General features: G+C 53.3%; 7 protein-coding genes and 1 long non-coding RNA gene across 14 annotated transcripts; 3 read left to right on the forward strand and 5 right to left on the reverse strand.

The window, feature by feature from the left end:
* The first annotated feature begins 4,057 nt into the window (after nt 1-4,057).
* FAM219B (family with sequence similarity 219 member B) lies at nt 4,058-8,966 on the forward strand. 4 transcript variants are annotated; one of them, XR_008705218.1, is made up of 6 exons: nt 4,058-4,296; nt 4,502-4,589; nt 5,266-5,343; nt 5,454-5,663; nt 5,780-5,828; nt 7,649-7,737. XR_008705218.1 is itself a non-coding variant. In XM_055555564.1 (5 exons), exons 1-5 carry the CDS (start codon nt 4,101-4,103, stop codon nt 7,808-7,810), a joined length of 576 nt encoding a protein of 191 aa, XP_055411539.1. In that variant the 5' UTR covers nt 4,059-4,100; the 3' UTR covers nt 7,811-8,966. The 4 variants fall into 4 exon arrangements, 2 of the variants coding, with proteins under 2 accessions (XP_055411539.1, XP_055411540.1); XR_008705217.1 differs by having other exon boundaries at nt 7,646-7,733; XM_055555564.1 differs by lacking the exon at nt 5,454-5,663 and having other exon boundaries at nt 4,059-4,296; nt 7,646-8,966.
* A 2,783-nt stretch (nt 8,967-11,749) lies between these two features.
* On the reverse strand, nt 11,750-19,071 carry MPI (mannose phosphate isomerase). Of its 2 annotated transcripts, XM_055555562.1 has the most exons (8): nt 18,997-19,071; nt 18,375-18,502; nt 16,821-17,021; nt 15,941-16,082; nt 15,129-15,311; nt 13,623-13,796; nt 12,725-12,933; nt 11,750-12,425 (listed from the first exon to the last, which is right to left on the reverse strand). In XM_055555562.1, exons 1-8 carry the CDS (start codon nt 19,010-19,012, stop codon nt 12,207-12,209), a joined length of 1,272 nt encoding a protein of 423 aa, XP_055411537.1. In that variant the 5' UTR covers nt 19,013-19,071; the 3' UTR covers nt 11,750-12,206. The 2 variants fall into 2 exon arrangements, with proteins under 2 accessions (XP_055411537.1, XP_055411538.1); XM_055555563.1 differs by lacking the exon at nt 12,725-12,933 and having other exon boundaries at nt 12,261-12,425.
* A 6,014-nt stretch (nt 19,072-25,085) lies between these two features.
* Nucleotides 25,086-28,073, reverse strand: LOC129633611 (uncharacterized). Its single transcript, XR_008705101.1, has 3 exons — nt 27,924-28,073; nt 26,698-26,795; nt 25,086-26,157 (listed from the first exon to the last, which is right to left on the reverse strand). It is a non-coding gene; the product is annotated as an uncharacterized LOC129633611 (long non-coding RNA).
* Nucleotides 28,074-28,225: 152 nt separating this feature from the next.
* Nucleotides 28,226-53,724, forward strand: SCAMP2 (secretory carrier membrane protein 2). Of its 2 annotated transcripts, XM_055555413.1 has the most exons (10): nt 28,226-28,418; nt 41,335-41,403; nt 41,834-41,932; nt 42,466-42,594; nt 44,022-44,139; nt 44,654-44,782; nt 45,430-45,589; nt 46,738-46,839; nt 51,817-51,934; nt 52,197-53,724. In XM_055555413.1, exons 1-10 carry the CDS (start codon nt 28,362-28,364, stop codon nt 52,329-52,331), a joined length of 1,116 nt encoding a protein of 371 aa, XP_055411388.1. In that variant the 5' UTR covers nt 28,226-28,361; the 3' UTR covers nt 52,332-53,724. The 2 variants fall into 2 exon arrangements, with proteins under 2 accessions (XP_055411388.1, XP_055411389.1); XM_055555414.1 differs by lacking the exon at nt 42,466-42,594.
* A 132-nt stretch (nt 53,725-53,856) lies between these two features.
* ULK3 (unc-51 like kinase 3) lies at nt 53,857-61,378 on the forward strand. 2 transcript variants are annotated; one of them, XM_055555411.1, is made up of 16 exons: nt 53,857-54,499; nt 55,150-55,290; nt 55,374-55,494; nt 56,184-56,288; nt 56,955-57,098; nt 57,294-57,376; nt 57,990-58,145; nt 58,321-58,426; nt 58,631-58,671; nt 58,901-59,006; nt 59,144-59,208; nt 59,294-59,372; nt 59,448-59,488; nt 59,869-59,916; nt 60,067-60,133; nt 60,253-61,378. In XM_055555411.1, exons 1-16 carry the CDS (start codon nt 54,398-54,400, stop codon nt 60,267-60,269), a joined length of 1,422 nt encoding a protein of 473 aa, XP_055411386.1. In that variant the 5' UTR covers nt 53,857-54,397; the 3' UTR covers nt 60,270-61,378. The 2 variants fall into 2 exon arrangements, with proteins under 2 accessions (XP_055411386.1, XP_055411387.1); XM_055555412.1 differs by having other exon boundaries at nt 58,904-59,006.
* A 4,891-nt stretch (nt 61,379-66,269) lies between these two features.
* Nucleotides 66,270-69,873, reverse strand: CPLX3 (complexin 3). The gene is made up of 3 exons (XM_055556039.1): nt 69,710-69,873; nt 68,484-68,571; nt 66,270-66,792 (listed from the first exon to the last, which is right to left on the reverse strand). The coding sequence occupies exons 1-3, from the start codon at nt 69,871-69,873 to the stop codon at nt 66,568-66,570; spliced, it is 477 nt and encodes a 158-aa protein (XP_055412014.1). The 3' UTR covers nt 66,270-66,567.
* A 236-nt stretch (nt 69,874-70,109) lies between these two features.
* Nucleotides 70,110-82,588, reverse strand: LMAN1L (lectin, mannose binding 1 like). The gene is made up of 15 exons (XM_055555885.1): nt 82,411-82,588; nt 79,708-79,862; nt 79,487-79,594; nt 79,336-79,394; nt 77,792-77,891; nt 77,303-77,423; nt 76,459-76,514; nt 75,702-75,834; nt 75,281-75,432; nt 73,939-74,006; nt 72,952-73,075; nt 72,164-72,295; nt 70,954-71,075; nt 70,334-70,379; nt 70,110-70,160 (listed from the first exon to the last, which is right to left on the reverse strand). The coding sequence occupies exons 1-15, from the start codon at nt 82,586-82,588 to the stop codon at nt 70,110-70,112; spliced, it is 1,605 nt and encodes a 534-aa protein (XP_055411860.1).
* A 4,861-nt stretch (nt 82,589-87,449) lies between these two features.
* Nucleotides 87,450-106,035, reverse strand: CSK (C-terminal Src kinase). The gene is made up of 13 exons (XM_055556015.1): nt 105,866-106,035; nt 92,259-92,338; nt 91,827-91,940; nt 91,610-91,722; nt 91,075-91,294; nt 90,225-90,318; nt 89,949-90,014; nt 89,768-89,867; nt 89,584-89,674; nt 89,055-89,128; nt 88,771-88,966; nt 88,578-88,664; nt 87,450-88,327 (listed from the first exon to the last, which is right to left on the reverse strand). The coding sequence occupies exons 2-13, from the start codon at nt 92,271-92,273 to the stop codon at nt 88,145-88,147; spliced, it is 1,353 nt and encodes a 450-aa protein (XP_055411990.1). The 5' UTR covers nt 92,274-92,338; nt 105,866-106,035; the 3' UTR covers nt 87,450-88,144.
* Between the last annotated feature and the right edge of the window lie 18,830 nt (nt 106,036-124,865).

Below are 124,865 nucleotides of genomic sequence, written 5' to 3' on the forward strand. Positions count from 1 at the left end.
AGAGAAGGGGACGACAGAGGATGAGATGGCTGGATGGCATCACTGACTCTATGGATGTGAGTCTGAGAGAACTCCGGGAGTTGGTGATGGACAGGGAGGCCTGGCGTGCTGCGATTCATGGGGTGGAAAAGAGTCAGACACGACTGAGTGACTGAACTGAACTGAACTGAAGATGCTAAAATAATAGACCTTAGAAGTCTTAATCATAAGAAAAAAGAGACAAAATATAGCTAGACTAATTGTGGTTATCACAATGTATACAATGTATACACAATGTATACAATGTATACACATTGTATACATTCACAATATGTACAGATTCAGATCAGCTCAGTCACTCAATCGGTCGGACTCTTTTCGACCCCATGAATCACAGCAGGCCAGGCCTCCCTGTCCATCACCAACTCCAGGAGTTCACTCAGACTCACATCCATCGAGTCAGTGATGCCATCCAGCCATCTCATCCTCTGTCATCCCCTTCTCCTCTTGTCCCCAATCCCTCCCAGCATCAGAGTCTTTTCCAATGAGTCAACTCTTCGCATGAGGTGGCCAAAGTACTGGAGTTTCAGCTTCAGCATCATTCCCTCCAAAGAAATCCCAGGGCTGATCTCCTTCAGAATGGACTGATTGGATCTCCTTGCAGTCCAAGGGACTCTCACGAGTCTTCTCCAACACCACAGTTCAAAAGCATCAATTCTTCGGCGCTCAGCCTTCTTCACAGTCCAACTCTGACATCCATACATGACCACTGGAAAAACCATAGCCTTGACTAGACGAACCTTTGTTGGCAAAGTAATATCTCTGCTTTTCAATATGCTATCTAGGTTGGTCATAACTTTCCTTCCAAGGAGTAAGCATCTTTTAATTTCATGACTGCAATCACCATCTGCAGTGATTTTGGAGCCCAGAAAAATAAAGTCTGACACTGTTTCCACTGTTTCCCCATCTATTTCCCATGAAGTGATGGGACCAGATGCCATGATCTTCGTTTTCTGAATGTTGAGCTTTAAGCCAACTTTCACTCTCCACTTTCACTTTCATCAAGAGGCTTTTGAGTTCCTCTTCACTTTCTGCCATAAGGGTGGTGTCATCTGCATATCTGAGGTTATTGATATTTCTCCCGGCAATCTTGATTCCAGCTTGTGTTCCTTCCAGTCCAGCGTTTCTCATGATGTATTCTACATATAAGTTAAATAAACAGGGTGACAATATACAGCCTTGACGAACTCCTTTTCCTATTTGGAACCAGTCTGTTGTTCCATGTCCAGTTCTAACTGTTGCTTCTTGACCTGCATACAAATTTCTCAAGAGGCAGATCAGGTGGTCTGGTATTCCCATCTCTTGAAGAATTTTCCACAGTTTATTGTGATGCACACAGTCAAAGGCTTTGGCATAGTCAATAAAGCAGAAATAGATGCTTTTATGGAACTGTCTTGCTTTTTCGATGATCCAGCGGATACTGGCAATTTAAAAGTCATTATTTTGTACACCTGAAATCAACACAGTGTTAGAGGTCAATTATACCTCAATAAAAAATAAATTCACCACTGTCTCCCATTCTTTTCTATACCTAATCCCAGATTCTTGTCTAGATGAGGGAATTAAATTTTACTGGACAGCAGAACTAGTATTCTCAACTGATCATAAAGATTCATCTGTCCCAGGACCAGAAAACTTGGGGGATGGGTAGGATTCCCATGATTTGGAGTCAAAAATAAAGAATGTGTCTTGGGCTTAACTCAGTGGTACTGTTCATACTCCAGAGCCCCCTGTGGACTCCATCTAAGACCACCTCTTTGCTTTACAATTAAAACTTCTATAAATATTAAAAAAAAAAAAACATAAATGTGACTGCTCCACGGGGGCATGGATGAGAGTAGGAGTCTTAAGTCTGAATAGCCAAGAATCTCCCCCAACCCACAACAAAGAATAAAAGAAAGAAGACTGAGAATCAGAGACTAAGAGGTACCTTTTTTGTCCTGTTCATCATTAGATCTTCATAGCACCTGACATATAGATGAAAAAAGCTTTGCTGACGGAAGAATTACAGATCTCCAGTCCTGCAGGGAAGCCAGCATAGACGTTCTGGGTTAGAGTCTGAGCAGCTGGGGTGAGGAAGACAGGCTTCGTGCCCTGTGTGCTGCAGCCATTCTTGCCCTGGAGACTTACCCCCTTACAACCTAGGTTTTAATCTTTGCTATTCGCTTTGGGCAATGGGAAGTTATTCATTTTTCTTAGGTTCCTAGTGAATACAATATCTTAAGCAGAAAAAGTGAACTGCCACACCCAGATCAAGGCAGTTGGGTAATCACAATTTCTTCATAATAAAATGAATTTAGACTATATAATCTCCAAGATTCCTGCCAGCCCGAAAGTTCTATGATTAAATTGACTAAAAGTTAAGAAGGGAAATAGGACATTCATTCAACAAATATGTAGTACTATGACTTTGTGCTGAAAACAAGGGATAAAAATATCATTAAGGTGGTCTGTCCTGGAAGCATGTAAAGCCAACTGAGAAAATAAACCCTAAATCCTTAAAACACTGTGTAAGCTTCATGAGGTAACATTTCTTGAGCACTTACTATATGCTAATACCGTCCCAAGCACTTTACAATTTAACCTCATAATTCTATTAGATAGGTACTATTATTATCCCATTCCTGTTAAAAAAACTGAGACGTAAAGAGTTAACTAACTTACCAGTAAATGGCAGAGCAAGTTATCTGTATTCAGGGTCCATATTCAACCACATGGCAATTAGCTGGATTGCCAGGATAGGAGACCCAGGAGTGTCATGGATGAGGGCACTCAGACTCTTTCCCTACAAGTTCCTAGAGATTTTGTGACATCAAGAAGGTTTTGATCACATTTTCTTTGGCCCCTTGGTAGGTCTCCATCAACTTAACAGAAAACTATGAGAAAAACCATCTCTTCAGAGTCCACAGAGAGCTGGGTTCAAATTCTAGGTTTACCGCTTTACTGGTGAACTTGACCAAATCTAATTCTCATTTGCTTAATGGGAGTAAGAGTGCTTCACTGGGAGGTCAGGAGGATTAAATATTAAATCAAACCATATGAAATGATTGTTTCTGGACGTTAAAAACAGCGGTGGAATCTACCAAAAGAGTTAGCTTTCCTTTGTGCTTCTCCTAGTCCATCTAGGGCACTCTCCGGCTCCACTCTTTGGGTGGCCCTGGGGACTCGTAAGTTGCACACTGTTGACTTACCCTGTGAAAGCTAGTAAATTAGCCTTGGGACAGCCTCATGAGATTTGGCAATTACTACAAGGATCTAGAGCTACTTTCCAGCCAGCCAAAAGCCCTTGGGGACCAGAGACGTCAAGAGCCATGACAGTCCTGTGCCCCGACACAAACTCAGCGCACTTTCGGTTTTCTTCCCAAGTCCTATTTTGTCCTTGTTTATCGCTATAAGACAGGTACTGATGTTGGTTGCATTTTGAAACGTGGAAACTGAGGCTTAGAGAGGGTCAGGCCTCATCCAAGGTCCCGGGCATTGCGCAGTGCTGGCAATAACGAGGGTTTGGTGTTATATCTATCAGCCAAGGAACTGCCTCTAGTTGTGTGACCTCCACAAGGTCCTTGAACCTTTCCGACCTGTTTCATCTTCTGGAGAAGGGCGTTATTAACTCCCTTTCTCCTACCGCTCGCTTTCCGATTCAATCCAGCCTCTCTCCGGCCCGCCTTGGGGTGCTCCGGCTGTGGCGAGAGGACCAGTGCGGAGACACTGCGGTGAGAGCGCAGGCATCAGGGCTTTGAGTGTGCGGGCGCACACCTGCAGCTCCCCGGAAATACTTGTATTTACTTTCGACCAGAGACAGAACTTGGCTTGACATCACCAGTTTCAGGCCGACTGCGAGAGGGGAGCTAGTGCCAGAACGGAGGAACTGAAAAAACCCAACCCCCGGAAAGGCGGAACAGTTGAGCCAATCCCACAGCAGGAGGGGCCAGAAAGCTCGGGCGGGCACGGCCCACGCCTGCGCGCCGCCATCTTGCTCCAGGAGGGACCGCCTCCCTCCCGTCTGGCGGCTGGTTAGCCAGAAGGCGGGGCTTCGCGACTCGGCGGGGCGTGGCCAGGCGATGGCGACCGCGGATCCCGACGGGCAGGCTGCGCCCTCTATCCCGGGACCCCGGCCCAGCGGGACGGGAGCTGCGGGGCTGCCCTCCGGGCGAAGCGGCATTGGAGCCCCCCGGTTGGGAGAGCGGATCCCGGCGGCTGTGGAGAAGCGGGGCCCGTACATGGTGGCGCGTGCGCCTTCCATTCAGGCCAAGCTGAGTGAGTGCGGCCCGATGAGGGGGTCTCTGCTTGGGCGGGCTGTCGCGTTCCCGGGCTGGCTCCGGAGCGCCGCTGGGGCGACCCCGGAGGGGCAACTGCAGCCCGCTCCCGCACCCAAAAATCTGTTCGAAGAGCGGGCTCCTGGCGTTTGGGAGACACGGCGGAGTAGGGATGAGCCCGCTGATCTGGGCCCTTTGACTTCCAGAGAAACACCGGGACCTGGCCAAGGCGGTTCTGCGGAGAAAAGGCATGCTGGGGGCCGCGCCGAACCGCCCCGACTCTTCAGGGAAAAGGTCTCAGCAGGCGCCACCTCCTCTGTGCAAGCGTTTTCACAGTAGGCCCTAGTGCTCAGGCTGGGAGACCGAGTACCCACGTTTAAAGCCGAGCCAGTCATTCCCGACGCCGGCCTGTCGGGTTCACTGTTTAAAAATGGAAAGAGGAACGACCTTTTCTTTGCTTTCCAGGATGTGATGGTGTCGAGGAAGGAGCTTTGCTATGAGTTTTATCAGTTCGTAGGGTCAATCACTGTCTAAATTAGGGAGGAGCGTAGTGGCTGGGGTCCCCAGGAGTGAGGATGGAGAGCAGTGTGGGAACAGCTAGGACTGTGATTTTTCCTTAACAGAACGGTAAGCACTGAGGGCTGGATCGAACCTTCGCCAGGGCTTGAGCTAAAGCAGGTGAAGGAATTTGCCTAAGGACTTTGATTTTTCTGTCCTCAGGTTAAAAAGGTGGGGAGATGGGGCTTTTCCTGATTCTTAGAAGAGGAGGTGTGCTTATCCTCAGAAGCAGCAGGGGGAGCGGTGTGGGGAAGTGCACGGATACATGGCAGGCAGTGGTGGCTGGCCAGGTGGAAGATAGTCAGGAGTAGTGCAGTCAGTTTTTTTGTTTTCCCCATAAGGGCGAGGACACTGGCTTTCCCTGTGAAATGCTGGCATTGCATCTATGCTTGGTCTCTCCATCTCCCCTCAGGTCAGTGAAGTTTAACAAGGGCTACACCGCTCTTAGTCAGAGTCCAGATGAAAACCTGGTGTCCCTCGACTCTGACAGGTAAGTGCTGTCCTTGGAAATACCCCTTGGGGAGTGCCTTGGATAAAAATTGCAGACAACTTGCTTTGCTTTTTCCCTGTCTCTTCCAAGACCTTTTGTGCATGTTCCAGGGCTGCTGCTTCAGAGCACTGTCTCTTCCGGGATGGCTTGCTTAGAGGACTCATAGGTGACCTTGCTGCTCTTGGATGTGAAGCACCAACCTTGTCTGGGGGAGTCATCCTGCCCTATTATGTCTGCATTATTAGTGACAGTGACTCTCCCTGCTGGAGCCAAGAAGGAGCCATTGATACTCATGGCAGATTATGGGTTTGAGTTCTGTGGTGTGTGGTCTTTGCTTCACAAGTCCTCCAGACCCCCTTACATGTTGTGCACCTTGCCGCTTGCAGCTGTGCTCCGCAGGCATCTCCCTGAACTGACTGTCTTCCTCTTGTCCTAGTGATGGAGAGCTGGAATCCAGATACTCCTCCGGGTATTCCTCTGCAGAGGCAAGTCCAGAGCACCTTTCTGTGGCGGGGCCAGGCTGCAGGCAGAGTCATAGCCACTGCGAAACACTTGTCTGGTTCCTGCTATATGCATGGCACTGTACCAGACTTCCCATGTGTTCTCCAGTCTTCTACTCTACCCTGTTCCTCTAGCAGAAGTTTAGGTATCTGAAGAGGACTGTTGAAAGTCCAGGAGACTATGTGTGTGCTGCACGCTAAGTCTCTTTGTGTCTGACTCTTTGCGACCCTATGGATTATAGCCCACCGGGCTCGTCTGTCCATGGGATTCTCCAGGCAAGAATACTGCAGTGGGTTGCCATGCCCTCCTCCAGGGGATCTTCCCGACCCAGGGATTGAACCAGAGTCTCTTATGTCTCCTGCATTGGCAGGCAGGTTCTTTACCACTAGTGTCACCAAGGAAGCCCCCAGGAGACTACAGACCTTTTTTTTTTGGCATATAGGATTTTCATTCCCCAACCAGGGATCAAACTCACACCCCCTGCATTGGAAGTGTAGAGTCTTAACCATTGGACTGACCACCAGGGAAATCCCCAGAGACTCTTAGGGCTGGAAATGACCTCACAAGTCTAATCCAGGCCACCACTTAGAAAAGGAATCCTCTTGATAAATCCCAGCTAAATGCTTATTTGAATGCTTCTTGTAATTGGGTACTACCTCCAAGAAACCTTGCTGCCTGTCTTCCCCTGCAACACACACAGTTCAGGTAGCTCATAGAGACGTCTTCCTTGTTAATTGGAAAAGTCTCCTGCAGCTTGGACTTAGTGGTCTTAGTCCTGTCTCCAGTGACAGAATAATTTTACTCTGCCTTCTTTTGATCATCTTTTACCTGAGATCAGCATTCCTGTCCCTCCCCTTTCCATCCTCAAGCTTGCTTACTTCCAGGCCAGACAAATTCTGTTCCTCCTTTGTTCCATCTGTGGGAACTGTGACTGAGATAGATATTCCTGGGCTGGCCTTTTGGACAAGTGACTGTCCCAGACTAAAACAGGGACCGAAGGTTCTGGCATCTGTGGCTTACTGCTTTTGACAGAGGTGAAGTGCTGGGGACCTGACTATATACCACTGGTATTTCTTCCTCATGCTCCTGGAAACCCTTGGCCACCCCGAGTTTCTGCCAGAGAATATAGTTTGCAAATTGTATCCTCCTTGAATATCTAGGTGCCTAAGATTGTTAGAACAAAGGAAAGAAAAATAAGCCAAGAGCCAGAGAAGTCCTACACTCCCCAGTCTCATTTGCCTTCTGCTCAGTGGAACTGGTGAAGGCAGGCTGACAGGTTCTACTTTGCAAGGAATGAGCTCTGTTGGCATCAAAGAGAAACACTGGCAGTGCAGAAGCAGCTGTTCCCCACCCTATTCTGCTCTAACCCATTTTCCTCCACCCGTTTACCCCATTGTGCTGGTACCAATTGTTCCATACTCTTCACCTTCATAGGAACCAATCTGGGTTCACAGTGGTAATGGTCAGGGCTTGACTTTCAGACATAATCTCGAATCTCATATCACCTGCCTTGGGATTCTTGAGTGAGGGCAGCTTCCTTGGGGGCACGTGACAGTGCAGCCTGGACAGTCCTGGCTCAGGTCCCTGGATGTCCCCCAGCCCCTGCTGGGTGAGACACAGGTAGGAAAAGGTTAGCACTTCTTCCTGTAGTCCAGGGATGTGCAGGCCTGGCCTGAGGGTGGAGCACGGTCAGGAGGAAACGGACAGTAAGCTCCAGTGAGGAGATGTGGGTCTGCTTTGGGGGCAGCAGTTATTTCTGCCTTGTGGCCTGGCCTATAGTTCTCTCTTCCCCTGTTCTTAGCAGGTGAACCAGGATGTGAGCCGGCAGCTGCTCCAGGACGGGTATCACTTGGATGAGATTCCAGATGATGAGGACTTGGACCTAATTCCCCCCAAGCCTATGACCTCAACATGCTCCTGCTGCTGGTGCTGTCTTGGGGCCTCTTCGTCCTGTACCCTCCAGTAGACATAACCCTCTAGGACAGGTCCTGCTCACCATGCCTGCAGAGTCCTATTGACCCTGCGTTGGTCACAGAGTGCAGTGGGAACCCACTGCTGTCAACCCCAGGATCACTGGAGACACTGACCCTCTGGGAAAGGCAGTGACTGCAGTTACCCCAAACCTGGTGCTTCTCAGGCCAGAGGCCCCCATCTGGGTCATAGGGTGACAGGTGGAATTCTGCAGTTCTCTGCTGTTGGAGTAGCATTTGGAGAAACTGCTTTAATAAGGGCAGGAACACAGGAATTCTGTTTCTTATGCTGAGGGACAAAATTGGTGAAGAGAAACTTGCAGACTTCTTGATTGGTATTTGTCATGATGCCCTGTGGAGGGAAAAATGGAGCTTTTGTGCCCAGGCTGTGCTGGCTGGTGTTGCATGGAGGCAAAAAATAGCACTTTATGGCTTGCAGCTGGGAGTCTGTGGAAAAAGAATTTATTTGGGGCCAGTTCAGTTCAGGAAATTCCATATTCTCTTCTCTTCCAAGCTCCAAGATGGGTTACATGTTTGCCGGTTGTTCCTGTATGACTGTGGCAGAGAGTACAACAAGTTGCTTGATGGCACAGCCTGATCAAGACTTCCAGAATCCTTGGAAGCTGAGCATTCCCAACTGGTCCATGTGTCTGTGTGAGCTTAGTAACTTGTTTAGTCCAACCCTAGTTAGAGAAAACTAACTCTACTCCACCAGGTAGACAAAATTTCTTTCCTTGGTTGCCATTCTTCACCTTGGTCTTAGCTAATATCTTCACCAGTCTTTGATCTAAGGTGGAATGAAGGTTCTAGAGTTGGCCACAGAAGCCTGCAGTTTTGGGTTACCAGCAGAGGGAGCTGCAGGAGCAGTTAGGTGCCTTCCCGTTTGGATTTTTTGTTGTTGTTTTGTGAGATCTTGGAGAAGGCAATGGCACCCCACTCCAGTACTCTTGCCTGGAAAATCCCATGGACAGAGGAGCCTGGTAGGCTGCAGACCATGGGGTCGCGAAGAGTCGGACACGACTGAGCGACTTCACTTTCACTTTTCCCTTTCATGCATTGGAGAAGGAAATGGCAACCCACTCCAGTGTTCTTGCCTGGAGAATCCCAGGGACGGGGTAGCCTGGTGGGCTGCTGTCTATGGGTTCGCACAGAGTTGGACACGACTGAAGCGACTTAGCAGCAGCAGCAGCAGTGCCCCAACCAGGGAGGGGTGGAACTCAGGCCCCTGAAGTGGAAGTTCAGAATCCTAACCACTGGACTACCAGGGAATTCCCTCATTTGTTTAACATTTTACACTTGAGAAGCAGCAATGGTGAGATGTATACTGCACAGCTGTGTGGGCCCTGACAGGCTGAGGAGGAGGGACCTGTGGAAGCTCCCCAGCTATCCCTCCCACCCCAACCTAAGGAGATAATCTTGCCATTGCAGAGGGCCTCCCTCCACCCTAGTGAGAGCCATTCTGTTCATCCAGATTCCTCTGACCACAGTGGATACTCAAGATTGGGCTTTACAATCAGCCCCCAGTTTGAACATAGCAAGGACAGGCATAATCTCCCATGACCCCTACTAGATTGCATCTCTTGCTGTACCAGGCCTCTGTGAAATTTTTCAGTGGTTCCTTTTTTTTTTTTTTTTTGCCTTACCTAGAACCAGATGGAGCTGAATGGGAGTGGACAGGGGTAGGGTAGTGAGGATTGAGGTGTGGTCCTGACTTGGGAACTTGCCCAGCCTCTTGCTTCATTTCATTGGAACAGAGTATTTGACAGCTGCTGGGGGTGAGGATGGCAGTGGTCCCCCAATACCAAGACCCTCCAGTGGCTGTTGTTATAAAGCCACACTGGTGTATTTGGCTACACCTCTCCCTGGAATGTTTCAGGGCTGGTTGACCCTGAGGGGGAGGCATTACCTTTGTAGAAAAAGTTGCAGGAACGTCATAGAGCAAGGCAGGGTAGAAATGGTCAATTGCTTGGGGCTAAGAAGCTATGGGCTAGAAAGTCACCAATAAAAGCACCAAGGTGTCTAGAACCAAACTGCCTTAATAATAAAAGTGCTGGGGTGTTGTGCAGGTGATGGCACTCTGGGGAGACGGCTTACCTCATGGATAGGAGTGGTACTGTATGGCGTTTACAGAACTCTTGGCTTAGGCTTCTACAGCTTTGTAAGTTTGTAGAAATAAATACAGTCATTCTGTTGAGCTGTCTCTGTGTTGCAACAGGATTTTTAAGAAAAGCCTAGACCATGGCCGTTGCCCCTTCTGAATTCTGAAATGAAGAAGTAGCCTAACAGTTCTAACTGTGAGCATTCTGCCAAGGGCCACCCCTCCTTTCTTCTGTTCCCAGGGGGTGCCATTTTCAGTCCTCATTGGAGACCATGGATGGAATCGTTTAGTCATTAAGTCATGTCTGTTTTGTGACCCCATGGACTGTAGCCCACCAGGCTGCTCTGTCCATGGAATTTCCCAGGCAAGAACACTGGAGTGATTTGCCATTTCCTTCTCCAGTGGATCTTCCCAACCCAGGGATCGAACCCATGTCTCCTGCAGTGGCAGGTGCATTCTTTATCACTGAGCTACCTTATCACTTCTCTTTATGAGTTCCCTTTGGCAGACCCTTCTCAGGTTTTTTTGTTTTCGGTTTATGGGAGGTATTGTTTGCTTGATTTTTTTCAGCTGAAGAAAATTTATTGGAGGCAAAAAACCCCCAAAACAGATTGGCTAAAATTTTTTGTAGGTAGTTTCCTGGAATTCCATTGTACAGGTCTAATGTGGGCAATGGCCCAGAAAGATCCTTTTGTGTGAGACTAATCCCTTACCAACAGGAAGGAGCCACTAGCCTGGGTGTCTGCTTAGTCTGGGATGACAGGAGCTAAGACTGCCAGTCAGAAACCACAGTGGCAAAACACAGAGCTATACAACCCCCTGCAGAGGGTGTCCCACCTCTAGAGGGTAAGCACGGGGAGAGTAGATGCCCGTGTAGGTTCTTCCTGCCATCGTAGGAAAAAAGGAACTAGGTTTCTCTTCACAACACAAGTTGGATTGTCCTGTCCTTCAGTCCCCACTTCTACAGTGACTGACTGTGCTCTAAAGAAGTGGTTGACAACCTTTCTCTGTGAAGGACCAGTGAGTACTTTTGGCTTTGCAGGCCATACAGTCTGGTGAAAGCAGCTGAATGGAATGCAAAGAGAGGGCGTGGCCAGATCCAGCCTGCTGATCTTAGTGGATGATCCCCGCTCTATGCTATGCTTAGTCACTCACTCATGTCTGACTTTGCGACCCCATGGACTGCAGCCAGATTCCTCTATCCATGGGGATTCTCCAGGCAATACTGGAGTGGGTTGTCATGCCCTCCTCCAAGAGATATTCCCAACCCAGGGATTGAACATTGCAGGCGGAGTCTTTACTGTCTGAGCCACCAGGGAAGCCCAAGAATACTGGAGTGGGTAGCCTATCCCTTCTTCAGGGGATCTTCCCAATCCAGGAATCGAACTGGGGTCCCCTGCATTATAGGTAGATTCTTTACCAGCTGAGCTACCAGGGAAGCCCAGCCCCTGCCCTCAGTTCAGTTCAGTCGCTCAGTCGTGTCTGACTCTGCGACCCCATGGACTGCAGCACACCAGGGTTCCCTGTCCATCACCAACTCCCAGAGCCTGATCCCCATCCTAAAGCCAACTAAAACATTGGAGAGAAGAATCCTGCACTGACAGTTCCTTTCTTTAGACACACCTTCCACTGTCTGCAGGGCTCGAGGGCCTGAGGCCTGCCTGCAAGCTCTGCCGCTGAGGCTACAGCGGGCTGCCTGTCCCATAGACGCCTCTGCCTACCTCAGGAAGCTGAAACTGGAATACAGCAAAAACTGGACAACATCCAGGGAGGGCTCCTTCAGCCCACTTCAGGGACTAGAATGGCAAAGGCTGAGTGCTCTTTAGCCCACAGACCTCAAACAAGTGATCTTTAATTGCTTTAACAGAGCGGCATCAGGCCACAGGGGCTACACTTTTCCCTCTGCACTGTGGAACCCTATGTTCTTACAGATTAATTACCTATCTTGCTGTGACTGCTGCTGAGCTAATCCTAGATCTCACCAGTCTGCCTAATGCCATAGGCTGGGACAGGGCTGCTGCTCTCCTTGAGCTCTGAGGAGAGCCTGGCTCCAGTGTGGTGAGATCCAAGGGGAGTATCAGCTCTCAGTCCTCACATGGGCCCCTCCTACCAGGAAGAAGACGGTTCAGCCTCGGCCTGCTCGGGAGTCACCACCTTCAAGCTCTTCTCCCCCAGTCTTTCAGGGTGTACCCAAAGAGCCCAGAGCAGGGAAGGGATCTGGGCTGGGTCTGCAGTGGTGAGGCTGGCCAGGATGTAGGATGACTAGCAGAGGAGAGCCAGGAAGGCTGTGGCCTCTACAGCAGGCAGCAGGCACGGAACATCAGCAGGTCCTTAGGCACAGTGAGCTTCAGTGAGACACTCTCGTTGGCCCCAATGAAGAGCACCCCGCCACGTTTCAGGGGGATTGCTGCCTGGGCTGTGGGGCTGCTAGCTGTCACTGTCCCCTGCACCACCAGGAGGATGCTGGCAGAGTCCAGGGCCAAGACCTTGTATTCAGTGACAGAGCCAGGTACCTGGGCAGGAAGAAATGACACGACGGAGCAGGGTCTGAGCTGCTGTGAGCTCCCAGGGCTCCCAGGACCACCCCAAGGGTAGTGAAAGGGAGAGCTCTGCCGCCTCCTGCCCCGCTGCTCAGGCTTTCACCAGCACGAAGGCCAGTCTGGTCCCTGTACAGAGAGGCACAGGCAGGCCCTGCGGCAGTTGCCCACCACCTGAGCTTGGCAGAAAGGAAGCCCAGCCCCAGGTATACCCCACACGGTGGCCTTGCCAGGGTTCTACATGCCACACAAGAAACACCACAGCCCTCACTCACCTCCACCTTCATAACGGTGAAGTCTGGCACAGGGGGATCATAGATAGAGAGGTAGGGGTCTTCCGGGCTCCGTGCTGGAGGGAAGAGCCTGTCCTGGCTAGGGCTGGGGGTGTAGCTGAGCATTTCACACAGAGTTGGCACATCGATGAACTTGGGTGTCAGGCCAGCACGCACTGTGTTGTCTGAACATGCCATGCACTCCACGCAGTCTGGGGACAGACAGTGGGCATGTGCTAAGGGTGCCTTGGAGTTTGGCTCTCCAGAGCTGGGCTTTCTAACCTGAGTGCCATGAGCTCCCAGCAGCATTAGATGAAACTGTATGAACAGCATCTTCTGTGAGAATGGGCTAAGATAACAGATACCCAAAACAGGTGATGTCACCCACCACTCTCAAGGGGAGTCATGTTAACCCCTGGGGGAGCTCCAACCCTCTGGAGACATTGTATTCTCCCCTTTTACTAAAGAACCCTGTCTACAAGTGGATAAGCAGCCAACCATCAAAGTGTGACACCCCTCTGCGGCAATGTGTTTTTTAACAAAATCTCTGCATAGATGTAATAGACGTGTGAAGGCACTAAGATGCAGGGGAGAGAACAATGGCCTTGATCCAATATAGGCTTGGATTCAAATTGCAGTTGGCACACATATTGACAGGGCTTAACATGAGGGTGTCCTGAGCTCACAGGGGTGGTATGAGGATCCAACCAGTGTCCAGCACCGAGCTGGCATTCATCATCCTGACCGGTCACTTCCCTGCTGATCCCAGGAGCCCTGGGAGCTCAGAGCTGGATGGGACTTTAAAGGCAGTCTCCTCAACTACCACCTCCTGTTCTGTCCAGACGGAGAAACAAGGCCTGAGGGGGTGGGCCGTGGGGCTCACTGCTGAAATGCGGCTCACCTCCTTTCAGGTAGGCATGGGGCACATTGGCCTCCAGAAACATGGCCTCCCCCGGCTTCAGGGTAAGCAGATTCAGGAAGTAGATGGCAAAGCATCCGATATCACCCGGGTACTGCTGGTGCAGCTGCAGCAGGAGCTCCCCACAGATGTCCTCCATGTTGTTTCCAGCAGCCACTGAGGGGCACAGAGCACCCCAAGGCTACTCAGCAACTCTTGAGGGTATTCATGGCTCCCCACCCCACCCCCCCAAGAGAGAGTCCTAGAGAAGACCCTGGTCCAGGAATCCAGGAACGGGTGGGCATGTTCTAGTCACATCCCCCACCCTGTGGGGGCCAGCCTTCCTTGCTATTCCAGCCTACACAGATGCCATTTTCCCCATTTTGACTATTGATATGCCCACCACTCTACCGGGCACTAAAAGGGCTAGAGTGTAGTCCTTTTAGACAGCGCTTCTCAGCCTCAGCATTACTGACATTTGAGGCCAGGTAACTGTTGTGGGGGCTGTCCTATGTACTATAGGATGTCTAGTAGCATCCCTGGCCCCCACCTACAAAACACCACTAGCACCCCAAACCCGGGTTTGACAACCAAAGATACCTCCACCCTTCCAGTGTCCCCTGGTTGAGACGACTGCTCTAGGAGCTTAAAATCTAGTTAGGAGAGAACCCAAGGGTTCCCCGTGGGGTGACTAACTGTCCCACTTAGCCCAGGCCTTTCCGTTTAACACTACAATCTCTCAGTCCCAGGCAAAGAGTGATGGTTGAACACCCCAGAGAGCATGAGGCAGGATGCAAGGGTCGAAATGTGTCCCAGGCTGACCAGGGGAGAAGGAGCTCAGCCTGGGCTAGAGTGGTGAGGGAATGCTTGGGAACTGCGGGGAGGAGGGGAGGGCGGTGAGCTGGGTTTCCATAACTGTGTGTGTGGTGGGGGTGTCTCTAAAAGCAGAGTGGAGAAGGAGCTGGAGCTCATCATGTGTGCCATATAAGCTCCTAGCAGAGTCTTCTGCCTTGCTCTTTACTGCTTGTATTAACTCTCAAACCCAAAGTTGACACAACCACACCCATCAAAGTCATTTCCTGAACTCTCCTTATTAGCACAAGGTTGGGCCCAGAGCAGGTATTTAAGAAAAGATCTACTGATTGAGAGCTCAGGAATTCAGGTTTTTGGATCCTTTTATCTCCTTCCTGTTCTCCAGCTCCAAAGTATAAAACCCTTTGGACAGCAGCTCTAGGGCTGAGAAATCTCAGAATGCCCAGGTGAGAGACAGCCTAGTACTTTTCCAGGCCAGCCTGTCTCCACTCATCTAAAGGAGATAACCAGGTAGGAAGCAGCAGGACCCTGTTCCATAAAGACTGGGAAAGAAATGCTAAGTTGCTAACAGGCCATCTAAGTCAGACCGTTTTGGTGTTCTACTTGAGCAAAGGGATTGAGAACCCTATTCCTACAGCCTAGTAACTGTGCCAGGGGCCCAGGAAGGGGCACTGCGTTCAGGCCTAAGATACCCACCTTGCTGCGAGATCCGCTTCACCAACAGGTTCAGCTGCTCCACCACCACCTTCTTCTCGCTCTTCATCAGGTGGGAGAAACAGCTCCGCAGAGCAGAAGTCACAGCCTCGGAGTCCTGGCTCAGGCTCTGCTTCAGCTGCGCTGCTGCGTTGTCTCCAATTAGAAACTGGAATTCCGGCACCTCTGCAGGAAGGTCAGGCCAGGACCCGCATCAGGAATGGTTAAGATGGAACCCGCAAACAGTGGAAAGCTGGAGGAGGCCTCCCCGTCTCATTCCTAACCAAGGAGCCAGGCAAAGCTATGTAAGTTTCGCAGTGAAAATTTACTGCTTATGACCAGCCTTCAGCAACCACACCTGAGCCTGGTCTCATGAGCCTCCCCCAGGAACATCAAGAATTCATGAGGCCATGGGACTTCCCTGGTGGTCCAGTGGTTAAGAATCTGCCTTGCAATGCAGGGGATGCAGGTTCAATACCTGGTTGGGGAACCAAGATCCCACATACGGCAGAGCAACTAAGCCTGAGCACTGCAACTACTGAGCCTGAGCACCCTGGAGCCTGTATGCCACAAACTAGAGCATCCGTGCAACATAATGAAAGGTTCGGCTTGATGTAGTGACAATCCCGCCTGCCACAATAAAGACCTGATGTAACCAAATACATATATAAATCATTTTTTAAAAATTCATGAGGCCAACCAGCCCTTCAGCTCCTGGGACACTCAGCCTCTGTTCTCAGCCTCCAGCTCTGCCCTGGGTTGCCCTTGCATCCTAGGTCCAGTATGCAGGCTCTTAGCATTTTGCCCAACCTTACTTGTTAGAAAGGTCACAATTTCCTCAATTGGCCGGAAGCCACATAAGCCCTGGAAGGGGGTGAGGGCAATTGCCATCTCTGGCTTATGGTTGGCATCGGGGTAGTGCTGTGGAGCCTGGAGGTGCAGCTTCTCTGCCAGCTCCTGTGGGATGGGCAAGGGAGAGGAGGATGTTTAGGTGCAGCCATCACCCAGCAAGATACCAGTTCCTACCAGCCCTTGTTCTTGACCCTCCCCAGTCAGCTTCCTGCCTCTGGCACTGAGCCCAGTCAAGGCATAATTCAGAAACTCAGGGTTCAGCCAACCCAAGGCAGGCAATGGATCAACTCTGGGGTAGAGCTGGGGCAAACTTTAAGAGGACTATGAACCAGAAGACCCAAATACCAAGCCAAGCTTTGACACTAAACAAGCTGTGTAACTTTGGGTAAGTCTCTCTCTTCTCTAGGTCTTCTTTGCTCATGACGTTTGGACAAATGCTTAAGCTATGACTCACACACAGGCTTGTGTAGAAAGACCACAGGGATGGAATTAAGGTCATGACTAGGGTAACTGCTGTGCCTTGGAAGGTGAACTCTGAGACAGTCAGGTGGAAATAGGGCAGATATGAATTGGCTGGGTTGGGGTTTGCTGAGGGGAGCCAGGAACAAGCTTGGAGAAGCTGCCGTGGCACAGGCTGGTCAGCTGTCCGCTTAGAACTTTGTTGCCACATGTGTCATTGGCAATAGGCCTTGCAGAGCTAAACTGGGAGTTGTCAGGCTCGGATTTAATTCTGGGCTGGAGCCTGGCATGGGCAGGGTAAAAGCAGAAGTAAAAGTTGTACAGGAGTCTGGACTCTTAAGCTCTTCTCTAACCTGACCTCCGTGCCCTACTCTGATGCTATACCTTGTTCGGGTGTGCCTGGATGGACAGGGCCGTTTCAACTGAAAGCACTTTGAAGAGGAAGGGCAGTTTGCCGTTAAAGGTGTCCTTGACCTTCGAACCCAAGCTGTCCTGATTATCAGCAATCCACTGGCCTAGGGTCTTCTGCGAGATGCGGTTGTCAAGGATCTTGGCATCTCCCCGGGGGTGGGTCCCCATCCACAGCTGTAAAAACAGGAAACTTAGGAGGGACAAAGGCAGAACCTGGCACCACCCATTGGCCTGCCCTGCTCTGTTACCCTGTGCTCCCCATAAGGCAGCCAAGTCCTGAGACAGGCCTCTTGGGACTGGGTATAAATGTTCATACCATCACAGACATACCCGGCGCAGCAGACCACAGAATACCAGGAGTCAGGAAACTCAAGCTCTAGTTGAGGCTCTGCCTCCAACCAGCTGCAGAAGCTTGGGCTAGTTTCAATTTCTTGTCTCTGGGTCTCAGTTTTCTCATCTGTCCAGTGAGGAGAACGAAACCTACACTGTCAAGGTCACTGAAAAGCTCTAACTCTCAAATGGCTCTGTGAGGGGTTAACATTCATTTATTCCAATCTCAGAAGTAGAAGCTAATGCTTTCCTGTGTTTTGGCTTTTCCTTTACTAAATGGGCAGGATAACTATGTATTTTAGGTTATTAAAAAAGTCAGTTAGTCAAAGTAAAAATTATAATTGTCAAGGAGGGCTGAATTAAAATTCAGTAAGTGCTAAAAATAGAAAATAAAATAAGAAGCAGCAAGGTCATACTGTATAGCACATGTGTGTGTGCTAAACCGCTTCAGTCCTGTCAGACTCTTTGTGACCCTATGGACTATAGCCCACCAGGCTCCTCTGTCCATGTGATTCTCCAGGCAAGAACACTGGAGTGGGTTGCCATGACCTCCTCCAGGAGATCTTACCAACCCAGGGATTGAACCCACATCTCTTATGTCTCCTGTAGTGGCAGGAAGGCTGTTTACCACTGGCACCATCTGGGAAGCCCCTCTGTATAGCACAGGAAACTATATTTAATGTTCTGTGACAAATCATAATGGAAAAGAATATGGGTCAGGAAGATCCCCTAGAGGAGGAAATGGCAATCCACTCCAGTATTCTTGCCTGGAGAATCCCACAGACAGAGGAGCCTAGCAGGCTACAGTTCATAGGGTTGCAGAGTCAGACACGACTGAAGTGACTTAACACACACACATATTCACACACAACTGAGTCACTCTGTAGTACAGAAGAAATTAACACAACATTGTAAATCAACTATACTTCAATAAAATAAAATTCAGTAAGTGCTGAAAGTTCCTTGGGGAAGGAAGGAGGGTACTGGAAATTCCTATTATGACAAAACCTCACTTCTTTTTGTGCTGCCATCTGGGTTCATCAACCTGCACAGATCTGAAGCCCTAAGAAGGCCTCCTCTCCCATTGCTGTCTCCCCTTCCCCTCAGATTCACAAGACTTGCCTCAGCCCCTTTGATAGAGGAGTCCCTTCCTCCCACCTGCTGGTCGAGTAGGCTGAAATACAGCCGAGGTCTCACCTCTGCATATGGTCTGTCCTCTGAGATCTGGGCCAGTGGGTCACTGCTGGCCAGCAGCCGGGCCACTTCACTGTTGGAACCCATCTTTCCCCAGGCATATTGCTGCACCACACAGGAAAGTGGGAATACTGGGGGGTACAGACAGAGCGTTAGTTTCCACTCCACTCCTGAGGCCTGACCCTCCTGTCCCGGGGGAACCAGACCTGAGCTGAGGGTTTTATCTGAGGGATAGAGTCAAATAAGAGGTTTGTATGTTGTGAGTTGAGACCCTTCTCTTCTGCATGCCTCGATGTTCCCGTCTGTAAGACGGGTAGTAAGGATCTCCTGCTGACCTGAGGCAGATAAGTGCGTTACGGTGACGCGGAGGTCGTGGGAGGAACCTATTCCATTGCACCCAGTCTAGAAGTAACCCACGCGCAACCGTCTCCCCTCAAAACCCCCTTTCGAGGGCTGGATTAAGGGCTCGATCCCCATCGCGGGTGCCCCCTCCTCTTTCCAGCGCCCATGCATCTTTCCGCAGAGCCCCAAGGGGCTGGGGCGGAGTTCGACCTGCCGTATTAGGTCAGGAAGGGTCGGGCGCAATCCATCCCCACTCTCGCTGGCACCCCAGTCAACAGCCCACCTCGCTGAGCGGCCATCCTTGAGGCCTCCGACCGGTCTTCTCGCACGTATATCTTTACCGGCAGCACCCTCGGCCTCCCTGAGCCCAGAGCTTCATGGGAAATGTAGTTCTTCCCTCGCCTTCTCGGACGTCTGAATGCCAGGTGTGGCCACTGCTGGCAGGCTGAATCCCTCTCCCACACTCCCGCTCTCGGAAGGAACCCCCTACCAGTACAGAGCCTTCCAGCCGGCAATCTGAGGTCTCAGCATTTTCGTTGCCCGTTCCTTCACCGGACACATATTTATTGTTGTTCTTTTTCAGTCGCTTACGTTCTATAGACTCTTTGCGACCGCGTGAACTGCAGGACTCCAGGCCTCCTTGTTCATCACCAACTCCCGGAGCGTACTCAAACTCATGTCCATTGAGTCAGTGATGCCATCCAACCATCTCATCTTCTGTCGCCCTCCTCTTCTGCCCTCAATCTTTCCCAGCATCACGGTCTTTCAATTGAGTCAGCTCTTGGCATCAGGTGGCCAAAGTATTGGAATTTCACCTTCAGCATCAGTCCTTTCAATGAATATTCGGGGTTGATTTCCTTTAGGATTAACTGATTTGATCTCCTTGCTGTCCCACGGACTCTCAAGAGTTTTCCCCAAAACCAGAGTTCAAAAGCATCAATTCTTCAGTGCTCAGCCTTCTTTATGGTCCAACTCTCACATGTTATACATGACTACCAGAAAAAGCATAGCTTTGACCATAGGGACCTTTGTCAGCAAAGTGATGCTCTGCTTTTTAAAATGCTGTCTAGGTTTGTCATTGCTTTTCTTCCAAGGAGCAACTGTCTTTTAACTTCATGGCTGCAGTCACCATCTGCAGTGATTTTGGAGCCCAAGAAAATAAAATCTGCCACTGTTTCCATTTTTTCCCCCATCAATTTGCCATGAAGTGATGGACACTTCGGAGAAGACAATGGCACCCCACTCCAGTACTCTTGCCTGGAAAATCCCATGGATGGAGGAGCCTGGTGGGCTGCAGTCCATGGGGTAGCGAAGAGTCAGACTCGACTGAGCGACTTCACCTTCACTTTTCACTTTCATGCATTGGAGAAGGAAATGCAACCCACTCCAGTGTTCTTGCCTGGAGTATCCCAGGGAAGGGGGAGCCTGGTGGGCTGCCGTCTATGGGGTCGCACAGAGTCGGACATGACTGAAGCGACTTAGCAGCAGCAGCTGATGGACACTTGGAACGGCTTCGCAGAAATCATGGTGGAGACAAAGGCAGGAACAAAGTAGTGACCAGCACCCTAGGTTCCTAGCCTGGGGGGCAGGAGGCTGTGAAGTACTGGGTGCCCCGCTCGGGGCTGTTGGGCTTGCCAGGCCTGGACAATAGCATATTTATTGAGAACCTGATAAATGCCACAGACTGTTCTGAGGGCTAGAGACACATGGAAGAGCAAGATAAGAACTATTTTGTCTTTGTAGAGCTTACATTATGGTGAAGGGAAGACAGCAAACAAGTATGATAAACAAGTAAATCACATAGCAAGTTGAAAAGTCAGTGCTACGAAAAGTAAGGGGTGTGGGTGGAGGCGGAAGGCAGCCAGTAGAATTTAAAAGGTTGCCTAGATAAGCCTCACTGAGGTGAGAATTGACTGTGGACTTGGAAGTGAGGAGGAGAGAATGCTCTGAGCAGAAGATACAGCTATAGCAAAGGCCCTAAGGTGGGAACGTGGAAATGTGCCTGCCATTTTCAGAGTAAATAGCAAAGAGGCCAGACTGGCTGGAGCAGAGTGAGCAGGAAAGGTGGAAGTGTGGTGGTGAGAGAGGAAAGACAGTGGGCAGTTCTTTGTAGACTATTATGAGGATGTCAGGTTTTCATTAGCAGATTTGAGCAAAGCATTGCTATGATCTAAGCAGGAACTCACTGATGCTTGGTGATGATGGTAAATGTCACACGCAAGGCCCTTAATCTGTCTGAGCTTCAGTTTCTTCGTGTGTAAAGTGGGAATAATAATGCTGGACTGAAAGCCTTGTTGGAGGGTTGGATGGGATGATGTGATTCCAGAAGGCAGTCAGTGCTTAGTGCTGTTCTGATTCTCTCCACCCTAAGGACTCCACTGCAGGACTCAGAACCCTAGCTCCTCCTCCAGGCTGAGTTGCTCACAAGCCACATACACAGAAGTCAAGGGAAGTCACCAGGAGCCCTACATGGCAAAGGCTGGGCTGGACCTTGGCTGTGGAATAATCTTGCTGTATCCTGTAGACAAAGGCTCTAACATGCAGGCCTCCTCAGTCAACAGCCCAGGAAGAGGGCATCCCAGGAACATAGCAGCTAAAGCACCAGGGGACCTGGAGTGAGGGCCTGTAATCCTGACTCTGCCTTCTCTTCCCCCTGCCACCCAACCCGACTGATTCCCATGGCCTCTACCATACATGTCCAGGGGAGAGAGAGGCCACTGTTTTCTCTGCAATGTTCTGCCTAGCTATTGATAACGACCTCCCTAAGAGTCCCCTTGGAGAAGGCAATGGCACCCCACTCCAGTACTCTTGCCTGGAAAATCCCATGGACAGAGGAGCCTGGTAAGCTGCGGTCCATGGGGTTGCTAAGGGTCGGACACGACTGAGCGACTTCACTTTCACGCATTGGAGAAAGAAATGGCAACCCACTCCAGTGTTCTTGCCTGGAGAATCCCAGGGATGGGGGAGCCTGGTGGGCTGCCGTCTATGGGGTCGCACAGAGTTTGACACGACTGAAGTGACTTAGCAGCAGCAGCAGCAAGAGTCCCCTGGCTCAGATAAATCTGCCTGCATTTCAAAGAAAGCTTCACCACACACTAAGGAATAATAAAACGAACTATACAAGCAGCACATCTCACCTACCTCCTGACTTTGAATACCTCTCTTCCTCTCATCCCCACTCGCCCAGCCAAATGGACCTTCTCGGGGAAGAATGAGGGATTAGTCTGGGCACAGGGGCTTCTTGGGGCACCTCCTACCACCACCACCACTGAAGTAACATTAGAGTTCTTTCCTCACAGTATTTTTCACAGGAAAGAGAGAACTTAGATTGTTGGGACAGAGCACCCACCTCACCCCACCCTCCCCACATACAGAAAAATATATCTAGAAGGGAAACTAGGGTGTCTGGAGAAAATAGAACCTTTCACCCTTAACTCTTGCTTGTCTAGATCTAATAGAACTGATCACATATTATTATCTAGTGATAATCTGCTTTCTTCTAGACTATATGTCTAATTCAGCTTCACATTTCTGCCAGTGCTCAGCTGACATTCAAGCAGTAATAGCAGATAACATTTGTTTGTTATATACTAAATACAAAGGGCTTCCCGGGTGGTGCTACTGGTAAAGAACCTGCCTGCCAATGCAGGAGATGTAAGAGATGTGGGTTGAGACGATCCCTGGGTTAAGATCCCCTGGAGGAGGGCATGACAACCCACTCCAGTATTCTTGCCTGGAAAATCCCATGGACAGAGGAGCCTGGCAGGTTACAGCCTGTAGGGTCACAAAGAGTCAGACACAACTGAAGCAACTTAGCACACATGGACAAATACTAAAGCTAACCCTTTGCAAGAATTCTCAAGATAACCCTATGAGATAGTGAAAGTCGCTCAGTCGTGTCTGACTCTTTGTGACCCCATGGACTATACAGTCTTTGGAATTCTCCTGGCCAGAATACTGAAGTGGGTAGCCTTTCCCTTCTCCAGGGGATCTTCCCAACCCAGGGATCGAACCCAGGTCTCCCACATTGCAGGCAGATTCTTCACCAGCTGAGCCACAAGGGAAGCAACACTATGAGATAGGTACTGTCATTAGCCCCATATTTTTGAAATAAGAAGAATGGATGTCCAAAAGGTAACAGGTTCAAGAGCACAGAGTTCCAATCTGCTATACCTCCTCCCTTTTCGAATAAGTTAACGGGAGTTGATGTCTCTTCCACAGGGAAGCATACAGAACCCAGCGGTCTTCAGAGATAAATGGGTGGACAAGGTTCACATTGGGGATACATTGAATAGAATTCCATTCGTTCTTCCTGGTCCAGCAATGTCCTAGGCTGGGCAGACAAGGTGGTGGCAGGACAGCCCCGTGTTTTGTGGACTGCTCTCCTCTCGGGCTGCAGACGGCAAAGATCTCTCTGCATGCTGCCTGTCACACTGTCATAGAATCATTGCCTCCTGGCCAGAGCTCCTAAAATCTTGTAATATCCTAAGCAGTGAGACTACTCAGAACATCTTTTGTTCTAATATTTGGTCTTTCACCCTGGTTCCTGACACAGAACCCCTAAATCCCTTGGAATTTCCTGGGTGATGGGAGCATCTTTTGTCCTAATGAGGCAACTGTTGGGGGGCTTCTGGATAGCATTGAGATGGGAGCTGGTCACCAGAAAGATGAAGCCACAATTAGAAGCTTTGAATCTTCAGCCACATCTCCTATCTTATAGTGAGAGGAGAGATTGAATTAAGGGTTGATCATGCCTGCATGATGACTCCTCCCTGAACTGAAAGTCCCTGAATTGAACTTCCCTAGTGATCCAGGGTGAAGAATCTGCCTGCCACTGTAGGGGACAAGGGTTCGATCCCTCACCCGGAAGGATTCCATATGCTGCGGCACAGCTAAGCCCATGCTCTGCAACAAGAGAAGCCAGAGAAGCCTGCGCACCACAAAGAGGAGTAGTCCCCACTTGCCACTAGAGAAAGCCTGACTGCAGCAACAAAGAATCAGTGCGGCCAAAATAAATAAATAAAAATTTTAAGTCATATTATTTAAAAAAATAATCCTGAACTGCTGGTTTAGAGAGCTTCAGTATTGGTGAATACATCGCCTTATCAGAAGGGTGACAAACCCCAGCTTTACAAGAACAGAAGCTCCTGCACTCAGAACCCAGACCTTGTCTTATGTATCTCTTCAACTAGGCATTCATCTGTATCCTGTATCACCTTCTTTACTATATATTAGGCTATTGCAAATATAATTTGTTTCAGATTGTGAACTTTAAGTCACATTGTTGTTCAGTCACTAAGTCATGTCTGACTCTTTGCCATCCCATGGACTGCAGCATGCCAGACTTCCCTGTCCATCACCAACTCCCAGAGTTTGCTCAAACTCATGTCCATTAAGTCGGTGATGGCATCCAACCATCTCATCCTCTGTTGTCCCCTTCTCCTCCTGCCTTCAATCTTTCCCAGAATCAGCGTCTCTGCCAATGAGTCAGTTCTTCACATCAGGTGGCCAAAGTATTAGAGTTTCAGCTTCAGCATCAGTCCTTCTAATGAATATTCAGGATTGATTTCCTTTAGGATGGACTGGTTGGATCTCCTTGTAGTCCAAGGGACTCTCAAGAGTCTTCTCCAACACCACAGTTCAAAAGCATCAATTCTTTGGTGCTCAGCTTTCTCTATAGTTCAACTCTCACATCCATACATGACTACTGGAAAAACCATAGCTTTGTCTAGACGGACCTTTGTCAGCAAAGTAATGTCTCTGCTTTTTAATATGCTGTCTAGGTTGGCAATAGCTTTCTTCCAAGGAGCAAGTGTCTTAATTTCATGGCTGCAGTCATCATCTGCAGTGACTTTGGAGCCCAAGAAAATAAAGTCTGTTACTGTTTTCATTGTTTCTCCATCTATTTGCCATGGGGTGATGGGACTGGATGCCATGATCTTCATTTTTTGAATGTTGAGTTTTAAGCCAGCTTTTTCACTCTCCTCTTTCATTTTCAGCAAGAGGCTCTTTAGTTCCTCTTCACTTTCTGCCATAAGGGTGGTGTCATCTGCATATCTGAGATTATTGATATTTCTCTCAGTAATATTGATTCCAGCTTGTGCTTCATCCAGCCTGGCATTTTGCATGATGTACTCTGCATGTAAGTTAAATAAACAGGGTGACAATATACAGCCTTGACGTACTCCTTTCCCAATTTGGAGCCAGTTTACTGCAGGGTAAAAATCCATGCCTGGGATTTGACGAACTCTTGGAAAGCATTTTCTGCCTCCTGCTGTTTGTGGAAGCATTTTCCCCTGCAAAAAGTTGTCGAGATGCTTGAAGTGGTAGTCAGTTGGCAAGAGGTCAGGTGAATATGCCAGATGAGGCAAAACTTCTAGCCCAATATGTTCAACTTTTGAAGCATTAGTTGTGGGACATACAGTTGAGTGTTGTCCTGTATAAGAATTGGCCCTTTTCTGTTGACCAATGCCAGCTGCAGGTATTGCAGCTTTTGGTGCATCTCATTGATTTGCTGAGCATGCTTCTCGGATGTAACGTTTTTACCAGGATTCAGAAAGTTGTAGTGGATCAGATTGGCAGCAGACCACTAATCAGTGACCATAACCTGTTTTTGGTGCAAATTTGGCTTTGGGAAATGCTTTGGAGCTTCTCGGCCCAACCACTGAGTTGGTCGTTGTCAATTGTTCTATAAAATCCACTTTTCGTCATGTCAGAATACAGTCGAGAAATGGTTTGCTGTTGTTGAATAAGAGAAGACAGCACTTCAAAATGATGATTTTTTTTATTTGTGTCAGCTCACGAGGCACCCAGTTATTGAGCTTTTTCACCATTCCAATTTGCTTCAAATGCCAAATGACTGGAGAATGGTCAACACTGAGTTCTTTAGCAGCTTCTCATGTAGTTGGATGAGCTTTGATAATTGCTTTCTATTGGTTGTTGTCAACTTCCAATGGCCTCCCACTATTTTCCTCATCTTCAAGGCTCTTGTCTCCTATGCAAGACTTCTTGAAACACCACTGCACTGTACATTCTTTAGCAGTTTCTGGGCCAGATGCATGGTTGATGTTGCGAATTTTAACTGCTACTTTACAACCCATTTTGAACTCAAGTCAGAAAATCACTTAAATTTGCTTTTCCTCTAACAGCATTTCCCTAGTCTAAAATAATAATACATAGCAAGTAATGCGGAGAAGGCAATGGCACCCTACTCCAGTACTCTTGCCTGGAGACTCCCATGGACAGAGGAGCCTGGTAGGCTGCAGTCCATGGGGTCGCTGAGTTGGACACGACTGAGCGAGTTCACTTTCACTTTTCACTTTCATGCATTGGCGAAGGAAATGGCAACCCACTCCAGCGTTCTTGCCTGGAGAATCCTAGGGACGGGGGAGCCTGGTGGGCTGCCGTCTATGGGGTCGCACAGAGTCGGACACGACTGAAGCGACTTAGCAGCAGCAGCAGCAGCAAGTAATGTCATTAGCAAAAAAAAAAAAAAAACAAACCAACACACACACAAAAAAACATTAAACAAGAAAAGCACATTAAAATGATGTAACATAAGCACATTTATTTAAGAATGTATTCCAATATCAAACGGCAAAGTTCAACAATGCAAAACGGCAATTACTTTTTGCACCAACCTAATGATAAGCCAGTAAATGTGTTTCTCTGAGTTCTAGAAGCCATTCTAGCAAATTATTAAAACTAAGGAGGGGGGTGATGGGGACCTTGATTTACAGAAGTACAAGTGATGACACCCTGGGATTTGCAATTGGTCTCTGGAGTGGGGGCAGTCTTGTGGGACTGAGTGCTTACTTAAGCTGTGGGATCTGATGCTAAATCCAGGTAAATAGTGTCAGAACTGAATTGAATGACATCCAACTGGTGTCAGAAAATTGATTAGTGTGGGGAAAAAAAACCCCTGTATGTCTGATCACAGAACTGTTTTGTGTCACTAGTAAAGATGAAACACAAGTGTGCTTACACTGTGATTGGAGAGGTAGCCATGGGGGGTTAGGGGTAAGAAGTTTCTAAGGGCAAACAAACATAAATCCCTCCTGTTCTTCCACTTGAGGATGTTTCCTGGAAAAACAAAAAAAAGTTGAGCTGGACCCTCAGAAAAGTGGATGAGGTAAATAGTAAATATTTCATAATTATGAAATATCTGCTTGGTATCTGCTTGGTACTATGTTAGTGCCAGAAATACAACAGTGAGCAAAACAGATGCTATTCCTGCCCTTGTGGAGATTACAGTCTAGTGGGAGAAACAGACATAAATAACCATCTTTACACATATGTAATTACAATTTGCAATAGGTATTATGAAGGAAAGGCACAAGGTTTATGTTGTGGGGGAGGGGCTGATATAATCTATACTGAAGAGTGGCTACTCCTGAGGAAGAGATCCATAAACCTGGATTTGAAGAAGTAGGAGTTAACTAGGGGATGATGAGGGCATGGGCTACGAGCATACCAAGAAGAGGGAGAGTCCAGTGCAAAGGTCCTGAGGCAGGCAAAGGAACAAATAATTTTGAGGACCTGAAAAGCCACTAGGAGGGCTGGGATGCTCAGGGGTGGGGTGTAGTGGAGGGGAAGGCACAAGAAGGAATGGGAAGGATAGATAGGTAAAGGGCAGATATTACAAGTCTTAGAGGTCAAACTAAGATTATGGACCTTTATGGAAAATAACCGAAAGATTTTAAACAAAGTTCTGTAGTGATTTTGCCCCATTCGAATGGATCTTGCTTACAATATGAACAACAAAAGACCAATTAGCAGCCCTGTACTCGTCCAGGGGAAGGTATGGAGGAGTGGCTGGACACAGTTACAGCAGAAATGTACAAAGACATGAATAAATAACTTGAGTTTGTGGGGAATGAGTCAGCATCTCCCATATACTGATGGCTCTATTGCTGGACTGCCTCATTCATTTAATAAATGCTGGATGCCCAGGTTAATCCCAGCTCAGGCCCTAAGCCTGTCTGAGCTCAGGGATCCTCAAGCCTAAAACGATAAAACTTGACATCGGGGGTCAAGGCCTAAGAGAGGCAGAGCTCAGCTAGTATGGGGGACAGCTGCACAGTCCATTCTTCCGAAAAGATCCTCTCTGCTCGGCCCCTACCAACAGAACCCTTTCCTAGCTTGGTGAAGTCCTCTGAGTCGGGAATTCCACTCCCCACTGCCCCCGTTGGTGGAACTCCTGTCCCCTACCTGAACCAGAGCGTATTTCCCAAACTTGCCCTCCAAGAAAGCTGAAGGGGTTAAGTTTCCATCCCCACTTTTGGGAGTTTACTTTGAGGAGTTTCTAACACAATGTTGTAACCTATCTGAACAAGAGGCAGCTGGGAACGGCTCCAGCCCCTCCTCCGTCTCCCAAGTTCCTCGGTGACTCGCCGACCACTGGAGCACAGACACACGTAATAAGCGGACAGAAGGGAATGCCCACCAGGCTTCACAGTGGGTTGGGCAGGAGGGCGGGGCGGACTTCTGTGATGTCACACGACCACGCCCCTCTGGGAGGACGTTGCGCCTGCGCCAGAACGGCTGCCTCGCTCCCGGAAGTGGAGGGCCTGAACGGAGAGCGCCGCTGGGTCTGGGTGCCCGGAGGCAGAAGCGCTCTCGGAGCTCGCTCGTCGGCCCCCGACCGTCATGTCGTCCTTCGACACCAACCCCTTCGCGGACCCAGTGGACGTAAACCCCTTCCAGGTAGAGCCCTCATCTTACAGCTCTGTCCAGTGCCCAAAGGCCGCCGCCCGGGCCTCTTTCGCCAGAGCCGGGAGACGTGGCGTAGGAGGGACGGGCTGTCTGCCCAATGGGAGAGCGGGCTTCGAGGGGTGTCCTATCGTAGCGCCTGGGGGGCGGGACTAGCAGCAGGTGGAACAGCGGAGGGGGCGGGGCGCTGTACTCTGGGAAAAGGGTGGGACTGTTTCCTCCCAGGAATGTAGCCCTTCTAACTGGATACCGCTGGGGAAGGGGACTGGCGCAGACAGGATCAGGGAAGCCCCCAGCTTCAGGGAGATAAGCGACTTCACCTGAGGGGAAAGTGTGACTACCACATCCCGCAGTCTTGAGGAGACGCTAGCCTTGAGTCACTTTAGGAGAGAGGGTGACAGCAACGTAATGAGGTGGAAGCCTCTAGAGGGATGGAGAAATGTCAGAAAATCCCAAGACCATCCCCCGCAACACAACACAGCCAACTAGTCTATAAGATATAGGAGAGCCCCTGAGATTTGTCAGAAAGGGAAGGCTGGTAACCCAAGTTGAATTATGGTCTTGATAACAGTTTCACACCTTGGCCATGGATCTAGTTTGGACTGGGCTCTGGCTAGATGAGAGAGCCCAGGGTAGAGAGGGGGGAGAAATGAGGAGCCTCTGAGGGGCTTGAAGTGCAAGGAATGTTGGTCTGATGGACCTGTGTGTGGTGACAGGATAGATGAGATGCACTGATCTATGAGCTGGCCTGACCTTTTAACAATTGCCCAAGGAAAAAGAGACTTCCTTTTAAAAGCCGAAACCTTCCCGCCTTTGAGCAAAGAGCATAGGGGTATTCTTTTCCATGATGGAGGGTTGGGACTCCTTTAACTCCAAAGCTCCGGTGCCTCTTGTTTTGTGTATGCTCAAAACCAGTTCTAGGGAAGCTTGCTTGTGCTGACTAGTGATTTATGAGCCTCGAGCTTTCTGCTTTGTCAGGATGTCACCAGGCATGTGAACTCTTACTGCTTGTTCTTTATTTTGGTCATTGGCAACTTTAAAGTTTCCTGCAGGTGTAGGGGAAGTCCTTGGAGGGGGTCCTTCATGCAAGACACAGCATGAGCTTTTCCACCTTGAATCCTTTCTTTCAAGGGTCAGAATAAACACAAAGGAGACTAGAATGAATGTCGGTTTACATCTCTTTCTTGGTTTTAAGGTGACTTAGCCAGTGGGAGCCCTTGAGGCAAATTTTGATAGCTTGGTAACATCAGGGAATTCCTAACATTCCTCTAGTAGCTTCATGCTTCTTGACAGAACTGTTTGGAGGACCTTATCTTTTATGTAAGGCAGTAATCTCTATTTGAGTAAAGAAAGAACATTTGCATTTTTTTTTTCCTTTGCCATTGTCTTCAGATAACTGTTTTGCTTTAGTTATAAAACTGCTGCATGATACTGGAGTTCGGGTGGCTCAGACGGTAAAGCGTCTGCCTACAATGTGGGAGACCTGGGTTCAATCCCTGGGTCAGGAAGATCTCCTGGAGAAGGAAATGGTAACCCACTCCAGTATTCTTGCATGGAAAATCCCATGGACGGAGAAGCCTGGTAGGCTACAGTCCGTGGGGTCGCAAAGAGTCAAGGACACGACTGAGCAACTTCACTTTCAGAAGCCTTTTGGTATGTGTGCTGTGTAATCATGTGCCTTTTTCTTTCTTTTTTTTTTGTACTGTCAGAATCAGAAATCAAATGTCTGCTGCTATCTGAAAGAGGCAGTCAGATATCCAGAGATGCAGAGAGCTTGTCCTCAGTGCTAGCAGTGGGCTAGATAATTGGCCTAAATTTTGCCCTATATTAATAGCAGCTTGAAAGTCTTAAACCACATCTCCAACCCCAGAAATGATTGTGCAAACTGTGGAAGAAGTAACTTCTACATTGAAGCAAGACAGTCTGTACATCAGGCAGCCCCAGGATATGGCAGGACAGGAAGCAGCTGTGGTCCTGTAAAGAGTAACATCTGGTGGGGAAGCCTGTGGGGGAAGGCGAGAGACGGTTGGCTGCGATTCTGCTCCTCTTGACTCTGGGCTGGGTTTTTCCTCTTGGTGCACAGCTGTGGAGGGAGAAGGAGCTTTGGGTGTGAGGCCCCCAAACTTCTTTTCCTGGAGAGCTGCCCTCCCTCTCCTTGTGATGGTGGTTTCTGCTTTTCTGACTGCCAGGGCTGGGACACTGGGAAGGCACAGCCCTTGGGGGGCTGGGTGTGAGCCCAGCTTCATTTACTTAGGGTGTTGGCACAGAGCTCAGAAGAGAGAAGGTGGAGAGGCTATAGACTCAGAAACTGTCACACCTAACTGGCCTTCAGAAGTCTTTTTTTTCCCCCTTCTCTCCATGGTGGTTTATGAAAATATACTTAGTGTTCGGAGTTCCATGGTGGATTTTTAGAGCTAGGAACATCCTCAGAAATCTCTTCTAACCCTTTAGGTTTAGAGATGAGAATGCAGTGAGGATGGGACATGCCAGAGTCACTAGCTAATTGAAGCAGGAAGGGACTCAGATCTGGGCCTTCTTCTCTGGATAGTGCTGTTCTTAAAATTTTAAACTGCCTTGGCAGTTACTTAGGCCAGCTAAGGAAAGAATGTAACATCATCACCACTGTTACCATTCTTAAAATGAGAGTACTGGTAAGGTGAAAGTAACAAATTAGGTGAGCTTTTTTGTTGTTTTTCAGTGTGTGGGGGTGGAATAATATGGATTGTATTGTGCTTTTTTTTTTGTTAAGATTTATTTTTGGTTGCTCTGGTCTTTATTGCTGTGTGTTGGCTACTCTTTGTGGCGGTGCTTGGGCTTTTCATTGTGGTGGCTTCTCTTGTTGAGGAGCATGGATTCTAGAGCGCAGACTCAATAGTTGCTTGACACGTGGGCCTGGTTGCCTCGTGGCATGTGGTATCTTCCAGATCCAGGGATTGAATCCTTGTCCTCTGCACGGGCAGGTGGGCTCTTCCCCACTGAGCCACCAGGAAATCTCCTGTATTGTGTTAGATGATATTTTAACATAGCATGTTTTCTGAGTAATGCCAGTCCTGAAAGGTGCTCAGGGTTCTGTGGTCAAATAAAGTCAGGAATCATTTTCCTGAAGGTTGACCAGGCTTGTTCATTTGTTAAAGGCTCCGAGAAATCCTGCAGTAAAGATATTTACTCCACTTTGTTTGATCCAGCCTTTCTCAGAGTTTTGCAACCATGGAATCCTTCTTCTAACTCTTGCAATATCCCCTGAAGCTCCTGGTGTGCTTTTAGGTTGACTTCCTTAATACATATTTTTTATCTGCACTCTGTTCCATCCCCACCTGAACTGTGGCTGTGGGCTTTTATGACTTCCTCCTTGTGTACAGTTATAGTGGGATTATTAGAAAACTTCCTGCAGAGTCGGACTGTAAGTGGAAAGTTGTCACAAGAGTGCAGCAGAGGTTTTTTACCAAACTCCTAGGAGGAAGCAGGAAAGTGCAAGCCGAGAGTGGCTGGTTTCCCAACCTCCCCTGGCACTCCCTAATCCCTCTGTGCATTATGGTGCATCTGCTGTGTACCATCTGGGTATTCTGCTTTCTACTGATTCCAGCATGTCTGTTCCCAAAAGTTTCTCAGAAAGTCTTGTTGGGTGATGAAGAAGTTGAGGGCTCCAGATGGGTGTTGTCCTCCCCATTTTCTCTTTCAGCAGTCCACTGAAAAACAGCGGACCCCAGCAAGTGCCTGGACTGCTTTGCCGCTTGGTGTTTCTGTTAGGTTACCCCAGGCAGTCGACTGATCTGGGAGTGGACTAGCTGGTGGTTCCAAACAGAGAAAACCTTTCAGCATTCGTGAGTCGCCAAATCACACCATATCACTTTCACACGTTGTCTCCTTGCACTTAAAAGATAATCTTGGTGGTATGGCTGCTTCCCAAGGATTTAAGACATTTCTCTCCTGTGGGAGGAGAAAGTGGTGGCAGAAATGTGATTTGGGCATGAACAGTCACATGAAGTTTCCTGCAGAGACACTGAGGGCTGTGTCACTTCCCCGAGAGGGTGGACTTCAGTTTGACTGCAGCTTTGGGAATTCTTAGAACCCCCAGTTGGACCTGGTAGAACTTTCCTGGGGAACAGGAGCATTGTCTCAAGAAACTTGAAAATGGCAAGGTTCATACAGTTTAACTGACTCCAAGCAGCTGCCCAGGTTGGGGTGGGGAGGGATTTTTGCCTTAATGGTTGGCACCTGGAGGTAGTCTGGGTGTTAGAAAGCCCTTGGCCAGTGATACAGCTGAACTTTGACCCTACATGTCTATTAAGTTTTCTTTGGAGCCACTTGGAGTAGGACAATCCTGGGTTCAGAGAAACGGTAATATTTAACCAGGACAAACAAGGGGTGCTTGCTCCTGGTCCAGAGAAGAGTGCCGTGCACATTAATTCGCAAGGTGTGACCCGTCCAGCAGTGCTCTCATGAGATGCTGACACGTTCATGCACATCACCGAGCCACTGCTGCTCTGAGGGCCTGTGCAGGAGACCAGGATAAATGGGCGCATGGCCTGCTAGAGCTTCTGATCTGACAGGAGAGCTAAGAAACGCTCACTGATCATGACAGCGTGCCCTGGCGTGATAAGGGCAGTCAAAATTTGCCAGAAGGACCTGTGAGGGATCTGAGGGAGAACAGGGCAGAGTCCTATGGTAGGAGGTCCTGGGAGCAGAAAGCCTATGGCACGAGAAGGTATTCCAGGTGAAGGAACACCAACTTAAGTCACTTCCGCACACTCTCAGCTCCACGCCCCCAGGCGCCACCTCACTCTGTGGACTCTCTGGGATCTGTGGGTCTGCTGCTTGTGGTGCACCAGCTTGTCTGACCAGTCTCCTGGAAGTTCTCTCTGTCCTTGGCCTCTTTATACTAATAACTCTCACCTCCTCCTGCCTGTTTTCTCTTCTTGTCTCCTGCATTTCAGGGTGTCCTAGAGTTCTGTCCTTGGCTTTGTTCTCAGTGTGTACCTCTCCAAGTAAGTCCTCCCACTTCCGTGGCCTCAGAGTAGCATCCACATTCCAGTGGGCTCAGATCCAGAGCTCTAGCCCTCATCTTCTGAGCTCCAAACCAGTATTTCCAGCTCTTACCTGGACATTTCCACCCATTCCACCCAGATGCATTTTATCAATTTCTCTGATGCGAATCAATACCTTCCCAGATCCTCTCCCTGCTCCCACACCCCCGCTCCTGAAAATCCTGTTTCTCTTCTCCCATGACCGCCTGTCTTGCTCAGTGGTGGCACTGTTTGCTGGTCCCCCGAGCTGGCAGCCTCAGTCACTCCACCCCTTCCCTTCCCTTCCCCTCCCCTGTGTCCTCGTCTTGCAGTAACTCTATACCCCAACCAGCCTGTGGAGTGGTCAAGCCTGTAGCGTCTACCTGAGGAGGGTCTCCGGAGCCCGTTCCCTCTTCTCCATCCTCTGTGTCATCCCTTAGCTCAAGCCCCACTATCACCCATGTGGACTCTATGTCCCAGGCAGTCTTCCTGCCATCCTCCTTCCATGAGCACTGCGGTCTCCTCACTGCTGGCAGAGATGATCACTGCTCACAATCTCTGAGGGCTTCCCAGGTGGCATGGTGGTAAAAATCCACCTGCCTGTTTAGGAAATGCAAGAGATACAGGTTCAATCCCAGGGTCAGGTAGATCCCCCGGAGAAGGAAATAGTAACCCACAGGGACAGAGAAGCCTGGTGGGCTACAGTCCACAGGGTCACAAAGAGTTGGATATGACTAAGCGCACAGGCTTTGCACAATCTCTTGTTGCCCCCATTGCCACAGCCTGCAGTCCGGCCCAGCCATCTTCAGGCTGGGTCCTTGGTGCTCCTCTCTTTGTATATAACACTTTGCTCTGTAGTCTCCTGATCCTTCTCACTGAATGTATGCAAGGTCTTTTTAAAGATCCCATGTCTTTGCAAATGCTCTTCTCCTCTCCCTCTTGAGTACTTGCTTAATTTCTTTCCTCTCTCGAGATCCAGCTCAGATGCCACCTCAGAGAAGCCTTCCCTGAGTCTCCAACAGCCTCTTCGCTCCCTCCTCTGCGAGCCCTTTGCCCGTGCCCTTGTTCAGCACTGGTCACATGCTGTCACTTCTTGCCCTGGCTTCTGTTGTGTTCTCTGTGCTATTTGCTTCTTGAGGGCAGGAACCAAGGCCTTTTCTTGGTGCCCTCACCCTGCGCTGGTTGGAATGGTTTGTGTAGGGAGTAGACAGACCGCGGTGGAAGGAGAGGGCAGAGGGCTCCATGTGATGGGGAACAGGCTGCACCTGGAGGAAAGCTGGTGCCAGGCCGTGGAGCGCCTCAACGCCAGGCCAGGGACTTGGCCTCTCTTTCCTGGGAGCCTCTGTACATCACTGCTGTGGCAGGGAGGAAGGCCCCAGGGTGCACCTTGCTCATTTGATGGCTTGTCAGGCTCTCTTCTTAAAAAAGAAGTGTGTATGTATTTGTTTAACATCAGATCAGATCAAATCAGTCGCTCAGTCGTGTCTGACTCTTTGCGACCCCATGAATCGCAGCACGCCAGGCCTCCCTGTCCATCACCAACTCCCAGAGTTCTCTCAGACTCACGTCCATCGAGTCAGTGATGCCATCCAGCCATCTCATCCTCTGTCGTCCCCTTCTCCTCCTGCCCCCAATCCCTCCCAGCATCAGAGTCTTTTCCAGTGAGTCAGCTCTTCGCATGAGGTGGCCAAAGTACTGGAGTTTCAGCTTTAGCATCAATCCTTCCAAAGAAATCCCAGGGCTGATCTCCTTCAGAATGGACTGGTTGGATCTCCTTGCAGTCCAAGGGACTCTCAAGAGTCTTCTCCAACACGACAGCTCAAGAGCATCAATTCTTTGGCACTCAGCCTTCTTCACAGTCCAACTCTCACATCCATACATGACCACAGGAAAAACCATAGCCTTGAGTAGACGAACCTTTGTTGGCAAAGTAATGTCTCTGCTTTTGAATATGCTATCTAGGTTGGTCATAACTTTCCTTCCAAGGAGTAAGCGTCTTTTAATTTCATGGCTGCAGTCCCCATCTGTAGTGATTTTGGAGCCCAGAAAAATAAAGTCTGACACTGTTTCCACTGTTTCCCCATCTATTTCCCATGAAGTGATGGGACCGGATGCCATGATCTTTGTTTTCTGAATGTTGAGCTTTAAGCCAACTTTTTCACTCTCCACTTTCACTTTCATCAAGAGGCTTTTGAGTTCCTCTTCACTTTCTGCCCTATACAGTGGAAGTGAGAAATAGATTTAAGGGCCTAGATCTGATAGATAGAGTGCCTGATGAACTATGGAATGAGGTTCGTGACATTGTTTAATATAAACATAACATAATCACATTATAGAAAATTTGAAAGACAAAATAAACCATCCCTGTTTCTACTAGTGTTTTGCAGCCATTGTTTTGATGTGTGTTCTGTTATGAGTACTTCTGACAGAATCGTCATTTGATACTCGTATAACCGAGCTGTTTCCGTATTGCTGCCGTGTGTTCATAACTGTGATTTTTAGTGACTGTTTAGGCCATTGAGGGGATGTGCACCAAAATGCACTGGAGCTCACTGTCCCTGGGTATTTAAGTTGTCCCCTGCTTTTTTCCCCCCTGTTGTAAATACCAGCACAGTGAATACTTTTGCAGATGCAGATTTTCACATGTTTTTGTCATGTTTCCTTTGGATGGCTTCTCAGGCTGTAGCTCAGAGAAACCAAGGTTAACCGTGGCGCCTCGTTCGCCTGGGACCGAGCCGGCCAACGTGGGGGTGACCGCTCCTTCTTGTGCTGACACGCAGCCTTGTCACTAAAGCAAACAGGACTTCACAGACGATCCAAAGTAGTGGCGGCTCTTGGTCTCTCAGAGGGAGTGGCCAAGTTTTGTTTTTGTTTTTTAGTCTATGAGGTATTTATGTAATGTGTTTGTTTGAAGCCTGAAATAAACCTCACATTGAGAGCCTGGGTGGAGTGGAGGGTGGGAAAGCAAGGAAAAGTCACAGCCGAGACCTGGGAGATGCATGGAGAGGGGTTGCCAAACCAGTGAAAACAAGTATGTTTTTCAAGGCCCTCCCCCCGCCGCAGCAGAACTCCAGCCCAGCTGTACCGCCTCGTTTTCTCAGCCCCTCACAGCCCAGCTCCACCCAGTGCCCCCTTTCCCGGAGCTGTATGGCCTGAGCTCGCCCTCCTCCGAGCCCGCCCAGCCTCCTCTCCCCTCCCATGGTCACTCGTGCTGTGTGCTTGTCTCAGCTCCCATGTGGCCTCCTGAAGGGTAGGAGCTGCACCCTGTTCCTCTTGGTGTGTCCCTCGCCCTGTGTGTGGCTGCTCACTGCATGAAAGGAACTGAGACCAGGCGCGTTCTCCTTGTTACAATTCAGGCAAGGGCATGAGCCGGTTGAGTCCTTTGGGCGCTGAGGGGGTGTCAGCTTACTTCTTGGTAGGTGAGACTTCGCTCTCACCGTGCTTTTAAATGCTTGACCCACTTACGAGCTGGCTGAGGCTTGGTGAGTGGGAAGGAAGATTGCTGCTGTTGGCTTATTTGTGACTCGAGGGGAAAGCTGAGGGTCCTCATTCAGACCAGTCAGTGTGGTCCTTACTCACAAGATTCTCTGCCAGTGTCCTCCCAAGGGTGTTCACCCCGAAGGACTGCTTTGAAGTTCAGGAACAAATAGCTGAGCAGACCCAGTCGTCCTGGTTGACCCCTCAACCCCGTGTTGACCGAGCATCTTCCGTTGGTCAGCCCCTGAGCCAGGCTTTGGGGAGACTCTGCCCACGCAGGTTTACCACTTGTGTTTTGGGAGAAAGACAGACTTGGATTCAAAATTGGGCTCAACCACTACAGTCCCTGAGGTCTTGGAGGAATTACTTCCTCTCTCTGAGCTGGGCCTTTCTTCATCCTCATACTCCTCCTTCACGGGATGGTTGTAAGGTTGAATGAGGAGGTGGGCTGTAGCTTTTCTCAGCCAGGGCCCCTCAGCTGAGCCTCAGAACACAGAAGCTGATTGGAACTACTGTTTTCTCCATTTTCCCAAGGATGGAACATCACCAGGACTGTTCTGATACACAGGACAGAAGGCAGGTCGTTGCAGACAGTGGATGGCCTGGGGCAGTGGGGCTTGACTCTCTCGAGGAACCAGGTTGAGAAAGGCTGGTGGAGCCTTCTTTTCTGGTGGTGTGACACAGTGGCCGGTTCTGGGATGACTAGCAGCAGTATCATTGCGTGATGAACCTGTGCGTGGTAGACACTCTGCGTGTCGGCTCCCGTGTCCATCCCTCCTCCTCCCTTGCTCTTTCACTGGGCCTCAGCTTCTCTTGAAACCTCACACATCTGTCAGAAAGTGCCTAGTCTCCTCAGATGGAAAGCACCCATGTCTCCCAGTGTTGCAGGCTCCTTTCCCCAAGCAGAGTCCTTCTAGGTCCTGGGGCTGCCGCTCTGATGCAGGTGGCCCTCCCCTTCTCTGTGCCTTGGCACTTGGGCAGCACCTCGTAGAAAAAGCAGAGAAGGGCCGTCAGCCTGCAGTCCTTATTCCAGACATTACCTGAGCTTCTGCTTGCATCAGGCCCTCCACCAAGCACTAGGAGCCAGAAGTATGAACTAGATACAGAGGCACCTGACTGCAGTTTACAGCCTGCTGGAGGAGACAGGATTTGTTTGTGGTGAGCCTGATTAGGGGCCCAGGGCCAAGTCCTTAAGATTGTTGAGAAAAGAAGAGGGGTCAGTTTGGACAGGGTGATCAGTCCCCCCACCCTCCAGAACCCTCTTCTGGCTAACCTTGGTAAGAAAATGACATCTCTTCACAGGTATGGAGGCTGCCTATTTAAGGCGTACACCTCAGCCAAGCGGGTATGCTGGCTCCTGACACTGCTACCACGGCCGCCCCTCTGCCCTTGTCCTGTAGTGACAGACTCGAGTAACTCATCCCTTGGACGGTGGATCTGATTTCAGTGACTTCAGCTCACTTACTGGGCTGTGACTTGATGTCTGCGGAGTCTGAAAGGGGAACAGATACTGAGCCCTAGATCTTTCTTGCAGGAAGCCAGCCCAGTAATTCTGGGAGAAATCTGCTAGTCGTTCAGCCAACAAAAAACCTCAAGGCCAGTTCCTCCAACTGGGCTCTCAAGCCTCACCTTGTCACTTTGTCCAAATTGCAGGAGCCACCTGGCAAGGATGGTGTCCAGCAGAAAGGACGCGGGGCAGACAGGAAGTGGGTTGAGGCTGTGTGTCCAGCTCTGGGCCAGGCCCTGGGGCCCTGCAGACACAGGCTTGCCCTCTAGGGCCTGATGGCCTCAGTGCGAAGATGGCAGAATGTGTGAAAGAGGCACGTTCAGGGACTCCCCAGGTGGTCCAGTGGCTGAGACTGAACTCCCAGTGCAGAGAGCCTGGATTCCATCCCTGGTCAGGGAACTAGATCCCACATGCCACACCAAAGATCCTGTGTGCCACAACTGAGATCTGGCACAGCCAAATAAATAAACAAATATTAAAAAAAGAGAGAGAGAGAAAGAGGCATGTTTAACGCTGACCCTTGGCTGTATAAATGTTCAGATAAGGGAGCCAGACCTGCAGGGTGGCGAATATCCATTTCTACGTCTGAAAATTGAGGGCTGGCTCTCTGAGAGTCTGTCTACCGTGAATATGTGTTTAAGAATCCAATCTGTGGAGGCTTGCTGCTGGAAGGGAAGCTGGGCAAGAAGGCCAGGAGCATCTGGATGAGCCGTGAGGGACTACGGGTGAGGTGTGCCGACAGGGGAGCCTCACTGAGGCCTTGTAACGGGGCCTTGGCAGAGTCTGGGGGCAGCTGTTTCTCCCAGAGGCATCGCTGTTGGGCTGGACCTGAGCCCCATACCTGTTCTTTGTGGGGAAGGGAAGGGAGTGCGAGTGTGCAGGAGCTACGTTAGGTGCCCAGCCTGGCCCCAGGCCAGCACCGGCAGAGAGGATGGCGGGGAGCCCTGTGTGAGGCCCTCAGCCTGAAGGGTTGGCCTCTAGGAAAGGGAAGGATGAAAACTTGGGGAAAGGCTGTGTTCTGAGGACATTTTTGGATTTTTTGAAAAGAATGGGGGGAAAAAAATCCCAAAACATCATTTTCTTGGCGTTTCAGCTGAGTCCTTCATATCTGTATTCCTCGCAAGTGTGCATGATTTAATAAAATCAGCACTGGCAGCCAGCAGCATGTTTTTGTTCCAGAACCTTAAATTGTCCTTTAGAAAATGAGAGGAATAAATGCTTTCTGTAAAATAATAAAAATAACTAAACAGTATAGAAAGGTTATAAAGTGAAAAGTATCCATTCATACCACCTTATTTACCCATCCTTCCCCACCCACTTCCCCCACCAAAAAAACAAACCCTCCCTGAAGGTAAATACTTTAAACCAGTTTATTTTACTTTATTTTTTAAAAACATTTTTAACTTTGTTTCAAAGTTAAATTCAAGACACATTGACTTCAAAGGAAATCAGCTGAGAAATGTTTTTCTAGGCTGAATACCTGTTTCCCCTTAGTCTTCCCTAACAGAGCATGTACACGTTAATTACTGTCATTTTATAATCATGCTGGTCCACCCCACGTAAACTGTGTGTGCGGTATTCTGAATGTTCTTAGTTACACCCTCAATTTCACTAACTGCACAAGATTTTCTGGGGTAACCTGTCACTTGAATTCTTTAGCTACTTTTGAGGGTGAAGTCCAAAGAACTCTTAAGTGAGTCTCCTCTAGGAGGTGGGGGTTATTTTATAAGTGTTAGCAACTGGTACCTGGGCTGTGCAGATCCCATCTGGCATCTCTGGAAGACCACCTGTAAAACCATAGTATCATTTGATTCATCAGTCAACCAAGTGACTCAAAACTGAAAATTAAATTTAAAGAAAAATAATTTAGAGGAAAAAAGACAATCAAGGCAATCCTAGAGGAACTCATTCTAAGCAGTCAGTCAGTGTGTGTGTGTGTGTATGTATGTCCAAAGCACACCAGATTCATTCAGTGCAGGCTGGTGGGTCCCAGATGACTCCCCTTTCCAGAAAACAGTGATCTGAGGGAGCCGAATCTGGCAAGTGGCCAGTACCAGTAAAGAGCAGCCATAAAGTGGTGGGGACATTTATATTCAACCCCCCTCTGGAGTCAAACCTACATGTGCCAGAATTCCCTGAGGGTTCAGTAGTTAGGACTCAGTGCTCGCACTGCCAAGGGGCCAGAGTTCAATCCCTGGTCAAGGATCTAAGATTCTACATGCTGTGTGGGTACAGTTGTTTTTTTTGTTTGTTTTATGTGGTTTTTTTTTTTTTTTTTTTTTCAAAAAAACTAAAAAGACCCTGCTGGCTCCCTTGGGTCCCGCAGAGCAGTCAGGTCCATTCAGAAGCGGACTGTAAACTAGTAGACTTCCCCACCTGCTAACACATCCTTTCACTTTGCTTTACTTCAGCATGAATACTGCTTGGACTAGTTTTCAGGCTAAACCATCTTAAATCTCCTTTCTTTTTTTTGGGGGGGGGGCCACACTGCATGGCTTAGGGAATCTTAGTTCCTCAACCAGGGATTGAACATAGCCCCAGCAATGAAAGTGCCAAGTCCCAGCCATTGGCCCACCAGGGAATTCCCTAAACATTTTGAATTTCTCAGGGGCTCCAAAGGGAACACCTGTGTTGTCTTTTCCTGGGCCTCAGAATGTAAACCTTGCTCTGGGTCTCTTCTGGCAAGTCATCTGGGCTGCAGCCCTCCTTTTCCAGCAAGGGAGAAATGACTGCCGTTGTGGTATGGCAGGGGCTGGGTACAGGAGCCTTCAGGAGAGGCTCTCCAGGACTCTAGGAAGGGCCATCAACAGCCTTACTTCAGCCAGGTAGCCCTGGGAGGGGCCTAGAGACAGTGGTCTCCCTCCCCATCACCAAGACTCTCCTTTTTCCCCAGTATCTGATGACTCTTTTTTCACCTTCTCAGGATCCCTCTGTGACCCAGCTGACCAATGCCCCACAGGGAGGCCTGGCTGAATTCAACCCTTTCTCAGAGGTTGGTGTGCATGCCCTCTTTTTGAATCTCTGGGTTCTCTGGGTGGTGCTGGCATCTCTGGGTAAGGTGACTTGGCAGAGACAGAGAAGTTCTGTTCCTCAAAGAGACAGTCCTAATGTGAACTCAGGGGGTGGGGTACGGAAGAGGAACCCATCCATTGTTCCCTGAGGATCCATGAGCTGGGGCGCTCCCCGAAGAGGGGGGCCGGGCAGTGTTGGGAAGGTCTGGATCCAGGGTCCTGGGTTAGGCCTCACATTGCCCAGAACCTGAGGCTTGTTGGCCACGAAGCTACAAAGGCAGGCTCAGGGCAGGCCCAGAGGGAGCGCCCCTCACAGGCAAGGGCACATCACTCTCCCGGCTGTGAGTCTGTCCCCACGTGGCCGACTGGGGGAGGCCCACTTACCTCCTTCCTCCACTCTGCCCCACGCAGACAAATGCAGCGACGACGGTTCCTGTCTCACAGATGCCCGGGCCCTCGCAGCCTGCAGTTCTCCAACCCTCAGTGGAGCCCACCCAGCCAACCCCCCAGGTACCGTTGACAAGATCCCTTTGGCCTCTCCTTTCCAGAAAGGGACACACCCAGACTGGTGGCTGAGCCCCGAGATTGAGGAGGGGCAGAGGGCTTTCATCCCGGGCTCCCCTTCCAGGGCCCTCTGGGTCATCTCCTGGGAGCTGGTCACTTGCAGGTGGAGGGTCTGCTCTACCAACCTGTATCCTCTCCCCCAACCCCGTGACCACCACCCAAAATAAGCTCTACTCACCAGGCCAGGCTCCTTGGTGGCAGGAAGAGCATTTACCCCTATTGTGTCCTTCCAGATCCTCCTCCGGCCTTTGGTTCGTTCTCTCTTCCCCAGGGCCCAGAATCTCTCTTCCCCTCGCTCTCCCTTTTTTTTTTTAAACCTCGTTTATTCCCGCCCGCTTCCCTGCGCTCCTCTGTCCCTCCACCAGTACTCTGAGCCTGTGTGTTCTGTGCCCGACACTCCCCTCCGTGCCTCCCAGCCCCACCGCACGCTCCTTGTGGCCCCTGGTGAGCGTGGCCCACAGTGGAGCTGTGTGTTGCAGCTCCTGCTTAGACAGGCCAGCAGGTTCCTGCCCACCAGATTCCTGGCAGTGAGCGAGCTCTCAGAGAGGCAGATGCTGCTAGGAGGAGATAGTATTCTCAGAGACAGCTACCTGCGAAACCTGCCAAAGGTAGGCGAAGAGTAGATGAGCACGAGGGAGGGCAAGGTGCCCGGAGCCCAGCCAGGCTGGGCTGTGGGCACCAGTGGGCCCCAGGCTGCTCCTGTCGTCTGACTGGACTTCTCTGAACGTGCGGTCCCTGCCCGGGCCCCTGGGCCCCACCCCTGGCCCTAGAGCCCTGTGGAGGTGAGGCGAGACTCAGAGGCAAGCGTGACTTCTGTCCAGCTGGGTGGTGGGCTGTAGGGACCTGGGCCTACTCAGCTGAAGTTGCAGACTTGGGGAGAGGAGGCTGAGACCCCAGTGTGGTCTAGTGTGGCCACTTCTGGTCCTGCTTCTGCCCCCACTGCCTGAAATTTACCTCCTGGGACTTGCCTGGGGAGGTCCAGTGGTTAAGACTCCACACTTCCACTGTAGGAGGCATGGGTTCAGTCCCTGGCCAGGGAACCAAGACTCCCCCCGCACCGCCCCCCGCCCCCCCACCGCCAAAAAAAAAAAAAAAATTTTACCTCTTGAAGGCAGCCATGGCCCTTTGGAGAACTCCTTTTAGAGAGGGAGAGGTGTGTGTGTGTGTGTTGCATGTGCTCACACATGCATGCACAGGAATGCCTGCCTTGTTATTCCATGAGATGACCAGTTTGATACCTGTTCCCTAAGGAGGACTGTAGACTTCAGGAGGAACCAGGTCCCAACAAGGGGAGCAGGGCCCTAGGCTGGAACACCGTGCCCAAGCCCAGCTCTGTTCAGCCTTATGTGTAGTCTCCTAGCGCCTTCCCTGCTCTGCCTGGAGAGGGATAAAGCTTGAACTCTGCACATCATGAAAGCAAGGCCAAGCACAGCCAAGCCTAAAGGGCTGTTGGGTTGTACTGGGTAACACAGTTCAGTTGTGCCTCTGGGCAGCTCCTGGGTGGGAGGACAGTGCTTAAATATAGATCCTGAGGCTCTGGGCGCACAAGGCTGCCCTCAAGTATCTCCCTTCCTCTCTCACTGCTGGCGGGTCTGCACTGTTTCCCCTTCACACACACAGACACACACACCTATGCACGCACACTCCATGTTCTTCAAATGAGGCTTGAGTCTCTGGCTTTCCAGCTATAGGTTGGTCTCTTCTGAAGTCTTTTTCGCTTTGCTGTTACCTCAAAAGTCACTTTGAACTTTGCCTGACTCCAATATGGGGATGGTTCCCATCTCTTTCAAGCTGAGGGATACAAGGGAGAGGAGAGCCCTGGTGATGGCTAAGGGGCCAGAGGTGGTGTGGAGGTGGTGGGGGGCAGGTCACCTCGGCCTCTCCATGGTTGTCTTGGATACCCATGACACCTGGGCCTGGGACTGCCCCTGAGCCCTCCCTGCGTGGGGCACGGCCTCTCTGGCTTCAGCTCAGACCGACACTGTCTCACTGTCTTCTGTGTCTGGCTGCCCTCCACCTCCTCTGCACCCTCCAGGCTGTGGCCTCTGCAGCCCAGGCAAGCCTGCTCCGGCAGCAGGAAGAACTGGACAGGAAAGCGGCCGAGCTGGAACGGAAGGAGCGGGAGCTTCAGAACACGGTGGCCAACTTACATGGTAGGGGAGGCCGTGCTGCCTGGCTTAGGACTTCCCTGAGCCCGCTTGTTCCAGGGCAGCCTCAGAGCTTTGCTGAGCTCTGTCACAGCATTGTCCTGGGGAACGCCAAGTAAGGTGAAGGTCAGGAGACTTGCCATTTGGTCCTAATGGATGTAGATTATTTCTTCACTCCTTCCCCACTCTGGAATTTACTTAGAGTGGGAGCCTTGGTCCCAGGATTCCTTACCCATGATGATGCCCCCTTGTGCTTATGGTCGGGTGGTTAATAAAAGTAATCACTTAGGCCGTCGAGCTCTGTGTTTCCCAGTGCATTTGGGGTCCATTGTATTGGAGTGAGCTCAGGGGTATTTGTGTCCCGTCGTCTTTCCCCATCCCACTCCGTATCCATACACCCTGAGCCCCGTCTGCTGGCACCCCCCGGGAGCCCTGCTTTGGCCCAGGGACTGGGCCCGCATGTGCACCCCGCCACGCTGCTGCTAAAGCCGGGCTCACCTCCTCACCTCTTCCCACGCAGTGAGAGAGAACAACTGGCCGCCCCTGCCCGTGTGGTGCCCTGTCAAGCCCTGCTTCTATCAGGACTTCTCCACAGAGATCCCTGCTGACTACCAGCGGATATGCAAGATGCTCTACTATCTCTGGATGTGTGAGTCTTGCTCTTGCCCCTTCAAGCTCAGGGTGAAGTGGGCTGTGACTCGAGCGTGCTGGCTGTGCTCTGGTTGCTCCTCTTGGCAGGCTGCAGCCTCTCTCTGGGCTGGGCTGAGGGGTGCCTCTGCCCATATAACTGGCTCCCCACAGTCTGCTCCCTATCCTGCGAACCTCCCCACAAGGGCCAGTCCAGACCCCATATCAGGTAGGGTGGGACTAGCCGGAGGCTTCAGAGTTCCTACAGAGCTCCCTGCACTGAACAGCCCTCCTTAGGGGAAGGCCTCTCCTCCCTATGGTCCCCTCGGCTCCTAGGAATGAGGAGCGAGGAGAGAAGACTTCTTGTAGCTCCACTGGGGGCTGTCCACAACCAAGGGAAGGCCTGCTGAAAGACTTCATTCCCCAAAGTTCAGCCCTGTATCTGTATCCGCCCCTCCACTGCCACTCCTCAGATACCTGAGTTTTAAGATTCCCTGGTTTTAAGGTCTCAGAACACCCTGCCTGTGTACACACCAAGGTCCTCTAGTATTTCTGCAGTTGCTCTCACAGCGTGGACCTCATTTCCTCTTCAGGGGATGGTTTGCCTCAGTGGGGAGGCCTTCGGTCCCCTTGGCACAAGCCTCTCTCTCCCCACCTCTCCTTCCCCAGTGCATTCAGTGACTCTGTTTCTGAACCTGCTTGCCTGCCTGGCCTGGTTCTTAGTCGACACCTCCAGGGGAGTAGACTTCGGCCTCTCCATCTTGTGGTTTGTGATCTTCACCCCCTGTGCCTTCCTTTGTTGGTATCGACCCATCTATAAGGCTTTCAGGTGAGTGGGGCTGGGCAGGGGTGAGTAGTATATGGCTGGCATCAGGTAGCAGGCCAAAGCCCATCAGCCCTGGAGCCCCCTCCCAGTCTTAGAGCAGAATGGAATGGTGGGGAAATTCACTTTCCGATCCCCACCCTTAGTGAGAACAGGCAGGGATCAGCAGCTGTTTTCTCCTCTGTTGTACCAGAGGTCTGCTCTGGGCCCTGTCCTTGGACCAGGCTCGGGAGACCCAGAGAGGCAATCAAGAGCCTTCCTTGCCTTCCCCCTGCTCCCAGTCTGTCTGGTTCATTGGGATTTTAGTTCCGGGGAGAGGCTGTGTGTCTGTGATAGCCAGACAGAGTCTGATAAGGGTGAGATAAGCTCTCAGTAGCTTTATCCCTCCATGCTCATGTCTGCCCCTCCCCCCACCTCCCCAGTAACCCTTGAGCCTCGATGAGTGCCAGTATTTGACTGGTGGCCCTAGAGTCAGTACTGTGGACATGAATGAATCCACCTCACAGACCCCTAGGACTTTTGGAATTGAGACTAGGAGTTGATGCTCAACTCCTAGTTGAGCCCAGCAGGGAGTGAAGAGAGAAGGGAGGAGAGACAGGGAGCCCAGCAGGTCCTGGGATAGAGGGGGAGAGCAGTGGCCAAACCCTCCCATGTACTCAGCAGGCAAATCCTGTACCCTCACTGTATTCTAGCCCTCCAGGGCGTGATGGAAGTTCTCAAACACCAGTTTTATCTGGTGTCCCCTACTCCCTAGGTGTCTTTTCTTCCGCTCAGGCCTACAGATTGATTCTTAAAGTTTTATTATCTTTATAACAGGCTTAGATTTTCTTACCTGTTATGAAATGGAGATAACTTCAGGAAATGGACTGTTAGGTTTGTTACATTGTCCTTGGGGTGAGCAAGTTTATTTACACGCTCTTTGAGCACTCAAGCATCGACCCCTTAAACTGGAAGGCAGCGGAGGGCAAGTCTTTCTTGATTACGGGGCCTGTGTGCTCCTGTCCTCATGGACAGTGTGGCTGACTCCTGGAGCTCTGTCTGCTCTGGCACCCTCCCTCCTGTCTCCTAGCGAGGAAGGTGTCCTGGCAAGTGAGAAGGCTGAGGTCTGAGCCCGAAGCCCTTGTGTGACTTCTCATTTCCCACTCTCTCCACAGGTCTGACAACTCTTTCAGCTTCTTCGTGTTCTTCTTTGTATTTTTCTGTCAAATAGGGATCTACATCATCCAGTTGATCGGCATCCCTAGCCTTGGGGACAGGTGAGACGTGGTGCAGCACAGAGGGGATTAGGCCCTGTTCCCCTACTCCCAGAAAGGCCCCACCGATGACCCGTCTTCCACCATGGCTGGGAGAGGGGTGATGGGTCAGCGGGGGTCTGCCTTCTTCCGCTTCTTCCCCGGTAGCCACTCACTGTTTCGCCTTGCTCACCCCTTTCCGGAGTGCCATGGGTGGAGTTGGCCTGAATCCTTAGGCTCTCAGGGCTGTGTCCTGCACTCCAGGGCCCCCTTGTCCTTTTCTCCTGCCGTGCCCTCCTAGAGCCTGCGGCTGCTCCCACAAGCCCCGGACAAGCCCCGAGGCTTGGGCGGCTGCCAATGGATGTCCTGGCCTTTACAAACTGTGAGCTGTGACTTTTTCTGGAGGCCCTGTAACCTCAGGAGTTGGAGCCCTCACCCCTGGAGGATCTGCTCCTTCAAGCTGCTCTCCTTGAGCATCCAGCTGGCTTGAGAGTCCTGGCTGCTGCAATTCTCAGCTCAGAATTAGTCTCAAAGAGAAAAGCTGATGGCTGATGTTTTCCTTTCTGCTCCAGTGCACAGGGAACATTACAGAAAGGTCAGGCTGGCACTTGGCTGAAAGCCTGAGCCTGGAAGGGCTGCACTATTTTGGTCCCCGCCCTCCAGTGGAGCTGGCAAGTCCAGAGTGGCAGGGAGGGGTGACTCACCTCACACTCAGTGCATGCTGCCTTCCTCCTCCCCTCTGCCTTCTTGCCTTGCTATTTCTAACCTGGCCCCTTTTCTGTTTGACTGGTGACCCAGTTTCATTACTCATTACCCTCAGTGAGATCCTGGTAGAAGACTGTGATTAACAATTGCTGTTTACACCCTGGACTGGGAGCCAGAAGGCTTGAGTTCTGGTCCTGCTCCGCCCCTCACTGCCCTGCCTGGGTCTGCCTGGTTGAGCTCCAAGGCCTCCAGCCTCCCGGTGTCTTTCTCATCTCACCTCAGAACACCCACGATTGGGTGGAAGTCCTCCCGCCTCCCTTTTTTTTTACTGATTATAAAATACACATAACATAAAATCTGCCATTTTGTTTACCACTTAAACCACTTTGTATAATTGAGTGGCATTTAGTTCATTCACAGTGTCTTGCAGACATTAGCACTGTCTAATTCTGTATCACACTGTGACATTTGTATCACATTGTAAGGAAACTCCATGCCCATTAAGCAGTCACTCTTCATTCCCTCATTTACTGAGCCCGTAGCAACCATTAAACTGTTTATGCCTCTCTGGATTTGCCTATTCTGGACATTTCATTTTAATGAAATCATACGTGGCTTTAAACAAAAAAATGTATTTATTTATTTGACTGTGCTGGGTCTTCATTGCTGCATGGGCTTTTCTCTAGTTGCAGCATGTATGGGCTTCTCGTTGCAGTGGCTTCTCTTGTTGCAGAGCATGGGCTAGGACGCACAGGCTTCAGTAGATGTGGCACCTGGACTCTAGAACACAGGCTCAGTAGTTGTGGCGAACACGGGCTTAGTTGCCCCTTAGCATGTGGAATCTTCTTGGACCAGGGATTGAACCTGCGTCCCCTGCATTGGAAGGCAGATTCTTTACCACTGAGCCTAACATTTGGCTTTTGGTGCCTGGCTTCTTTCAGATCAGATCAGTTGCTCAGTCCAACTCTTTGCAACCCCATGAATCACAGCACGCCAGGCCTCCCTGTCCATCACCAACTCCCGGAGTTCACTCAGACTCACGTCCATAGAGTCAGCGATGCCATCCAGCCATCTCATCCTCTGTCGTCCCCTTCTCCTTCTGCCCCCAATCCCTCCCAGCGTCAGAGTCTTTTCCAGTGAGTCAACTCTTCGCATGAGGTGGCCAAAGTACTGGAGTTTCAGCTTTAGCATCAGTCCTTCCAAAGAAATCCCAGGGCTGATCTCCTTCAGAATGGACTGGTTGGATCTCCTTGCAGTCCAAGGGACTCTCAAGAGTCTTCTCCAACACCACAGTTCAAAAGCATCAATTCTTTGGCACTCAGCCTTCTTCACAGTCCAACTCTCACATCCATACATGACTACAGGAAAAACCATAGCCTTGAGTAGACGAACCTTTGTTGGCAAAGTAATGTCTCTGCTTTTGAATATGCTATCTAGGTTGGTCATAACTTTGCTTCCAAGGAGTAAGCGTCTTTTAATTTCATGGCTGCAGTCCCCATCTGTAGTGATTTTGGAGCCCAGAAAAATAAAGTCTGACACTGTTTCCACTGTTTCCCCATCTATTTCCCATGAAGTGGTGGGACTGGATGCCATGATCTTCCTTTTCTGAATGTTGAGCTTTTTCACTCTCCACTTTCACTTTTATCAAGAGGCTTTTGAGTTCCTCTTCACTTTCTGCCATAAGGGTGGTGTCATCTGCATATCTGAGGTTATTGATATTTCTCCCGGCAATCTTGATTCCAGCTTGTGTTTCTTCCAGTCCAGCGTTTCTCATGATGTACTCTGCATAGAAGTTAAATAAGCAAAAAAAAAAAAAAAAAAAGAAGTTAAATAAGCAGGGTGACAATATACAGCCTTGACGAACTCCTTTTCCTATTTGGAACCAGTCTGTTGTTCCATGTCCAGTTCTAACTGTTGCTTCCTGACCTGCATACAGATTTCTCAAGAGGCAGATCAGGTGGTCTGGTATTCCCATCTCTTTCAGAATTTTCCACGGTTTATTGTGATGCACACAGTCAAAGGCTTTGGCATAGTCAATAAAGCAGAAATATATGTTTTTCTGGAACTCTCTTGCTTTTTCTATGATCCAGCGGATGTTGGCAATTTGATCTCTGGTTCCTCTGCCTTTTCTAAAACCAGCTTGAACATCAGGAAGTTCATGGTTCACATATTGCTGAAGCCTGGCTTAGAGAATTTTGAGCATTACTTTACTAGCGTGTGAGATGAGTGCAATTGTGCAGTAGTTTGAGCATTCTTTGGAATTGCATTTCTTTGGGATTGGAATGAAAACTGACCTTTTCCAGTCCTGTGACCACTGCTGAGTTTTCCAAATTTGCTGGCATATTGAGTGCAGCACTTTCCCAGCATCATCTTTCAGGATTTGAAATAGCTCAACTGGAATTCCATCACCTCCACTAGCTTTGTTCGTAGTGATGCTTTCTAAGGCCCACTTGACTTCACATTCTTTCACATAGCATCATATTTTCAAGGTTCATGTTAGTACTTCATTACATTTTATGTCTAAATAATATTCCATAGTTCTTAGAGATACTGCATGTTGTTTATCCACTCATCAGCTGATAAACATTTGGGTTTCCACCTTTTTGCTGTTGTGAATAGTGCTGCTGTGAACATTTGTGTATAGGTTTTTGAGTACCTGCTTTCAGTTCTTTAGGGTATGTATCCGAGGGTGGAATTGCTGGGTCGTATGGTAATTCTATGTATAATTTATTTAGGAACTGCCACACTGTCCCACAGTGGCTGAACCATTTTATTTATTTGTTTTTGGCTGTGCTGGGTCTTTGTTGCTGTGGGCATTCTCTAGTTGGGCCAGTTGGGGCTGCTCTCTAGTTGCGGAGTGTGGACTTCTCGTTGTAGTGGCTGTTTGTTGTGGAGCCTGGGCTCTAGGGCGCTCGGGCTTCAGTAGTTGTGGCGCATAGGCTTCGTTACCCCACAGCATGTGAAATCTTCCTGGACCAGGGATTGAACCTGTGTCCTCTGGTTTGGTAGGTGGATTCTTAACCACTGGACCACCAGGGAAGTGCAGGCCAAACTATTTTACATTCTCAATAGCAGTGTATGAGGATTCCAGTTCCTCCACATCCTCCCTAACACTTACTATTTTCCTTTCTTGTTTTTTTCCTTTTTTCTTTTATAGCCAATCTAGAAGTGTGGTAACTCATGATTTTGATTGCTCTTTCCTGAATAATTGTGATGTTGGCCATCTTTTATGTGCTTGCATATTTTCTTTGGAGAAATGTCTATTCAAATTGTTTTCTAATTTAGTATTTGGATTGTCTGTTGAATTCTTCATATATTCAGGATGCTGCATAGCTACTTGTCAGGTATATAATTTATAAAGTTTCTCCTTTCTGTGTGTTGTTTCTCACTCCTGATAATATCATTTGATGAACAAAGGTTCTTAATTGTAATGAGATCTAATAGTTTTCGTTCTTATTGTTAGGTTTGAGTTAGCTTTTCTATATGGTGGAAGTAGGGTGCACCTTCATTGTGTTTTTTTTTCTTTTAATTTTTTTAATGTATTTTTAATTGGATGATAATTGCTTTACACTATTGTGTTGGTCACCTTCATTATTTTGTATGTGGATATCTAGCCGTCCTGCACCATTTGTTGAAGAGGCCATTCTTCAACATTCAGTGGTTTTGGCATACTTGTCTAAAATCAGTTGATGATAAATATATAGATTTGTTTCTGGACTCTCAATTCTATTCCATTGATCTATAATATATGTCTATCCTGATGCCAGTACCATACTGTTTCGATAGCTATAGCTTTGTATTAAGTTTTAAAATCAAAATGTGAGGCTGTCCCCTTGGTAGATGTGAACACTGGTTCAGGAAGGAGATGTGACTGGCTGGAGGCAGTGGGGCTGTTCCTGGGCTGCAGGGTGGGGAGCTGAGGTGAGAGGATGAATGAAGTGGGTTGGCTAGTGATCCTCCTTCCCAGAGGGAGGGCCCTCCGCAGTGAGCAGCCCTAGGCTTTCCATGTCTCCTAAAGGGGTCTACCCACCGTCACTCTTAACAGTGAAAGCAGCAGCCACATCCTCCCTTCCAGGCCTCACATGGCCCATAGATTCCCTATGGGCATTATGGGGCCTGGTGGCCTTTACAGAGGCCTGGCCTCACAGGCCAGGCTTTTGGCCCACAGGGCTCTGTGCTGTCCAGAGATGCCTGGGTGGTGTTCAGCACGCAGTGGCCACTTGGAGAAGAGCCCCTCACAGGGAGCTCTGGGGCCCAATCCCACTGTGCTCTCCCCGGCCTCCTCCCCCTTTGCAGTGGTTGGATTGCAGCCCTGTCTACGATGAAGCACAACTTGGCTGTGTCGGCCATCATGATGGTGGTGGCTGGCTTCTTCACCCTCTGTGCCGTGCTCTCACTCTTCCTCCTGAAGCGGGTGAGTGAGTGGTGGGTGCTGGGCCAACTGCAAACCCAAGGAAGCCCCAGCCCCTGGGGTAGGCACCTCTCTCCTGCTTTTTCCATGGGGGATGTTCATCACTACAGCAGTTGCGTCTCCTGGGTCCTCAGAGCTCCAGCAGCTTCCTCCAAGGCTCTGGGTGGGAGGTCAGACAGGCTGGGGTCCATGGTGGCTGCCTTGGGCCCATGAGCTGGTGGCCCCCAAGTGGGTGGACTTTTCTCACCACAGCCTCTTTCTGCAGGTGCACTCCCTATACCGCAGGACAGGGGCCAGCTTCCAGCAGGCCCAGGAGGAGTTTTCCCAGGGCATCTTCAGCAGCAGGACCTTCCGCAGTGCCGCCTCATCTGCTGCCCAGGGAGCGTTCCAGGGGAATTAGTCCTCCTGACTCCTCCCTCTGCCCTGGCCTTCTCTCTCACCTGCCTTCTGAGCTGCACTTTCCATGGGTGCCTTAAGCATTGGGTATGCCCAGCACAGACCTGGGGAGGGTCTTGCCCGTGGCTCTTCTTCCTCCCTCAGCAACCATCTCTCCCTTCCACCTGAGGAAAGGGGAGGGAGGGACAGGGACTTTTTTCTACACAAGAGAAAAAAAAAAAAAAAAGCTGTCTTTTCTTCTCTGGTGGTGGTTTGATAGGATTTTTTCTCTCTTTGGAAGCAGTGGGACTGAAGTTCTCTTCTTCACAGATACACACATGTACTCACACACATACAAACACAAACACAACACACTTGGGATCACTGGCTGTCCTGGGCCCAACCACCTGGAGTCCTGAGATTCCACTCCTCCCAGCAGGCCTGACCGGAATCTGGCTTCATGGACCCAGCCTGTGACTTCCACAGTCCTGCCCTTCCCTCCTGCTCAGACTCTGGGAGCCTCCTAAGGGCTCCCCTTTAGATGAACTGCAGTCTGGGCTCTTCCTCAGATCATTCTAGGGTGAACTCTGGGCTTCCAGCCTCTGTCCTGCCTCATGTTTCTAACAAACAGTTTCCTAGCCCTTTAGGGCCCCTGCATCCTCCCGATGTGGGCAGTACGTGGTGCCCTCTGGGACCCTTCTTAAGCCCTTCCCTCTTTAGACTTATTGAATGTGCAATGGGGTTGGTTAGGATTTGGGGATGGAGAGGGATAGAGGACACTGACCTGAAGTTGTCTTGCCCAGCTTTTGGCAGTCTTGTATTAGGGTGGGTCTGATTGTCCAGGTGTGGTTTGGCCCTATTCGTTTTGATTTCCTCTTTCTGAGGGACAACTGCCCTTTAGCTTGGCCTCATATTCTTGCCTATCCCTGCCCCCCACCATCAGTAGTATCTAGCTTGTATGACTCTTAGGGAGGGCAAGGGGAATGAATTCAGAACTTCATTCTTCAGGCCACCTTTTTAAGGGTTCCAGACTAATCCCCCAGGGTTCTCCCGTACTCCCCAAGTAGAGTTTAGATCACCTTCCACTAGTCCTGGGGATTCCCCAGGAGTTGTGTTACTCTAATGGGTGCTTAGGAGTTCAAGGTTAAAACCTGTATCCTGTCCTCCAGAGATGATGGTAGGAGTGGGTGGGTAGACTGAGGGGACTAATCAAAAAGCTGTCCAGCCCAGGGCATCTGGGGCCTAACCAGAGGCAGCCCTGAAGCTGCCAGCTGACATAGCCCCAGAGCCACTGAATGATGATGGCAGTGACCAAGATTTTGTAAACTCCTTACTGGTATTTTTTTTCTCCGTGTACAAATGTATATGTTACATCTCAATTTTGTCCTTAAATAAAAACAAAAGACATTTTCAGACAATACTGGTCCTGATGTCTGCTCTATTTGGAAAGTTGGGAGTGCCCCATAGGGTAGGGACTGAGGCAGGCCAGCCATAGGTGAGAAGAGACAGTGAAGATGCTGTGTCTGGTCACTCTACTCCCTGGCCAGTCTGGGCAGGCTCAGTCCCTCACCCCTTACTGATACTGCTTGTCCTCTTCCATGGTACTTTCTTGTTCCGGTACTTCCACATTCACAGTTGCTGGTCTTGGAGGAGAGGGGCCTCTTTGAACACACCCTATCCACGTCTTAGATGGAGCTTCTCTCCTATCCCATTCACGTGGGCGATCTAATAAGATGCTGTCCAAAAAAAAAAAAAAGATGCTGTCCAGTCTGCATGGGATTTCCCGGGTGACCTCTGCTAACTCCCGTTAGGCCCGCGAGGACCTGCGTATCTCCAAATGGATCTTGCGGGTACTGGCGAGTCATCTGATTTCCTGTGCAGGTGAAGGCGGAGGCTCCCAGGAGCCGCACCTGGAGGGGAGGGGCGCGGGGGCGGTCGGGCGCCGCGCCCCGCCCCGCCTGCCTCGCTGCACTTCCGGCGGGCGCCGCTCGGGGCAGTGTGGAGTCCGGCGCGCGCTGCCCTCTCGGCTCCTGGCCGGAACCCCGGCTCCGGGAACCAGGAAGCGCCCGGCCGCGGGCGCGGGCTGTCGGGATGGCGGGGTCCGGCTGGGGCCCCCCGCGAGTGGACGGCTTCATTCTCACTGAGCGCCTGGGCAGTGGCACGTATGCCACGGTGTACAAGGCCTACGCCAAGGTGGGTGCGGGGCGCCTTGGGGCTTCTGTGCGAGGCAGCAATTGGGGGCTCGAGAACTTCTGAGGTACTGGCCCCGGTGCCCGCCAGACGCTAAGCAAGCCCGGGCCGGGAAACGGGGAGAGGTTGAGACGGCGTGAGCTAAGGGTGCACGGCTTGGCCTGTGCCAGGTTGACCTTCTGTGGAGGAGGTGTGCGGTGACCGCCACAGATAGGTCTTCAAAACAAATAACACCAATGTTGTGCGGAGAGACGAGTGAAGTCCTCGATGGAGCCTCGGCGTTAGTGGCTGAAGAATAGGCTCCAAACAGGGAGGATACCTGTGGGCTAGGAGGAGTCTGGGGCAGGGTTCTAGAAGGCTGGACCCACTTAGGAAGCCGAGTGGGCAGTTTAGAACAGTGAATAACATGCCTTAGCAGGGGCACTCTAGAATACAATGAAAGGGATTGTGAAGCAGAGAGGCTAGTGGGGAAGCCAGGATTCCAGAATCTGGGTGCCTTACTGGCCTGAGAGAGGGCAGCTGGGCAACCTGGATGCTGGTGTGAGTGGGTAGGCCCAGAGAGGAGGAGCAGGGCAGAGGGGACCAGAGCCTTCTGGCCATGCATGGTTCTTGGTCCTCTCAAGGCAGAGCCCTTGAATCTCCTGTCCCCACAGAAGGATACTCGGGAGGTGGTAGCCATAAAGTGTGTGGCCAAGAAGAGTCTGAACAAGGCATCCGTGGAAAACCTCCTGACAGAAATAGAGATCCTCAAGGGCATTCGACACCCCCACATTGTACAGCTGAAAGACTTCCAGGTGTGGGCTTGGGATGGGGTGACCACCGAAGGGGGCTGAGAAGGGCCACTCTCTTCAAGCCTCCTCTCTGCCTCTAACCCCAGTGGGACAGTGACAACATCTACCTCATCATGGAATTCTGCGCAGGAGGTGACCTGTCTCGCTTCATCCACACCCGCAGGATTCTGCCTGAGAAGGTGGCTAGGGTCTTCATGCAGCAGTTGGGTAAAAGCCTCTAACCCCAGCCTGACGCCCCTTCCCATGATCTCTGCTCTCCCACCCCACCCCGGCCCCAGGCTTAGAGCTGTGGCACTCTCAGCAGTTGCCTGCTGCCCCAGCTTGGATTTGTAGGGCCCACCCTTCGTTTTGCCCATCCCTGGCTTAAGGATGCTGTGAGAGAGATGGAGAGGGGCCCCATCCGTGGGGAGTACAAGCTTCCACACATGAAACATCTTCAGTAACATAAAGACCTCGTGGAGCATTCCGAAGACCCAAGTGTTTTGCCAAGGAGAAGAGCAAGGGCCTAAAGGGCTGGGACATCTAGGGAGGCTTCTAGGAGGAGGGGAGACTTGTGAAGGGGCACAAGGGAGGAAGGAGGTCACTTGAGGTGGGCGTGAGGCAAAGTCTTAGCAGTGGGGGGGAGCCTGGTGCTTGTATGTAAAGCATTTGGTAGGGACTTTGCTGGTGGTTCAGTGGTTAGATCAGACTCTGCGTTCCCAACGCAGGGGGCCCAGATTCAATCCCTGGTCAGAGAACTAGATCCCACAAGCCACAGCTGAGATGTAGCATAGGCAAAAAAAAAAAAAAAAGCATTTGGTAGACCAGTCCAGAACTGGGGTTGGGCAGGCAGGTAAGAGAGGGGATGGGAGAGAGGCTTCTCTGACCTGTCACTCTGCACGGTTCCTACTGCCTAGCCAGTGCCCTGCAGTTCTTACATGAACGGAACATCTCTCACCTGGACCTGAAGCCACAGAACATTCTGCTGAGCTCCCTGGAGAAGCCCCACCTTAAACTGGCAGGTGTGAGTCTGGAACGGAAGGTGTGGAGGTTTGGAGGGTGGTGTGCAGAGGGCTTCTTCTTCCTGGGCTCGCTCAGCAGCCCTGGTTCTCATTGAGCCCTCTGTTGAGTCATCAGACAGCGACAGGCTGGGATGTCCAGGGACGGGCCCCGTCACCAAAAGGTAGGGCCTTTCTCAGGCTACTGATGCTCGACTCCAGCGATGTGATATCCTGGGTGGGGTCAGGGTTCAAAGTGTGACCAGACTTAGTCCTTTATCCATCACTGAACTATGACTCAGTCTGGGGCAGTGTTGGAAAGTGTGGAGTGGGAAAAAGGGTAGTTGTGGCCCCTGATAAAATTTGGAGAACTGACTTGAAGCTGGAGGCCAGAGAGGTCCACTGAGCTGAGTAGGACAGTGAAGGAGAGGTCAACCCCTAGTGAGCCCTTATCCTCATTGGTGTGGGCTTCCTGGGAAAAGGTGTGCAGGGGGCTGTGCAGGATGGGTAGAATATATGCCCTCAAAGAGGTAGAAGGGTTTGTAGTGAGAGAAACGACATGAGCAAAGTAGGGAAGTGGGGTTAATCCTGGTGAGTCTAGAGGGTGGGAGGAATCCCGCCCATGAGCCCACGGGTAGTCTGTAAAGCAGGAGCAGAAACTGAGCCTGCTGCCTGGCCTCTTGCCTGCAGACTTTGGCTTTGCACAGCACATGTCCCCCCGGGATGAGAAGCACGTGCTTCGTGGCTCCCCACTCTACATGGCTCCCGAGATGGTGTGTCAGCGGCAGTACGATGCCCGTGTAGACCTCTGGTCTGTGGGGGTCATCCTATATGGTGAGAGCTCTGTCCCCTGCCCCCACGTGGAGGCCCGCACTGTAAGAGCATCCTCAGTCAGAGCATCACTGGGCCACTCCTGAAGGGTTTTAATGAAAACACTGACTCGCCTGGTCTGGGGCCCTTCTCCAGGAGTGGGCCAGGCCCAGCTTGACCCTATCCCCTCCCAGCCTGCCCTCTGCCTCCCTTCCACAGAAGCCCTCTTCGGGCAGCCCCCCTTTGCCTCCAGGTCGTTCTCAGAGCTGGAAGAGAAGATCCGGAGCAACCGGGTTATTGAGGTAGGTCTAGCAGGGCCTTCGAAACTGTGAGGCGCAGCGGGAGTCAGGGCCCTGAGGTGGCAGAGCTCACTGCCACCTGCACAGACTGGGGTGTGGGCTCCAGGCCACCACTGTGGAGCTGGGCACACTCTAGCCTGACAGTTGGCTCCATGCAGTCCCGGGAACCCAGATCAACCATAGTGGGGAGCACAAGGCCTGCCCTACAGCCTGTTTCAGGGTCCCGACTGGGAGAAGGGCTTCCCAGGTGGCTCAGTGATAATCTGCCTGCCAATGCAGGAGACACAGGAGATGCATGTTCATCCCTGTGTTGGGAAGATCCCCTGGAGAGAAAATGGCAACCCACTCCAGTATTCTTGCCTGGAGAATCCCATGGACAGAGGAGCCTAGCAGGCTACAGTCCATAGGACCACAAAGACAGGAGCCTGGGGAGGAGGCTTGGCTCTCACTGGCTGTCACACTCCGACCTGTCGCTCTTCCTCCTTGCCTCATATTCTCCATCTGTCAGATGTGTGTCTTGGGGGCCCCCCAGGGCAGGGTGGTCCTGACAGGCCCCGGGGGCTGGGGGCCAGGGTGCCAGAGCCGAGTGTGATCTGTTCCACCCCTACCCCCGCAGCTCCCCCTGCGGCCCCAACTCTCCCAGGACTGCCGAGATCTGCTGCAGCGGCTCCTGGAGCGGGACCCCAGCCGCCGCATCTCCTTCCAGGACTTCTTCTCCCACCCTTGGGTAGACCTGGAGCACATGCCCAGTGGGGAGAGCCTGGGACGAGCAGTGAGCAGCCAGTGGAGACGGGTGGGCTGAGGGCAGGTGGGGGGTTTCATCGACCCCTTTCAGTGGTTACCAGGTGACCTGCCCAGCAGGAGGCAGAGGGTGGGCTCAGGGTATGGATGACCCCCTTGCGGTGAGTGTTGGGGGTGGGCATGACTCCCAATCTGCCCTCCCACAGACCGCCCTGGTGGTGCAGGCTGTGAAGAAGGACCAGGAGGGGGACGCTGCGGCTGCCTTGTCTCTCTACTGCAAGGCCCTGGACTTCTTCGTCCCCGCCCTGCACTGTGAGTGCCAGGCGGGTGTGGCAGGGCGGAGTCAGCCACAGCCACAGTGGCTGGGTTCCAGAAGCAGCTCCCCTTCCAGAATTTTGTGGGAGACAAGACAGTGGAGAAATCTGGAACCATTGCTTTGGGGGATTCCAGAGGGGTTGATGTGAGGCAGGGGTCTCCTCGCTTCAGAGGCCTCATTTAAACTCCCATTTTCTGCAGACGAAGTGGACGCCCAGCGGAAGGAGGCAATTAAGGCAAAGGTGATCAGAGTCCCCTAAGGACATGGGGAGGGGTCCCAAGGCCTCTGGGGGTTGGCTCTGCTAGAGGAACCTCCCTCCCCGGGAAGGGGTTCAGGCTGGCCTCAGTTGGCCCCTGCAACTGATGTTGCAGTTTGGGGCAATCACTGAGGACCCAAAGGGAGAACCTGGAGCTGGGTGCTGGCGAGGGAGGCAATGGGGGACAGCCCTTCCTCAGCCCCTTGCCCTTCAGCAGGTAGGGCAGTACGTGTCCCGGGCTGAGGAGCTCAAGGCCATCGTCTCCTCCTCCAATCGGGCCCTGCTGAGGCAAGGGACCTCTGCCCGAGACCTGCTCAGAGGTAGGCCCTGACCCCCGCTGACCACCAGTTCCCCGGCCACTTCCTTCCAGCCCAAGGGGGAGGGAGGTGGAGGTAGGCATCCTGAGGTGAGAAAGCAGACGGCTCCTCTCACAGTGTGCCTTTGCCCCTCATCCCAGAGATGGCCCGGGACAAGCCGCGCCTCCTGGCTGCCCTGGAAGTGGCTTCGGCTGCCATGGCCAAGGTTTGGAGCTGCTGGGAGGGGTCTGGGCGGGGCAGGAGGAGTCCAGGTCGTCCCCCTAGACGACCTAGTGTCCATGTGGCTGCAGGAGGAAGAGGCTGGCGGGGAGCAGGACGCACTGGCCCTGTACCAGCACAGTCTGGGGGAGCTGCTGCTGCTGCTGGCAGGTAAGGCCCCAGCCCCACCTCCCCACCGGCCTCCGGCCTCCCCGCCCTCACCACACACCTTCCCTCTCTCTGCAGCGGAGCCCCCAGGCCGGAGGCGGGAGCTGCTTCACACTGAGGTGCCCACTGGGGTTGGGAGGGTCGGTGGGGATGGGGGGGGTGGGGTTCCTCTTCCCCATTTGCCCTGCTTCCATGTGTGGGGACCTCCTTGGGTTCCCTCAAGGTGCCCCAGGTCTGGGAGTCAAACCTCACAGACTTGCTAAGTTGGTGACTCCCGTGCACGTCATCAGGGCTCGGGTGCTTGGATCAGGGCAGAGGGACAAGCAGGGTCTGAGAACTGAGCAGCAGTCAGGAGGCTTCCTGGAGGAAGGGGCAGAGAAGGACTCAGGCAAGTTGCTCTGATGAGGCAGAGGATACCAGGGAGCATTAGGAGTGAGAAGGAGCTTGACTTGAAGGCCTCTTCTTACCCCATGTCCTTGGGCATGTCTTCCCTTGGCAGGTTCAGAATCTCATGGCTCGGGCTGAGTACCTGAAGGAGCAGGTCAAGGTGGGCATGTGGGGACCCACACTGGGGCGAAGCTATGTGCGTTCTGTTCCTCTCTGCCCGTGGCTGTCTGTCCCCTGCTCCCTGTGCTGTGACTCCCTCTCGTTACTGTCTGAAGGCCTCTCCTCACAGTCTGTCCTTTATGTTCTGCAGATGAAAGAGTCTCACTGGGAAGCCGAGACCCTGGACAAAGAGGGGCTGTCGGAGTCTGTTCGTAGCTGTGAGTCCTGCCCTGGGGTCTGACCCTTCACCTGAGGAGGGATGAAGACTGGGGCAGCCCTAGATTCTGCCTCTCTTGCCGGAGACCCGAGACTGACGCTCCCCACTTCCCCTCCACAGCTTGTACTCTGCAGTGACCCTGAAGGATGATCGGACAGATCACTGGGAACTGGGGATGCACCCCAGCTGGCCCCCAGAATTCTGTGGCCTTCAGCAACACTAAGGAGCAGGCTTCCTGGATGGGCAATTCTGGGACCCCCGCATACCACAGGATCCCCAGCACTCCTGGGCGACTTCTAACTCCCTAGAGAGTCTAAGAGCCCGTGGTGTGTGCCGGGAGCACAGGGCCTTGGCCTGGGGTGGGGAGAACTCTGGGAGAAGTGTGTTTCTGTCACGTGACTTTTGTTTGGTGGTTGCTGGGCGCTGAGCCTGTTGATTTCTGGTTTTGCTCTGAGATGAGGGCCAGGGCCCTCTGCAGGGCCCTCCTGCTTTTTTCACTCCCTGCCAGCAGGCAGCTGTGCCCACCCCTGTCTTTCCTGGGAGCCTCACCTCCCTCTGTGCACTGGAACAGGGCTTCCAAGACCCCTCAGGGACCATCCATCCCACCATGTGCACTCAGCCCTGCAGAGCTCAACCAGTCTTCCCGGGAGCTGACCCCGGCCTACCCTCTCGATATTTTAAGATTATCCTTCATGCATGAAAACAATATCTTGGGTAGAGATGGGGCAAATTTGAGAAACCCATGCCTTGTTCTTGCCCTGGTCTGGGGGGCACAAGGGGAGGGGTCCTCAATCCTCATCCCTCCCACCTTCATCCCTCTGAGGGATGCCTGTACTGACCGCAGAGCTGGTCCAGGCCTGGGACGGGGAGGCATGTGGGCTCCAGGGGAACCAGTGATCCAGGGACCTAACCCTGGGTCTGACACGGCTGCTCCAGCCGTGTGTGACCCCAGGCAAGCTCCTCCCCTTTCCCGGCCTGGGTTCTCCCCATCTCTCCAGTGGCACTGTTGCTCTCTCCTCAAGCCCCTGCGTGGGCTTCCAGGAGAACAAAGTGTCTTTAACCTGGAAAGAATATGTCTACCTGGAGTTATTTAGCCTTTTCTTTTCTAAACAATCAGAGAGGGTGTTAGTGATTTCTAATCCTTCTGTCCTTAAATGCCTCTTGGGGGCAAGAGTTGTCTGCCTTCCCTATAGGAGACTGGGTGTAAAGAATATAATTCATTGTTTTTCTATTAAATTATTTTCTGAATTTGTTCTTCTCTTCTTGCCCTGGGAAAAACAGCAGAGAGAGCCCCAGCTCACAGGCTGGGGCTAGAGGGGCTCCAGGAAAAGCTGGGTGGAGCGGGAGGCCGGGGGAGGTCACAGGGTGGGGGGAGTGAAAGCCACATCTGCCCCATGCCCTCAGCCCCAGGGGTTCTGGGAGAGCCAGGCTGACCTACAACCAGGCCTCCCACCGTCCAGGAGAGCAGTGGGGAGCCCCAAGCGCAGGCCTCAGAGCCCAGAGAAGGCCCTTCCTGTCTGCACCGGGAGAAGGGCCCAGTGACAGTGATTCTGCTGAACGTCTGTGCTGCACACTGCTCATCCCAGACAGGACCCGGTGTCTCCACCCCCTCTCACCCTGGGCCAGAGAGCCAGATTAGGGAAAGGGCATCCTCTAGGGTGTGTTGTGCTCATGCTCAGCTCCCAGGGCCCCCCAAGTTGGGGTAGTTTCCAGCAGCCCTCCCCCCACCCTCTGGTGGGAGGAGCATCTTGGGGGACTTAGGGAGACGGAGCTCGCCCCCTTGGGCAGCCACCAAGGCCCGAGTTCCCTTAAAGGGCTAACTTCTCCAGAAGCCTGACCGTTGGGTGGCAGTGTGGAGCAGTGACCTGGAAGGCAGGAAGCAGAGCTAAACTCCTGGCCTTGATCTGTGGCTCTGAAGCTTGGGACCCATTGAGTAGCCTGTTTCTCAGTAAAATGAGGATGAAGGTAAATGCCCCGTGGGAACCTGGGAGGATTAAATGAGCCTGGCACACAGAATTCAAAAAATGTTATTTTCAGAGGAATGCATTCAGATTATTTCTGGGAGTGGGCTGGACAGAAAACCCTCTGAGTAAAATGAGAAGGAAGGAGGAGAATGAATGGATCCAGTTGGGTGGATAAATTGAGAGAAATGGATGGGAGGGAGAGTGGGAATGAGGAAGGATGGGGTTTGTGAAAGACTAATCGAATAGAAGGATAATGGGGTAAAAGCTTGGCCCCAGAGGCCCCAGTTTCTATTTGTGATGTCTGCATTGGCGATCTGAGGACGGGTCTGATACCATTCTACATGTGATTGTGGAGGGGAGTGGGCCCCCATGGGGGCACTGGGTATAGGAAAGACCTGAAGCCGGAGGCTGGCGGAGGAGGCCCTGGGGAAGGTGTCTAAGCCACCTGCCAAGGAGGGAGACGGCCCAGCCAGAGGAGGTAGGGCTCCCCAGGACTTTCTTTAAATGACAGAGGCCTTTGGGAAATACGCTAATCTTTTTTAATAAGTTTTTTCCCCTAGGAGCGAGAGTTTCCATCTCTCACCTTTAACAGTCTGAGAGTGCCCAAGACAGGGCAGGCTACCTCTCCCTCCCAGCCTCTGGGTGCTCACCCTGCCCTGCCCTCACCTCCACTAAGTCTCCCAGACCAGCCAGCACTGGGCCCTCTGTCTCCCAAGGGGCCAGCCCTGGGAGAAGCAGATGGGCCTCGAGCAGGTTGAGGGACCCAGGCGTCTGGCCGGCCTGACCAGCTGGGGTGAGGAGGACACAGAACCTCAGCTCCTGAGGGATGCCGTCTAGAAGGGCTGCTGTCCTCAGAGGCCAGCTACCATCCAGGCCCTCCCTGAGAGGGAGGTGGCCCGACCTCGAGGCTGGGGTGTGAAAGAAGGGGGCACTTTCCCCAGTGCAACTCACACCCACCCCCGCCACACACACACAGATACTAACAGGCCACGGGCCACAGACACCTACAAAAACACTCACATACCCGTGCAGACCCCACACAGACTTGCAGTCATGATCAAACAGACACAGGCGCAGTTCTTGTTGGTTAGAGAAAAGGCAGCCCCAGCGTTGCTGCTTCCCCAGACCTAGCCCAGCCTGGCTCCCTTGCTCCGAGCCTCACTCACACGGATTCTGGGAACAGCAATTTCTGGCAGGCACCGGGTGGGAGGCGGGGCAGCAGGCTCCATGGTTCCCTCGCACTCCCCTCATGTGCGGCTCCCCACCCCCAACCCAGCCTCAGGAGTCAGCTGGGTCAGTAGGCACTGCCAGCAGCTCGGGCTCAGCAAACGGACATCCCCCAGATGTCCCGTTGCCTGCCCCTGCCGGGGCCTCCAGTGTTGGAGGAGGGACCATATGGCCACTGGGGGAAGGGAAGAGCCTCTCAACTCCAAACCCATCACCACCCTCTCCAGCTCCTCCCTGGAGATCGACTGGCCTCCAGAAAGTCACTTCTCTCTGTACCCCTCCTCCCTCTGGGAACCAGGCCTGGGCTGTCTGCAGGGGTGAAGGCAGAAGGGGGCTTGAGCCCGGCAGGGGCCAGGGGTCGCCACTTATCTCCCTGAAGTCCCCGTTTCTGGAGCCAGAGAGCCTGAGGGTGGGCATGAGAGGGAGCAGGCCAGCCAGCTCTGTTGTCTTCCTCCTAAAAGAGTGAGGGGGTTGGAGGGGCTGTCTTATCACCTGTCAGCATGTCCTGTATCCTCAGACTGCCTGCGGGGTGAGAAGGAAGAAAAGAGAGAACAGGAGGGAGGGGCCGGGAGAAGAATGATACCTTCCCTAAACTATGGTGCCCTAATGGTGGGACTTGCATCGGTCTGGAAAGTTTTGGTGGTGAGTGGCTTTGTGGCTGTCACATCACACCAGGAGGATGGACTAGTCATCAAGAAAATGATGGTCTAAGTGGGAGTAGAAGCAGGATGGGAGGACTGCGGGGCTGAGGGCTGAGCGTGCGGCAGATGCAGGGGGGACTCCAGCTCGGCCAGGTCAGCCTCACGTTGAGGGCATAGGTGTTGGGTGGGTGTGAGCCAGGAAGGAGACCGAGGGTTGGAGATACAGATGAGAGGGCCATGGGCTGACAGGGAAGTTCAGAGAGCAGGGGAAAGAAGAGCGAGGCGAGGAGGCGAGCAGAGCCTGCGCACCCCTCCGCCCACCCTCCTTGCCCATCTCTGCCTGAGCCCCAGAGCCTTCACTGCCCCCTCCACCTCGATTCCAGGGACAGGCAGACAGGTCAGGGCCCCTCAGGGTTCTCAGGCTGTGAGCAAGGAGCCAGAGTGGGGGCTCAGCCCCCTCCCACTCCCTAACCCCAGGCCCCAGCCAGCCCATTTTGTGAGGGTTCAGTGAGTGTTCACTCCCCAGCCTCCCCACGGCCCGCATCCCTGCTCTTTCGCTTTTGGTCCTGCAAACCACTGAGGGGAAAGGGTCTGTCCAGTCCCATTAGGCAGAAGGCCCCTGGAGGGCGGAGAGCTGACGTGGGCCTTGCTGCTGATGCTGCCGAGGTGGCCCATGCCCCACCCCCAACAACCTGGGGCCAGAACTTGGTCTCCTCAAGCTCCAGAAAGGTCAGGAGGGGTTTTTGTCCCATGACCCCCCTTGAGGGCAGCCCAGGCCCCTTTCCCTGGGGTGTTCAAGAGAGAAGACCCAGCATGACAGCTGAGCATCACTGCCCAGATCCGGGGCCTGCGTCCCTCCCTGCCCCCACCATCCTAACTCATCATCCTCTCTTTCTCTCCCACATCTCCCTCCCCACATTACCTACTGCACAGGTTTTATGTTTCTTGTTCTTATTTTACAAAGGAACCTAATAGAAGCTTTGCCCTTGAAACCAAACCCTGAGATGGCTCTTCTGCCTGTAAATCTTGGCTGGCTTCTCTACAGTCTGGTGGCAAACAGGGGGCACCAGGATCTGCCTGTAGCACCTTGCTCCTCGCAGGCCTCTGAGATGGCCTGCTTATGGAGCCTCCTGGTTGGTCTCCTGGATAACCCCCACCCTCGGGGCACACACATAGGTGAGCAGGATGAGATTTGGACTCTACACTTTTTTTTTAAGAACAAGTTACCATTTATTGATATGGTCCATCATGTGCCAAGGGCTTTACAAATGGCCACCCTGTGAACCAGGTGTTATTATTATTGAGTGGGGCTCTTAATATCACAGCAGGGGAGGAAACAGGCTCAGAGAGGGAAAGGGACCTGCTCAAAGTCACACAGCAGTGCCTGGGCTGGAAGGCAGTTGCCCTGCCTTCGTTTTGTTACACCTTCGATGGCCAAGATGTGGAAGGGGATCGGCACAGGTGCCAGAGACAGCTGTGGTTGAGTCTTAGCCCCTCCTGCAGGCTCAGGTAATGCCCCAGAGGCCCTGCCTTCCCTGGTGCAGCCCATCTAGATGACTGCTTGAATATCTTATAGGAGCTGGCACTCCTATGAAGCTGTGGATGAGGAGGTAGAGAATACCCCTCCAAGGGCAAGGTTAGGGGCCTGTGAAACCCGAGACTCCTGGAGGTCAGTAAGAAGTAAAATAGGCAAGTCATTTGGAATTTTTATTTTTCACTGAACTGAGAGAGGAAATCCAGCTATGGAATCCAGAGAGAGTTCTACAGGAACAGAACAGAAATTAGCTGGGCCCTGGGCCCAGAGAAGGCCTGGAGCCTCCTGGGCTACTGTTCAGTGCCAGCTTCATCCTTGGCACTAAGCCCCTCACATAGCATCACTCAGCTTCCAAGAGCCAGAGCCCACAGTGGCAGCCGCTTGAGACTATGGCTGCAGCTGCTGCTCTACCCAAGGAAGGGTGTGGGGCTGACTCTCAAGGGTCAGGGAGGCCAAGCTAGGAAGTCTTAGAAATCACCCAGTCCATTCCAGTTTTATAGACGATGATTTGAGGCCCAGAAAGGGTGGTGGGTTTTAAGGAGAGTAAATGTGGAGACGTGAACTCAGGCCTCCTGTCTGTTGTGAGTGTCTGCTTAAAGCTCCCCTGAGCATATCTGAGTGTTGGCGTCTAGAGGAGCTAGGCACCCAGGGGAGCTGGCCCGTGTTTGGGTCTGTGTGTGCTAGGATGCATCTGTGCATACCCCTCTGCACACACCAGGATCTCTGTGTCCCTCTGTGTGACCCTCTATGGGTTCTCCTGTGTGCAGGAACTTGGGGGCATGGTCAGAGAGGGTCAGGTCTATTCCTACAATCCTGGGAGGCCTTCCCAGGCTGAGTAGGGATGGTGGGTCCTGAGGGGTAGGGTGAGGAATGGGAACTTTGCTCCCAGTGGACAGGGCAAGAGCAGAAGGCAGACTGGAGCCCTGGATGAGAAGGGTCCTGGGGCTGGCCTGGGGCAGGGAGACAAAGCCAAGATGGGATATGGGTCGCTGGAAGCTGAGACATGCTCTCAGCGCTTGTGTGGGCCCAGCCCTCTGGTCACCCCCGTGGGTAACCCCAGGGGAAGTAGTCACATGATGTGGCACTTCTCAGCTGATTGCTTGAGGTCCCCCAATGTGCTCTGGGCCTTGTCCTTGAGTGAGCCGAGGTCCAAGCCAGGGAGGCTGGCCAGCTGCCCAAGGACCGAGGCCCTTTCCTCCTCCTCCTCTGTGTCCTCCTCAATCATCTTGGCCAGCTCCCGGGGCAGCTCCACATCTCCACCTGCCATCTGGATCTGGCTCTCGTCTGTCTCGTTCTGAAGGGAAGAGGGAAAGGGGTGCGATGGGGTTGCAGGTCTGTGGGGACTCAGAGTTGAGGGGCAAGGAGGAGCCTGGACTGCGTTCCAGCCCCAGGATTCTGGAACTCCAGGTTCCAGTGAACTCAGCCCCCCTTCTCCATGCCAGGATCAAGCTTTTGACGCTTGGATATGGAGACCTTGCCCTTTCACACGGCCTGACTTCACCCTGAGATACTGAAGGTGAGACACTAGTGCAGTGAGTAATGACAACATAAAAATACTTCGGAGTCAGACTGAGTCAGCTAAGTTGTGTGTTGACTGTCATTAACTACACTGAAGAATGTTACCCATCACAGTGATGGATTCCATTCATCCAACACCTATCACATGGCTGACACTGAGCTGAGTGCTTTTAATGCTCACAACAACACTGTGAGGTAGGTGTTATGTTCTCCATTTTACAAATACGGAAATTGAGGCTCAGATAACTTTAGTAATTTGCCCAAAGTCACACCACTAGGAAGTGGGGGAGCTAAATGTAAACCTATGTCCCTCATTCCAACATCTGTGTCCTCTTTGCACAGCACCTACCTACTGATGTTCATTGCACCTCCCTGTCCCTTTGGGGGCTCTTTGGCTTTCCACTTTATGTCCTACTCAGTTACAGCCAAGTCTTCTCTCTCCTAGGGGACTCAGAGTTCTCTGATGACAGAGTTGTTTCTCTTATACCCTTAGTGCAAGCATTTGAGGAATGATCCATTCCTAGCTGAGTTTGAGTCTTCCTTTGAGAGATTTTCAAAAGACTAGTGCCCTGTGGGAAATCAGAGGCAGCCAGGGGCTCAGTAAACATGTACTGAATGAGTGAATATGATGCTCACATATCTAATCCTCCAATTCAAGTGGAAGATCAAGTTCAGGTGTAGCCTGTGCTTCCTTTTCTCCTCAGAGTCTAGCTTCTGGGCAGGGGGAGTGGCCTGTGCCTCAGTTCCCTCCTTAGGCAACAGGAGCAGAACTCTTACATGGTCATCTGATGCTGCAGAGCCTAGAGGAGACATCCTCCTAGCTACTTGGGCAATCAAGGGGGTACTTTACTATCTGCAGACAGACTTCATACTTTGGAAGGAACCAGGGGTCTGGGAGCAAGTGCAGGCTCAGCACGTACAGGCTTGATCTCTTTTCCCACTCCCGTCACTCTCAGGCTGTGTATGACCATAGCCAAGTCCCTTAATCTCTCTGAGCCTCAGTTTCCTTATCTGTAGATGTGGGTAATAGCTACCTGGCAGAGTTACTGAAGGGTTAGGTAAGGGCATGACGATCAAGCACACAGAAGGTGCTGCCTTCTCTCTGTCCACCTCCCTCCCTGGGTGTTTCGAAGTGCCAAGAGATTTTACCCCTGAGGTAGAATCTACTGCCTTCCAACTCTTCATCTGCCTAGGCCTGACTCTGGGTTGGGTGAGTGGGGGTTGGAGGAGAGAAGGGGCCTGGATTGACTCCAGAAACACAAACCCATCTGGACTGGGCTACCTCTCAGCGTCAAGCCCTGGCCCTTGGCAGGCACTAATTAACCGTAAATGAATGAAGGAGTGAGAGAATCGTTAATTTAATCAAACACTCCTTGAGCGTTGCAGTGCCAGGAGTACGGCAAAGGGGTCCGGAGCCCACAGCTCAGGGTCCCGGATGAGTCTTGCAGCCCAGGGTCCTAAGCTTACCTTGGGCAGCCGGTATTTGTCTCGGAAGTGGCTCCGCAGCGTGGCCCGCTCTGCCTTCCTTTGCGTGAACTGCGCGTCCCGCTCCATCCTGTGGGGGCACCGGGGGCGGAATCACCGCCGGGGCTGAGAAAATGGGCGGGGCCTACGAGGAAGGGGCGGGAAGGGTCTCTATGTCCTAGCCGAAGTTTACTTGGCTCCCATCCCCGCCGGCCGGTATGTTGGGTGCTCTGACAAGCCAAGATCAATCTTCACTGCCTCTCCCGGCTATCACAGTGCCCTTTATTGCCTCCACACACGTCGCCCGATGCAGCTATCAGGGCACGTCTGTCTGGCTTTCCGGACCCTAACATAGGTGGCATCTGACTCGGTCTGTCTTTTCTTTTTCTGACAGGTTGTGTCAGTGTAGGGAAAAGTATTTGGGAACAGACACGGGTTCGCATCCTGGCTCAGCTACCACTTTTTGTCTTTGAGTAAATCATTTATTTTCCCGTTTTGTAAAATGAGGATAAGATTTTGCAGCTCACAAAACTGTTATCATGATTAAGTGAAATAATAGCTAACATTTAATGGTTTGCCATGTGCCAGGTGTATTGCTAAGCGGTTTATGTGCATTAAGTATTAACCCTCATAAACATATACGGCATGTTTTATCACCACCCACATTTTACAGAAGAAGAAACTGAGGCACAGAAAGGTTAAGGAACTTGCCTAGGGTCACCCAGCAAAAAAGAAGCGAAGCCAGGATCTGACCCAAGCAGCCTAGTGTGGAGCTGAGCCCCTAACTCCACTCCAGGTACATCTCTGTCCCAGCATTGTCCGCACACAAGAGTGCCCTCATCTCAGGATCTGTCTCCATGACTGATTCTCCCTCAGCTGCAACGCTTTTCTCTGAGCCTCAGGCTGAGAGGAGCTCCAGTTGGAAGACACAGACGGCTGAGACCAGATCGGATTAAGGGATTACTTGTTTCGTCAGAAATGCACGTGCCCCCACATCGTCTCAGGCCCCTGTCGCCCCTGCCCCCACTCCCTCTGGGCCCAAATGTAAAAGTGGAGCGGGGTTCTAGGTTAGAGATGGGGTGGCCCTGGGGGCAGCCTAGAGGGCCCGGCCCTTACCTAGTCTGGACAAGTTGGGGAGGGGCTCGGGGTCTGAGACTGCCCTAAGGGTGGGCCGGGGGCCTCTTGGGGGATGGGGAGGGCCATTGGAGCCAGGAAGGGATGCCACTCACTTCTCTTCCACCAGTTGCTTCTGATACTCCTCATACTCCTCTCGGCTCATGCCCTGCGCTTCGGCGGCCGACTTGTCCCCGTCCCCCTTGTCCTCGCCGCCCCCCAGGCTTCCAGTGAGGTTCTTCAGCTGGCCGCCCACCATGGTCTTCACCATGAACGCCATGGTCTTCGCTGACCCGGGCACCGGGCGCCGGTTACCACGCGGCGGGCACCCAGGCACGTCCGCTCCTACTTCAGCACTAGGTCTCAGGGACAGCTCCCGCCGCAGGCAGGCGCCCCACGCTCTGCACCGCCCACCGCCCGCCCCTGCCCGGGCCCGCCTCCATAGCCCCAAACCCCTCCTCACAGAGGGCGGGGGGCATGCACGGGGCTGAGCAGACTGGACCACGTGCCCGCGCCTCACTCCCGCCTCCCCAAAGTGCCTCCTTCCATGCCAAGCTCCGCTGGGCACTGCTGACAACGGATTGGGGCTGCCGTTAAGGGGGGGGGGGTCGCTCCCCAGGAGAATGAGTTGTGCTTTTATGCGCCCCAGAACCCTGCTATCCCTACTTCCTTCTCCCCCGGATGGCTGATAACTAGGATTTCAGCTGGGAGGTGCGAGTAGCCCTGGGCTCTACCCCAACCTTCTTTCCAACCCGCCGCCCTAGCAGCTGCCCAAAGAGCTTGACGCTGAGAAAGGGAGGGAGACCAGAGAGTGGGGAATCCCAGTTATGGCTCCACTGGTTGCCTCTCAGAGTTCTCGGTCACGCGCCTGCCCTGCTGACCCCTGGAGCTCCAGGGAGCAGGGAGAGAGTTGTTCATGGTGATGCTGGCTGGGCTGGACCAGGAAGGGCACTTGGAGGCACCCTTCCTTGTTTTGGGTGAATTTGGGGACAGAATTATACACATTAGTGATGCCATCTCCCACCACAGTCCTGAGTTCAGGCCTATGGGGTATCTGGTTTTTTGGCAGTCAAGCCAGCCCTGGGCCTCCTTGCCTGCTTGGAGCCCACTCCCAGTGACCATCTGGAAGAAGTTGAAGTCTTCAGAGATTAAGGTGATACTGGAAGGTAAATGAGCATATCAAAGCATGGGAAGAGAGAAATTGCCTTTAATAAGGGTGGATGTCCCCAAAAGCTAAAGTGTGGGTAGGAGCTAGGTACCCAGAGGCAGAAGACACCAGCCAAACCCTCTACCCCCAGGTACATGTTGACTTCCTAGTGATGAGAAGTGGACATTTCATCAGAGCTTCGAAGTAGGTCACGCCTGTATGCTGGGGGAGAAGGGTTGCCTCCGAAGAGCCCCCAAGACCCTAGGGATTTGTGGTGTAGAACTCAGAGGAAGGCTGCATGTGGACAAATAGTCCTGAAGGCCCTTGTCCAGCTTCTGCTTGCTGCCAGGGAGAGAAGACAGTCACTTGGGCTTCTCCCTTCTGGGTTCTTGAGACCAGGTTCTTTATATTTACTGCACTCACCACCCTACACTCCCTGGACCACAGCACCCCCTGCTCTGAGAACTTCTATGACACCCTTGGTCTGCTCCATCAGTACCACACTTTCTTCTTGGCATTCAAATTCTGTCCAGGTGGCTCCAGCCTTACGACTACCATCACACTCCTGTGTAACATAAGCCTGTCATCATTTCCACCCTCATACCTTTGCTGTTCTGTGCAGCTGCAGGCCATCTCCTCTCCCATTCTGCTTTTGAAATTCAGCATACTCCACTCCCCCTCCAGGACCATCACAGCCTGCACTGATTCCTTGTCTTGAAATACCACCGACAAGGACTGCCCCATTTCTGAGCTCCTTAGCACATCTTACATCTCTAAATGTCTTACTCGTTTACAAACATTCATCAAGCATAGACTGTGACATGCCCCCAAACTTTTAAATTCTCTTTGCCCAGTTTCACAAACATTTAGCTCTAGCAGTACCGAACTTGCTCCAATATATATATATATATATATATATATATATATATATATATTTTTTTTTTTTTTTTCATGCTTCAACGTCTTTTCTCATGATGTTTCCTCTACATCAATGCTTTTACTTATCTTGTTGGGCTTGAAACATTCCTAGTTGCCTTGATGATCCATATGAAATATCCCTTCCATGTGATTACCTGATCTCCCCAAGCTGGCTCTAGTGCTGTTTCCAGCACTTTTTAAGCCCCTGAGCTTCCTGCTATCATGGCCCTGATCACAAAGGATGTGACTGTTAGTTACTTGTCAGTTTCTCACATTAGAGAGTGAATTCTGTGAAGAGAGGACTCAGATGGGACCAGCAGCTGAGCAGGTAGTCTGCATCTCTATGGAAAAAATGGGCCCTAACTTGGGCACTGCTCCTTGACAGCTGGTAAGCCATGTGGATCTCCCCACTGGAACCTTAGTGTCCCCTCTATCAAACTGAATCTCTGTGGTCCAGACCCAAGAGATGCCAGGTAGGTGTGGGAAGTCCTGTGCATGGGAATGCCCACCTGAAGTGTACATAGCAGAAGAAGCCTACAGTCTGGATGAAGAGGAAGAACAGGAAGATGCCAGGCTGCAGGCACGAGGAAACCCTTGGGGACCTGCCAGGTGAGCGAGGGTCCTTGGCTGCTGCTCTCTGAAAAGAGATGTTCTAAGATCTTAGATCAGCTTCTTACTCAGAAGGAGGGAGGGGACCTAGAATCTGGACCACTGTGGGGTTTTGTTTCCCTCTCTCAGTGTTGGGGTACCCTGGCTTTCATCCAGGGAACTTGCAGAGGGGGCAGGGTACAAAGCTGCTTCCCCACCCCAGGTCCTATGTTCCTATTTGTGGGAACAGCCAGGAGGGCCTGGGACCTGGGATCTTCAGGGGGCCGAAGGCTCTAGAGGTAAGTGAGAGAGAGAAATACAGAGCAAAAGACAAGGTGATGGAGAGGGCAAGGAAAAGAGCAAGATGGAGTAGGGCACAGGAAAGAGCGGATTTCACCACTAAGCTTTGAATGATCTTGGGCACAGCCTATTCCCATTTATCTTCTGGTCATTGTGGGAGTTGGACCAAGTGATCTCCAGGGCCTGCTGGTACTGACAGTCTGTGGGACTCTCCAGAGAGCAGAGAAGGCAGAGAGAAGATGCAATCCGTGTGCCTGCATGCCCATGTGCCTGCACACACAGACACGGACACAGGTGTGCCTGACAGGAGTCCCAGGGGGGAAGGGCAAAGGCAGGAGGGGCCTGGGGCTGTGGAAGTGCTAGAAGGAGGCTGAGCCCTGTGGTCCTCGCTCCTGTCCCTCTCACCGCTGGGCCCCGCAGGTCCTTCTGCAGGAGGCTCAGGATCTGGGCCAGCTCTGAGAAATGATGCTTGGTGCCCACAGGCAGGTAGAAGACCTGGGCTCTTGAGGCCATGTGAGCAGCTGCATCCCTGATACAGAGTGGAAACCAAGGGAGAGAACCCATTATCCCTTCTGATTGCACCCAAAGTACCTAATTATGGATTTCCCATAATCCTCAAAGGCAGCACCTGGGTGAGGAACAGGCACCACCCATAAGGTCCCTTTTGGGGACTGGTGGTCCTCCCCCCAACCCAGAGCTTCTCCTTGAGACACTTTAGCTCAGAGAAGCATCTCCCTTAAGCTGTCCATCCCAACCCCAGGCTCCCTGGGCTATGCCTTCCGTCCCTGGCCCCCAGGGACTTAGATCCTCTTCCTCCTCATGTTCCCAGCCCCAGGGAATCTAGATGTAGGGAGGAAGGCTGGGGTTGGGGTGCAGCCACAGCATACGGCCTGAAGCCCCTCTCCTCCCATGGCATCAAGGTGACCCCCTGCCCCTATGGCTCCATGGGTAACTCCAGAGGCCTGGGCCTAGAGTGAGATGCTAAGGGGCCAGAGGGGGGTAAAATGAAGTCAGGGACTGCCCATCCCCCAACTGGGCCTGCTTTTGGTTGTGTTCCCTCCAAGAACCTCCTCAAAATGTCCCCTCCTTCCAGAAGCTATCACTGAAGGAAGACTCGATTTTACTAACCCTCCCTGGGGTGGGAATGTCTCAGGGAGTTGTGTTTAAACCAGGAGTTTCAAAACTTTAACTTGATTCAGTTAAATTCAGCTCAGTTCAACAAACCTAACTCTGCCCCACACCCCTCCCTGTTTTCCAGGCTTTGTGCTTGCTGCTCAGGAGATGATGAAAGCATTAAGGGACTGATGGGGGGTCTTCCGGCAGAGAAGCAAGTTGGTGGGTGGGGACTCCTCTTCCCTCTCCCCCAGGACCCTCCTCTCCGGGTGCCCTTACCTCATCTCTTGCAGGTCTTGCAGCAGAGTCCGCTGTCCACGGAGTAGGGCACTGGCCTTGGCTGAGTCCTGCAGGGGTACCAGCCTCTTCTCTAGGGCCCAGGGCACAGCCCCTCTGAGAAGAGTTCACCTTCCCTGGGGATTTGCAGCCCTCTTCCTTCTAGAGGCCTCACTCCATTACCTGGGCCCTCATTTGGGATACACTAGGTTTATCTGACCCTTTGCATCTGGGCTTCTGATTTTCCCCTCCTCCCAAACCCTTCTTCCTGAGAAGTCCCCTTTCCCCCTCCCTCCCCATCCTCACCCACTACCTGGGTCCCAGCCAGTCAACTCCCAGTGCTTGGGCTGGCATCTTGCCCAGTGACCTGGAGAGGGAGCCACCTCTCTCAGGGGTGGGTGGAGCCTGGCAGGGGGAGTCCTGGGCCTGGCGGTAGGATCAGGGAGACGTGGCCTTGGAGGACCTGGTGCCTCCCTTCTGTCCTATTCCAGCAGCCCAGGCTCGGCTGCTCTGTCCTCGGCTGCTCTGTCCTGAAGACACGATTCAAACCTCGAGCTGCCAGAGCCCAGCTCACAGGAGCTGCTGGCCTCTTCTGCCGGGCGTCTAACATCTTGACTGAGCTCAGCTCTCAGGCCCCAGGCTGGGTCTGCCATGGGACGTGATTCCCGGGGGAAGAAGCCAGGATGGCAGTGGAGGGGAAACGAGGATTCTGGTGCATCTGAGCATTAAGCAAGCGTATGTGAATCAGATCACATGTGGAGCTACATGCAAATAAGCACCCAGTCTATTTTTGTCACTTGTCTAGAGATCCGCGTCTAAATACCTGGCAACTCCTTTCCCCAGCCCCAGCCATGGGCTCTGTGGGCCTTTGCTTGTGCCAAGCCTCCCAGCCCCCACCTCACTCCCCTGCCTCGAAGATCCATGCCACCCTGCCAGTTGCAGCATTTCACCCCTGCCCTCCTTTCCCTCCAGGGCTTCCCAGGTGGCACTAGTGGTAAAGAACACACCTGCCAATGCAAAAGACACAAGAGATGTGAGTTTGATCCCTGGGTTGGGAAGATCTAGAGAAGGGCATGGCATCCCACTCCAGTATTCTTGCCCCATGGACAGAGGAGCCTGGTGGGATAGTCCATGGGGCCACAAAGAATCAGACACGACTGAAGTGACTAGGCACGCATGCACGCACTCCTATCTCTCCAGACCTTGGGGGAGACGAGTTCCCGGGTAGTGCTTGCCCCTCTTTCTGGACAGAGAGAGCTCACTGGTGCCATCAGATCTGGTGCCTATGGAGCTTGGCTTCTCAGGCCCTGTAGGCAGACCCTTGTGTGCTCGAAGGACCACTCACCCAGCCTCCTTCAGGCCTGATGTGGCCTGGGGATCCCAGCTGCTGCTTCCATTGCCACTCAGCCTGCACCAAGTGCTTGGAGAGGCCCTGGAGGGCCTGCAGGATCTGGCTGTGTCTGTGCAGTGTCTCCTCCAGGCCGAAGCTTTGTTCCCCTGGGGATCAAGGCAGAGTGGGGGCGGGCAGGCCGCTGGGGTGGGCAACAGAGCCTGTCTTTTGAAGCCACCTTGGAGGGGCAGAAACGTGTGGCTTCTGCCTCCAAGATTCTCCCCTGGAAAGATGTGTCTGGGTGGTGGGGCAGAGCCTGCTTAGATACGGCCTCCTCAGGCGCCCCCTTCCCGCTGGGCTCTTGGTTTGAAGGGAAGAGGATACTGTGACCCTCAGTCGAGTCCCTGGCCCACCTGCCTGTTCTCTGGGTCCCTACCCTCTTCCCAGACTCCATAGTTCAGCTCTGGAGTCATGTCTTCCTTGGTGCCCAGGCCCAGCCTTGCCTGCAGCCCTTCCAGCTGCTTTGCCAGGCGGAGCTGCTCCATCTCCAGGAAGGGCTGTGAGGGAGGCTGGAGAAAGAAGACACAAACTTAGGCCCCAAACCCAGAGGAGTCTTCCCACAGGGCCTCCCTCAAGCCCAGTCCCCCTCCCTGACCAAACAGCCACCCTGGCATAGGCCCAGTCCTCCCAGCCCTGCCGTACCTCTGCCACATACACACACACACACACACACACACACTCACACACACACTCACACACACACCTAGTTCTCCCTCAGCTCAGCCACCAGGCCCAGTCCTCCCAGCCCTGCTGCACTGCCGATCTTTACACCCGTCTCTCCCACTGTGGCCCAGACCCCAGCAGCTCCCTCAGGCCTGTGTCTATGCCACTCCCTCTGTTCCTTCAAGCTCATCTTTGCCATGCTGTCTTCCTGCTCCCCTGGCTGGTTAGGACCCCTCAGTGCTCCCACAGCTCCTTGAGGACAGGGCCTGGCTCTGGGTCACCTCTGGCCCCCAGCACTTCCCAGCACAAGGCTTGGCCTGAGTAGAGCTCCGCAAGCAGGTAGAGATAAGCGTTGGAATGACAGGTCTGACAGCTGAACGTGAGCAGAGCATCCAGGGAGGGGAGGGATCACTGGGCTGCTTGCTTCTCCCCCAGCCCTCCCCCCAGGGAAGGCCCAGGTTCGGCATTACCTCTGGAACCGGTTCCCACAGACTGAAGGTCAGGAAGGACAGGATGTCATGGTCATCTAGAAAGCAGGGTAGCGAAGGGAAGGGAACTTACTCCCTCAGCCCTCACCCCCGGCCTCCATTATGTTCCAGGCAGGCAAGAGATCTGGGTGACTTTGAGCAGCTCTGACCCTCATCTTGCCTCTCTTCATAGGAAAGGTGTGAGGATCAGATAAGCAGACCAGTGGGCTGTGAGGGTTGACTCCAACAGAGAGGTAGAGGGCGACCTCCAGTGAATGGGAAAACTGGATGTTCCTGACCTAGAGCCATGGCCACAGGCAAAGCAATACCCTCAGGCCCAGAGCCTGGTTGCTACTGGCAGAAGAACCACACAGGGGCCGCCTCCTCCTCCTCATGACTCTGACCACGTCACTCTCCTCCTTAGAAACCTGCCATGGCTCCCCAGCGCCTAGAGTCTAAACACCAAAGTCCTGGCGTTCCAGGATGCCACCTCCGATTGCACCCTGCTCTCCAGCTGAGCTCCTCCACAGGCTCTCTGTTACTTCACATCCTTTTGCTCCATTTCCTAGATGTCCCCCATGGCCGTCCCTCTTCCTCTTGCCCCACAGATCCCAGCTAGGGACCCTTGTGGAGCCAACAGTGAAATGGAAGTGAGTCGTGTTTTACCCCATTTGAAACTTTCATCAACTCTGCAAGGCAGACACAACCTTCCCCAGATGGTAACAGAGGTCCAGAGAGGGTTTGTGGCTTTCCTGGGTCCCACAGTGAGGAACTGGCTGGCCCCACCCTAGTGCTTCTTAGAAGGGGTGTTCAGTGGGCACCGCTCCTCTGCCCAGAAGGCCCTCACCTGCCAGGATACTCGTGGCCGCCGAGACCCCAAAGAAACCTCCAGGGGCCAAAAGCAAGGGCCCCACATCGACACAGACCTCATCTGGGTCACTGGGAGTGAGGCCGCTGTTCAAGGAGACCTGAGGGACACAAAAGGCATGGTCCCTCACAGGGGAGCCCACGTCTCTCCCCCAACCCCAGCAGGGGCAGTGTCCCCACCTGACTCATTGGCTCCCTGACTGGGAAGGCGGGCGGGAAACGTGGAATCAGAGTGATGTGGAGGGGCTCGCACACCTGGGCTTGTGCCAGCTCTCCCAGGCATGTGCTGGGGGCAAGTTAGGAGTCTGTGTAGAGAGCAGGGATCCCTATGGGTGTTGCCTGCGTGTGCCAGGGACCACGTGTGCTGTTACAGGTGTGTCTGTGGGATCGTGGGACTCCACAGAGCTCTGAGCCCTGTAACCTGCACTTCCTGCCCGGTAGACCCACAAAGGCAGGAGGGACGACTCACACGCAGCCTTTGCCCCCAGTAGGTGATCCGTGCTCTGAAGGGGTACGGCCGGTTCCGGAAGTCCTGGCGGCAGGAGCCCAGCAGCAGGCTGCCTCCATCCCTGTGGGCACTTGGAATCCAGCCAGGCCACACAGGACCCAAGGCCTAACCAGTAGGGGTGGTCCCAGAGGCCGTGCTGCCCAGGCCTGCAGTGCCACCTGCCCCCAATAGTACTGGTCTAGCTCCAGCCTCCATTGCTGTATTCTGCTCTCGCAGCAGAAGAGAGAGGAGCAGGAAAGCGAGCCTTGCCTGGCAGAATGCTGGGACTTGGAATCCACAAAAGAGGCCGAGGCCCGCCCTGGGACGCTTCCCTAGGGTTCATCCTGGACCAACAGAGGGATTTCTACCCACAATTCCCCAGGCCCACCACCGCCTCCACGGTCTCCCTCTGGCTTCCCTCTGAGTACAGCTTCTCTTTCTTCTCCTTTCTGCCACTCTTGGCCCATAGCAGGACAGACAGCACAAGACCCACCCTAGCAGCCAAGGACAATATGACCAGCCAGCCTCCCCACGGAGGTGAAGCAGCTGGTCCAGAGAGTTAGGAGTGCTGAGACATCCTGAGTGTGTCTGGGCTCATGGACACACAGAGGCTCTGATGGCAGCGAGCCCGTCACCACCGCCTTCGGCCGAGAGGGGGCAGCACCGAGCAGGGGACGGGGCCCCGGGGGGGGTGGGGTGGGGGGTGGGGTTTGCCCTCTGAGCTCCTGTACCTTGGGCAAGTTGCCTCACCTTTCCAAACCCGAGTTCCTCCATCTTTAAAATGAGAATAATAATTGAAACTACCTCATAACCTTGTTATGAGGGTTAACCAAGCCATGAGCGTGAAGTGCTTGGCGCAGTGCCTGGCGTACAGTAAGCTCAGGTCGTAAATGTCAGCAATTATTCTAATTGTTATGAGCTAAGAGGGATGTTTGCTAAGAGACACTGACGAACTGGCCCAGCTACTGAGGAGGCATCCTGGCTGCGGAGGGATGGGGAGCCACGTCATCGGAGAGAAAGGGACAGTGCTGGCAGGCAGGCAGGCAGCTGGTGCGGGAAAGGGCGTGGACCCTCCACCGGCAAGTCTGGCCTCAAATCTCAGCTCAGGGCACAGCTGTGTGACCTGGGGCAAATCACTTCTCTCTGGGCTCAACGTCTTCACCTGTAATTGGGGCCTAACAATCCCCACTTCTCAAGAGTGTCAAGAGGAGGTGATGGGAATGAAAACACTGACCACGGACCTCACTCTGCGTCCTGTCACTACCCTGGCTGCCCTGGGGCTGTTGGGTTCAGTGAATTGAGGACTCCGTGGAGTAATTTCCAAGAAGAGCAAGCCAACCCTGGTCCCAGGCCCTGGAGGAGGCTTGGCTGGGACCTAGTGAGAGGGCGGCCCTGGGCAGCGTCATCAGCTCAGATGAGAGGGCAGCAAGGAGGCACTGCCCTAGAAGGGGGGCTCTCTGTGTGTGGACCACCGAGCTCCTCGCAGCCCAGGAATGAGGTAGGGGTCAACCCAGGCGGGCCCTTACCCAAGCGGCTCGTAGAGGATGTGCCTGTCTCTGGCCAGCACATAGATGGCAGGGCTGTTCTGTGTTGGGAGGTGACAAGCAGCCTGAGACCCGGGCACAGGGCGGAGGGTGAGGGTGTGGGCGGGACGACGGACAGGAGACCACCACTCACCTGGGGATCTTGGGCTGAGGAGTCGAAGAGGATCCCAATGCCGTCCCCCAAGTCTGGCGCCCCCAGTACAGGGCCTACCTGGCCCCTGCCCTGGGTGTACCACACGGCCTGTGGGTCCACAGCTGCTCAACTCAGGGGTCCCTGCAGGATGCTGGAACCCCAGGCTCACCACCAGCTCCTCTGACCCACCCCTTTGCCGGACCTTCGTGGGGACCACTTACCATGCCCTGGGCTCCCCAGCGCCCCGGCCCGGTCACCCTCATCTGTATCTCCACCTCCCAGGCAGGGAAGAGGACGGGGTTTGTACTCCACACGGCGCCACTCCGGTTCCGCATGGATGGGGCCAGCCGTACCTCCTCCAGGCCCGGGATGGCATCTGCAGGCCAGGGCAGCTCAGGACCTGGGCCCCACCAGCCCCTGCTCCCCCATCACTCTCTCTCACTGGTCTAGACTGGGCGCCAGAAGGAGGAAGGAGGGAACATCACAGCCAATAGGTCATAAGCCAGCTGGTCAGACAGTGGAATCCCCCGAAGAAGTGGGGATTGGGTCTTTGCCAGGGGGAGGGAAGGTCAACGAAGTCTCCAGACACACATGGAGCTCTTTACCTGCATTCTCGCATAAGCCTCATTGCAAGTCTGTGCAGCTTGCTTTTATAGGGCCCCATTTTATCTTTTAATTATTTATTATACTATTTTTGGCCATATGGCACGGGGGAATCTTAGTTCCCCAACCAGGGATCGAACCCATGACTCCAGCAGTGGAAGCTTAGAGTCTTAACCACGGGACCACCAGGGAAGTTCCAAGGCCCCATTTTATAGATGAGGAAGCTGAGGCTCAGAAAAATTAAGAAACTAAATGAATGGGAACCCAGCTCCCTCTGACTCCAAAGTACAAGTCATTTCCACCATGAGAGAGATTTGTGTCCAAAGGGAATGGCAACCCACTCCAGTATTCCTGCTTGGAGAGTCCCCTGGAGAGAAGAGCCTGGTGGGCTACAGTCCATGGGGTTGCAAAGAGTCAGACATGACTGAGCAAGTGAGCATGGGAGCATTGTGTTTCTCAGAGGAGGAAAGAGAGGCCTATGAGGGGAAGGACAGGCCGGAGACCACGAACACAGGGGAGCAGCACCCTGAGAGAATAACCAGGCGGAGGGCCAGGACTCCAGGCTGTGGACACACGGGTATGTCCAGACAGAGGTGGGCCTTCCTGGTGGGGGCACCTAGGGGACATCCCAAGGTGGGGAGAGCACGAAAGCAGAGGTGGGAACTGGCCGTGAGGGATGGAGTGAGTGTGAGAATTACCACTGATGTGGGTGGGATGGGGGAGAGGGAAGGAAGGAGCGAGAAACTGAGGCAGGTTTGGCAGGAAATGGAGAAGGGAGACCAGAGGCCCTGCCCCAGCTGCCTCCACTCCCCTGCGGCCTGCCAGCCTGGAACCTGGCCCAGAGCCCAGACCCTGCCAGCATGTCCTGGAGACTGCTAATCCAGCGTGTTTGCTCAGCAGCGGCCAGAGCTGGGGGTAGGGAGGCTCAGAGGCTGCAAGGCCAGGAGGGCTGGAGCCCTTGGGAGCCACCACCGCCTCTGAAGTGGCATGCAGGAGGCAGGGGTTGCCCATGTCTGCCCCACTTCTGCGCTGGGCTTCCAGTGGATTGTTCAGGGGACCTCACTGCAGACTGCAGGATCCTCGAAACTGACTCAGCCCTGTGTCTCTGGGTGGGGCACAGAGGACATGGGGGTGAGTCGGATAAAAGGATGAATGAGTGAATGGACAGTGAGCATATCTCTGAGTGACCTTGAAGAATGTGCCTCTGCTCCCCCATATGTCCTGGAACACCCCAGACTTGGCGTGGCCCAGAACAATGAGTGTAGTCCTGCCATCCTGGGCCCGAGGCAGGGCCTGCTCCGAGCTATGGGGAACAGCCTCCTCCTTTGTTTACCTCCTGGGGCTTTGTGAGGGAGAACTGGGCCTAAACCTGCTAAGAGGGCCTGTCTTCTTAAAGGGATATTTGCTCTGGTCTCAGGAATGATGCTGTTTTTCAGACATTACATCTCACAGACACAAAAATACACAATGGATCTGCTTTCTCTCTTTGGTTTGGCTGCTAGGAGGCTCTAAACCAGGTTCATCGCTCAACTCTGAAGAGTGGGCAGGCTTAACAGCATATCTTTTGGCAGCAAGCCATGTTCCTGGACTCATTTCATGCCTCAGTCCTAACACTATGTCTCATTCTTCTGGCTCACTCCTAATTTAAATTCCTCTCAGTTGCATAGGTCCATATAAGTCCTCAAAAATCTTTTTAGAACAAGACGGAGTAAAAGACAGATTCTTTGTAGGTCTGGGTTTGGAAGGCCCTGAGTACAACGTATGGGCTGAGATGCTCTCGTGCTTGCTTCCGCCCAGCACACACACAGGGCAGGGCTGGGGCCCTCTCTGGTGAAACAGCTGGCCACGCAGCTGCCTCCCTCCAGGCTGCCCCAGGTCTCCTGGACAGCCCCAACCTGACAGTGTAGCGCCAGAGGATCGGCTGTGCTGATCCAAGCTGCCTTGCGTCTGTGAGTCCGAGACTCAGCCTATTAGCATGTGTGTGTATGTTCACAGATCCATGAGGCAGGGTGGTGAAGGCTTCTCCAAGGAGAGGTGAGAAGAGAAGGAGAGAGAAGTCCCAGGGCAGAGAAAGGGAGAGGCAGAGAGGAGAAGCTGAGGCGGACAGGTAGGGTTGGGGCTGTGGAGGTGGAGCAGGAGACAGGTCGGGGTGGGGGGGTCCTGGGGCCCCTGGCACTGTCTGCCCCAGGCCTGGCCCCGTCTTGGGCAGTGGCTGTACTGGCAGGCCCACTCCCCACCCAGTCACGGCCACCCAGAGCCTGTCAGCCCCTCCAGTGTTCTGAGGAACACTGGGCATGGCTGGTCCTCACCCGACATTTTACCTCCGTGATGGCTCCAGAAAGGTATTCCAACCCCAGGCAATGCCAGCCTCGGTCCTTTGAAGCTGAGCTTGTACTCAAATCTTCGCTGAGGCAGATGGCCCACCTCGGGGCTGTGGGGGTCCAGGAATACGAGGAGGAGAAGGCAGAGCAAGGGACCCAGGCCACGGACCACCCTCATTGCGAAGGGATCTAGTATCCGAGCCCCAGGGTAGATTTGCAGCTGGCAGGATAGGGAGGGGCCCCTGGGCCAGGGCCAGGTGGGGAGGAGCCAGGATGGCCCAGAACCTGGGGTTTTGGCACTGTCCTCTCCCTCCCTCCCCAGCACAGACATCCTGTTCCTTCCAGGTCTGATCTCAGGCCCCGCCCCACCCTTCACCTCCAGCCTGATGAGGCAACCTGACCTCCTGCCAACCTGAGCTCTGGCCATCCTTCCTCCTTCCTTCTGTCCCCGTGGCTGCAGGGCCTCAGGGGGATCACTGGGATGAGCCACCCCCAGCAGCTCTGACTTTCCTCCCTGCCTGGGATGGGCCCTGGTGTCCTGGCTCCTTCCCACGGATGGCTGTCCCTGCTGTCTGGCCATCACCGGCCCCCCATCCTTCCCTGTCCTGCTCTCGCTGTCATGATTCTCAGCTCTCTCCCATATTCCAAACGCTCATGCCTCCGAGCAACCAGGTTTCCTCAACAAAGAAATTATGTGAAAATAAAAAAAAAAAGAAAGGAATTATGTGAAAATAGAAAGGGAGTCTTAAGAGATAGAGCAAATAAATGCAATGCGTGGACCGTGTAACGGGAAAAATGAGACGGGGAAATTTGATCAATGGATATTTGATTAAGGGATTCTTGTTAGAATTTTTAGGAATAATAATGGGATTGTGGTAGAATGTCTTTTTAAAGTCTTACGTCTTCTGGAGAAATATACTAAAGCTTTATGGATGAATTGATATAACATTAGGATTTGCTCCCAAATCTCCTAGAACTTGGGTGGGAGGAGGGGAACAGGGTGTGCATGGCCGAGAATTGGCCTTGAGTTGATAACTGTTAAAGTTGGGTAGTAGGGACGTGAGGGTTCCTTGTATTCTAATCTCTACTTTTATATGTTTGATAATTTCCATAATGAAAGAAGTTTTTAAAAAATTAGAAGTCCTGGGACTCCCCTTGGTGGTCCAGTGGTTAAGAATCTGCCTAGCAATGCAGGGGACGTGGGTTCGATCTCTGGTCGGAGAACTAAGATCCCATAGGCTGCAGGGCAGCTAAGCCCACGTGCCACAACTAGAGAAGCCTGCATCTTGCAACGAGAGATTCCACGTGGTGCAACTAAGCCCTGAAGCAGCCAAATGATTTTTTTTTTTTAAAAAGCTAAAAAAAATCCTGTATCTCAAATATTTTCATCCAAATAAATTTTGGTTTTCCAGAGTGGCTCCAAGAATTCTGGATAGCTTAAGTTTTACTGTACTTTGTAAACCCCCAGTAGAATTAAGATACTGAAGCTCTACAAGTTAATTAAAACCACGGCTGCAAATGGAAAATTTTAGGACATGCTAAAAGAAGAACTTCATTTCTCTACACTGAGCCCTCAACCACCTCCACTCGCTTCTCCCCCTTCCTTTTCGCAGCCGAGCTGTGGAAATGTGGGCTCTCCTCCAGCCCTGCTTCCTTGCCGCCCCCTAAGTCCTCCCAGCTCCTGCACTCCCCACCCCCATGCCCCATGAAAACTGTTCCAGCAAGGCCTGACGATGCCCGCTCTCTGCGCCCAGTGGACACTTCTCAACACAGCCTCTGCAACGTGAAACGCTGTGGACACCCCTCCCTTCCCCCTGCTCTGAGAACCCCCACCCCAGCGCTCACCTGCCTCTCTGCTGCCCCCAGCCACCCCAGGAATTGCTTCTTGGTCACTCTTGTCCCTCCCTGGTCCCTCCCATCTCTCCAAAGGCTCCACATGCTACCTGGCCAAGCTCGTCCACACCCATGACTTCAAGCACCTTCTCTGTGCCCACTATCCCCAAATCTCTGCTTTCAGCCCAGCTTCTCCTGGAGTCACAGGCCCAAATAAACATTTAACTCTGGAGGGGACCTTTCTGCTTGGATGTCACAAAGGCTCCCAGGCCACAAATCCAAACCAAACTCTTCTGCAACCCCCAGCACATCCTCCTCCAGGGCTGGGGTGTCATGGGTGGCACCACCCACCTTACCAAGCCAGAGACTGGAGTGTCCCCAGAGCCCTTCCACGGCCCCTTCCGCTCCTCAGCAGTCAGTAAGCTCTTCAATTGCTCCTGCCAGCCTCAAACTGTTACCTGATGCTTTAATCTCTCCAAGCCTCACATACCTTATCTGTAAACTGGAGATAATAATAGTGTCTCTCTCCAAGGGTTGTTTGGAGGGTTACATGAGATAATGCATCCATTAGAACAAAGAGGGGCAGAACTCAGCTCAGTAAAACACCACCTGCGTTCATCTTCCTCTCCACCTCCTACCACGTCCCCCAGCCCAGGCCTCCATCAGTCACCTCCCGCCTGGCCTGTCAGCCTTCCCACCATCTCCCTGTCCCCATTCACTCTAGCCAGACTGCAGCCAGAATCATCTCTCTAAAATGCAGACCTGGCCAAACTCTGCCCCCAATCCTGTTGTTCTTGGTCATCTTTGCATAGAGTTAAACTTCTCACGGGGCCTGCAAAGCCAGGTGGGGTCTAGGCCCCGCTTTCTTTAGCCTCACTTGCTCCCAAACTGCATCCCTTGGCCCCTTAGCCCCTTAGCCCCGGACACACTTAAGCCTCTCAACTGCCTCTCAGCTCACTCCCTTTGTCCAGGCAGTGCCCTTCCTCTGGCAGGATCACCCTCCCTCTCTGTCCCCGACGGTCCCCCACTGTCTGAGAAGCTCCCTCTGTCCTCTGCCTCCCTGGCCTGGGTGGCAGTGGTGACACCCACCCGATTTCTGGGTACTGAACTGAGTTCTGAGCAGGTTCCCCCAGGTCCATGAGCGCCTTGGGTGAGAAACCCTCTCACTCATCTATGATATGCCAGCGGCCAGGAGAGCACAGCGAAGGATGAGAGAGAAGAAAGCGGGGAAGTTGAACTGTGAAGGGGTGGAGAAGTAATGAAGGACTGGGGGCAGGAGGGGGCTCACCTGCCAGGTGGAATCTCTGTCCCCTGAGTCTGCACTCCCACAGGGCCCCATCAGCCGGACCTCGTCCCTTCACTCTTGCTTGTCACACTTGGCACAATTCTCCGTTACGTCACCTGCTTGGCCCCTCTTGTGACCCCATGGCCATGGGCATCTTTGGAGCTTTCTGAACCTGAGCTGGCTTCTGGACCAGTCAGTGAGAGCTGATCATCAAAAGGCACTCAGATCCCCGCTTTCAGCAAAGTCAGGTTGGGAGCATGAAGTCCACTCTGGTATTGGGCACAGTGGATGCCAGCACACTCTAGATCAGAGCCCCCACCCCTGACCCCTGCCCTAGACCTGAATGACAGTCATCTACCAGCGTGCCACTTCGTGGTAGCCTCTCCTCAGCAACTCACCAGGATGGTCCCTCTCCTATTGCAGACCCACTGCCCCTCATGCTCTGGATTCCAGCTGCCAACCTCGCCCTGGGCAAGCTCCCACTTGGAATCACTACTGTGCCCTCCCCTCTCTACTGTCCACCTCCCTCTCAGTATATGGACACGATCCCGAGGTAAATGTCCTTCCCTTTGGCAGTCAGATTTGCTTAAGCCTCTACTGCCTTAAAAATCCTTTCTTCATTACAGCTGGATTCCTCCACAGACTGTCTACCTTCCTGCAGTCCTTGCACCTCCTCTAGCCACTGTGATCGTGATCCGGACTCCACCCCCACCAAACTTGAGTCTTGCTAAAGTCCCCAGTGACCTCCTTGCAGCTAACCCCGACAGCAGACTGTTTCCCTCTCCTGTGTCCTCTGAGAAGCAGGGAACCTGCTGGCTCCTCCCTCTTGGAATGCTGCTACCCACCCTCTCATTCATCCTTCCCATCTCAGCTTACATGCTGCCTCTTCCGGGAAGCCCTCCCTGACCTACACATAAGGTCTGATTCCCACGCTATTCGTTTCTTCCACAGCACTTCTCAGTTTGTCTATGTGATCGTCTTCCCAACTGTCAACTCCACAGGGTCCGTTTTGCTCACTGCTGAACCCTAGTCCCACCACACAGCAGGGATCCAAGTGTGTGCTGTTGAGTGAATGGTCTGGTTTTTTAAAAAATGCATCTGGCTGTGTGCAGAGAAAACGAACTGGGGGAGGCAAGGCAGCAGCAGAGCTGCGGGAGGTGATGGGGCCGAACCACAGTGGGCTGAGGAGCAGCCCCGAGGCGTCCTGTACAGTCAGAACGGCCTGGATTTCAGGTCCTGCAGGCTGGGAGAGGACAGGTCAGAGCCCCAAGGACAAGGGGACACTCCACCAGCTGCCTGTCTCGGTGAATGACGTGAACCCTCAGAGGCTTGCACTGACCACTGGCCCCGCGGAACCCAGGGCCAGTCTGCCTTCTCCATCTGTGCCCCGCAGGGCTGGGCGCACGTGGGGCGGGGCCAGCGATGCCCGGTCTCGGGGAGCTGTGAGAACGGCCAGCAGCTCAGAGCCTCCCCGTAGCGGTCACGTCTCATCGGCACGAGACGTTTATCCTGCCTCCTACCAAGGGGAGCCCATGTCCGGCATGTCAGGCCTGGCTTTCTCCCGCATCCATGCTCCAGCCCTCCCTGTGCTGTGGGCCTGAACAACACGGCAGGAGAGGCAGTTGGGATGCCGGCGGGCGGGACCCAAGCCCAGGACGGCCCCGGGGCCAGGCCTGCCCGGCAGCGGGATGTTGCGGGAGGTGGGTGGTGAGAACTCCTTCACGGCAGACACAGGACACTCGCTCGTGCAGCTGACACAAGGCGGTGGCTACATCTCCCCGCAGTGCTCCCCACCCTGCCCCCCTCACAGGGCAAGCACAGCCTCACTCACAAGAGACAGGGGGATGGACAAGATGGCACAGGGATGGGGGGCCGGGTGGGACAGGCAGGCTCGGCGGATGAAGCGCCGAGACCGGGCAGCGGGGTCCTCATGGAGCGGTTTATTACGATTCCATCTCACAAGGCAGGTGGGCGGGCGGCTGCGGCACACGGACTCCAAGCCCCTGACAGACGTCTGCCTCGGGCGCATGCGCATGCGAACACCGCAACATGGTCAAGCACAGACACGGGCGACCGAGGCGACACGGACACGGGACACGGTGCGGACAGGGCCGGGGCGATGGGGCCCTAGAGGGGGGCCGGTCCCCCCAACCCTCGTGGGCAGGACAGGAAAATAAGATTCGTACTTCTTGTAAAATGCCCATTTGCTGGGTACTTTCTTTCTCCTTATCTTGAAAAATAATAAAAAATAAACACACGGAAAAAAAAAATCTCAAAAAAAGAAAAGGAATAAAACTCTAAGAAGGCGAGAGATGGGAGGCCAGGGGGAGCCTGACCACGGTAGGGCGTCTATCCCCCGGCTCTTCAGCCTCCTCCCATCCGGGCCCGAGGGCAGGGCTCCCAAAGCCCCACAGGTGGGTCCATGAAAGAAGGTGCCAGGCCTAGGCGGGGTCTCCGGGTGCCAGAGGGGGCGCGGGCTGGGACAGGAAAGAGGCCCAGCGGCCTCCTGCTGGGCTCAGTTCGGGCTTGGGCCCAGCCAGCGGGGCCGCGAGGTCCGCAGTCGCTCCGGCTCAGTCCCCGCAGGCCCTCAGGCCCTCGGCCCGGGCGAGGCCGCAGTCACAGGTGCAGCTCGTGGGTCTTGATGCGCTCGAGCTGCTCGCGGAGCTGCAGGAAGGAGGGCCGCGTGGCGGCGTCCAGGTGCCAGCAGTTCTTCATGACCTCGTAGACTGCAGGTGGGCAGCCGTCGGGGGCATCCATCTTGTAGCCCTTCTCCACCCGCGGGACGACGTCCTTCAGGGGCTGCGCGGAGGTGGGGGTGGTGTGAGTCGGTGCGAGGCCTGACCCCGAGGGGACCCCTACTTAGCACTCCTCTCCACAACACCCCTAGTTCTGTCTCAGATCCAGGTCCCGGGGGTGGCCTGAGAGGACCCCAGGGCAGGTCTGCAGCTTCCAGGCCTCAGATAGGGGAGGCAGGGCCCAGTGAGGGCCCCCACCCTGCCACCCTCCCCTTTCTCCAAGCCCCAGTCTCAGCCCCAGCGCCCATACTCACAATTCTTGGATAAGGCACTCGCCCGAAAGAGTAGATTTCCCAGAGAAGGATCCCGAAACTCCACACATCAGACTTGGTGGAGAATTTCTGCCATGTGGATGGGAGAGGCGGTGTCAGATCCTGGGAACTGGGGGTGGGGGTGACCAGGAACCCCATCCACCACTGCTCAGGCCCAGAGGAGAAGCCTGCCCACCTTCTCTCTTAGGGCCTCGGGGGCTGTCCACTTGACCGGCAGCTTGCCCGTGTCCTGGGTGCTGGAGGCCTCCTTGGTGAGGCCGAAGTCGCTGACCTTGGCCACGTTGTCCTCAGACACTAGCACGTTGCGGGCAGCCAGATCCCGGTGCACAAAGTTGTTGCCCTCCAGGTATTCCATGGCCTCACAGACATCTCTGGGGGTGAGCCACCCACACGTCCCCTCAGGCAGGGGTCCCGTAGCAGGGCAGCTCCCCCCACCCCCAATCAGGTTGCTTCACTTACAGTGAGAACTTGAGAAGACAGTCTCCACCCAGCACCGACCGACCCCGAGACCGCAGGTAGTCCACTAGACTCCCCTGGGGCAGGACAGACAGACCGACAGGCCCCATAGGTTAGACTTGCCCTCCAGACCTCAGGGTACTTGGGGCTGGGTAAACGGTGACACTCACGGGAGGTGTGAGGAGAGCGAAGGGGCAGGGGAAAGGTCAGGGCATCACTTCTAAAAGATTATCAGATCCTACACGCTGGACACTGCACTCAGCAATTTTCATGCATTGTCTCTTAATTCTTATAAATCTCTGAGGAAAGCTTTGTTACTACCTCCCTTCACAGACGAGGACCTGAGGTTTGGCGAGGTGGCACAGCTTTTCCATAGTCACCTGGCATGGTCATGCCATTGGTCACCTCCAGTGAATAAATGATGAGCCAGGACAAAAGCCAAGCCCCAGTGACTTCAAAGCTCAGTTGGAGAGCAGGGACTGAGGGAGCATGGGCCCAAGGGTACGGCAGGGGGCTTGGGGCAGGCATACACCTTGGCCATGTATTCAGTAACGATGTACAGCCCGCTCTTCTCCTCTACGATCACGCCCAGAAGCTGTACCAGGTTGCTATGCCGGAGTTGCCTACAGCGGGACAGGGTGGTCAGAGCCTGCCAAGCCTCCCCATCACCTCCCGGCTCCAGGGCGACCTCCCCACCCACCCCTGCCCCAGCTCACGTCATGACGGAGGCTTCAGCCAGGAAGGCCTGTGCAGTGGCATCGTTCTTAATGCACTTCACAGCAACCTTGTTCCCTCGGTAGTCACCCAGCATCACGTCTGCGAAGACAGCTGGGGCTTGTTCCCTGGACTCCCCGCAGTCACCAGCCCCTCCCAGGGCTCCCACCCTCTCTGGCTCACCTCCAAACTCCCCCTTCCCTATGGTCTGCAGCAGCTTCAGGTCCTTCATGTTCAGCGCCCAGCCGCCTGGGTGGGAGGTGACAGGGGGGGCAGGAGGTGGTGGTCAGGGAGCGGGGGTTAAGTCAGAGCAGGGGTCGCAGCAGAGGAAGACTGGACTATGACATGTGGGTTCTCTGGAGGTCTCCAGAGCCTCTGGGATGGGGGTCGTGCCAGGAAGCCTGGGTGGGGGAGGAGGCGGGTGGGCAAGAGAGGGGTGGGGGTTGGCGTGGCACTCACTGCGGAAGAACTCATCCTGGGCGGCCACGGTGCCCTCCATGACCTTTGGCTTGATGAGGCGAGTACAGAGGCCATCTGCGTCTGAGGTGTAGTGCTGCAGGGCGCAGGGCAGCCCCTCAGGACCGGCCCGTGCACCACCGGTGCACCACTCTGATCTGACCACCAGAGGGCAGCAGAGGCTGGTCCCACCCAGTCGAGTTGCTTTGGGGAGGGAGGGCTCCCCATTTTCTAGCAGGGTTAGGGAGGCCCAGACACACAGCCTGTCTCCCATGCCACCCCACACCCCAGGTGCTGGACGGACACCAGCTGTTGCTATCACTTGGCCTCACCAACAGGCCTGACTCAGCCTCTAGCCAGGTGTGCAGAGGACCCCTGCCCCAAGTCAGGCCAGTGGCAGGGACAGTGCTGAGGGTGGGTGCAGGAGGCATCTGAAGGCTGCCTGGGGCAGAGTCGGCCTTGGGAACTGCCGGACACGGGGGCCACCAAGGTGGAGCTCGAGGAGACATGCTTATACACACATGGTTGGACAGACAGTTCTGAGTGGCTGGAGGGAAGCTAGCTCTGGGATCAGAAGACTTAGATCTAGTCCTGGCACCTCCAAATCACAGCAGTGTGACCAGCAGCAGGTCCCTTAACTGCTCTGAACCTTTGTTTCCTGGCCTACATGCTGGGGTGCCATCTCCATGTGGAGGCACTGTGGGGTCAGAGATAAACCCCGGCACATGACAGGGGCTCTATGGAGGCGCAGGGAAAGGCAGGCTCGCCGAGGCCGCAGGACCTGCCCAAGGTCACCCTGCCAGTGGTGGTGGGGCTACAGCCAGAACCCAGCTGGCCCTGGGGCCCCGCTCACCTCCACCAGCTGCATGAGGTTCTCAAAGTACACCTCTTCATCGATGCTGAGCTTGCTGGCGTGGTACATGATGCGGTAGTGCTCCACCTTGCCATCACAGCTCACGCACAGCGTGTAGTCCCCGGGGTAGTTGGTGCTCTCCCGCACCAGGAACAGGCCTGTCTCTGGTGGGCACAGGAGCCGCTCTGCCTGTTCCCGCGTGATCTTGCCATGGAACCAGCTGCAGGGAGGCCAAGCCTGGGGTCGTGGCAGCCCAAGGGCAGTGCTGGGTTCCACTTCCTGAAGGCCCTCCCTCTGGCTGGTGCCTCCCCGGGGTTTGTGGCTCAGACAAGCACTGAGGCCCTCATCCTCTGCTTCCCACTCTTCATCCCCTCTGAGGTCTGCACCCACGCCCTTCCTCTTGAGAGGCCCTCATGGACATCCCAGCTCTTACTCTTGCCTCCATGCTTTGACTGACTCTCTTCCTGGGGACTCAGGGCTCCCATCCTCCTCCCTCCCAGACTGGAGCTTCTGATCGCTCCTTGGAGGTACTCACGGCATGAGGCTGAGCTTGGTGCCTGCCTTCACACCCTCCCGCTTCTGGACATAGTTGGCTGGGATGATGCCCTCACGGCCCACCTTGTTCTTGGCTTTGTACCAATTGGGGTCCTAGGGAGAGGGGAGCCCAGACACTTTCTCAGGCTCACCCACCCCTGCAGGGGAGCAAAAACCCAGAGGTGGGTGGTGGGTGGGGGTGTGAGGTCCCTGGTTACCTTGGTGACAGCCACAATGGTGAGCACGTCTCCTTTGCAGAAGGGGAGGTCTTGCTCAGCAGTGCCGTGGAAGTTGTACTTGGCAATACACTCTGTACCGGATGGCCAGGCGGCCTGCAGGGCAGGCAGCAGGTGGGCGGGCGCAGCTGGGGCAACCCCCACCCACCTGCCTGCACGCCTGCAAGGCCACAGCCTCTTGCCTAGCCTCCACGAGCCTGGGTGAGGCGCCCCTCCTCCACAGAGCGCTGGGCGCCTGCCAGCTGAGTCTCACCCCCTGGGCTCCCATCTTGAGTGCCTGCATCTGAATTCTACTTTGCTGAGAGCCAGGGCTGGGGAGAAGGGGAGCGCATCGACCTGCATTCTCTCTTCCCTCTCGGCACCCCATGGTGGCATGGGGACCCCCGCCACACCAGACCCCCATCGCCACAGTACCTGAATTGCCGACATCTTCCTAGAAGATCTGGCGTCCCCGTGTCACAGGAAGGCCGACCTGTCACTTGGTACCATGAGAGCTGTGGGGAGAAGTGGGGGCTGAGGGGAAGCTGTGAGAAGAGACGGCGCCTCTGTCACTGAGATCCTGCTCCCTCCCCACAACAATGTGAACAGATGCCAGTGGCTTCTGGAGCTGGGGTCTGGGGCAAGGGCTGCCCTTTCCAGTCTTGGCAGGCTGCGGACACTGGGCAGGAGAGAAGGGCCGAGGACCCCCAACCCTGAGCCCACTGTGACCTTACAAGCCCACAGAATGACCAACAGAGGCCACAAATCACAGCGGGTGAGTAGCACCTGCCCTGCCAGCCCATGGCGGGATATCAGCTAAGCGGTCTGCGAGGGACCACTGAGGGTGGTCACTGAGGGCGGCTGAGGTCACTGAGGTCCTTGGGATTTCGGGAAAGTCACTCGTCCTCTGTGGGCCTCTCAGTTCTGTCACCTATAGAAACTCGCCCAGGCAGTATCTCTGAAATCAAATGTAAGCCAGCTCCATGGCCTGGCCACCCCACTTCCGGGCACACACCCGAGAGATGGCAGGGCAGGTGTTGCCCAGACAGGCCCGGGAGAGCGCACGGGAGCCTGGTCTGAACAAAGTGCACACTGGGCACTGCCCAGATGCTCGCCGGGAGTGAGAGATAAGCTGTGTGTACTCACAGAACAACGGACAGCAGCAACCGTGAACCAGCCCCCACCATGGACCAGCACTGACATGTGTCCAAGCATCGTGCTGACCAAGACGCCAGGCAGGAAGCACACACGCCGTGTGATCCCATCTGAATCAGGTTCAGAATCAGGGGATTCCCAGGGCAGGATGGAGACCTCGGAGGAGGCGGCTAGCTGACTGGAAGGTGGCGAGCTCAGCTCTGGCAACTCACCGAGCTGTGCCCTGAGACTGGTGTAGTTTCTGGTGTACATGCTGACTTCAATACAGTGGACTCCCCCAAGAAAGCGACCCCAGCCAACCTGATGCCCCCAGAGCAGCAAGTCAGCCCCGTCCTGCACACACACTCTCTGCGGCCCCAGCTCAGCACTCCCTCTGCAACCATCATCTTCCCACACACAGCCCAGAGCTGCCGTGCACCTGTCTCAGGAAGCAGAGGGATGGGACTACTGTTCCTTGCTGACAGATGAGCAATCTGAGGGTTAGGCAGGGCCAGTGGCTCTCCCATGCCTATGGTGTGTCAGAAGAGAAACGCCTCCATGTGCCTTGTTCCCAGGCTGATTCATGTGACGGACAAGGTCTGGGGCCTGGCTGACATTCATGAGCAGTGGAAGAAGACATTTAAATGCAAGTGCCTAGGGGTGTGAAGGGAGTGAGGACTGCAGAGCTCAGGTGGGCTTCCTGGAGGAGGGAGCGCTGGAGCTGAGCCTGGAAGGTTGCAGGGCTTGGAAAGGCAGGGGCACCCCAGCTGGAAGCCCATCATGAGGGAGGGTGGGAAACAGATCCTATGGTCTGAGCACCCCGTTGTCCGCTGCAGGGGATGGTGAGTACTGGGCCTGCAGGGTACAGACCCTGCAGGGATGTGGGGCTTCAAATTCCAGGTGAGGAGACAAGCTTGGCTTCTGAGGGCCATGGGACCTGGGGCCTGAGCAGGGGGGCGTGTGGTCTGGGCGACCAGAAGGAGCCGGGGGAACCACCACCACCGCTTCCAGGCCCCACTCCTGGGGCAAGGGTCAGGCAGACCAGGCTCTGACGAGTACACAACAGGCGAGAAACTCAACCCTTCTGATCCTCGGATCTCGCACTCCGAAGGCAGGATGGGACACCCCCAGGCAGGCTGTGGAGGGAGTGGAATGAGCCCCCAGACTTGGAAGTGTCTGGCATCAACCCCCTGCGCCTGGGGATGAAGGGCTTCCCTTCCGCCCGGAACACACAGTGCTTCCTGTCCCAAGGCCAGCGCAGCAGCCTCGCCGTCTGGGCAGGGAGACCGGATCCCCCTAGACACACACACTGACACGACGGGGCCACCATGAGCACAGGAAGCAACTTCGGGCTCCCGAGAACCACCTGTGGGAGCCACGAACTCCTCTTGCCCCCATTTCATAGAAATGGAAACCGAGGCTCAGGAGCTTGCAACAACTTGCCCTAAGGCACACCACTAGTTAGGGGTGATGGTCTGGAACTTGAATCGGGGTCGCTCTGTGGTTGGCTGGGTCCTCAACCTGCAAGCCCTTCTGCACAGGGGCTCTGCCAGCCCTCCGCATCCCCATGTCTCCCCCGCCCTCCATAGAGGGCGCGGAGGCTGAGGCACCGTTAGTCACCCTCTCGGCTGTCAGTTTGCAAACACTCTCTCCCCGGCCTGCAGCTGCCGCTGCCGCCTCCCCACTGACTTGAGGATAATAATAAAAATAATAATAGGCCATGTTGGCTGAGCACTTACTCTGTGCCAGGCTGTCCTTGACACATTATGGCTCATCAAATCCTCTTAACAACTGAGAGAAAGGCTATTATTATTCCCATTTTACAGGTGAGGATGCCAAGCTAGGCCAAGAGGCAAGTGGCCTTACCTGAGGCTACACTCCAGTGAGCATCCTGCCTCACACAGGTGTCAGAGGCCTGAGCCAGCAGGCCGTCCCACCCCCATGCCTGGTGCCCTCTGCCTAACGTGCCCACACATGTCTACGGGGTTGCCGGCAGGCTGGGACCACCCTGGCCTAGAGAAGAGAGTGCAAGGGAACAGGGAGAAGCGAGCAGTGCTCAGGGGGACGGGCGAGCCCAGAGAGGTCAGGGGGGCTTCCTCGAGGGTCTGGCTTTGGAGAGGACAATCAGGAAAGGAGAGGTGTGAGCTAGCCTTCCCCTTGCTCTACTGGCTATGGCTTCAGGACTCAGTTTTCCCACCTGTACAATGGATTGGTGACAACCTTGCAGCTTCCAGGGCTGCTCTGAAGCCTGCTTTCTTCACACAGATATCCTGCTGGAGGGAGCTGCAGATACTCTCTGATGGCTCCTCCCTGGCAAAGTCATGGGGCCAGGACAACCCTGTCCTTAGGGCCCTGAGGGTCCAGATGGGCTATCCCCCTCCAGGTCAGAGGCCAAGAGTCAGCGGCTGGGAGGGGCCACTAAAAACCATGGCCTCTGATCCAGCCTTGGTCAGGCACAGAGGGGCCCTGCCGGGGTTATCTGAACCTCGTTTCAGGCAGCTTTGCGGAAGAAGTGCAGGAACAGTGTCCTGGGAGGCATGGGCTCGCAGTCCAGTTCCTGCTCTGTCGCCAACTTGCTCTGTGACCTTGGGGAAGTCCCTTGAGCTTTCTGGGACTCACTGGCTCTCCAGCACGTGAGCCAGATCCCTTTATCACCTGCAGCTCCTAGGACTCGGCCTCCCTGCCTTGGCATTCCCTCTCCACCCCTCCCCATTCTCTACCCAAGGAACTTCCACTCAACCTTTGGGGTTACACAGGTGCCTAAAAACATGTAGCAGGACAGTCCCTGCAGCACTGATGGGTGTAGCAAGAGGCTGGGAGACAGATTTTATGTCCATTAATGAGGAACCAAGTAAATAAATGACCAGATATCCCCAAAAGGGAAAAAGGCCAGCTGAGACAGGGCCAAGACAGATCTCAAGGTGTTGAAACAGAAGCCTCCCCGTGAGAGAGTAAGTAGAAATGGCAAATAACCAGCTCAGATCATGAAGGACATGTTGCTAGGGGTGCAGGACAGCGACATGGCATCTGGGGACCACGCTCCAGACTAACCAGAGAGAGGAAACAGCACTTCCAGCACAGCGAGATGTGGCCCATGCCTCGTTCACCAAGGGATCAAACGAAGCGGCACCAATGAGGAGAGGAGCATACAGAGTGCCTCCCGCCCTGAGCAGGGCATGGCATCCTCTGTGCCACGGCCGCAGAGCCGCTTAACCTGACTCCAATTAGGGAGCCCAGATATCCGGCCTGCCTTGAGTCAAGGTCATTAAAGACAAAACAAACAAGCACAGGCTGGGCAATGTTCTGGATTAAGCAGGACACCAAAGAAACAGGACACAACAAAATGGTAATTATGGGAGGTGAGGGGTGTGTTAGGGGGTAACCTTACTGTGGTAATCGTATCACAACATACATCTGTATCAAATCTTCACATTGCACACTACTCAAATTCACATAACACTAAATAGAAATTATATCTCAATAAAGCTGAAAAAGAAAGAAAAGACACACGACAGCAAGACTCAATGAGTGATTCTGAATCAGATTCTGGATCAGAGGGAAAAAATAGCTATAAAGGTCACTTGGGGACAACCTCGAAAAATGAAAACGTTAGATAATATGATGGAATTAACGTTAATTTTCTTAACTGTGATCATGGTACTGTGATTATATAATAGATCTGTGCTAAAATACTTAGAAGAGGAAGGTATGATGCCTGCAAACTCACACTCAAATTGGCAAAAAAACAAAGTATATACATATGTCTAGTACACAAAAGAAGAGGTAACGCAAATGTGGCGAAGTGTTAAAATCCGGTGCATCTGGGTGAAGTATATATGGGTATTTGTGTGTGTGTGTTAAGTCGCTTCAGTTGTGTCCGATTCTCTGCGACCCCATGGACTGCAGCCTGCCAGGCTCCTTTGTCCATGGGATTCTTCCGGCAAAAAAACTGGAGTGTGTTGCCACACCCTCCGGAGGATCTTCCCTACCCAAGGACTGAACCCGCGTCTCCTGCACTGCAGGCAGATTCTTTTTCCATCTGAGCCACCAGGGAAGCCCACATATGGGTATTTATTATGCTATTATTTCAGCTTTTTGGTAGGTCTGAAAAACTCAAAGACTGGAGGAAAAAAAAAAAAGCAAGATGCAGGACATCATCCATGGTATATTACAATCCTTGTTTTTCCAAAGGACATACCATTCATCCCTGACCTCAGAAATGCACAGATTATCGCTAAAAGACAAAAGAAGCTGATAACAGAGGTTATCTATCTCTGGGAGGGGGAAGGAGGAGTGAGGATCAAGTTCAGGGCAACTTCCTTTTCATTGTATATCTGCTGTCTGTTCTTTAATTTGTTTTCTTAACAACATGTATCTATTGAGTGAGTTAAAGTCACTTGTCTGTCCTATCTGACTCTTTGGGACCCCATGGACTATACAGCCCACGGAATTCTCCAGGCCAGAACACTGGAGTGGGTAGCCTTTCCCTTCTCCAAGGGATATTCTCAACCCAGGGATCGAACCAAGGTCTCCCGCATTGCAGGTGAATTCTTTCAGCTGAGCCACAAGGGAAGCCCATGTATCTATTCAGTTCAGTTCAGTCGCTCAGTCGTGTCCGACTCTGCGACCCCATGAGTCATAGCACGCCAGGCCTCCCTGTCCATCACCAACTCCTGGAGTTCACTCAAACTCATGTCCAACGAGTCGGTGATGCCATCCAGCCATCTCATCCTATGTCGTCCCTTTCTCTTCCTGCCCCCAATCCCTCCCAGCATCAGAGTCTTTTCCAATGAGTCAACTCTTCGCATGAGGTGGCCAAAGTATTGGAGTTTCAGCTTCAGCATCAGTCCTTCCAATGAACACCCAGGACTGATCTCCTTTAGAATGGACTGGTTGGATCTCCTTGCAGTCCAAGGGACTCTCAAGAGTCTTCTCCAACACCACAGTTCAAAAGCATCAATTCTTCGGTGCTCAGCCTTCTTCACAGTCCAACTCTCACATCCATACATGTATCTATTACCTCCCCTCTAAAAATTACGACTGAGTTTCCCAGGTGGCTCAGTGGTACAGAATCCACCTGCCAGTGCAGGAAACACAAGAGATATGGTCCAACCCCTGGATCGGGAAGACCCCCTGGTGGAGGAATTGGCAACCCACTCCAGTATTCTTGCCTGGAGAATCTAAATCCCATGAACAAAGGAGCCTGGCAGACTACAGTCCATGGGGTCGAAAGAGAGTCAGACATGACTTAGTGAATTAAAAAACAAGAAAAAAAGCAAAAATTGCGATTAGTAAGAAAATAAACAACTTTTGGAAACTGACTCATGCCAGGAGTCTTCCATGGTCACCTGGCTGTGGTGGCTGGCTGCTCTAGGCCTCCAGAGCCTCTCACGTCTCATGGTCCAGTGAGAACCTCCCCGACCCTGGCCTGGGAGCCCTGCAGGAGTAAAGCCAGGCTGACTCACGTCCTAGCAGGGGCCAGGCCCAGAGCGGCTGGGCCGTGATTGAGTACTGAATGAATGAATGAACCAACAAACAACAGGGGGAAGCTAGGCTGGCTGCACCACACTGGTCCCATAACCGACAAGACTATCTTTAACCCCAAAAGGACAGCAGCTGCCACCCCACCCCCACAGAGCTGGGGGACAGGGGGCTTTCACTCCTACTTCCTGCCCCAAACCCTGCTCCCAGCAGTCCTTGTGCTGGGGTCCCGGGAACAGGCTGGGCATTGTGCCCAAGCGCTGAGGTCAGTGGCCGCAGCCTCAGGCAGGCTTTCTTGGGAGCCCAGGCTGCCAGGGAGGGGCGAAGCCCAGAAGCTGCCCTCTTCCTGCTTTGGGGCAGCTGTAGACCCCAGAGCCAAGCACGTGCTGAGGGCCAGAGTAGGTCAAGGGGCTCCTGCCCTGCCCCCCTCACCAAAACTCCACTGCCTAGTGGGGCGTGGGAGCCTTCAGTAACTGTTTACACCCAGCTAAAAATACCCACTGAAAAGGGAAGTGCACAGGAGACCTGGGGGGGACTCGGGGGCCACGGTCCCCAGAGACTCTGGTCCAGCCATAGGACCCGGCTGGAGCCGCTGCAGGGTGGGGGCAGCCCAGTGGAGGCAACAAGCCAGTCCACCTTGCCCTCTCATTCTTTGAGCCATTGTTTCAAGAGCCTCCCTGTGTGCCCAGCCCCATGTGTGGTGGGTCAGTATGGACAGGAGGGGGAAGGGCCCAGGAGGGTCCTGCCCTTGTGACGCCAAGAATGCTACTCGGCTTCTCTCCCTGGTGCCCAGCCCTGCTGCTGATCTCCGAGCTGCCAGGTGGTCAGTCAATGACGGCCAGGTGTGCAAGCGATGCCTCAGCAGCGAGAGAGACAGGGGGCGGGGCCATTGGGGAAGCGGAGTGTGGGGGGGTGGTGTTAGCGGGGGACTGGGAGGATCTCAGGTGATCTCAGGTAGAAGCGACTGCTAGATCAGGCCAGGATTCCGATTTCAAACCGTGGTACGCAGAGGGTTAGCTGAGAATGAAGAAGTGCGGGGTGGGGTCTACAGGGGCTCTGAACCCAGGCAGTTTGGAAGCCGCTGACAGGTACCGGGCAGACACAAGCAGCAGTGTTCTGACTGGGCACGACCCCCCACCCCCCACCCCCACCCCAGCAAAGGACAGCACCTGAGGAGGGCGGGGCACGCCAGCAGCTGAGCTGGTTTGGCAGCTGCACAATCAGCCCCGCCTCTGGTTTTGCAAGGGGCACCCAGGCTGACGGCATTGTGATGCCCCTGGCCACACACCAGGGCGGGGGTAGGGGCTGGTTCCCACTAAGCTGGATGGGTGGTCCCAGAGCCCTCAGCATACCCACTACACAAAATGTCTCAGGGCCGGGCAGCAGCAGAACTGGGCACAAGACCCCTGGAGAGGCCTGAACCTCCCTGGGGGTCAGGAGAGGACTGGAAGGAGGGTCCCACTCACTTTGCCTCTGGTGTGTGCGGTCCACCCCCCACCCCAGGGCTCCCTCAGCCTTCAGCACCCCCGTCCTAAAGGGAGGGGTGAGACGAATGGCTAAAAAATGTTAAAAACCAAACTACAGCAACTCACAGGCTTTTTTCCTGTCCCCCAGTGGCTCAGTGGGACCGGAAATCCCGTCTAGCGGTTTGGGAGAGGCGGGGGCTGGAGGAGAGGAGCCTAATGGGGTGCCTCCTCCCCCAGGCACTGCTGCGGCTGGAGGCTGTCACTCCTGGCCCAGAAAGGTTTCTAATTACCGCTCAGGAGCCTAATTACCTACATGCGCTGGGCAGGGGGGACTCCAGGGCTCCCCAGGGCCCTAACCCAGACCTCAGTTCCACCACACCCCTCGGCACAGCCTGTGGTCTTTGCATCTTCATTTGACTACATTTACATATGGCCTCTCAGCACTGGTCTCCAACGAACCCTTGAAAACCAGACTATCCTTGTCCCTCACCCCAAAGTCCCCTAGTCCTATCTTACAGGTGGGGAGACTGTGGCCCAGTGGCCGGTGAGTGGCCTAGAACTTTGACCCCCAGATTCCCGTCTCTGGTCTCCCTGTCTCAGAGAACATACAGCCATGCTGCCCAGGGGAAGGAGAAGAAGGGCTACCAACACCCTCCCCCACGGGATGGACTGTAAAAGTGAAAGCACAGAGCGAGAGCCTACTGACCCAAGCCTACCCTCGTTACTTCACCCTCAGAAAACCCCTTATCTGCTTGACAGAGGAGGCGCCCAGCTAAGGACGATCACCCAGCTTCCAAGGAGGAGAGTGAGGGTTTGAGTTCAGGCCTGTCTGAACTTGGTCAGCAAACCCTCCACCCTCTCCTTGGGCAGGACCGATGACGTCCTGGACAGACAGGTGCGGGAGGGCAGCTGAGGGGGGACCGGCCGGCCCTCCTGTTCTGGGAAGCACGGGTTACATCTGTGCCATACCCTGCCTTGCAGAGATAGGCCAAGAGTTTGTCCAGGGCCACACAGTAGCTCGAGAAGTCAGCAGCCCTAGAGAGTAAGGGCTCCGGCCAAGGACCTCTGCCCCCACCCACCTCTTTCTCAAATGCTTCTTGATTTTCATGGCCCTGCCCCTCCAGGAAGTCCTCCTGGCTGCTCCAGCCTACGCAGATCCCCAGCTTCTGAGCTCCCCCCAGCCCTGCCAGGAAGTTGGAACCACAGGCCTCCCCCAGCTGACTCCTCTCTGAGCCTGGGCTCCTCTACTGGTTGGCAGGGGGCTCTGAGGGTTCCCTCTCCCCTCCACTCCCCTGTGGCATGGCCAGCACGGGCCAGGCCCACAGATGTCCGGGCCTGGGTGAGGAGGAGATGTTGGGCTGAGAAGCAGCAGCCAGGGGGTGCAGGTGTCAGGTGACACCCAGGTCTTCACCCACCGGCAGGGTTTCCAATCATGTGGAGAGCAGACCGGCGGGGGTGTGGGGTGCGCCAGGCAGCCTCTCTTTTGTGTCTGGAGGCCCAGGGCACGGAAGGGGAGGGGGAGGCGGAGGGAAGCTGCGGTTGGAGGCCCAGCCCCACCGAGGCGTTCAGAGCTGGTGTGTGATGAGAAGCCACGTTCATCACAGGACCTCAAAACCAGGAAGAGAAACTGAGCAGGCAGAAGGGTGAGCTGGGCTGCACAGGGGGGCCCCCAGCTTCCCGGGGCCTGCCAAGGGGAGCTCCTGGACAGTCACTGGACAAACCACTTGGCCCTCCTGGGCCTCAGTTTGCCCATGGGAAAAATGGGATTTCTCTCCCTGGTTCTGCCACTATGGCCCTGACTGGTATGGGCTGCAGTATGCCTGAAGCCAGGGACCCTCCCCCAATTAGTGGAGTACTCCTGGTCCCGCAGCGGGCTCTGGCCTCTCCTGGGAAGAAGGGCTTGGCCCTCTGCAGCCAGCCTTGCCCTGCTTGCTTCTCCCCTAAGCCACGCAGGGAGCACACTAGCTCTTCCTCACCAGCTCTTTATTTTTAGGTCTGAATTTGACTTTAATCATTACTTAGCGGATTCTATTTCCAGCCCTTGGATGAAGGGACCCAGAGGAGAGGAGGAGGGGAGGCGGTGCTCCCTGCCTGGGATGGAGGGGTGGCCTGCTCCTCCACCCATCCTGTCCCCAACCAAGAAACGGGGGCACTGAGAAACACCCAAAGTGCTCACCCCAGCCAGGCCAGCATCGTGGAGAGGACCGCACCCTGTGACCTCATCCCAGCCCGGGCTGTGGGACAGGAGGGCAGCTGTAATGCCCACTTCCCCTGCGCCAAGACCAGGCAGGAGGCAGACACTCCAAAGGCAAAAGTCTGGTGGCCGGAGCCTGAGGTCAGGCACCGGGGAGCCCTCTGCATTGAAGGAGCTACCTTGGGAAGGACTCTCTGCCTAGGTTGTTCCTGAGCCATGCTGGTCATCTGGGCTATGGTCTCATAGGCCCCGGGGGTGCCGATCTGAGACTGGTTTCCTCCTAGTGTCCCTGGGGTGGCGCTAGGAAGGCACACCCCCACCCCCGTTCTACAGAAGCAGAACAAGAGAAAGCAAGTGATGTCACAGCAGAACACACTCAGGTTAGACCTGAGCAGCACCTGCCAGAGAGAGGGCTGCCAACACCCGAGATTTCCCAGTGATCTGTGGACCATCTATGTTCCCTTCAGCTCCCAGCTGGGAGGCTCTGGAGTCTGTGGCCCCTGGCCCCGGCTTTCTTCCCTCCTTCAGCTGCTTGGTGGGAGGATGCAGCCGGCATGGCTGTCCCTGGCTTGAGGCTCAGGATGCCTGGAGTTCCTTGCCCAGTACTCAAGTTTTCCTAGGGAGTAGGTCCCTGTCTCTACAGGGGAACCGTGGGGCTGGCCTAGGAAGTAGCTGAAGCTGAGGGACAGGAGGCAGCCAGGCTTTCAGAGAAGAGGCCTCATTCATTCAGCTCTGATGCTGGAAGAACAGAAGAAGGGGTAGGGCCAGGCCCCAGAAACCAACCCATAGCCCATCTTCCACATGGTGATGGGGCGGGTGGAAGGCAGAGAGGGGCGACAGGACACCAGCCAGAGCAGTCTCTGAACACAGGGTTTCAGAAGGGCTCCCTGGGCAGAGACCACCCTCGGTTAGGTGAGCCATCAGCCAACTCTGGCCCTGACGTCTTCTGCACATGCCGAGGCAGCCGGCTGTGGGCACTCTCTCAACAACGCCTACCTTCTTACAGAGCATCTAGTGGATGCCAGGGGCTGTGCCAGGCACCTTCCAGTCCCTGGGTTAGTTAGTTCAGTGTCCGCACACTCCCCTCTGAAGTAGGGATTGCTGTTGTGTATATAAAGGAGATCTGGCTCCAAGGATGACCTGCCCAAGATCCCTCTACCCCGGCCTCAATGGCACAGCTGGGCCTGGAGTCACTTGTGGGCTGGGTGCCAAGTTGCCTACTCTCTCCGATACCCTCGGCGGCTATGGGGGCCTGTAGTAACAACAGTTACAGCAGCGACAGACGGCAACAACAGAGCACAAACCTGGGAACAGGGCTGCAGTATCGCCGCTATGGCAGAGCTGTCCGGAATATTCTATAGCTTTTTAGAGGCAGAGTTACAGACTGTGTAGCAACATGAGAAAATGCCCAGATACAGTATTAAATGAAAAAAGGTGTGAAGGTACATACACCCAAATGACAACAGCGACGAAGGAAAAAAAGATCAGCGAAAGATGGGCTGGGAACTCCAAGATACTAACAGCCACAGCACTGGGGAAGAAACAGTGGGTGAGTTTTTCGTTTTCTAAATGGTCTGTAGTGCTGTTTTGTTACTTTCTAAATTAAGCACCCTAACACTACATACCTACACACTTAGTTTTCTCGTAAGCAACTCAGGCTTTGCGTTCTGGGGATCTGCCTGTCCCCTAGCTCTGGTCCTGGTGTCTGGGATATCAAGGGATGGCCTTTCTGATTTGGGACAGCCCCTGAGACACACGAGGGTCCTTCCCTACCTTCTCTTTCGCAGATCAAGCACCTTTGGGTTATTTCTTTGAAGCCAAGGTCCAAAGATGGAGGCAAGAAGTGGACCTCAGCCGTCTTGGACGATCAGGGGGCAGCCACGTCACACTGTGGGCCCTGGGCCTGTCTCTGCCCGAACTCTGGTCTGTTCTGGGATGGTTCAACCCCTAGGAGCCTCGTACCCTCTGCAGTGATGCTGGAGACCCTCTCTTGGTCCTTCTCAGTCCCAGGTCCAACGCAGACAGAAGAGCAGGGAAGAAGACACCAAGCTCGCCAGAGAAAAAGTGAATCCCTGCACACACGCTTCCTGAAGCCAGACCCTTTCTACGAGGGCCTCGGGACCCTGGGCCGCACCTGACAGCTCACAGGCATCCAACCAGGTCAGGTTTCAGCCCTAGGCCTTCGGGTTGGAAAGGAAGTTAGGGCTGGGTGAGGGGAGCCTCACAGACCCACCACATTTGTGAACCCTCCACTGTGCCTGTCAGGGCAACCGGAAACAAGAGCAATCAAGGGCAGAGACCTGAGCAGGATAAACCTGCCGGTGGCCCCCGGGGCCCCAAACACGGCCCTGTATCCTCCAGGGGACCCCCACACCTCTAGGAGGAAGAGGATCCTGCCACACTCCCGATCTCCCTCCTTCCACCTTCGCCCTGTTCCTGCTGGGGCCCCTACCAAGAAAGATACTGGGACCATTAGGGTGTGGGGAGCTTGGAAGAGACCATCTGGGTGTCCCCACTCTGACAATGCTCTGATGCCAAGGCGGTAGTGTGGTCCCTACAGGGTTTTTGTCTTTCCCTCCAGATCCTAGTCACTAGCTGAGCCAAAGGTGTACAGGAGGGCTGAGTCAGGAGAGCCCACTGGACTGCTTGAGCTCAGAAGCAGGGGTACACTCCACGGGTGCCCCCACGCACTCGCCACATCCCATGAGTGGGACCCAGCCTCAGACACCAAGGGGAAACCCCACAGGCAGGGCTGATGCTGCCTGAGCCCAGACAAGGCAGTGCTGAGGCCGGAAGCCCTCTCCCTTCTCTCCAGCCCTCTGTAAGGGAGCACGTGCTCACCCCACAAGGTCCCATGGCCAGGCTGGGGGGCTTATGTCCCTCGTGGATAAAGGTACCTGTATCGTTTCCCTCTGCTCATAGCAGTCCAGCCCTGCAGAGTGGGGGGAATGAGAGGACCGACAACCTAACTCTGCCAGAGGCCCGGGACAGCAACTTCCCCCTTTAAGCCTCAGTTCCCTGGTCTACAGAAAGGGAGGGGAGAGGAACCCCTAGTTAAGCTTCAAGAATCTGATGGCTGGGCACGCCCCTTCCTGACACCTGGCCTGGGCCCTGAGGAGCCTGGGAGAATGGGCTGACAAGGCTGCCAGCAGGTGGGGGCATGGTCCTAATAATGCCCAGTGTCACCTCCACCCAAGACACAGGCCCTGCCCAGTTTCCCCACCCTAGGGTCAGAGGTCCCTTGGCTTAGGCCTAGTCTTCTGGGAGGCTCAGGGTGACAGGCTCAACCTCTGGCAGAGGCTCAAGGAAAGTGGCTGGGCCCTGGGCTTCCTGGAGACAGCAGGGCCTCCGCGGGGGGAATGAGGGAGGGGTCAGAACCAGGCAGGCCGAGGAACCTGCAGGGAGGCCCGGGGCAGGGAATGGCAAACCGCCCATTCTCCGAGGGCCCTGGTCCATGCTGACCCCCTCCCTCCAGGCTTCAGCCAGCACCCACAAAGCGGGTGGGGGGAAGACAGACTAGGGGTGGCCTGAGACAAGTCTGTGGGGCTGGAAAGGCAGTACCTCCCTCGTGCGCTCCCCTCCCAGTCCGGCTGACAGGGACTCCCGGGAGATTTCGAACCCGGGAAGGAGGGGGGTGGTAAGGGAGGTGGGGGATGGGTGTGGACGCCACGGCAGCTGCAAGAGAAGCGGGACGAGCGACCTCCGCCCGCCTCCCTCCGGGAAGCACCCGGACGCCCACCTCCTCTCCCGGCCCGCCAGGCACTCACCTCTCTCGGGGCACTGCGGTCCGGGCCACCTCGCTGCGGGCAGCATCAGCGGCCTGCCGGACGGTCCATGCGGCCAGGGGGGAGGGGAGGGGCGCAGGGGTCCCCGGGTGGTGAGGTACAAAGAGGTCTGGGTGCGAGAGGAGGGGGAGGAGGGACGGCCAGACACAGGCAGGGGGATGGCCGCGCGGCCCGGGTCGGGGAGGGAAGAAAGGCGGGGGAGAGGGGGCGGGAGGGAGTCGGGGGGGGGAGGAAACAATGTAGCCGGCGCAGCCCCGGCAGAGTTCCGCTTCCGAACGCCGCCACCGAGGCTCGATGCGGGGACGTCGCGCCGGCTGCCCGGGGCGGCCCCGGACGCTGGTTCGGGGCGCCGCAGAAGGTCCCCGCGTTCCACGCCCCGGAGACTCCGGCGGCCACAGGCTGGCTGGGGCGGGAGGGACCGCTGGCCGGGGGGTTGGCCCCGACGGCGGCGCGGCCGGGAGACTGCCCCGCTCGGACCCCACCCCAGCAAGACCTCCGCGCGGGGTGCGGGGTGGGGCGAGACCGGGAGGGCGGCGGCGGTTGCGGCGGCGGCGGCGGCAGCGGCCAAGCTCGGCTCGCCCTGGGCTCCGCTGGGAGGAAGCTCGCAGGCCTGGCGAGAGGAAGCGCGGCCCGGATCCTCCACCCGCGGCACCGCGCCTGCGCGAGGGAGCCGGCCGGGCGCGCGGCGGGGCGTGGGCCGACGGAGCAGCGCCCTCTGCCGGGCGCTGGGGACACTGCGGGGGGTGTGTCCGCGCGCGCGCCTTGCCCCCGCCTGCCCGCCCGCGTTGAGGCTCCCGAAGGTCCCTCAGGGAGGTCCGGCCAGCCCGCCTTAGAGCAACCTCCAAGCCTTCCCCGGTGTAGGAGCGACGGAGGCCAGGCCTCGGCCCCTCTGCTCGGATCTGTTTGTGCACAGGGGCCCTCACCCGCAGGAGCATTCATCCGTTCACAAGCATTTCCTGGCGCTGCCAATGTGACAGGCCCCGTTCTGGAGTCTATCCGCAGGGCCGCTTGGTGGCTGTCAAGGAGTTCCCAGCGCCGACAGGCCAACAGACAAGCGCTAGGAAATAATTGATAAAAGTGAATGAGTGGTGTACAAGGCTCACAGGAAGCAGAAAAGAGGGGAGGACTAACGGGGAGACTTGATAGAGATGGGACTTTAGGCAGAAGGAATAAGCATGGGCAAAGGTCGGGAGAGGTGAAAGCACTTGACTGACATCTCTGTGCTGCGCTGTGCTCAGTCTTGTCGACTCTTTGCGACCTGTGGACTGTAGCCCACCAGACTCCTCTGTCCATGGGGATTCTCCAGGCAAGAATGCTGGAGAGGGGTTGCCGTGCCCTCCTCCAGGGCATCTTCCCAACCCAGGGATGGAACCCAGGTCTCCTGCATTGCAGGCAGATTCTTTACTGTCTGAGCCACCAGGGAAGCCCCCTGACGGCTCTGGGAACTGTAAATGGCTTAGCATGGCTACAAGTTTGCAGGGTAGGTCCTGTAAAGTCGTGGGAGATGGGGTCCCCTCAAGCCACAGAGCACAGAGATCCAAAAGGCCTTATGGGACTTTCTTGGACTTTGTTTTCAGCCTGGAGGCAATGAGGAAGTTGTCAGTGACTATGTGACCTTGGGACAGTTACTTAACCTCTCTGTGCTCTAGTTTACCAAATGGGGAAAGTAATAGCACCAACTTCTTAAGGTTCCATGGGGAGGAAATGAGTTAATATGCCTAAAGTGCTTAGTGTGCAGTGGCAGGCACTTACTCAGCCCTTAGCTAGGTTTCATTTCTTCCTGTATATTATTGTTAATGAAGGACAGGGTGTGATGGGCTCTGAGCTCAGGAGCAGACAGTGAGCGTGTGTGTGTGTGGGGGGGGGGGCGGAGTGTAGAGTTGGGGGTGAGAGGGGGGCGGTCGGGATGGAGGAGAGACCAGAGACTCCAGTGTAGGTGGGAGGCGGGGCACTTCCTAGGGACTGGGTCCTGAAGGGAGGTTGAGGGTTGGATGGGCGCAGGAGAAGGTCATTCTGTGATGGGGAAAGGAGGTGTACAGGAGGTGAAATTCAAGAGAAGTGAGGGATTCGGGAGTGAGAGGGACAGTCAAGGGCCTTGTGGGAGAGCCAGCTGAGAAGACAGTGTGGTTGTACATTGCCAAGAGCTGAGTTGGGTGTGCCTCCCCGGACAAACCACAGGATGGCCCTCTGACCCAATGCACCCCTGGGCCAGTTTCCAGTAAGAAGCCAGCCCTGCAAGGAGGGAAGTAAGTGTAGTCACACCACTGCCCTTTGAGATGTCCAGTAAGTCTTAGAGACAGCTGTGGTGTAATAGGAAAAAAAGCATGGATTTGGGGTTCTCACAGTAAAGTTAAATCTCAGCTGAACCACTTCCTAGTTGTATGACCTTGGTCTAGTTACTTAATGTCTCTGAGCTCAGTTTCCTCCTCCATAAGATCAAGTTCAAAATGCACCTCTCTTGCAAGAGATGGTGCAAAAAAAAATAAATAAAAAGAGAGAGAGATGGTGCAGATTCAGCAAGATAAAGGCCTTGGGGTGGGGGAGGTGGGGGAGGGCACTCAATTTGGTTGGTTTCCCTTTCTTTCCTCTGAGGTCAAGATGGAATGATAAAGTGGGACCGGATGGGGCCACCCCTCAGCCTAAAGGAAAGCTCTTCAACAGCTCTGCAAAAGCTTTGGGAAGGGTCAACCTGACTGACATCTCCCCTCCCCCGATTGAATCAGCTGGCAAAATGGGAAAAGGCTGTGAGGATCCCTTATTCCAGTTTCGTCACCAGTCCCTCTTCCTTTCCGCCAATCATGTTTGACTTCTTCCCGTGGGTTGGCTGTGGCCTGAGTGTGAACTTTGGAGTCAAATAAACTTGTATTTGCATCCTGGCTCCGCCTCTTCAGAGCAGAAATGAAAAAGATTTGTTAACTTCCCTGAATCCTGGCCCAGGAGGCAAATCAATACACATGCATGGGCCCCACAGAGCTATCCTATGGCAGAAGAGCCAGTTCACTTCCAAGTTCAACAGCATTCGTTCATTCATTCCCTCACTCAAATAGTTACTGAGCACCTACTAAATGCTTGGCACCCTTCTGGATGCAGGAGTTGAAGGGGTGAGGAGACCACCTTGGTTCTTGCCTGGTGGGATCAATAAATAAGCAGGATAATTTGACACTGGCTTAAGGGCAATGAATGTTTGATGGAGGAGAGAGCGTGGGTTGGGGATGATGGAGAGACACAGAGGGCCCAACAGCTTAAGGGACAGCCAGAAGGTCAAGGTGACAAGACCAGTGAGGAGGGTTGTATGAGAGGAAGGGGCCCGATTTAGTAGGGTGTTGTAGGGAAGAGGTTTTATTACATGAGTTTGGATTTTATTATATGAGCAATGTGAACCCAATGATAGATTTTAAAGTAGGGGAGTAACACGACTGAGCAAAAGTCAAGAGACCAGTGCAGAGGCTTTGTACAGTGGGGCCATTGATGATGGGCCTGGGCCCCAGCGGACAAGGGACAGCCATGTGGCAGTTTTGGTGATGGGGCTGTTTGGGGAGAGCAGAGGCCCCAGGGGAAAATGGACCTGATCATCAAGTACAGCTGAAACACGGGGAAATGCTGGTGCTCTGCTGAGGTAGGGAGGGCCAGGGAGAGGGGCAGACTGGGGGTGGCGCTCAGGAGCTGTAATTTGGACAAGCTGAGGTTAGGACATCCATGAGATGGGGAGATGTCAAGTTGGCGTTTGGAGCCATGTTTTAAAGACAAAGCCACTGAGGCTCAACCCTGAAGAACTTTCCCAGAGTCTGACCCCCAGTACTGGGGTTCCAGTCTGAGGACCTCCAAAGCCTTGGGCACCAGACAGCCTCCCCTTTCAGCAGACTCTAGGGAAGGAACTCATGAGAGAAAAATCTGCGGGTTTTAGGATGGGGGGAAATTTAGGAGGAGCCCCTTCCCTGCCAGGTAGGCTCAAGTGCCAGCTTTGCCAGGCTGGGCTACTTGTTCCTACCTTGGGAAAATGGAGAAAAGAGGGCAGGCTGGAGACCCCTGGATGTGGGGAACAGGGCTCAGGATTTCTGGCTGCGTTCGATGACACAAGACCACCACACTAGCTCAATGCAAAGTTGGGTTGATCACTAGAAGTCCCAAGTTTAAGCAAATTTATGGGTAGAATGAGCTCTGCTCCCGGGATCTGCTGGGAGAGGAAGGGCCTCTCCTCCCTCCACCCTGCTTCCTCCCCTCCCCCAGCCTCTCTACTTTGAGATGACAGTTTAGAGAAGCTGGTGTGAAATAGTTTGAAACTCAGAGGTCTGGGCGGTCCCCCAGGGCAGAAAACAGGAAGCCAAGATTAAAGGCAGATATCCAGCAAAGTCCCCTTCAACTTCCTGCAGAGCAGGTGCTCAGGCTGAGCTCACTGACAGCAGCTTCCCTTGCTGGCAGCACCTCTGGGTGGCTCTGCAGAGGCTGGCCCTCCTGCTTTAGGAGCCCATCTTCAGTCTTATCATCACTATCCCCACTGGGAGCTGGGAATTCCTGCCAGGCCCTTGGGGGAGTGAGCATCCTCTGAAAGAGGCTGTGGACGAGTGGTCACTGGTGAGGACGCCTAGTGGTGGCACCAACAGGAACCGGCACCTAAGGACATCGGGGAGGCAGGGAGACCAGGTGGAGAGGACATGGGCTTCGGGATCACTCAGGCCTGGTGTGAATGCCACTTCCTTGTTGTAGGGTGGATCAAGAGGTGGATGCAATGGAAAAGGGGCCTCCCTGGAAGGTGGCTGGGGAGACTGAATCAGCACTAGGGGCTGAGAGGCCTAGGGAAGGGCAGGACCAGGAGAAAGCAAGTGACCACAGTGGCTGTCTCAACATCAGGGGCCACTTGGTAGGGTGGCCCGGCTGATAGCCATAGCTGCTAAAGGCTCAAGGGACCAGGGGCCAGGATGGGCCTCCCCTGAGACCTCTTTCCCTTTCTGACCCACAGCGGCTTTTGTGGGCTCTATCAAGCAAGAAGCTATACCTACCTCATGCAGAGGCAAAGCCTTGACCTTCCAGATAAGCCCTATGCTCTCCTCAAGGGGCCTGAGTCCCCACCCTCACAAAGCTGTCCTTGAGCGAAAGCATTACCCACCTGAACCTAGAGTCATCACATATTGCAAACCTCCCTCTTCCGGCTTGTTTATCCAGAATAGGTGGCACTGGCATGGGAGATCCAGTTTCCAGGGACAGACTGGCTCCTGACTTTGGACAAGTTCTCCCCTTGTCCTTGGTTCCCCCTCTTATCTGTACTAAAGGGTTGCACCTGATGATCTCCTGTAGCTCTGATTCCTTGTGAACAGGTGGAGGCCCTGGGCATGAGCGGGGTGGGCAGCTGCCAATGGCCTCCAACTTCTGTCCCCCTGGGACCAGGGAACTACCATTTTCTGAGCATCCACAATGTTGCTGTTGTTCAGTTGCTAAGTAGTGTCTGACTCCTTACAATCCCATGGACTGCAGCCCACCAGGCTTCCCTGTCCTTCACTGTCTCCTGGAATTTGCTCAGATTCATGTCCATTGGATTGGTGATGCCATCCAACCATCTCATCTTGTGTTGCCTCCTTCTCCTCCTGCCTTCAATCTTTCCCAGCATCAGGGTCTTTTCCAATGAGTTGACTCTTCACATCAGGAGGCCAAAGTATTGGAACTTCCACTTCAGCATCAGTCCTTCTAATGACTATTCAGGGTTGATTTCCTTTAGGATTGACTGGTTTGATCTCCTTGCTGTCCAAGGGACTCTCAATAGTCTTCTCCAGCACCACAGTTTGAAAGCATCAACTCTTTGGCACTCAGCCTTCTTTATGGTCAAACTCTCACATCCATACATGACTACTGGAAAAACCATAGATTTGACTATATGGACCATTGTCTGCAAAGTGATGTCTTTGCTTTTTAATACATTGTCTAGGTTTGTCATAGCTTTTCTTCCAAGGAGCAAGCATCTTTTAATTTCATGACTGCTGTCACATGTGCCTGATACTTTGTTATTATTATTGATGATGATGCTAACATTTACTGGACACTTACTATGCACAAGCATTTAAAATGTCAGATTAATGTCTCTTCTCTTTACTGTAATAGTTTACTCTAAGGGAATTTTTAAGGAAGCGTCTTTATTTCTACTATGATAGTAGCAGAAATCTTGGTAGTGATGATTTGGTGGCTTTTTGGCTTTAGTGGTATTGGTGGTGGTGGTGACCCAATCAAAGGCCACTGGGGCTGGAGGACCTCTCTCTTGTGGCCTGAGGCAGCCTGTATATAGGGCCTCCCCAACCACAACACAGGAGTTAATTGGCTGGTCTCCTGACCTCGAAGGGCATGGGTCTGGGCTCCCCAGTTCATAGTCCCTCTGGAGTAGGCAGATGCAGAGCTAAGTTCATGGCATGAATTGGTCAAGGAACCTGGGATTTCTGCAAATTGTCTGGTGTCCTCCCCATGGCACGTGTTTCTTTTCTCTGGGGTCCCTGGCTTTGGAATGTTCTGTCCACAGATGCTAAACAGGGTGATGAGAGTTATTGCTACTAGGAGGGATGTGCAGGTGTATGCAGGTACATAGCAGAGAAGCCCTCCTCACCTGAGCTCTCAGGTGAGCTCTGCAGGAAGAGAGGTGCTTGGAAGGCAGGCCGAGGGAATAATAGAAGCAGAGGCTCTGCAGCTGGAAGGGGCTGAGCTTTGGGAGAAGCAGAAAGAGGCCAGGATAGGCTGAGGGGCAGGGTGTGGGGGGCTGCATCAGGAGGAGAGGCCAGTGGCTAGAGCCTGCAGGGCCTCCTGTGTCCGCCTTGGGGCAGAGGGACCCTGCTTTTTGAGGGTTTCCTCATAGCCTCAGCTGTGTGTTTGCATCCTTAAAAGGTCACTTCTGCTCGTGGATGGAGAACTGACTGACTTCTTGTCCTCCAGGAAGCGGCAATAGCCTTCCCCAAATCCCAAGGCTGGATTGCTCCCCTCTGCAGGGCCCCTCAGTGGGCCCTCTTCTCAGCTTTGTAGCCTTGACTGCTTGCTTTGTGTGGGTTTTCTGGTCTGCCGCCGGAGGCTGCAACATGGTGCTCAGATGTTGGCTGCATGAATGAGTGACACGAATTTTTTTTGGGGGGGGCAGCCACACCCCATATCATATGGGACCTTAGTTCTCCCACCAGGATGGAACCCATGCTCCCTGCAGTGGAAGGCAGAGTCTTAACCACTGAACTGCTGAGGAAGCCCATGACATTAATTTTAATAAGTAGCAATAATAGTTAACACTAATGTAAGGGTTACAATAAGCCAGACACTGTCCAAAGCATTTTACATATCTTGAAAATGTGAAATTGTTAGTCATTCAGCTGTGTCCGACTCTTTGCAACCCCATGGACTGTTGTAGCCTGCCAGGCACTCTCTGTCCATGGAATTCTCCAGGCTAGGATACTGGAGTCGGTTGCCACTTCCTATATTTCAGGGGGTCTTCCTGACCTAGGGATCCAACCTGGGTCTCCTGCATTGCAGGTGGGTTCTTTACCATCTGAGCCACCAGGAAAGCCCCTTTTAAAGATTATCCTGGATTATCCAAGTGGGAGCAATGCAAGAACACTGGAGTGAGTTGCCATTTCCTACTCTAGGGGATCTTTCCAACCCAGGGATTGAACCAGCATCTCTTATGTCTTCTGCATTGGCAGGTGGGTTCTTCATCACTAGCGCCACTAGGCTGCAACATGGTGGGAAGCCTCTTTACATGTCTTAAGTGTCAATCCTTGTGATGTATTCGAGAAGTAGGTATCATTACTCTCTTCATTTTGCAGAAAAGAAAACTGAAGGGAATTTCATGAGTGAACTTAGTCGCCAGACTCTGGGTAGGGGACAGAGAATTCGGGATGCCATTGTGCCTTTCTAACCCAATTGACTTAAACAGCTTCTCCATTAGAGTCCTGGTCTCACTCCCGCCCAGCGGTGTGACCTAAAGGAAAGGTCACAGAACCTTTCTGAGCCTCACTTCCCTCATCTCTAAGATGAGAGGCTCACCTCCCTTGTGATGCTAAATAGGGATGAAGAAGAGTTCACCACTTAGCGCAGTGCTGTGGCCCCAGGCACACTTGCACTCACTGGCGGTGAGATGAATATTTTTCTCTGATTCAGGAAACAAGCTGTGTAGTCCCGGCTGTCTCCTGCTGCCCTCTGAGTGTTCAGTCCAGCTTCCCGAGGCTTTTGTCTATTCCCGAGCCTACAGTTTCAAAATGGCTCGTGAACCGTAACCCTCCTGCATCCATTCATCAAATACTGGAGATGTATTTACTTACTACTTCTCAGGTACCAGGGCTTCCCAGGTGGCACTAGTGGTAAAAACCCGCCTGCCAATGCGGGAGATATAAGAGATGAGGGTTTGATCTCTGGATCTGAAAGATCCCCTGAAGAAGGAAATGGCAAACCAGTCCAGTATTCTTGCCTGGAGAATCTCATGGACAGAGGATGGTCCATAGGGTGACAAAGAGTCCATAGGGTGGCAAAGAGTCAGAACGAGAGTCTCTTGGTACCCGGAGTCCTAAAAAAGCCTCTTAAAGTTTGGTGTTTCCCCTTCAAGGCTACCCATGAAGCCCTTCACCTGACAAGCGTCCTCTTTGAGCTGGACCAACCTCCACCCAGAGGTTCCCAGGCTCAGCCTCATGGATTGGAAGCCCAGTTGGTGTTGTTTTGGCTTCCTCCTGGGAACTGTTTGGGGAAAGCTGAAAAGGGGTTTTGGATCTTCACAGTATAAAAGTTGGAAACTTGGTCTAGGTTAAGGGTGGGCAAGGAGTTGGAGCAGGAGGCTGGCCTGGCTGGGGCTGCAAACAGCTGGGTGCTGGTGAGCCTCAGGTCAAGCTTTTGCAAATCACATGCAAATCTTGCCAGGTGCCGTACCTGTGAATAAACCGCTGTGTGTGTGTCTGAGATCAGGGAGCTGACTAAAGGGTGTGGTGAAACTGGGCAGCGAGGAGATCCTCCGTGAGCTGAGGAGGTTTTAGAAGCTGAGACCAAGATGGGGCCCCAGGGGACCTGGAGGGACATGTCCCTGTCCTTTGGCTTTTCTGCAGAGTGGATGGCTAGGTGGGGAGTCCCTGTCCTGCCTCTCCATGGGGCACACAGAGCTTGTAGCAGTAAATGCATGTTGAATAAGTAAATGGGCAACTGAATTCTCCGTGGGGTCTCTGGCTACCATTCCTGCTGGAGGTCTCAGGGTTCCAGTCCCAAGAAGAAGGCTCTTGCTTGCCTCCCTGTTGTCCTTCCCCTAAGCCCATCTTCTTAGACCCCAGTTCTTAACCACTGGGTCTCCAGGGGTACTCTTCTGACATAGAGGTAGCTCCCTGGAGCTCCAGGTCACATCTCTTTCCAGCTGAAGCCAGTTCAGCTGGTAAAGATAGTCCTCTTGTCTTCAGAGACTCCTCTCCCCCTGTCTGAGGCCATGGAACTCCAATCTCAGGTACAGGCAGGGTGGCCAGCCCTGCCCGCCTCCCCCGGCCCTCCACCCATGTGGCCAGTCAGTGGTGAGTGTGGCAATCTCAGAGGAAAGGCAGCCTGTCTGAGTCTTGAGTGCCTGATGGAGGTTGGAGTGATAGGACCAAAACTTGAGAGGAGCTGGCTACATCCTTCATGGTGTAGAAAGAATGTGAGGCTTCAGGTCAGCTAGGGCGAGGGTGTGGAAGAAAGGGGAGCAGTGCCACAAATAGCAGGGACCCTTGGAGGTTATTTTCAGTTGCAGCTGGGAGCCAAGAAGCTGGGGACAGCATCCTGTTCAAACCGCACTGGAGGCCTGATGCTGGCAGTCTCCTTGTGGTTATCTTCTTTGAGATTCTGTTATTTTGGTGAACACGTTTATTTTTTGCTTGTTAGCCAGAGGACGGTTTTTGTTGTTTGTGACTCAGAACCCTGCCCCGTGCCCCCTGGCCCCACCCTCATCGTGGCGGCTGGAGGATGAGGTAAGGTCCTGCGTGGGAAGTGCCACGCAGATTCATAGCAGCGATTAGACAAAGGCCATTGTCTTCCCCACGCATTCCCCGCCATGACTTGCCTTCTGCCCTCTTTTAGAATTTGGTTTCTAATGATGCTGGCCTGTGGTCTTATCCGGTCTGAGGGGGAATAGCGCCTCCTTGTGGCCAGAGTGCAGATCCCAAGGGGAAGGGAAAGGAACAGGGCTCCAGGCAGGGCAAAGTCTCAAGGTTCTGGCCGACAGCCCCAGGGCAGCCCGTAGAACAGGAGTCTGCTATGGAAAAGCTGGCTGCTCGAAGCCTGGGCTGGACCCTGTCCCGGGTTCAACTGGCGCCAGAGCCACAGCTGACCCTTACCAACTGAGAGTGTCACAGGGCAGGCTCTCAGCAGGGCAGGCCAAAGTAGATGAGGACAGATGACCCATAGCGACTAGAAATGGAGGAGAAAAAGCCATGTCTGGAAAGCATGGACGGGTTGGTTATCTCTTCACAGAGGGGCAGAATCCAGCTGTTCCAGAAACCTCCTCCGGTGGTTGTTGTCTGGCTTTTTCACATGGGGTGCTGGTGGGGGACAGCTAGTTCTGGCTGCCAGAATTCTCCAGGGCCACCCCCATCTGGAGTGTTCTGTGATTCTGAGGCCATGATCACGCTGGCCCCAGGGGCCTGGACTGGCTTGAGCATTGCTGATGCCCCTGGGATTCTCCCAAATACCAGGAGGAAGGGATGCCTTGTTGAACATGCACTGTATTCTGGGTGTTTGTACACTGGATTTCATTTGATCCTTATCCTTAAGGAAAATAGTGTCTAGATCTGATCTGAATGGCAAGGGAGGCCCGCAGAAGGTGATTTGCAGAACCACCCCAAAGCCTGGGCTTTCTATCCTGCCCCATGAGGGAGCTCTCTGACAGCAGTTCCAGAGTCCCCAGGCATCTGTTTAGCAGTGAAGGGGTAGAGAGCTGTGGGCGGGGGGATGGTTGCATCCTGCTGCCAGTCCACCCTCGAGGTACGGAGGAGCTGCTAGTGCAGAGCAGGACGGTCTGGGTGGGATGGCCTTGGGCTCCAAGATGGGGGCACTGTTGGAGGTAGGGCTGAAAGGGAGGAGCATGAGGGGGCAGGCTGGGATTGAACTTTTGGCTTTGGCATACAGCATACCATAGAAATTCAACAAACCATGCCTTCCTTCCTAACCTTGCCTTGCTCCTGTTATTTGGGAGAATCTCAGGGGCATCAGCAATGACCAGGTCAGTCCAGGCGCCTGGGGCCAACGTGGTCATGGCCTTGGAATCACAGAACACTCTAGGTGGGGGGCTCTGGAGAATTCTGGCAGCCAGAAGTGGCTGTCACCCAGAAGCACCAGATCTGACTGTCCCCCACCTGCACCAGATTTGGCTGTCCCTTACCAGCACCCCACGTGAAAAAGCCAGACAGCAGCCACTGGCCCAAACCTTCTCAGCAGGCCTGGCTTGGGTCCAGGTGTCATGCGTTGGGAGCTGGGTCTTCTGCAGGAGCCACCAGCAAGGCTGAGGTCAAGTCTGGACTCTGCAAATCACTAGCCATGTTGTCCTGGGTGGGTAACCTCTGGCTCTGCTCCCCACTGCCATCTGCCCGGTGAACACACGTGCTCTGACCTCACAGTGTCATAAGCACTAAGCAGGGCAGAGCCCCAGGAGGGACCTGGCAGACAGCGAGTGCTCAGGGGGCTCTGGCTGATTCTCAAGCAGAATTAGGGGAGCAGTTAGCCTCCAGATCCAGATGTCTCCAAGGTTCCGGGGCTAAATTCCTTAGACCACCAGACCCCTGAGAAGAGGTAGGGGGTGTACAGGTCCTTGTAGCACTGGGCATGCCCATCTCTGTGCACCTGAGGCCCTTGTTTGCTCACCTGTGGCTCCAGGGGGGTAAGCAGTGTGAGTCCTAGGAGGTCAGGGGTGGGTCTACACCATCAGTGTTCCTGGGGCTCCAGATCAGAAAAGATGAGTCAGCCTTGGAGAAGTGAGTTCCCTGTCTCTGGAAGTAAGAGAACAGAAGTGCACTCCCATCGGGAAGCTGGACAAGGAATTTCTACTTTAGGTGTCTCTGAAGACCGGGCCAGGGAGTGATGGGGAAGTGGTGGGGAGGAGAGTCCTCTGGCCATTCTCGGTGGATCCTCCACAAGTTCTGGGAAGGAAGGACTTGAGGGTTGTCTTGAAGCTGTGTTTGTGAAATAAACTCACTTTTCCCTAGTTGGTTAGTTAGTGTTAATTGCTCAGTTGTGTCTGGCTCTTTGTGACTCTGTGGACTGTAGCCTTCCAGGATCCTCTGTCCATGGGATTCTCCAGGCAAGAATCTTGGAGTGGGTAGCCATACCCTTCTCCAGGGGATCTTCCCAACCCAGGGATTGGATGTGGGTCTCCTGCATTGCAGGCAGATTCTTTCCCGTCTGAACTACCAGAGAGATTCTATTTGTTTGGCATGGGGTTTCCCAGGACTGCGGGTGAGGGTCAGTGGCTTTGGGAAGCATGTGCTTCTCAGAGTGGCCACGAGGGGTCAGGCCAGAATGCATTATTGCTGCTCCAGCTCCAAGCAGGAACATGGGGCCAGAACCCGATCTAACATCTGGGGGGGGACGGGAGGGGGGGCAGGAAGAGGGGTGCAGAACTGGACAGCTGTGAGATGGGTGGAGAACTTTCCTCCCAATGGATCACAAGCCTGACTTTGTTTGGTGGGGATGGGGAGATGGGGAAGCGTAAGAAGCTTTCCTTTGAACAGTAAGTCCAGCTACTGGGGGGGAAAAATGCAGAATTTGATGAAAACAGTTGTAGCAAGTATCTAGGAAGCCTTCCAGCTTGGCATTAGAGACACATTTCTCCCATGAGGCAAAGAGAATGTAAGCATATGGGTGCTGGGAGGAGCACAGGAGGAGGGGAACCCAGGGGGGCAGTGCTGACCTCAGATGGTTCAGGCACCGGATTGAGCTGTGGGCTATAGCCCGTCCTGGGTCCCTCACATCATCCCCTGGGAGGGCAGATCATGGTGCAGGCTTTCCAGTCTCCCGGGTTTACACACCTCTCCTTGCAGGGAAACAGGCCTTTTTTTTTTGCGGGGGGTTGGGGTGCCATATGGAGGCTAAAAGGGGACGCTGGTGTGGGAGGGAACAGGCCTGTGTGTGATGAGTGTGCGAATTTCAGAGCTCCTGGCCTCTTCCCAGGTCAGCTGCTCCCCTGGGCTCTGCAGAGGCTTAGCACGGGCTTAGCACAGGCACAGCTGTGGGGAAGCACAGGGACTTCCACCTGCCCTCAGGGTGGGGCCTGGGGCCTGTGGCCCTCTCTGGGCGAGGAGGGGGGAGAGGGTCACACTTGTGACACATCATTGGTACATCCCTGGGGGTGCAGGGCAGACACGGCCAGGACTCCCTTGGGCTGCAGGTCCAGGAGAGGGACTGGAGAGCTCAGACACATCCCAGGATGACAAAGAGGAGATCCTGCCCATTCCCACCTCCTGCCTGCTGGACTATTTTGGAGCCTGGCAGGAGCGAGACAGTATCTTGCAGTCCTGAGGGAGGTGGCTCCCGTGGGGGGTGATTGCACCTGGGAAGGTGATGGCTAGGTTTCTAGCCTTGCACACATCAGCTTGCTAGGTGCTCATCTAGACCTCAGTTTTCCCTTCTGTGCCATAAGGCTCACTTATTCATGTATTCATTGCACATTTATCTACTGTTGAGCTAACAGCACGGGCTTTGCCATCCCACACCCCTGGGTTTGAGTCTTCGTCACTTACTTGCTGGACAATTTATGTGATGATCCCTGCCTCAGTTTCTTTATCTGTGTGTGCCTGCTCAGTGGCTTTAGTCATGTCTCTTTGTGACCCCATGGACTGTCCGTGGGATTCTTCAGGCAAGAAGACTGGAGTGGGTTGCCATTCCCTTCTCCAGGGGATCTTCCCAACCCAAGAATCAAACCCGAGTCTCCTGCATTGCAGGCAGATTCTTTACTGCTGAGCCACCAGGGAAGCCCTTCCTTATCTGTAAAAGGGGTAAATAATATAGTGTACCCCATAAGATTGTTGATTAAATTATTACACAGTGAGGAAAATAGGAACTGGATGTTGTCTTTCAGTAGCTCTCAGTACAAACACACCACGAATACTCACACGTGAGCTTACAAATACACAACGACACACATGCATGTGTGCCCCGAACTTTGTGCACAAAAGAAACAGCTTTCTATTTATTTTAAGAAAATATTTACTTGGCTGTGTTGAGTCTTCACTGCAGCATGTGGGATCTTTGTCTCATCAGGAGGATCTTTCGTCGTGGCACCGAGAGCTTAGTTGTGGAGGCCCAGGCTCAGCTGCCTGGTGGCGTATGGGGTCTTAGTTCCTCAACCAGGGATCAAACCCGTGTCCCCTGCATTGGAAGGCGATTCGTAACCACTGGATCACCCAGATAAGTACCAAGAAGGAGCGTTTTACAAGAGGCACATTTCAAATTTGAGGTAGAGGCAGGTGTCCGGCTTCAGGCCTGAGGTCCACGGTCGGCTGGCCGTTCAGCTGTCTGGGATGTGCCTGATGCTCATGCCTTGTGCATGTACATGCTTGCACGCGTGTGAAGTCTCTGATTTTCCCCTCCTTCATCCCTGAGATGGTGGAAAGACATAGGGGAGTGGCCAACTTCTTTCCCTCTCTCCCTCCGCTCTTGGTCTCTGTGATCCTGTGAAAAAGTCCCTAAGTGAACTGAGAATACCAGAGTCCATGGACTCAAAAGATCAAGGTGCCCGTCCCGTCTCGCCAGCTTTCCTGGGGAAGCCGTCTTCCCTCTCTGAGCGTCTGTCTCTCCATCTCTTAAAATGGAATTATTTCACTTGTGAGGCACAGCCTTCCCTGAGACGGGTGGTGATTTGCCCACGGGCACATGGTAAGCCCCTCCCTGCCTCAGGACCTTTGCACATATTGGTCCCTCTGCCCAGAACTCTCTCTCTCTTTTTTTTTTCCCCCCTCTTCCCTTCTTATTTAATTCTGTCTCCTGGGAGAAACCTGCCTTGATCGACCCACCTAAAGTCATCATCCTTATTTGTCTCTTTATAGTACGTTTGCTTCTTCATAACGCTCATTGCAACTTGTAATTGGTTATTTACTTGCATCTCCTTTTTTTAGTGTCTGTTTCTTCACTAGACCATAAGCTTTATAAGAACAGAAATAACCATGCTAATCTTGTTCACAGCCATGTCTCCACTACCCAGCACGGCCCTGAGTGCATATTCAATCAATATGATATAAATTCCTTTTTTGGAATAGGAAATTTATACACATGATACAAAATTCTAAAGTTACAAAAGGATAAAATCTCTCTCAAACACATGGCGGATGGACATCTGTTACTTTGTTTAGAGAAGAGGCTTGCTTTTTCTTGAACATCCTTGCAGGATCTTCTCCCCATGTCTTAGGATACTGTTTTAAAACAAATGGGAACAAAAGTAGATATTTTGTTCTGGAGAATCTTCCACACCAGGCATATTCTTTTTGTATGGATCTATCGTAATTTGTTTGGGCTTCCCAGGTGGCACTGGTGGTAAAGAACCTGCCTCTCAATGCAGGAGTCATAAGAGATGCGGGTTTGACCCCTGGGTCAGGAAGATCCCCTGGAGGAGGGCAACCCACTCCGTATTCTTGCCTGGAGAATCCTATGGTCAGAGGAACCTGGCGGGCTACAGTCCATAAGGTTGCAAAGAGTCGGACACGACTGAAGTGACTTAACACACACACATCATAATTTATTTAGTCATTTCCAGATTATTAGAATGAGTGGAATCCTGCAACAAAGACATTGAACATATTATTGTCATTTGTGTGAACTTCACTGAAGGATGAATTTCTAGAGGTGGAATTGCTGGGTAAAAGAATATATATTCTTTTAAAATTTTAATGAACACTAATAAATTCTTTTTTACCAGTTTACTTTTTAACTTAAATTCACTTTCACCAAAATGAATATGAGTGCCTGTTTTCAACACCATGTATTAATATTTTACCTTTGCCAATCTGGTAAAAAATTATATATAATTTATATTTCTTTTCTGATAAGTGAAACCAAGAATCTCTCTCTCTCTCTTTTTTTATTGAGGTATAGAACTGGACATGGAACAACAGACTGGTTCCAAATAGGAAAAGGAGTATGTCAGGACTGTATATTGTCACCTTGCTTATTTAACTTATATGCAGAGTACATCATGAGAAATGCTGGGCTGGAGGAAGCACAAGCTGGAATCAAGATTGCCGGGAGAAATATCAATAACCTCAGATATGCAGATGACACCACCCTTATGGCAGAAAGTGAAGAAGAACTAAAGAGCCTCTTGATGAAAGAGGAGAGTGAAAAAGTTGGCTTAAAGCTCAACATTCAGAAAACGAAGATCATGGCATCTGGTCCAATCACTTCATGGGAAATAGATGGGGAAACAGTGTCAGACTGTATTTTTCTGGGCTCCAAGATTGCTGCAGATGGTGACTGCAGCCATGAAATTAAAAGATGCTTACTCCTTGGAAGGAAAGTTATGACCAACCTAGACAGCATATTCGGAGAAGGCAATGGCACCCCACTCCAGTACTCTTGCCTGGAAAAGCCCATGGATGGAGGAGCCTGGTGGGCTACAGTCCATGGCGTCGCTGAGAGTCGGACATGACTGAGCGACTTCACTTTCACTTTTCCCTTTCATACATTGGAAAAGGAAATGGCAACTCACTCCAGTGTTCTTGCCTTGAGAATCCCAGGGACAGGGGAGCCTGGTGGGCTGCCGTCTATGGGGTCGCACAGAGTCGGACACGACTGAAGTGACTTAGCAGCAGCAGCAGCAGCAGACAGCATATTAAAAAGCAGAGACATTACTTTACCAACAAAGGTCCATCTAGTCAAGGCTATGGTTTTTCCAGTGGTCGTGTATAGATGTGAGAGTTGCACTGTGAATAAAGCTGAGCACCAAAGAATTGATGCTTTTGAACTGTGGTGTTGGAGAAGACTCTCGAGAGTCCCTTGGACTGCAAGGAGATCCAACTAGTCCATCCTAAAGGAGATCAGTCCTGAGTGTTCATTGGAAGAACTGATGTTGAAGCTGAAACTCCAATATTTTGGCCACCTGATGTGAAGAGCTGACTCATTTGAAAAGACCCTGATGCTGGTAAAGATTGAGGGCAGGAGGAGAAGGGGACAACAGAGGATGAGATGGCTGGATGGCATCACCGACTCAATGGACATGGGTTTGGGTGGTCTCCGGGAGTTGGTGATGGACAGGGAGGCCTGGCGTGCTGTGGTTCATGGGGTCACAGAGTCGGACACAACTGAGCAACTGAACTGAACTGAACTGATGTACACTAATTTATAAGCATCTCTTTATAGTTTAAAATTTATTTGTACTTTCGTCTTCTGTTAATCATGTTTTTGTCCATTTTTTATTGGATTTTTGGTTGGTTGGACCTCTTTGCATACTAAGGACACTATTCTCTTTTCTGTATGTCGTGCAGCATTCCAGCAGGAAACAGATGGAATTCTCAAGTTAGGTTAATTTGTGTGCTGTGCTCAGTCGCTTCAGTCATGTCCAACTCTTTGCAACCCTAGGAACCATAGCTCACTAGGCTCCTCTGTCCATGGGATTCTCCAGGTAAGAATACTGGAGTGGGTTTCCATGCTCCCCTCCAGGGGATTTTCCTGATCCAGAGATCCAACCGACGTCTTCTGCATTGCCAGGCAGGTTATTTATCACTAGTGCTAGGTTAACTTGGGGAAGGGTTAATAAGGGGTTGTTTACAAGGGTATAGGCAGGGAATGGGGTTTCCCTGGTGGCTCAGGTGGTAAAAAAAAATCTGCCTGCAATGCAGGAGATGTGGGTTCGATACCTGGGTTGGGAAGATCTCTTGCAGGAGGGCATGGCAACCCACTCCAATATTCTTGCCTGAAGAACTCCATGGACAGAGGAGCCTGGTGGGCTACAGTCCACAGGGTCACATAGAGTGGGACATGTCTGAGCATCTTTTTCTCACTCCCTCAGGCAGGGAATGGTGGGAGTTCTCCAGGTAGTTCAGTTCAGTTCAGTCGCTCAGTCGTGTCCAACTCTTTGCAACCCCATGAATCTCAGCACGCCAGGCCTCCCTGTCCATCACCAATTCCCAGAGTTCACTCATACTCATGTCCATCGAGTCTGTAATGCCATCCAGCCATCTCATCCTCTGTCGTCCCCTTCTCCTCCTGCCCCCAATCCCTCCCAGCATCAGGGTTTTTTTCCAATGAGTCAACTCTTCGCATGAGGTGGCCAAAGTATTGGAGTTTCAGCTTCAGCATCCGTCCTTCAATGAACACCCAGGACTGATCTCCTTTAGAATGAACTGGTTGGATCTCCTTGCAGTCCAAGGGACTCTCAAGAGTCTTCTCCAACACCACAGTTCAAAAGCATCAATTCTTTGGCGCTCAGCCTTCTTCACACTCCAACTCTCACATCCATACATGACCACTGGAAAAACCATAGCCTTGACTAGATAGACCTTTGTCAGCAAAGTAATGTCTCTGCTTCTTAGTATGCTATCTAGGTTGGTCATAACTTTCCTTCCAAGGAGTAAGCGTCTTTTAATTTCATGGCTTCAGTCACCATCTGCAGTGATTTTGGAGCCCAGAAAAATAAAGTCTGACACTGTTTCCACTGTTTCCCCATCTATTTCCCATGAAGTGATGGGACCAGATGCCATGATCTTCGTTTTCTGAATGTTGAGCTTTAAGCCAACTTTTTCACTCTCCTCTTTCACTTTCATCAAGAGGCTTTTGAGTTCCTCTTCACTTTCTGCCATAAGGGTGGTGTCATCTGCATATCTGAGGTTATTGATATTTCTCCCGGCAATCTTGATTCCAGCTTGTGCTTCCTCCAGCCCAGCGTTTCTCATGATGTTTCTCTCTGCATATAAGTTCAATAAGCAGGGTGACACCTGAAGGATACCACTAGAGGGACCTGTTACTGGAGTCCCAGGGAAAGAGTTGTTGGAGAGGGGTGACTGAGAGTACAGGTTCTCCATCTCCCATTGGAGATTCTATA

The sequence above is a fragment of the Bubalus kerabau genome, chromosome 19 (assembly GCF_029407905.1).
Source record: "Bubalus kerabau isolate K-KA32 ecotype Philippines breed swamp buffalo chromosome 19, PCC_UOA_SB_1v2, whole genome shotgun sequence".
NCBI lineage: Eukaryota > Metazoa > Chordata > Mammalia > Artiodactyla > Bovidae > Bubalus > Bubalus kerabau.

What these genes read in the sequence shown, in the direction of transcription:
- ULK3 (XM_055555411.1), top strand. Translation starts at nt 54,398, where the DNA reads ATGGCGGGGTCCGGCTGGGGCCCCCCGCGAGTGGACGGCTTCATTCTC. An exon ending in GGAGCAACCGGGTTATTGAG is followed by an intron (nt 57,377 to 57,989) that starts GTAGGTCTAGCA and finishes CTACCCCCGCAG; the next exon opens with CTCCCCCTGCGGCCCCAACT. An exon ending in TGCCCGAGACCTGCTCAGAG is followed by an intron (nt 59,007 to 59,143) that starts GTAGGCCCTGAC and finishes CCCTCATCCCAG; the next exon opens with AGATGGCCCGGGACAAGCCG.
- SCAMP2 (XM_055555413.1), top strand. Translation starts at nt 28,362, where the DNA reads ATGTCGTCCTTCGACACCAACCCCTTCGCGGACCCAGTGGACGTAAAC. An exon ending in TGGACGTAAACCCCTTCCAG is followed by an intron (nt 28,419 to 41,334) that starts GTAGAGCCCTCA and finishes TCACCTTCTCAG; the next exon opens with GATCCCTCTGTGACCCAGCT. An exon ending in CCCATCTATAAGGCTTTCAG is followed by an intron (nt 45,590 to 46,737) that starts GTGAGTGGGGCT and finishes CTCTCTCCACAG; the next exon opens with GTCTGACAACTCTTTCAGCT.
- MPI (XM_055555562.1), bottom strand. An exon ending in AGGACAGACCATATGCAGAG is followed by an intron (nt 17,022 to 18,374) that starts GTGAGACCTCGG and finishes CTGTTTTTACAG; the next exon opens with CTGTGGATGGGGACCCACCC. An exon ending in TCACCGTTATGAAGGTGGAG is followed by an intron (nt 12,426 to 12,724) that starts GTGAGTGAGGGC and finishes CTTCCTGCCCAG; the next exon opens with GTACCTGGCTCTGTCACTGA.
- FAM219B (XM_055555564.1), top strand. Translation starts at nt 4,101, where the DNA reads ATGGCGACCGCGGATCCCGACGGGCAGGCTGCGCCCTCTATCCCGGGA. An exon ending in TTCCATTCAGGCCAAGCTGA is followed by an intron (nt 4,297 to 4,501) that starts GTGAGTGCGGCC and finishes TTTGACTTCCAG; the next exon opens with AGAAACACCGGGACCTGGCC. An exon ending in GTGTCCCTCGACTCTGACAG is followed by an intron (nt 5,344 to 5,779) that starts GTAAGTGCTGTC and finishes CTCTTGTCCTAG; the next exon opens with TGATGGAGAGCTGGAATCCA.
- CSK (XM_055556015.1), bottom strand. An exon ending in CCATTGTGGCTGTCACCAAG is followed by an intron (nt 91,723 to 91,826) that starts GTAACCAGGGAC and finishes CCCTCTCCCTAG; the next exon opens with GACCCCAATTGGTACAAAGC. An exon ending in CCAGGATGAGTTCTTCCGCA is followed by an intron (nt 90,015 to 90,224) that starts GTGAGTGCCACG and finishes CCTCCCACCCAG; the next exon opens with GCGGCTGGGCGCTGAACATG.
- LMAN1L (XM_055555885.1), bottom strand. Translation starts at nt 82,588, where the DNA reads ATGAGGGTGGTCCGTGGCCTGGGTCCCTTGCTCTGCCTTCTCCTCCTC. An exon ending in CTATGGAGTCTGGGAAGAGG is followed by an intron (nt 75,433 to 75,701) that starts GTAGGGACCCAG and finishes CTTGATCCCCAG; the next exon opens with GGGAACAAAGCTTCGGCCTG. An exon ending in TCAGGCCTGAAGGAGGCTGG is followed by an intron (nt 74,007 to 75,280) that starts GTGAGTGGTCCT and finishes GTACCCCTGCAG; the next exon opens with GACTCAGCCAAGGCCAGTGC.
- CPLX3 (XM_055556039.1), bottom strand. Translation starts at nt 69,873, where the DNA reads ATGGCGTTCATGGTGAAGACCATGGTGGGCGGCCAGCTGAAGAACCTC. An exon ending in AAGCAACTGGTGGAAGAGAA is followed by an intron (nt 68,572 to 69,709) that starts GTGAGTGGCATC and finishes GTGCCCCCACAG; the next exon opens with GATGGAGCGGGACGCGCAGT. An exon ending in ACAAATACCGGCTGCCCAAG is followed by an intron (nt 66,793 to 68,483) that starts GTAAGCTTAGGA and finishes TCTTCCCTTCAG; the next exon opens with AACGAGACAGACGAGAGCCA.